Raw genomic sequence first — 144,179 nt, 5'->3', positions numbered from 1 at the left:
CATGGAAACTGAACAACCTGCTCCTGAATGACTACTGGGTACATAACGAAATGAAAGCAGAAATAAAGATGTTCTTTGAATCCAATGAGAACAATGATACAACATACCAGAATCTCTGGGACACATTTAAAGCAGTGTATAGAGGAAAATTTATAGCACTAAGTGCCCACAAGAGAAAGCAGGAAAGATCTAAAATTGACACTCTAACATCACAATTAAAAGAACTAGAGAGGCAAGAGCAAACACATTCAAAAGCTAGCAGAAGGCAAGAAATAACTAAGATCAGAGCAGAACTGAAGGAGATAGAGACACAAAAAACCCTCCAAAAAATCAATGAATCCAGGAGTTGGTTTTTTGAAAAGATCAACAAAATTGACAGACCGCTAGCAAGGCTAATAAAGAAGAAAAGAGAGAGGAATCAAATAGACGCAATAAAAAATGATAAAGGGGATATCACCACCGACCCCACAGAAATACAAACTACCATCAGAGAATACTATAAACACCTCTACGCAAATCAACTAGAAAATCTAGAAGAAATGGATAATTTCCTGGACACGTACACTCTTCCAAGACTAAACCAGGAAGAAGTTGAATCCCTGAATAGACCAATAGCAGCCTCTGAAATTGAGGCAACAATTAATAGCCTACCCACCAAAAAAAGCCCAGGACCAGATGGATTCACAGCTGAATTCTACCAGAGGTACAAGGAGGAGCTGGTACCATTCCTTCTGAAACTATTCCAATCAATAGAAAAAGAGGGAATCCTCCCTAACTCATTTTATGAGGCCAACATCATCCTGATACCAAAGCCTGGCAGAGACACAACAAAAAAAGAGAATTTTAGACCAATCTCCCTGATGAACATCGATGCAAAAATCCTCAATAAAATACTGGCAAACCGGATTCAGCAGCACATCAAAAAGCTTATCCACCATGATCAAGTGGGCTTCATCCCTGGGATGCAAGGCTGGTTCAACATTCGCAATCAATCAACGTAATCCAGCATATCAACAGAACCAAAGACAAGAACCACATGATTATCTCAATAGATGCAGAAAAGGCTTTTGACAAAATTCAACAGCCCTTCATGCTAAAAACGCTCAACAAATTCGGTATTGATGGAACGTACCTCAAAATAATAAGAGCTATTTATGACAAACCCACAGCTAATATCATACTGAATGGGCAAAAACTGGAAAAGTTCCCTTTGAAAACTGGCACAAGGCAGGGATGCCCTCTCTCACCACTCCTATTCAACATAGTGTTGGAAGTTCTGGCTAGGGCAATCAGGCAAGAGAAAGAAATCAAGGGTATTCAGTTAGGAAAAGAAGAAGTCAAATTGTCCCTGTTTGCAGATGACATGATTGTGTATTTAGAAAACCCCATCGTCTCAGCCCAAAATCTTCTTAAGCTGATAAGCAACTTCAGCAAAGTCTCAGGATACAAAATTAATGTGCAAAAATCACAAGCATTCTTATACACCAGTACCAGACAAGCAGAGAGCCAAATCAGGAATGAACTTCCATTCACAATTGCTTCAAAGAGAATAAAATACCTAGGAATCCAACTTACAAGGGATGTAAAGGACCTCTTCAAGGAGAACTACAAACCGCTGCTCAGTGAAATCAAAGAGGACACAAACAAATGGAAGAACATACCATGCTCATGGATAGGCAGAATCAATATTGTGAAAATGGCCATACTGCCCAAGGTTATTTATAGATTCAATGCCATCCCCATCAAGCTACCAATGAGTTTCTTCACTGAATTGGAAAAAACTGCTTTAAAGTTCATATGGAACCAAAAAAGAGCCCGTATTGCCAAGACAATCCTAAGTCAAAAGGACAAAGCCGGAGGCGTCACGCTACCTGACTTCAAACTATACTACAAGGCTACAGTAACCAAAACAGCATGGTACTGGTACCAAAACAGAGATATAGACCAATGGAACAGAACGGAGCCTTCAGAAATAATGCCACACATCTACAACCATCTGATATTTGACAAACCTGAGAAAAACAAGAAATGGGGAAAGGATTCCCTATTTAATAAATGGTGCTGGGAAAATTGGCTAGCCATAAGTAGAAAGCTGAAACTGGATCCTTTCCTTACTCCTTATACGAAGATTAATTCAAGATGGATTAGAGACTTAAATGTTAGACCTAATACCATAAAAACCCTAGAAGAAAATCTAGGTAGTACCATTCAGGACATAGGCATGGGCAAGGACTTCATGTCTAAAACACCAAAAGCAACGGCAGCAAAAGCCAAAATTGACAAATGGGATCTCATTAAACTAAAGAGCTTCTGCACAGCAAAAGAAACTACCATCAGAGTGAACAGGCAACCTACAGAATGGGAGAAAATTTTTGCAATCTACTCATCTGACAAAGGGCTAATATCCAGAATCTACAAAGAACTCAAACAAATATACAAGAAAAAAACAAACAACCCCATCCAAAAGTGGGGAAAGGATATGAACAGACATTTCTCAAAAGAAGACATTCATACAGCCAACAGACACATGAAAAAATGCTCATCATCACTGGCCATCAGAGAAATGCAAATCAAAACCACAATGAGATACCATCTCACAGCAGTTAGAATGGCAATCATTAAAAAATCAGGAAACAATAGGTGTTGGAGAGGATGTGGAGAAATAGGAACACTTTTACACTGTTGGTGGGATTGTAAACTAGTTCAACCATTATGGAAAACAGTATGGCGATTCCTCAAGGATCTAGAACTAGATGTACCATATGACCCAGCCATCCCACTACTGGGTATATACCCAAAGGATTATAAATTATGCTACTACAAAGACACATGCACACGTATGTTTATTGCGGCACTATTCACAATAGCAAAGACTTGGAATCAACCCAAATGTCCATCAGTGACAGACTGGATTAAGAAAATGTGGCACATATACACCATGGAATACTATGCAGCCATAAAAAAGGATGAGTTTGCATCCTTTGTAGGGACATGGATGCAGCTGGAAACCATCATTCTTAGCAAACTATCACAAGAAGAGAAAACCAAACACCGCATGTTCTCACTCATAGGTGGGAACTGAACAATGAGCTCACTTGGACTCGGGAAGGGGAACATCACACACTGGGGCCTATCATGGGGAGGGGGGATGGGGGAGGGATTGCATTGGGGAGTTATACCTGATATAAATGATGAATTGATGGGTGCTGACGAGTTGATGGGTGCAGCACACCAACATGGCACATGTATACATATGTAACCTGCACGTTATGCACATGTACCCTAGAACTTAAAGTATAATAAAAAAAAATGTGGATATAGCTAATATAGATTATTTTCCTTTCAAGAAATATTATACAGGCCGTATGCAGTGGCTCACCAGCACTTTGGGAGGCCAAGGCAGGTGGATCACTTAAGGTCAGGAGTTAGAGATCAGCCTGGCCAACATGCTGAAATCCCGTCTCTACTAAAAATACAAAAATTTAGCTGGGCCTGGTGGTGTACACCTATAGTCCCAGCCACTCCAGAGGCTAGACAGGAGAATAGCTTGAAGCTGGAGGTGGAGGTTGCAGTGAGCCGAGATCGTGCCTCTTGCACTCCAATCTGGGAGATTCTGTCGGGAAAAAAAAAAAAAAAAAAAAGAAAGAACTATTATAACAAAAGGAAAAAGAGAACAATGGATGTTTGAGAGCACAGTTTTGGGGAAGGATTGTTGTAACTATATAAGGTGAATTAGCTGCATACGGCTGTATAACAGTATAGGTAACATCCCGTTGTGTCCGGAATTGGTGGGTTCTTGGTCTCACTGACTTCAAGAATAAAGCCGGGGACCCTCGCGGTGAGTGTTATAGTTCTTAAAGATGGTGTGTCCGGAGTTTATTCCTTCAGACGTTCAGATGTGTCTGGAGCATCTTCCCTCTGGTGGGTTTGTGGTCTCGCTGTCAGGAGTGAAGCTGCAGACCTTCGTGGTGAACATTACAGCTCTTAAAGGCAGCGCGTCTGGAGTTGTTCCTTCTTCCTGGTGGGTTTGTGGTCTCGCTGGCTTCAGAAGTGAAGCTGCAGACCTTCGCGGTGAGAGTTACAGCTCATAAAGGCAGCCTGGACCCAAAGAGTGAACAGCAACAAGTCCTCCGCAGTCTGGAAGGGAACCCCAGCCGTTACCCCTGGCTGGCTCAGGCAGCCTGCTTTTATTCCCTTATCAGGCCCCACCCACATCCTGCTGATTGGTCCATTTTACACAGAGCTGATTGGTCTATTTTACAGAGAGCTAGACACAGAGTGCTGATTGGTGCATTTACAATCCTTGAGCTAGACACAGTCACAGAGTGCTAGTCCTCCAAGTCCCCACTAGGTTAGCTAGATACAGAGTACCAATTGAGTGTATTTACAAACCCTGAGCTAGACACAGAGTGCTCATTGGTGCACATAGGATCATCCGGCTAGATGTAAAAGTTCTCCAGTCGCCATCCAGTTCAGGAGCCCAGCTGGCTTCAGCCGGTGGATCATGTACCAGGGCTGCAGGCAGAGCCGCCCACCAGTCCCCAGCTGCGGCTGCACTCCTCAGCCCTTGGGCTGTGGATGGGACCCGGCGCCACGGAGCAGAGGCGGGGCCCACTGGGGAGGCTCAAGCCGCGCGGGAGCCCACCGCAGCTGGGGAGCTCAGACATGGCGGGCTGCAGGTCCCAAGCCCTGCCCCGTGGGGAAACAGCTAAGGCCCGGCGAGAATTGGAGTGCGGCACCGGCTGGCTGGCACTGCTGGGGGACCCGGTGCAACCTCCGCAGCTGCTGGCCCTGGTGCTAAGCCCCCCACTGCCCTGGGCCGGCAGTGCCGGCTGGCCGCTCCGTGTGCGGGGCCCGCAGAGCCCGAGCCCGCGCCCGCGCCCGCTGGAACTCACACCGGCCCAGAAGTGGAGCGCCGGGTCCCACACGCGCCTCTCCCTCCACACCTCCCCTCAAGCTGAGGGGGGAGGCTCCGGCCTCAGCCAGCTCAGAGAGGGGATCCCACGGTGCTGTGGCGGGCTGAAGGGCTCCTTAAGCGCCGCCACAGTGGAGGCCGAGGCGCAGGCCGGAGGCTGAGCAGGCGCTGAGAGTGAGGGCTGCTACCACATTGTCACCTCTCACCGTTACCTTTGCCATATTCTAATTGTTAGAAGCAAATCACAGGTCCTACCTGTGAGGGGAAATACACTGTCAGAAACACCAGCAGGCAGGAATTATGGGGCCGTCTTAGAGTCTGCCTGCCACAGAAGGCTGAAATTTGATAATAGTCTGGAAGGCAATGGTGAGAGTAGAAGGAAAACCAATCTTAAGAGTCAGGTCGGGGACAATTGGTAGACAGGGGTTAAGATTACATGTAAGTTAGATTTGGAAAGGGAAACTTTTTTGTTTTCAATATATAGGAAAAGGGAGAGAATAGGAGAAGATGAGAGAAGTTTTGAAGTAGGAAGAAGGGACATTTCTAGGAAAGCTCACACCAATGAACCTCCATCTTCCCCCTAAAGTAGGAGATGGGATTATTTGCTGAGTCTGAGAGTTGAGGGGGGATTCATGTTTTGAGGAAAATGGAAAATATTTGAAACAGATACTATGGGAAATGCCATAGATAGTGATTAAAGTGAAAATAGGGAGAGAAAAGGCTAATTAACCGCAGACAGAGTCAGCTTAAGTTGTTTCACATGAATCGTTTTAGAACTGTTGGCCAACAATTTTAGATATGGGCTGGTGATGGGATTTAAGCTATGTAAGCAGGCAAATGAGGTCAAGAATAAGCAAATATGGTAAGAACAGAGCTTAAAGAGAAGATTTACATGAGGGCAGATCTAACTTCAATAAGGCTGAGGAAATAGTAAAGGGAATTTTAAAAATCCTTAATCTTACTTGAATTTCCCCCAAAATGTGTAACCCTGTCTTTTTGAAATGCTCTCCTCCTTGCTTCATAGCCTGTGAGCTTTGTGTTTTTCCTGCTTGTTTGGAATCTTGGTCTTGTTCAGCCTCTCTCCTTCCTCTGTTCATCCTCCAGCTAAAGGTGACCATCAGGGTTCTCCCCTAGGTCTGCTTCAGGGTGATTTCCTCCACTCCCATGGATTTAATTAGTCTCTAAAGGCTGCCAAATTGCAAAAGTTATGTTTCCAGTCCAGATTTCCTCATTAATTTCAGCCTATGCCCAGCTGTCTGCATGACCCACAGGCATTAAAACTGGACATTTCAAAAAAATAGAAAGCACTATTTCTCCCCTCCACCCTCTCCTCTCTTCTTTCAGCAATTCCCTATCTCAGGGAAGGACACCACCATCTACTTATTTTCTCAGCTGGGAAACTCCATGTCATCCTTGACACCACCTTTCCCTCACCCCATCCCTATCTGTATACCACTCTACCACTTTCTTTCCCCTTCTCTACGGCCATTCTTCTACTCTCTCTTCCATCATACTTTGCCAGATCACTCTATCAGGCTTCTATGCTGCCTTGCTACTTCTAATGCTGATTCCTACAACCTATTTTCCTCCCTGTAGCCAAAGGGATCTTGCAAGCTGCAAATCTTATTATGTCAACACACCTCCCCACTTACCCTCTCACCCTGACACACAGACACACACCACTTAAAATCTGTCCTATTGCCCATAGGATAAGTAATGAAGAACAAGGATTTGCTGAGAGCTTTACTTTGTGCCAGGCACTATAATTTACATTTTTTTTTTTTTTTTTTTTTTGAAGCAGAGTCTCACTCTGTTGCCCAGGCTGGAGTGCAGTGGCATGATCTTGGCTCATTGCAACCTCTGCCTCCCGGGTTCAAGTGATTCTCCTGCCTCAGCCTCCTGAGTAGCTGCTATTACAGGTGTGTGCCACCACTCCCTGCTAATTTTTGTATGTAATTTACATTTTACAAGTACGAATCCATCAGCATGCTATTTCAGGATGCTCATTATCTGGTCCTGGTCTAACTCTCCACCCTATCCTTATCTATTCCTTCCTCTTTACCTGGTTCCTTCCAAATAATCCTTGAAGAATCAGCTTAAGGTTATTATTGCCTCCAGGGAGCCTCCCCTACCCTAGGTTCAACCTCTCTTAGGGAACATCAACCCCTCACAGTCTACAGTATTAACTTTTTCATTTGTCTGTCTCCAACACCACTCTGTCTTATTAGTTTCTACACTTGCACTGTCTTTCACAGTGCCCGGTTCATAGTAGATGCTCAATAAATATTTGCCAAATGAATGAGTGAATCTTGAAAGTAAAACAATTCCACATATTGATAGAGTTCGAAGGAGTGGCTCTACCTGTGTGTGGCTCCACAGCTCCCCCTCGCTTTTTCTATGTTGACAATCTTTTCTTATACGTTTAAAAAATAGATGTCTAAGGCGGGGCATGCTGGCTCACACCTGTAATTCTAGCATTTTGGGAGGTTGAAGCAGGCAGATCACTTGAGCTCAGGAGTTCAAGACCAGCCTGGGCAACATGGCAAAACCCCGTCTCCACTAAAAATACAAAACTTAGCCAGGCATGGTGGTATGTGCCTGTAGTCCCAGCTACTCATGGGGCTGAAGCAGGAGGATCACTTGAACCCAGGAGGTTGAGGCTGCAGTGAGCTGAGATGGTACCACTGCACTCTAGCCTGGGTGACAAAAGTGAGACCCTGTCTCAAAATAAATAAATAGAAATAATAAAATAAAAAATAAAAAAGAAGTCTAATATTTAATTTTAAGTTACATTGTGAGGTTATATAATCCCCTACTGTTACCCACAAATCTTTAGTAGGGCCCACAATAGAACAAAGCTTTAAAGGAATAGTATTTGGGAAGAAATATATGTTCAACAGCCATATGCTCCACTTGGTGATTGGACCTTGCAGGTCAAGTGTTAAATTCAACAAGCAAGGAATAAAAGACATACATATATATATATATTTCTGAGATGGGTTCTCACCCTGTCACCCAGGCTGGAGTGCAATGGCTCAATGTCAGCTCAGTGCAACCTCCACCTCCCAGGTTCAAGCGATTCTCCTGCCTCAGCCTCCCAAGTAGCTGGGATTAGAGGCGCGTGCCACCATGCCTGGCTAATTTTTGTGTTTTTAGTAGAGACAAAGTTTCACCATGTTGGTCAGGCTGGTCTCAAACTCCTGACCTCATGATCCACCTGCCTCAGCCTCCCAAAGTGCTGGGATTACAGGCATGAGCCACCGCACCTGTCCTGAGAGATTTAGAATTGAGTAGAAGAGAACGTAGTAGATCATTTTGCATGATCATTTTGCATAGAGGTGACTAGGCAAAAACATAAGCCCGTAAAGTCCCTGGACACACTGGGAAGGTCGGAGGATTTCCCATAATAAATGAGCTGGGGATTTGAACCAATTTTATCTGAATCTCAAAGCACAAAGTGACCCTAGTAGACGTGGAGTTGAGAAAGTCAAATGCATGTCTGTAATTACTTTTATCAGTATATTCTTCTTTTTTAAAACTCAGATATCGAGAATCAGTCCAGATCATTGTATTCTTATCCAAGCCTTTCTGCATTGTTTTTAGCCACATAGAAAGGATGGGACGGGAGAATTAGCAAAACATCTGGGTAAGGACAATGTATTTTTAAAACTAAACAGAACTGTGTATGAGATAATTTCAAGTCTTTGCAGAAGAGCTCAAAGGAAAGAATACCTTATCCTTGACAGACTGTAAAATTAGGTTTTGTAGAATGCATGGGATTATTATTTTTTTTTGAGATGGAGTCTCACTCTGTTGCCCAGGCTGAAGTACAGTGGCACAGCACAGCTCACTGCAGCCTCGACCTCCCTGGGCTCAGGTGATCCACCTGAGCCTCCCGAGTAGCTGGGACTACAGGTGCGTGCCACCATACCCACTAATTTTTGTATTTTTTGGTAGAGACGTGGTTTTGTCATGTTTCCCAGGCTGATCTCGAGCTCCTGGGCTCAAGTGATCCTCCTGCCTCAGCCTCCCCGTGTGCTGGGATTACAGGCATGAGCCACCACACCTGGCTGTTTTTTTTTTTTTTTTTCTTATCAATTATTAATAAACATGTGCCTTTCCTCACTTCTCTACTTCTAACTCCATCTCTGTTATTTTAGATGCAGTGTTCCTGGGCACTTTTGACACTCACTGTGTGGGCTCACACCCCATTAGACTGAGGTGGAAGGGAGGGTTTATGAGGAGTTGTCCAGATCAGGGAAAGAAGACCTGTGTGACCCTGCCTGGAGGTCACAGCATGAGACATGAATGAATGAGAGCACTGGTTCTCAAAGTGAGGTCCTCAGGTAAGCAAATCCTCATCACTTGGGATGATGCTTGTGAGAAATGTGAAGTGGTGGTCCCAACTCAGATCTACTAAGTTAGCATCTCAGGGTAAGTCACTGCAATCAGTGTTTCCACCAGCCCTTCAGGTAAGCCTGACCCATATGAAAGTTTAAAACCTCAGTAGGCTGGGTTTTTGCGTGAGTACTTTAGTAACTACAGGCAATACGTACTTAGATTATTTTTCTACTCTCTTCTGCCAAAATGATTTCTACAGAGATAGTCTTAGAAGTTACATTTTTAAAGTAATCATGAAGAAAAAACATATCTTGAGAACACTGAGAAAACATAACAGCCACTAACTAGGCTCTATGGTCAATGCAATCTGGTCAACACCATTCCAGAGAGCCTCCTACCTCTGTGACTTCCCCCTTCATCATCCCAGGTCTCAGGTTTCTGTCATTTTTCTAGTAAAAGCTATGAAAATCATCTAACTTCCTTTTTGCATTCACCACAATCACTTGCATGAACTTCAGTTCACTTTTTAATTTTATTTTTTGGTAGGCTTCCTTAAATCATGGGATCAGTTCACTTTTAAGTGTCTGGGTTTCTGCTAAGCTTCAGAGCAGCCTTTCTCCTAGCATTTCCACCCTGTCATGTTTATCTTCCCTATTGAGACTGGGTATGAGGAGGTGGACAAAACGTGCTGACGGTGACTTTCACTCTAAGGGAAACTGGGAGGCATGAGTTCAACAAATAGTAATCATGATCATTTTGCATGCGATGCAATGTGAGAGGAAGGAATACAGATAAATACCTAAAATGTGATATAAATGGTATGATAAGGGTGTGTATAAAATACAGAAAACATAGATAAGAAACAATTGATGGAATGGTGGAGAAATGGATTAGGAGAGATACAAAAAGGAAATAACATTGGCACTGGTCCTTAAGATCAAGTTCAACAGGTAGATGGACATGGCAAGGGGATGTCGGGTGAAGGGGACACCAAAAGCACAGGCTTGCAGATAGGAAAGGTGTTTGGGGCTTATTTCACAGTAGTTCAGTGTGGCTGGAATATAGGGGACAGAGCAAGAGTAGATGCAGAAGGAAGAGGCCCACACTCTGGGATCAGACTGTGAGGGCCCCATCCTGCTCTCTTAAATATTTTGGCATAATCACTGTTTGGATGACCACATAGAGAATAGTTTCCGTTGAGCAGTGGGATCAGAATCAAAGTTTTATCTATCATATCTATTATCTATCTATCTATCTATCTATCTATCTATCATCTATCTCTACCTATCTAATCTATCTCTATCATCTACCTATATTTATCTATCTATCTAGTCATCTATCTATCTATCTATCTATCTATCTATCTATCTATCTATCTATCCATCCATCCATCTATCTAATTTTTAAAGACAGGGTCTGACTCTGTCATGCAGGCTGGAGTACAGTGGCATGATCCTGGCTCATTGTAGCCTCAAACTCCTGGACTCAAGAGCTCCTCCTGTCTCAGCCTCCTGAGTATCTAGGATTATAAGTGCATGCCAGCACACCTAGCTAATTTTTAAAACGTGTTTTATAAAGATGGGGCTCACCATGTTGCCCAGGCTGGTCTCAAACTCCTGGCCTCAAGTGGTCCTCTAGCCTTGGCCTTCTAAAGCCCTGGGATTACAGGTGTGAGCTGCCATGGCTGGCCAACATTTTATGTATAGTTTAGGAGGCGGACTGTAAAGAAGGGTGGTCATTTGAATAAATGATTCATAAAAGAAAATGGATTTTACTGTAACAACCAAAGCCTACCAATATTGAGCTTCCTTATTCATTATGCAAGTTATTAGGGTATTTTTAGCTCCAGTGTTATAATTATGCAAGTAAAATAAACTTCGGGTAAATGCTGATGTGGCCCTAAGTATCTTACTTCACTGAATTGGAATTCTACTCAGATTAGTCTTAGTAGTTCTTTCTTTCTTCCCTGCTAATATCCAGGAAGCAAAGAAAAAGAGAGTTCTTGACGTATAACCTGTTAGAACTTGCATGAAGGCATGGGAGCAAAGGTTTTTAAGAAATATCTGCAGATGTTTGGAGCTGTAAGAACACAGTGCTTGAGGATGCTGACCCTGTGGTGGGATATAAGGTTGAGTGCCTTTTCCCAGACCCAGTATCATTAAACCCTGCATAAATGGGAAACCCAGAAAGCATCGTCTCTCCATCCTCCAGAGCCCTGCAGAGGCAACTAAGGTTTCTGGATGAGTTTATTTCTAAATATAATAGGGAAGAGGTTATTCTCACAGAGATTGTCACCAATATGATTACAGGTCCCCAATTTTTATTATACATGGCAATAGACCAGACACTCTGCAGATCTTATTATTTCCAACTTGACATTTAGGATAGCAGGGCAGATTGTATTTTCCAAAGATGCCCACAGTAATGTCTCCTAAGCCACGTGGTCTTCTGCAATGGGACCTTGTCACGTCTGCCTTGGATGTGAGCAGGATCTGTGACTCCTTTAACAAGCACAATGTGGCGGAAATGAGGCTGCTCCATCTGGCCTGGAAGCTTCCTGCCTCTTGGTTTCCTCTGACAAGCCAGTTCCCACTGTGGTGAGAGGTCCTAGTCACATGTGTGGTTGTCCTGCTCAACACCCAGCTGCAGCATCAACTGCCAGCTATGTAGCAAGCTCTCTTGTACATTTAGTCCAGTCAAAGCCTTCGGTGACTGTCACCGCAGCCAGCATCTGACGGCAACTTCAGAGAGAACCCAGACGAGAACTGCTCAGCTGAACCCAGTCGTCTAAAAAACTGAGAAATAGCAGTGAGTTGTTGTTTGAAGCCATGAAGTATTTCGAGCTGTAATCCATACACTATAAAATTTATCTTTTTTCAGGTGTACAATATGCAGAGCTATAACCATCACCATTCTCAGTTAAAGAACATTCTTATCACCTCCCAAAATGAAACCCCCTGCCCAGCAGCAGTCACCTACCACCTATCCACCCCTTAGTCTCTGGAAAGGACTAATCTACGATGTCTCTGCAGGTTTGCCTATTCTGGGCACTTTTAGTAGAGACAGGGTCTCACCATGTTGGCTGGTCTTGAACTCCTGACCTCAAGTGATCTGCCTGCCTCGGCCTTCCAAAGTGCTGGGACCACAGGTGTGAGCCACTGCGCCTGACCGAATTCTTCTTCTGTCAGAGCCTATAGACAGGTTAATGGCGGGTTTCTCCTTGGCCCACCACCATCCATCGTGTGGTCTCCCAGGCACCTTTTCATCCCAGAAAAATCCCACCTCCCACTTATATGGTTCACAGGTTATCATCCCTCCACCAATCCTAATCTCAGAGTATTGGATTTCAGTTCTGGGTAAATTTCAAGTGAACTTTAATTTCGGCCCCTTTACATGGCTTGTTGATTTATGTGGCTTCTTGAAATGCTGTTTACAAAAAAGTAGACACTTGAAAAGTGGCATAATTGGTTTGCATGTGAAAACTAAATCAAGATTCACCTCAAATCCAACAAAATAAATGAAGATGGAATGAAGCTTTTGCCTGGCATTTAGCAGGGCTGGCACAGATTTTTCCTCTATCGCACATGGAGGAGCAAGTGAACAGCATTCCCTGAAGTCTCACCAGGAGCTCTAAGCTCCAGAGTGGAGCCAAATCAGGCTGCTAACCCAATGGAGAAAACTGGGTGTGAATATACATATATATGTCACATATCTGTGTGAGCATATAATATATATCTATATATAGTCAGCTAAAGCTGGCAATGAAAACAAAAACTCTACTTTCTTGGCTTACTCAAACTGCATAAAAATAGAGTGTTTGACAATCAAGGAAGAATGTGCAAGCCACTGCTGGGTAAAGGGTGTGTGGATATCCCATGAAGGAACCTATTAAGAATCCTGCAAGCTGACTGCTGGCTTGGTCTGGAAGCCTGAGGCCAGCTCTTTGTCATGTTCTTGCTAATTCAACAGGAATGACTTCAAGGAGGGTTTTATGTACAGGCACGATTTATGTGGCAGGGAAGAATAAAGGGATTTCTGTAAGCTAGCCTAAGTTAGGGGATCTCTGTGAGTGATTAGTCCAATAAATATGTAGATGCTGGTGAGGCTGGGGTGAGGAGTCTGAGGAGAACAAGTGCACATGAAATGTGTGTGCACACTCACGTGACGTGTGTTAAATATATATGCAGATATCCAAGTACTGCCAACCATTGTATGGGTTTTTGAGAATCCATGGAGTTTGGGGCACTGGATACAAAATTTCTGGTGATTATACGTTTAAGTTATAATTTTAAATTTTTTAAAAATTTGTTTTTTTTATTTTTTGAGACAAAGTCTGGCTCTGTCGCCCAGGTTGGAGTGCAGTGGCACGATCTCAGCTCACTGCAACCTCTGCCTCCTGGGCTCAAGCGATCTTCCCCACTTAGCCTCTGAGGAAGCTGGGACCATAGGCGTGCACCACCACATCCACCTAGTTTTTGTATTTTTTTTGGTAGAGACAGGGTTTCACCATGTTGCCACCCTAGTGTTGAACTCCTGAGCTCTAGCCATCCACCTGCCTTGGCCTCCCAACATGCTGAGATTATAGGAGGGAGCCACTGTGCCCGGCAATGTAAGTTATATTATAATTTTAAAATAACTTCATCTAATATTATTTGACATCTATATATTCAAATATAGACAAACATATATGACAAACATACTTATTCGACAAACATATATGAAGCATCTGTCATGTGCCAGGCACCATGGTTGGCAGTAGGTACACAAAGATGAATAAAGCAGACTTCCTGCCTTTGGGGAGCTTGCAATCCATTGAGTAGGACAAATAAAATTATTCCGCAATGTAATCGAGGGCTATAAACCAAGTCTACTTTTTTTTGATACAGGGTCTTTCTCTGTTGCTGAGGCTGGAGTGCAGTGGCATGATCTCGGCTCACTGTAACCTCTGCTTCTGGGTTCAAGTGATTCTTGTGCCTCAGCCTCCCGAGTAGCTGAAACTACAGGCATGAGCCACTGTGCTTGGCCTAAACAAAGTCTTTTGGAATCATAGAAAATTGTTCCAATTACTTTCACTGTGTAACATATTAACCCAAGACTTACTGGAATGAAACCATTATTTTATTATTCTCCTAGACTTGGTGGGTTAGGAATTTGGAGAGGGCACAGAAGAAACGGAGAAGAGATGACGTTTTTCTGTTTCATGATGTCTGGGACCCCAAGTGGGAAGACCCAGTGAGCAGAACTGCTGAGCGGAAGGTGTACACATGACTCCCCACAGAGTCAGGCTTCCTCACAGCATGGCAGCCTTGGGCTCCAAGTGCGTGTATCCCAGCAAATGTGGTGAAAACCACATCACTGCTTGTGTCCCAGCCTCATAAAACACTAGTATCACTTCTGCAATACTCTATTGCATGAAGCAGCCTCAAGCCCACCCAGGTGCAAGGGGAAGGGGCATAAATCTAACTCTCAATGGGAGGACTGTAAAAGAAGTTTGTGGCCATTTAAAAAACTGCTATGAAAAGAGAGTGCCTTAGTAACCTGGGGAATCAGGAATGCTTCACTGAACAGGTGATGTTTGGGATACATCTTGAAAGACGAACAAAAGTTTGACAGGAGAAGTGGGGTGATAGAGAAATGATTCTTCATAGGGAACTTCACCTTTTAGGCCTGCACGTACACAGGGAATACTGAAATACAAGAAGGAGTACAAGGGGGTGACTAGGAAGTGGATCAAGCATCAAAGGAAAACCAGTCTCATTGCTCTCAGACATCTTGAATACATCAGCATGTTTGAACTGCTAACTTAACTTAATAATTGTCCATTGATTCTTAAGCCATATATAGGGTTTGGGAAAGAACCAAACCATAGTTATTTATTTGGAAAAGAACTGTGGAGCAGATAGGTTAAAGCTGGAATTTAAAGTGAAAGGACTACTTCTTCTTTAACAAACACAATACCTACTCTGTCAGGTGTCATACTAAGGACATGACAATTTCAACTCACTTAATCCTCATCACAGCCCTACAAGCTAGCTATTGTTATTCTTTCTCAGTTACAGATTAAAAACTTGAATTCCAAAGAGGTTAAGTAACTTGCCCAAGGGCACACAGTGGATCGGGGCACACCCAGGATTCAAACGCAGGTTGTCAGGCTTCAGCCTGAGCACCTCACCATTGCGCCAGATAACCCTCAGACAACTAGAGAGAACAGTGACTGAAATTAAAGGCAACATGGGGAGCTTGACTTTGATCTGTATGACAATTGAGAGCCACTTAGGGCATCTGAAATGGCAATAAGTGTAATGTAAATTGTGTTAACCTGACTAGTTATTGGCTGAGCCAGACAGCAAAACAAGTCTCTAGCTTTTTAGTTCAATATTCTTCACTATCCCATAATGCTGTGCTTGGAGATAGTATTTTGTGGTTCAGTCCCACCTGTGAGACTCTTCTTAAATGATGAATGAAGAGCCTGGACTCTTGAAGAAGCAAGCAAGGGAGGTAACTCATGCTCTGCCATTTTATCTGGGTACTTCCCAGGTGAGGCCACATTTGTTGACTCATTGACACAGTTGTTTTAAGGTTAATCTAGGACAATGCCAAACATACTGCTGTAGCTTGACTCTCAGTGATGAAGCACAGTATGTAATTAGAAGCAGTTTAATTTGTCCATCCATTCAGTACTGTTTTTTTACTGCCATGGGCTGTGACTGACCTAATGTTTTGCCGCATGGTATGGTGCCTTTTATATATACATGCTGATGTCAGGCAGGACAGCATTAATGGAGGCAATATGTCTAAATGAAAACACCATTACATTATCAAAATGAAAAATGGTTAGATCAGCAAATGGAGGTTAGGGATGGAAGCTGAGAAAAAAGAATATTAACCTTGCATTCCATTTTAGTCTCACATCTGTGACTTTCTTATGTAGCTATTATAGAACCTTAAGATACATAATGGTTGAAGGACAGTTGGGGGCACACTATAATAGCTACCTCAGAAAAATGGTAGGAGCAATTGACAGCTTAATTTCGGGTTTTGTGGAAGCAATTTTAAATGGAATTTGTGCTAATCATTTTCCATAAATTTAGACATTTCACTTTGTGATGACTTTACACTTTCACTAAGATACAGTAGAAAGTGATGGGAACAATAGAAACAATGAAAACCATGATGTCAAACCCTGGTCTCAGAAATGACCACCAAGCAGATGTGGAAACAGATGAATACATTAAATTTTCATCATCTCGAACACTGAAGGTGGTTTAAAAGAGCAAAACAATAGTTCTAGAATTTGTATATGGGGTATAGAAGACAGAACACCGGAGAAAAATCAGGCTTATTTTGGCAGAGGCGTGCAATCACTTGGGCCAGAACAAAGTCATGTGCACTTAATCTTATAAATGATCTCTGGTGAGCTTTAGTGGACATACAAGATAGAGATAGACAGAGATAGAGATAGAAATATAGAGAGATAGAGATAGAGGTAGAGATAGAGATAGATAGAGATAGCAATAGAGATAGACATAGATATTGGTGAGTTTTCTAAAAAGTGGGTAATCATTAAACAACTCTTAAAATTATACTTCCAGCTGAGCATGGTGGCTCATGCCTGTAATCCCAGCACTTTGGGAGGCTGAGGCCAGCAGATTGTTTGAGGTCAGGAGTTTGAGATCAGCACGGCCAACACGGTGAAACCCCGTCTCTACTAAAAATACAAAAATTAGCCGGGCATGGTGGCAGGCGCCTGTAATCCCAGCTACTCAGGAGGCTGAGGCAGGAGAATCGCTTGAACCCAGGAGGCAGAGATTGCAATGAAGAGATAGGGCACCACTGCACTCTGGCCTGGGTGACAGAGGGAGACTCTGTCTCAAAAAAAAAAAAAAAAGTGTCCTGCATGTATGTATGTATGTCACACAAGCTTCTTTTTCTCCAGTAAAATGATGCACATGCCCCCTATGTTGACTCCCTGCATTTGCCTCCAGCTGGCAGCAGGAGTGGAGAAATCAAAGTATCCAATGCTGGTTTGTCAATCAGACCAATGACCAGCACAGGGGCCTCCTTTTATTCTTTCTTAAGCCAGTGTGTGTATGTGTGTGTGTATCTTTGAGGACATGCAGAGTGAAAGAGAGCAGATGATATGCATCTGTATGCCACTTGCCTTTTCTACAGACTGTTCACACACACTGTCCTTATCTCTTGGATAAGCTGATGAGACTGTTCACTGATTTCTAAGTTACAATTTCAAAGAGGCAGTGGTGGGAAAATTGATCTACAAGTTTTAAAGGGCTTTGGGTTTGGGGGCATTAAGGTGACACAAATGCATGACATATTCTCCTCTAGACTAGAATCTTTTAAGTATTTATTTGGGTCTATTACAGACGCTCATTTCTCTTTAGAAATCTATCCTGCTGACAAAGCTAGTGGAATAGCAAAAGTTCTGCTTGGATGGGCCCAAAGCATACATAAAGCATTCCTTTTTATTTGTAAGTTATGCTCATAACTAAGGGTTGAAGAAAGGCATATCATATGGCCAGTGCATTTAAATTGTCACTATTTCTCAGTGCTTACTCTCCAAGTTTTTGATACACATTAAACCTTGGCTACTACATGGCCATTCCATGCTAGACTGTATGTCGGATGTTTGGAAAAACATTATTATTCAATAGGCTGAGTTTCAGGAAGGAGTTTGTTTTACCTTCCGGAGCGAATTGCTTATAAGAAAAAGAGGCTATTTTTGGATTCTTTTTTATTCTATTAATGTCAGCTCTATTGAAACTCTTTGATTTTTTTACCCTGTTGCTTAGAAACATTTTATTAAATGTTGTCAGTGCTTTATCTGATCTGATTTAAAATGTTACTTTTATCTGTCACTGTAGAATGAGCTCTAAGTTGTTAATAGGTATTACGAATATTTTATTGATAGGAGAATGATAGATCAGATTAAGCCAGTATCTCTGGCTTATCTATTTTAAGGGCATTGGGTGGGGTTTGATTTGGTGAGGTTTGTGATGGGCAAACACAGGAATGATAGAATATTTCTAACATTCTTGACCTCTCACTCTTAGAACCTAAGGGTAGATAGATTGGGAGGGATAAGGGCTCAAAACTCCCTTCTCATATTAGCTCCAATCACCTGTCCTGAGTCCAATTGCCCATCACCATCTGCCTGAAATTCCACCATCAGAGACGTTACTTTGATCTTGCTTAATAAGTTATCAGATTCAAAGTCAACTGGAGATTTGCTGAACACCTGAATAAGCATGAGACTCAGAAGAAATAGGGTACAGGATAGGGAGTTGGTGAAAACAGACAGATTAGGAATCGGGGGGTGGGTGGGAATACAAGGAAAATGAAAAACTGACAAAGCCAAACCCATTTCCCCTCCTCCTCTCCCTGCTGTCCACAGGTCTGGTCCTCAGGCTGCCAGTGATGTGCCTTGCGGGCAGGAGGAAAGTCAAGTCCTCCTGGGCCTTGGATCACTCCCTTGCAAGAACACATTCTGTGAGTTGAGACTGGAAGCAGCAACCAGAATAACTAGATGATTACTATTCTCTTCATATGGTCCAAGTATTTATAGTAGTTGCTTAATAAAACTCATGAAATCTCTGAGATTGACTCAATTGTATGATTTTTGCTGGCACTCCTGTGTGTGCACACACACACACATTTTAAATTTGGCCTGATTTTCACAAAGACCTACTTCATAACAAAGGACTAATTGGGCCACTAATTCATGTTAAACCTGAACTAGGGAAGCACCAAATGCTGTTTTAAAAGTACCACCCAACTCATACCTTCTAAATAACGAAGTACCTTTTGTTATTATAACTATACTTCAAATTAATAGTTGTATTACATCCACTAATAGAAATAATTTCAGGTGGCTTAGGATTGACACAATGACGATTGTATCAAACCAAGTGAAATAAAACTTCCCAAGTGGTCCCTCTGATTCCACACACACACTTCATATTTATGTAGTGATCCCCATATTTTGTGCTCCCTGTTAGATAAAGGGCATTGTCATGTTATCACTATCAACCTGACCATTCTGATTCTAACGTTTTATATAATATGAAATTCTCACCATTGCAGAATCTCTTATTCGGCTGGGTGACTGGCTTTAACGTTAAAGCTCTAAAATAAAAGACAGTAGCAGCTGTCACAATACCAGTGTTTTTATAATAGAAAGCATGTTCGGTAACCTACACTGTAGGTCTGGCTTCCTTAAAGGCTCAAGTTTCACACAGAAACTGACAAGGCTTAGGAAAGGAAACTTCATTTATGAGAGGATTTCCAACTAGACGCTGCTAATAGAGGCACCAGCTAGGAAGGAAATATCAAATTGGTTATAATTTAATTATGTCAATATCCCTTCTAAAAACAAATAGGTCTCAGCCATGATTCAGGCAGGAAAAACTAATAATAACTTGGTGAGGAATTACTATTTTTGCCCACATGTATCTGGGTAGTTGAAACAATCTGATTGTATGATTAGGCACAAGTCCAGTCTATGGTCTAAAATAGCTACATGGGAAAATATTGGAAGTGTATTTTAGCCTCTGAAAGATTTAAACCTGGTGAATCAGTACATTTCTCCCCTGATATTTGATGTTTATACTTCACTGGAAAGCAAACACACAAAGAAACAAACAAATGTAGCACGTTTCCCAGCATTTTATGTTAATGGCCACCATCAAGTTTGGCGTTTTATACCTCTAATATTTTGGGGAGCTCATGATGTTTGATGGTTGTATTTGCTCACTGATCCTTAAGACAGATATTCTTGAAACGTATGAAGTAATGGCAAGGTGCTATTTCCAGACAAAACATGGGCCACCTAAGTGGGAAACTATTCACAAATAATAAATCTGTAGATAGGTGAGATTTAAACACCTGAGTCTCCCTGTAAAATGTTCCTTTTGTTGTTGTTGTTGAGACAGAGTCTGGCTCTGTCACCCAGGCTAGAATGCAGTGGTGCACTCTCGGCTCACTGCAACCTCTGCTTCCTGGGCTCAAGTGATCCTCCCAGCTCAGCCTCCTAAGTAGCTGGGACCACAGGTGCACGCCACCATACCCAATTAATTTTTGTATTTTTTTGTAAAGACAGGGTTTCCCCATGTTGCCTAGGCTGGTCTTGAACTCCTGAACTCAAGCAATCTGCCTGCCTCAGCCTCCCAAAATGCTGGGATTACAGGTGTGAGCCACCACGCCTGGCCAAATGTATTTTGTATAGAAAATTCTTGAATTTTAGATTTCATGAATAGTCAAAATAGGCAGCAGCATCTACTCTTAGTTTTCTTTTTTTTCCCTGTTGTTTGATTTGACTTGCCCGTGTGTGTGCCCTTAGACTTAGCAGTCTGAAAAATTGTCCTTTGACAGCTCTGGTGAGGCTTATGTAGTCTGACATACCGAAGATGGATGGAGGTTTCAAATTTGAAGGGACTTCTAGATTTTTTTTCTCTCCAACAGTAACTGAAGCAGTGAAAATGCTGGATCAGAGAAAAGGGACACACACATACACATACACATACACATCACACACTTTTCATACAGCCAAGGTTCTATGGTTACAAAAACCATGAACTGATTTCAGGGATGGCAATGGAAGCTGAAATGCTTTGGATTTGAGAATTCAAGTCTTTTCAAGAGCACAATGAAAGTCAGTGAAATGTTATAAATACTCCATGTAGCAGAAGTGTTACCATATAAGGAGATGCCCCTATTTACTAAACTCTCTCTCTGCTATTATTTATTAAATAATGTCTTTCCATATTGAAACAAGTAAGATTCAATGGACTTTTGGGTTTTGGTGGTTTTGTTGTGATCTGTGTTCGTTTAAACATCAGAGTTTTGGAGAAATGAGTGCAAATCCAATCAGACACAAAACCCACTGCCTATTTCTTTCACTTATCTAGCCAAAATTTATTTACAGTGAGCTAATATTAATCCTGATATTGAGGATGCATAGATGCTCAAGGTCCATCTCTTATCTTCATAGATGCACAAGCAAGAAGGGCAGCAGATTTATGAACAGATACAATATGCTAACTGCAGCCCCAGAGATACTCAAAGAAGGAGAGGCATCAACTCATATAGGACAGAAGGGAAGGATTCCAGAGAGGTGATCCAGAATGAGTAGGAATTAGCCAGAAATTTGTAAGGGGAGGTTGGAAAAGAAAGTGGGGAAGAAAGGTATTGCAAATGGAGGGATTTCCCTTAGTGAAGACACAGAGGGAAGAAGCACAAGAGTATTTGAGCTGTTTGTTGTTCCTGAAGCAAAAACAAACAAACAAAACAAACAAACAAAAAACCTAGAGATAAAGAGTGGAAAGTTCATGGCTGGGGCAGGAGAGATGTGACTAGAGAGACTGAGATAAAGATAGCGAAGGAGGTGAGCAGGTGGCAGGTTCTCCAGAGCATTGTATGGCTGGCCAAGCAAGGAGAGTTTCAAGTAGACGGCAAATATGGTGGATTAGCTGACTTGGATGAGACTATAGACAGGGAAGTAAGAGAAGATGAGGGATGAAGATGGGAAACAGTACTAGCAATAGAATAAGGGGGCTGGGTTGAGCAATATGTAGAAGGTGTGCAGTTGGCCCTGATGCCAGGGCTTACCTTCTAGGAATGAGGAGATTGGCTATGGTCCATAGCTTCTAGTTCATTTGCATATATCGTATTTTATTGAATTTTCTGGCAGGATAATTCTTCAGGTGAGGCTGGTATTTTTGCTAATCAGAGTTATTAGAGGCAAGTAAAAGAAATGAACTCTGGATAATTTAATCAGAGAAAGAGTTCTTAAAGGATATTGAGTAGCTCACAGAATTTCTAAGGATGGCACATGGTTTAATAAAGACACTTGTAGTGATTTTAAAACATGGTTGCAAATTCTTTGACACTCCTCCCATCAATAGGTGGAGTCTCTGTCCTCCTCCCTTGAATTGAGTGAGCTTGTGGCTGTTTTAAAAAAACTTGTCTAATTTTTAAAATTTTATTTTATTAAAATGACATAATAATTGTCCATATTCATGGGGTTCCATAGTGAAGTTTTGATACACATAATGTGTAGTGATCAGATCATGGTAATTAGCATATCCATCATCTCAAACACTTATCATTTCTTTGTGTTGGGAACATTCAATATCCTCCCTCTGGCTACTCGAAACCGTATAACTATTGTCATCGTACAGTGGTATAGAACTCCTATCTACCTGCAATTTTGTACCTTTAACAAATCTATTTCCATCCCCCGCTTCCTCCTACCCTTTCCAACCTCGAGTATCCTTTGTCGTACTTTTTACTTCTATGGGATAAACTTTTATTTTTAGCTTCCGCATATGAGTGAGAAGATGCAGTGTTTAACTTTCTGTTCCTGGCTTATTTCACGTAACATAATGTCCCCCAGTTCCATCCATATTGCCACAAATGACAGGATTTAATTCTTTTTATGGCTGAAAAGTACTCCATTGAGTATATTCACCACTATTTTCTCTATCTATACATCTGTTGTTGAATACCTAGGTTGATTCCATTTCTTGACTATTGTGAACAGTGTTACAATAAACATTGGGAGGCAGATGTCTCTTCCATATACTGATTTCCTTTTTTGGATAAATGTCCAGTAGTGGGATTGCTGGATCATATGGTAGTTCTATTTGTAGTTTTTTGAGGAACCTCCACACTGTTCTCCATAGTGGTTTTATTATGTATGAGTTTACATTTCCACCTACAGTATATAAAATTCCATTTTCTCTACATCTTCTTCAGCATCTGTTATTTTTTATCTTTTTGATAATAGCCATACTAACTGGAATGAGAAGATGCCTCTTTGTGGTTTTGATTTGCATTTCCTTGATGATTAGTGATGCTGAGCACTTTCATATATTCCTTTGCCTTATGTATATCTTCTTTAGAGAAATGTCTGTTCAGATCATTTGCTCGTTTTTAAATTGGATTGTTTTTTGCTGTTGAGATGCTTGAGTTCCTCGTACATTCTGGATGTGAATCTCCTGTTGGAAATTTGCGAATATTTTCTCCCATTCTGTAGGTTGTCTGTTCACTCTGTTGATTGTTTCTTTAGCTATGTGGAAATATTTTAGTTTCATATACTCCCATTTGTTTATTGTTGCTTTTGTTGTTAGTGCCTTTGAGGTCTTATTCATAAAATGCTTTCCCAGACCAATGTTCTGAAGCATTTCCCTTATGTCTTCTTTTAGTAGTTTTATAGTCTTCGGTCTTACAGTTAGGTTTAGAATCATTTTGAGTTAATTTTTGTATAGGGCAAAAGTGGGGGTCTAATTTTATTCTTCTGAATATGAATATCCAGTTTTCCCAGCATCATTTACTGAAGAGGGTGTCCTTTCCTCAATGATTGTTCTTGCCACCTTTGTCAAAAATCGGTTGGCTGCAGATATGTAGGTTAATTTCTGGGTTCTCTATTCTGTTCCACTGGTCTATGTGTTTGTATTTATTCCAGTAACATGCTGTTTTGGTTACTACAGTTTTATGGTATATTTTAAGGTGTGCTAATGTGATACCTCCAACTTTGTTCCTTTCCCTCAGGATTTCTTGGCTATTCTGGATGTTCTGTAATTCCATAGAGATTTTAGGATTTTTTTTTTCTATTTCTGTAAAGAATGTCATTGGTATTTTGATAGGCATTGTGATTGTTTTGAAAAATAGATTATAGCAGATATGATGCTATGTGACTTCCCAGGCTAGGTCACTTGCTCTCAGAGCTCTGAGTCACCAAGTACAAGGTCCAGCTTCTCCCTAGTTTTGCACAGAGACAATAAGGAGAAGGCCTATGATTACAGATAGAAAGAAATGTCCAGTGAGTTTCTAGTTGTCTGAGTCATCCAAGCGCAGCCCCAGGCATGTGACGTCTCCAGATGACTCTAATCCCCAGACATTGGAGTCACCTCTAGACATTTTAGAGTTTCATCCAAGAGGCCAGCTATCATGAAACAACAAGTCATCCCTATTGTGTTCTGTCCAAATTCCTGTCCCACAGAATCTGTGAGTATAAGGAAGGTTTGTTGTTCAGCAATAGATAACCAGAACAACACAGAGCCTAAGTGGCTGCATATACACCCTGCAACTTGTACTACCATCATCACATATGCCAGCATGGATGGCAGATTCTCTGTCAGTGCTGGTCCTGGAGCAGTGGAGTGCTACCACTGATCCCCCTCAAAAGGATGGATGCTGTGTGGCCGCTGGTCCTGGAGCAGTGGAGTGCTACCACTGATCCCCCACAAAGGATGGATGCTGTGTGGCCGCTGGTCCTGGAGCAGTGGAGTGCTACCACTGATCCCCCTCAAAAGGATGGATGCTGTGTGGCCCCTGCTCTCCTACTCAACCTCTAAGGAGGTTATCATCTTATTTGTGGAGCCATGTCTCAGTTGCAAGGGAAGCTGGTAGAGTATTAAGCTTTTTCAGCTTCTAGAGTGAGAGGCAGACTCTGTCTCATGGAGTGGGAGATTCCTCAAAGACAGGAGAGGAGTTTAGATCCCGAGCTGCCGAAAGAATATCCACCCCAGGGTGCATTGCCAAAGTGTGGAAATGAGTGGAGTAAAGTACTCCTGGTCAGACTCTGCAGAGAACACGGGCTGAAGATGCTGTGGTACAAAGCAACTGGGCTCCGAGAAGGAGGTGCTGTCCCCTACTGGGGCCAGTCGAATGAAGGCAAGTCTTTAGGGTTGTTACCCATTGCAATTTCATTTTAATCCTTGGACTTTAAGGTAGTACTTAAGTTTCCCATCTTGCAGATTTCCTAGATCATGTATTCACATGCTCGAAAGCCTCCAGAGGCTTCCCATCTCAAATTAGAGCCACAATTCTTAATATTGCTGATGAGATCCTGCAAGTGCTGCCTCGACTCCCCTGCCTTTGCTCCTTTGGCTCCCGACTCACTAACAATACTGGATCCTTGCTGTTTCTAGAGAAACCCAAGCACTGTCCCTCTAGGGATTTTACACTTGTTCTTATTGAGGCCATCATACAAAGACCCCTACATACGAAACACAGACTTGGCCCCACCTGCCGCACTTCCTTTTCTCTTTACCCTGCACTATTTTTCACCTTAGCGCTTACTAACATGCAATATACTACAGATTTGTGTATTTCCTTATTGCCTGTTTTCTCCCCCCAGAATTTTAGCTACATGGGGAAGGAACTTTCTTTTGTTAGAGGCCATATCTCCAGTGCCCAGAACAAAGCCTGCCTGGTATGTTGCAGGCCCTTAGTCAGTATTTGTTGAATGAATTAAAGAATTGTTAGATTTGATGCCCTTGTTCTGATGCAACTTGTTATTGTTGTAAAATAATCTTGAATTGCGGCCAATGCAGAGGAGGTTTCTGAATGGATGCAAGTGTATCTGTAATAAAAACTTTAGTAATAATTTCTATACAAGTTTATGTGTGTTGTGTGTGTATGTATGGAGGGGGAAGAGACACACACACAACATATTATGTATATAATAACTTTATACACCACTGTACTGATTGATTTTGTTCACATTACTTATTTCTTTCTAGAATTATCTTACTCAATTGGTTATGTGTTTACTGGCAGTGCTGACTGGATCATAAGCTCCATAAGGGTAGGGACTTTGCCTTGTTCATTCCTGCATCTCCAGAAACCGGAATACTACCTCACATATACATTAGAAGGTGATCAATAACATTTGTTGAATGATCACTTTAATCATCCTTATCATCACCACCATTATTATTTGCCATAGTAGGATATTTTGATTTTGGTATACCAATAAATATATTGATTTGCAAGAACATGAATAGAGGAGAATGGAGAATGGTACAGCCAACGAATAGACCGAGGTGTCCTTGACCACCTGGCTGCGGTAGTGCTCATATATGGCCCAGTGAGTTGGGAATCCGGGAAAGGGTGGTCTATTAACTTGCTGGTCAAGGACAGGTGGTGATTCAGTTGGATTTGGATACTTTAGCTTGAATTTTTCAAAGCTTTCATATTACCTAGTGACAGCAAATGCATGAATCAATCAAACAGGCATGCCAAAAATCCTGGGCGCTTTGACATGAAGATACCAACAGCTCAGCTGCATACATAGTATTTATCTTACCCAAACCTTATACATGTATCAGCCATCCTTAATTGAGTAAAAAAAGTCTTAGAGGCATGGCAAATGAAAATGGTAATTGGATTCATGGGTAAATACTTCATGAATCAGAAATGTAGAAGTTTAAACAAACGTGAGATGGTCTAATTTATTGGGATGCTTTTATTAAGCAAGTAGAAATGGAACATCACAGGAGACAAGGCCGGTAGTTCTTCAGGCTGTAGAAGCTGCACTTCTGTTCTAAACCACACCATCACGATCATTAGTCATTCATGACAGAAATCAATGATTCCACTTTCTGCCGGCATTAGTTCCCAGTTCCCAGGAACTGCCTTCTCTCTTCCCTCAAGAGGGCTTTCAGAACTTCAAGCTTTCTCCCTCGGCCTGTTTTTTGTGCACCGTTCATTTGCAGAGTGGCTGCACTATCCTGTGCCAGTTTGGCAGTGTAAGGAGGGTTTGCTCTCACATTCTCCCAAGAATAAGTGTTAGCTCTCTGGTGACTCAGAATTCCCTTCCAAATGACAACTGTGGCTGGAGAGCCCAGGAACTTTGTGCCAATCAGTCCTCGTTTCTATGGCTACGAAAATCCCTTGAAACAGTGACAAAAAATAAGAGCAGATTCTTCTCAATTTCTGAATTCATTGATATGAAATGTTAACAAAAATCCACCCCTAAATTCACTCTCAAGGTGATTATTTTCTCTTTTGGTGTACTCCTGTGGTCATGCTCTCTCTCTCTCTCTCGCCTACTGTTGGGATTGTAGAAATATCACTTGTTGCTCCCCAAATGCATTCATCCCTCCTGTACCCCTTCCTCATGTAAGCCCTCATATAACCTCTTTTTTTTTTTTTTTGACAGAGTCTTGCTCTGTCTCTTGGCTCCCTGCAGCCTCGACCTCCCAGGCTCAAGCAATCCTCCCATCTCAGCTGCCAAGTAGCTGGGACTACAGGCACATACCACCATGCCCAGCTAAGTTTTGTGTTTTCTGTAGAGATGGGGTTCTTGCTATGTTGCCCCGGCTGGTCTCAAACTCCTGGCCTCAAGAGATCTACCTGCCTCCCAAAGTGCTGGGATTACAGGAGTGAGCCAGAGCACTCAGCCTGCCCCTTTTAGTAGCTATTGATTTCACGGAAGACTGGCCCTAACCACAGGGTGTTTACTATGGTTGGTGTAAGCCAGTGACCAATTTAGGGAAGAGCATTTCACTCAGTGCTCATCAATGAGATGGGAGGGGAAGTCTGCCTGGCACACTTAAGAGAAAAATTTTCCTTCCTTAAAACAAAATGAGACAAACAAACAAACAAACAAACAAGAAGAAGCAAAAATAGTCCTTTTGTGTTTTCATTTCTAAAGGCAGGTGTGATCAGACGACACCTGTAGGTGCTTTGGCCATCTGGACACCATAAGGGAACCTAGTTGAAAGACCAAGGAGAAAATGAGACTGTGAAGGCTGGAGGAAAACCTTGGTACTTAATTGTGCTGATGAGTTTGCCAATCGGGAAAACTCTTTACTTCCAGAGTTCTTGTTATGTGAGATAAAAAAAAAGAAAAAAAATCCTAATATCGTTTAAGTCATTTGAGTTGGGTTTTCTCCTACTGACTACCAAGCTCAAAGCATCCTAAACCATTTCATTTCTCCTTGTTTGCTCAACCTGTATTTCTAATTCCCCTCTCTTCACTGGTTTGGGGACTTCTGAACAACAATGAGACTTTCTAGTAATTATCATGTCAAGTTATCAAGATGTTAAGCCTCCATTTCCAACAGAAGTCTATTTTTAAGTGCTAGAAAACTCAGTGTTTTTGTATTGTATTTTCACTATACAAAATGCCATTGCATATTTCTCTATTTCAGCAGGCCTTGAAAGTCCTGCCACGTGAAGAAATCCAAGGACAAGAAGATATTTGATAATCCCAAATGTACTGGGAGAAAGAAAACATTTCTGTCAAATCCCATGTTTATAAATATATCTATGTCACTCTTAAGTAGCTAAAATGGATCTTTAAAAATCACAATAATAACTTATAACTGTTCCAAACATTCTCTTTCCTTTATGTTCTCCTCCCTATTTCTGCTAATGGTTCTATCATTCTCTTAGTCATCCACACTTAAAATCTCTGATACATTTTTGGCTCTTCCCTTTGTCTTTTTTTTTTTTTTTTGAGACGGAGTTTCACTCTGTTGCCCAGGCTGGAGTGCAATGGAGTGATCTTGGCTCACTGCAACCTCCACCTCCCAGGTTCAAGTGATTCTCCTGCCTCAGCCTCCTGAGTAGCTGGGATTGCAGATGCATGCCACCATGCCCAGGTAATTTTTGTATTTTTAGTAGAAACGGGGTTTCACCCTGTTGATCAGGCTGGTCTCAAACTCCTGACCTTGCGATCCACCCAACTTGTCCTCCCAAAGTGCTGGGATTACAGGCGTGAGCCACCGCACCTGGCCGGCTCCTCCCTCTCTGTTGCGCCAGAAACCATCTGTTGCGGGGTCCCTGATGATGCCATCTTAGAAATCTCTCTTACAACCCTTCCTTGTGAACCACCCTTGCTGCCACTAATCTAGGTCAGACCTCATCAGCAGCCTCCTGAACTGCCCTCTTGCCTCCACTTTTCCTCCATTCGTCATTCTAAAGCTGGGGTCTGTCAGTTCCACCCACTTCTTAGTGAGTCCACACTGTCCAAGTGGTAGGGCCAGAGCTTGCACACAGGCATTCCAGGTCTCTGAGCCAGCTCCAGGTGATGATGCCCAGCGTTCTTCCTCACGCCGCCTGCATCACATTCCAGAGTCCGGTCAAGTGCAGCCTTGCCCTTATGACCATGCCCTCTTAGTTGACATCGAGTCTCTTTCTCGGAAAGTCTTTCTTCCTTACATTTATCTGTTCAAATCTTATCTACCATTCACAGACCATCTGAAATTATCTTTTTCTTCACAGGGTTGTCCTGATTCCTCCCAGTCAGAAGTATGTTATGCCTTCCCTTGAATTTCACTAAGATTTTATCTCTTTATCAACGAAGGCATTTATTACTGGTAGTTACTACTTTCTGTTTATAATAGTTATTCGCTGCAATATCAGATGCAGTCTCCAAAAAGGTGAAGTCCTTCAGGACAGGAACCATTTTTGTTCACTTTTGTGTTCTCTTTGGAGCATGTTATTTCCTTGACTATTGCAACCCCAATAAAGAAAGTTGAATCACTGCAAAGTGACTGGCTTTCTGCTGCTTCTGTGTGTCCAAACCTTATCATCTGATTAATTAAAATACAATAAAGAAAAAAAGGAAAATTATTTTGCTCAGCTGATCAGTTATGAGGGAGATTTCTTTAAGGAGTGATGAATTGAGAGTTACGCCAGCTACAAAATAGGATACCTTAGTTCTCTGTTTCAGAGATAGTCTTAATCGGAAAGACACTTTTAATAACATAAGTGCTTCAGGATTATTCACCAAATTTATAAGTACTTTTATGGCTTTCATCTGAAGATTATTACTTGAACTTTACAAAAGGATGATTGCTTTGCTTCACTGAGAAACATTACTTTCTGGCAAGTCAAGATGTATCAAGATGAGGGATATTTTTATAAAAACAAATGTCTATTTTTTTTCCTGACCAACTTTTCTACTCATCAGAATTAGTGCACTACTGTTCACTTGTAGGAATCCTGATGAGACATGCAATTACCTAGTTACCAATTAACATAAAGAACATCCTGTGGAACTTCGGGAAGCCCTAATCAGCTGGTCTGCAGAAAAACAATGCAACACACAGACAGGCATGGGGGAATTATGAGAAATACCTGGAATCACTGTCCATATTTTCTTATCCGTACACATTTTTCCAGCTATTTATCTTAAATTTAATACACAGTACCATATGAAGTAGAAATAGACCCAGGGTTATTAGATCAGAGAAACTGATCAGGATAAATACACCCTATTCATTTCTATGAACTGATTGCTTACTGGGTAAGAAGAGAATGTAACTCCATACCACAATAGGATTTGTTCCCACTCAGTTTAAGAACAGATTACAAAGTAAGCCCTTTTATAATTGGTGAAATTGAATTCCCGAGTATTTAGTAAGAACAAGGAAGATTTTATTTGCACAATATTCTCATAAAAGTAAAAACCAATTGAGTCCACCTTCCATCCATATCTGGATCTAACATTTCCTTCAACAGGTGGTGATAAAGAGGCCACGAGGCACTCAGAGAAGCACAGCAAATAAGTAGAAAGAAGTGATTTACATGGAGAGTTCAAAAGAATTTCTACCATTTAGTTAAATAATACCTAGAGTCCAGACTCTTGTGACCCTGCAAATGCTGGGAAAGAGGATTTACAGCGAGGTTGGGCGGGGCTGATGTTACATAAGAAAGCAGCCACTGAGCCACACACACTGCCAGATGCCAGGTCAGCCAGGAGCTCAGGGATCCAAGGCCCTTCTCAGACTCCTGGAGCAGCGATTATAGAGTTCAGCCATTTAGGAGAGTGTGACAGAGTGGTGGCAGATGGCCTCTAGCAGAAATAAGTTTTGAATCTGGCTCTGAATCCCACCCTCACTACTGCCTCTAGAATGTCATTAAACTTGAGGAGAGGAGTGTCAGAACCAAGACAAAGAGCTGTCTTTGGATGAGGGGGCGTTTCTGTCCACATGCTGTGCCATGCAGGACGTGAGAGGGGATAGGGAGGTTTCACATGTGTTGTAGGATGATGGGTTCTGCTATTATAAGATCAGTTCTCTTGATATAGTTACTGTTTCTGAGAACAATCAGAATGAATCACCAGCCTGTCAGCACTTCTTTCTCCTCCTTACCTGCCTCTGGCTGCAGTGAAGTGCTGGGTTGAAAATGTGTGAAGTGTGTGCACGTGCACACATGAACACGTGCAGGTATGATGGGAAGGGGCACACGGGTGTGTACGCAGTCTGTCACATAGGGAAGCAGTTCAGGGCCCAATAGCTTGAGGCCTCTGAGATGAGTTTACTTGTCCTGAAGAACAAGGGTGAACAAAGGCAGGGTTCTCATGGTGGTGACAGCAGCGGGGTGCATGTCAGTGGAGGCTCAGAAAGGGAAAAGTTAAAATGAACTATGAGGTCCAGGGATCAGGACAATAAGAAGGAGTCAGGTCAGTGGAGATAAATTAGGCCTGATCACCTTGAAGTTTGGGAAGAGAGGTGGAATCAAGGAGATACACAGGCTTATCCTTCAAAGCTCCCTAGAAAATGTGGAAAAATTAACTCAGCATTGAAAACGAATGTTTGGACATTTTATGTGTGTTAGGGCGTGCATATGGTGACCAAGAATGTCTGGAGGTGACCAGAGATAACTGTGGCAGAAATATGAGAACCAGTAAAAGCCAATATTTCCTGGAGGATATCAGCAATTGCCTGTGTAAATTTAAGCACTGGCCTGTCTGTGAACGTCTGGCTAACTTTAAGACATAAGGAAAAAAAAAGGAATTCATTACTCCCTGGGGGCTGAGGACAAAGCCAGGGATCTGGTCCAGCCTTCCCCATAACAAGACCAAGACACAGAGGCATATGAAGACCAGGAACATAGCTCTCCAGTTCCATCCATGTTATGTTCAGATAAATAAGCCAGGAAGAGTATGGTAAACAGGCATGTTCTCACTCATATGTGGAAGCTAAAAGAACTGAGCTCATAGAAGTAAAAAGTATACAGAGGAGACTAGAGGCTAGGAAGAGGAAGGGTAAGGGAGAGATAGGCAGATATTTGATACAAGGATACTAAATTACAGTTAAATAGGAGGAATAAGTTCCAGTGTTCTACACCACTGTAGGATGACTAAAGTTAGCAATTATATATTACATATTTTCAAATAGCTGGGAGGAGGATATTGAATGTTCCCAACACAAAGAAATGATAAATGGCCAGGTGCAGTGGCTCACGCCTGTAATCCCAGTACTTTGGGAGGCTGAGGTGGGTGGATCACCTGAGGTCAGGAGTTTGAGATCAGCCTGGTCAACATGGTGAAATCCTGTCTCTACAAAAAATACAAAAATTAATGGGATGTGGTGGTGGGTGCCTGTAATCTCAGCTACTCGGAAGGCTGAGACAGGAGAATCGCTTGAACCCGTAGGGCGGAGGTTGCAGTGAGCCGAGATCGCACCCCTGCACTCCAGCCTGGGCAACAGAGTTGAGACAACGTCTCAAAAAAAAAAAAAAAAAAAAAAAAAAAAAAAAAAAAAAAAAAAAAAAAGAAAAAGAAAAAAAGAAAAAGAAAAAAAGAAATGATACATGTTTGAGACAATAGATATGCTAGTTATCTTGATCTGATCACTATACATTTTATGTACTAAAACATCATTATGGTGCGCCATGAATATGTGTAATTATTATCTGTCAATAAAAGAAGACAAAGAGAAACTGGACTTCTCTGAGGAAGTAAGAGGTAATGGTAATTTCTTGGATAAATGAAGTGGCAGCAAGCTGCAGAAGTCCTTCTTTCCATGAGCGGTGTGAACCGTGCTCATGAACACCCACAGGCGCTGGCTGGGTAAAACGAAATGTGATCAATATCAAAATGCACAGGCTCGAGATTTTGGAGTCAATACATGCTTAAAATGGCATATCATGCTAGTTATGTCTATATCTGCTCCCGTCTCAATCTTGAAATCATTCCCTCACTTAATGAGTTGTATTTTCCTCTTCTTGCAGCAATGAGATTCACGTCCAAAGCTGCCCTGTTTGTGGCCTGAAAGCAAATCATGGAAGATATACACCTTCTCATTTAGGAAAGGAAAACTTAAACTCATCAGCTGCTTGTGGGCTTTCTTTCCTCTCTCTCTCTCTCTCTCTTTTTCTTTCTTTCTTCAGAAAAGTCTCGCTCTGTTGTCCAGGCTGGAGTGCGATGGCATGATCTCGGCTCACTGCAACAACCTCCGCCTCACGGGTTCAAGCGATTCTCCCGCCTCAGCCTCTTGAGTAGCTGGAATTATAGGCACCCACCAACACGCCTGACTAATTTTTGTTTTTTTAGTAGAAGCGCGGTTTCACCATGTTGAGCAGGCTGGTCTCACGCTCCTGACCTCAAGTGGTCTGCCCGTCTCCGTTTCCCAAAGTGTTAGGATTACAAGCGTGAGCCATCGCACCTGGCCGGTTACTTTTCTACTGAAGGCAGTCTAGCTTGACGAGGATTGCAGAAAAGGCAGAACAGGGTCTGGAAACTGGATTCTGCAATTCTGTTTTCCACTAGAATTTTGCTTTGTTTCTTTTGAGGGAAAAGAAACCTAGAACACAGGAGGGCACCATGGGCAGTGAATGTGTTAACCTAGAGTCACGGTGCATTTACCGTCCCTGACAGTATCTGCACTGCAGAAAGGATGTGGTTTTATTCTGCTCGACCCTCCAGTGACTGTCAAGTGCTTGGAGAGACTATGACATGTAATGACATGAAAGCAATTTCAGTGTCACCATTTATTTCTCTTGAATTCACTGCGGATTTCTAATTGTAGAAAACAATCTCGCCATGACAAAACTAGAGTGGACAAAAGTCTTTTAAACATCCCTTTCAAATGTTAGGTCCAAGTAACAAAGAAAAGAAAATGGTGGGGCGGGTGCGGGGGCAGGGGGAAGTTACATTCTATTCTGGAAAAAGGAAATCTACCCAGAGAAACCATTGTCTTAGTCTCTCTGGGCTGCTGTAATAGCATAGCCCGAGTGGATTATAAACAACAGAAATTTATTGCTCACAGTTCCAAGGCTTGGACTGGATTGCTGGACTTGGACTGCCCAGCCCAAGGCATGCCAGTAATGTCTGTATCTACTCCCTTCTCAATCTCCCTTGAGATCAAGGTGAGCAGTAAGTTGCTTGGAACTGTGAGCAGTACATTTCTGATCAAGGTGCTGGCTGACATAGTGAGGGCCTGTTTTGTCATAGATGATGACTTCTTGTTTTGTTCTCACACGATAGGAGGGGCAAAGGAAAGGGGTCTCTTTCATAAAGGAATTAATCCTATTAATGAGGGCTTCACCTCCATGCCCTCATCTGCTCCTAAAGGCCCCACCTTTTTATTGCACTGGGGGGACACAGACATCCAGACCAGAGCAACCATCCCAGGAAAAGGGGTCTGGACAAGCATGGTTTTAGATCCGAAGAGTTTCTTCAAAACGTACTTTTAACCTTTCACTGGGCCTTATGAATAAACACATTAAATCCAGTCCCCCCAAATCCTAATTAGTGGAGGACATATCGTTTTCATTTTATTAAATTTACTAAAGCCAGCAATCCTTAAAATTCCCTGGGAAGCATTGTGGAGATAGGGGTTTGATCTCTGCTCGTACAGAGCTCATAGCCAGTAGCTGCAGAATCTGTTACGGACTTGGGAAGATTACTTCACCTTTTCATTTTTTAGAATATGGAACTATCTGTTACTTGAGCTGAACTACCTGTAAGACAACGAGGAAGGAGAGTGAATATTGTTATAGAGGGTAAAGCAAAGACTTAAGGGTTTACCTGGCTTTATCTAAATACTCTTTGATACCAAAAAAATGATAGGAAATGTTACATCCTGCTGTTGATAAATGAGTATAAACACTTTTGCAAAACTGAAATACATCATGTGCAGAGAAAATAGAACAAAAGTTAGGTATTACTGAATAAAATTAAACATCATAGTTGGAGTGTGGACTCTAGATTTTTGTGCTTAATCCTGAGTTTTGAGTGGAAAATACAGTATGGCAATGTTATTGATGCTACAAGTATAAAGAACATTTTTGAGCTTAATGCAAATAAAGTATCTTAGTTTATCACTTTCAAAATAAATGAGCATTTGAAGAATGCTTTAATGTTGCTACTTAACTAACAAGCGGCCCTCCACTATCCCAGGGAATAATTTCTTGGAAATGATTTGCCAAGTTAACTTTTTTTGTTTGTTTTTTTTTTCTTGAGACAGAATCTTGCTCTGTCACCCAGGCTGGAGTACAGTGGCATGATTTTGGCTCTCAGCTCACTGCAACCTCCACCTCCCAGGTTCAAGCGATTCTCCTGCCTCAGCCTTCCAAGTAGCTAATTTTTGTATTTTTATTTATTTTGAGACAGAGTCTTGCTCTGTTGTCCAGGCTGGAGTGCAGTGGCACCATCTCAGCTCAACTGCAACCTCTGCCTCCTGGGTTCAAGTGATTTCCGGCTAATTTTATATTTTTAGTAGAGATGGGGTTTTACCATGTTGGCCAGGCTGGTTTTGAACTCCTGGCCTAAAGTAATCTCCTGCCTCCGTCTCTCAAAGTGCTGGGATTACAGGCATGAGCCACCGCACCCAGTAACAAGTTGATTTTTATAACAGGACACCAGATAGCTTAGACCAAAATGCTTTAAGGATTGAGGTTTGTATCACTGAGGAGATAACCAAGATTCAGACTGAAGGGATATCTTGACTAGAAATTAGGTTAATGAGTATAACTTTCTGTGATTGTTAAGGATTAATTTACATTAAGTAGACAGATTATTTGCTGTATTTTAAAAATTCATTGCTATCCGGGCATGGCTGATCCTGGGGAGCAGGATGAAGTAGAAGTTATTTTTCAGTTTTCTCATGCTTCTCCTAGGCAACTTGTGTCCTGCGCTTCCAAGAGGTCCCCATTTCTGATGCTTTCTGTTTGTTCAGGTCCTCCAGCCAGGCCAGCCCTCCCAGAAGTCCTGCGGCAGTGAACATCCCTCTTCTTCTCTACCCTCTTCAAAATCCCGGTCCCCCTAGGGTCTCGGATTTCAGTGGGTTGTTAGGTAGAGTCATAGGATTAAATCAGCTCATACGACAAATAAATAATTCCTGACAGGGGCTAATGGTGATTACAAGTTTAGGGCATTTGCATAAAAAGAACAATGTTCTACCGAAGAAATAAATCTTTCATGGAGACATTTCAGTGGCTTTGAATGAGAACCCTTCCAGTGTCATTATGACCCTGTTCCAGCGATCTATCTCCTAAAGAAACATTTATAGATCACCCACCAGCTCTGCTTTTATAATCATACTGTAAATCTCTCATTGATTCAAAATGATTGGGAGTAAAATGTTTGACTAATAAGTTACTGAGAGTTTGTGAGCTTGTATGAAACAGTAATTACCAATTTCAAAGGATTCAAAGAAAGTTGAATATATTTTAATCCAATCACCTCAAATTCATTATGGAACGAGATAAGGTAACAAAATAGTCAACATGATACTAAAATATGTATTTTTAAATTTGGATTTTTTTTTTTCAGGATCTGACAGGGTTCAGAAATATCATTAGTGCATCTCAACTATTATTGTGAAAACAAATAATTTAGGCTGAACTGATACAGAAAGTTATTCTGCACATTAAACAATCTAACAATCACAGATTCCTCTTATTGACTGCCATATTTTCCCTACAAATAGAATGTAGACTATGCAATTAAATTTTCTGAGGTCTTACCACTTTCAGATTATTTAAAACATTTTCTTTTTTCTTTTCGCAACAATCATCACAGATCAAATTTCTTATTAGATGAAAACGCTTCCATAAATTTGATGCCAGGTCCTAGTTTTTGTAAGGTTTTAAATAATTTCAGACACACACAGCATTAAACTGATAAAGGGCCTGCTACACGGTAGATGAATTTTCTCTTGGAATCTATTCTATAACCAAGCATTTTACATTACCTATAAGAAGTTGGTCTGCTGGTCAGACAGCTGAGGTAATGCTAGCAGGAAAGAGAATAGAAAACACCAGCTAACTATGAGGGAATCTAGGCAGCTGTTGCAGGATTACTTCACCTTCTTCAGACACACATTTTTCTTTCCATTTTGTGTAAAAACTTTGGTGGTTTGTAGAATTATGACTCCTCGTAAAGCTTTGGGACTTTGTTCATGCATCTCACCAAGTGTCTAAACAGAAGTCTACAGCACCAGCAGACACAGTAGTAACTCTGACTTAAATCAGAGGCACTCATCACTTAAGGGGTCGCCAATGTACATCAGCTTCATATAAATCATGAAAACTTTCGAGAAATAGATGCTGTGCACCATTTATGCTGAACAGCAAAAAGTCCCCTAATTTTGTTGGATTTCTATGCTCAGGTGATTTTTTGCATGGTTCACTGGGATTTCTATTACATAATGAACTTTAAAACACAAATCAATTGCAAGAAAATCCACTTCGTTTAGTTAGGTGCAAGGGCTCACCAAAACAATTCACCTCTTTCAATGAACTGGGCCAGAGGTAGAAAATACATCAGTAGCTAGAAATTTGTTTTTGAAAAACTCATATTACTGTATCAACCTTCATTTTAAAGATTATGTAATATTTGTTACTTCATATTTTAGGAAAATTATTTTCCCCTTGTGTCTTTATTTTATCTAACAGTGTAAATGCAATTAGTGCCGGCTATACTTCAATTGCTATTTTAAAATACGCCAATATGCCACTTCATACACATATTTATCTATAGCTGTATCTATCTATCTATCTATCTATCTATCTATCTATCTATCTATCTATCTAATCTGTCCTTTCAGGAAGTCAATTCTAATGGTCCTTCAAAAACATACTAATCGACTGAGGCAATTAATCTGCTGGTTCACTCATTTTCTTCCCTGGTTACTGAACAACTCTTTAAGGAGCTATAGCTTTACTGCATCTCAAGTGGTGAAGGGTATAACTGAATCTGTCTTTAACATCCCTGTTGGCAGAAACCATTCACTCAAAAGGGTGTTTACCACATGGCACATAACTAATGTAGTAGTATCAGGCGCACCTGATACTTTTTTTTGTAATCTTTTATATATATTTATAATTTCAGTTTTGTCTTGACAGTAAAGACGATTTTATTGTGGCAGGACTAACCCATGCTTCCAGCTCCAGATGTCTCAACAAGGACTGGTGGGGTACTACTATTAGGATTTTTGACTCAGCACTTAACACCTAACAACAGAACACACATGAGATCGTATGCTCCCCCTTTCTCAGAGATTTTCAGACAGAGCTGAACTACTACTTGCCAGGGATATTGTAGAATAAATTTGTATAATACAAATCTTGAAATAAATCAGGTACCCTCACATGTATTTTCCAATTCTGTGACTACACGCTTCTTGAAAATCATTTGTTAATGTTAAGCCTAGCTGATACATCCCTTTTAGACCGACGCAGAACACGGCATTCCAAAACCTGAAAAAAAAAAAAAAAAAAAAAATTAGCAGTTTGTTCTGGTCTTGAAAATAGGGATCACAAGAATCTCCCGTTAGGACAAAAGTTTCCTGTTTCCTTGTTTGTGATGACACGCTGTTAATTTTGCCATTTATGCCAGTGAAATTTGCTTAAATCCCTTTTTACCTGAGCAAACCTGTGGATGGCTACAAGCACAGTTTATTGGATAACTCACTCAGCTATTTGGTTTGCCTATTTGGTCTGCCCTGCACAATACTCATTTGCCACCCATTTCTTTTGTTGCACTCTCCATTTGGTAGTCTCCTTTCTTGGTTCACTTATATACACTCCACAAAATCATCTCATCCAAGAGGAATTTCATTTTTGCTGTTTACTGATTGTCAAATGAACCTACTTAGCATGTTCTTGGATTTGGTATTGTTCAGGTGCTTTGTGGCATTTCTGCTACTGATGCCTTCTCCCTGTGGAATGTTTTAGGGATGTGAGTTTCTTTCTTGGATTCTCTAAACCTAGCTCGATGTGATGTGCTAAAAATTATTTCTTGATATACATCAAAATCGATTGCTATAAGATTTGTCAGGACAGAGTTAGGCTTCTGTAGTGGGACAACATTATGCAGGTTTTAAATACAAATTACTTCATTTTTCTCTTTTCCCAAGAAATGCTGCAGATGCACAGGGTAGGGGTAAGAACACACTGCAGGGTTTATACCACTGGAAAGAATGAGTCAAGCCACAGTTACACACCCTTCAGGTGGGACACAACACACATTCCACACACCTGTGCAAACCCTTTATTAAAGCCTCAATCAAAATACAGGATGGATCACATGGTTTTCTGTTTTTGCTACTGTAATGCCAACTTATGTATGAGTCATTTGTTTACATCTTTATTTTTAAAAGTGAACATTTTACAGTTCACAAAATCACCAGATTGACATTTTCGTCTAGAGGCATTTTTCCATTTTCCAATTTTAACAAAGGACATCCAGAACTACTGAAATACAACAAACGAAATCTAAGTACAAGCATCTTCCTTGACTCTGTTAGCAGCTCTATGGTGTCTGAGATACACATTTGGAGGCTATTTTATTGGCTAAATAAAAATAATTTATGCCAGAATATTCTCAGAACTATTTACTATTTTTACATTCTCTAGCTTCAATTTTGATTGCAGTATTTTTAGTATTAGCCTCTTTATAAATTCCATCTCCAAAAAATCTGTAAAAGATTATCATCCTCATACGATATCTTCTTGAATAAATGATAAATGCTCAGTCCTTTAGAAAATACAATAAGCAATTGTTTTATTTGATTTTTCCCCTACAATTGATTTGTTTAACCCAAACCTGGTTGATCAATGAAGAAACCCTAAAAATGTCGTTAGGAAAATAAACTGTGTTATGTACTGAAGGATTTTTTTAAATGACCAGTATCTTGATGCCCAAGATATGGGTGTGAAAATATAATGAGATTTGGTAGGTATTTAAAGACTATGAATAACTTGGTTTAAAAACCAAGAATAGAAACATTTATAGAATTACTCAAGTGACTGCCAAAAGGATATGTGAAGAGCGGTAAAGGAAAGTATCTGAACAATGCTGAGAAAACAGAGTATCTGAAATATAAGGTAAATGCTCCATTTTGGTACCAAATGAAACACTGAAAGGAAAAGAACCACAGTGTCTACTACTGAAGAGTTTTAGGACTGATCAACACTGTATTTCCTAGGGCAGAATAAAAGGTATCTGGTTTGCCTTTCTAAACCATTTCTTCCAGCAGCTGGTATTGGTGTTTCTACAGTCAAGTCAATCTGTGTTGGCTGCACTGGGCTTAGAGCATGCTGTTCAAAACATGCAAATGTCCTTTGTACCTGACATTTTCTTCATGTGCTAAAGAGCTGAGCAGATCCTAGATCACCAGTAAATAAAGATCCAAGCATTAGACTTGAAACATCTTACCAGTCCATTAAAATAATTTACATAGCCATGGTTAAATTCATCCAGTCTTTCTATCACATTGCTTTCTTGTTATCTCACACTTGCCCTTCCAAACAAAGTTTAGACAACATAGACTTGTGCAATTAAAAATGAAACAAACAATAAAAACAGATAAATGAGGAAAGGGGAATTCCAGAACCCCATTGTGTGAGATGTCGGGTCTTTCAGCCTTAGTTGTGAAAAAGGAATGCTCATAAGCGTCCAAGACAAATCATTCTGGACATAATGACACAGCACAGTAATGCTTGGGATGGATGAGACATTCAGAGATTTTTAGAGCAATTTCTATAAGTTATATATCACATGTATCACATTTGGTTCCTAGAGATTTTAGTCAAGTATTAGTATTTCTTTTTGCTAAGTATGGTATACAAAAAGATGAGGATAGTATAGATGTGCCCTAAAGATATGAAAATATAATATATAAAACAAAACCATTATAAATTACATAGATTTTCCATATAAAATTGTTTTCCCCATTTAGAATAAATACCATCCAAGTTTACAGATCATCTAAGTGAATTAAATATACACACATATTTGAATCATTTTCAGAATTTCAAGAAAAACATTGCTAGAGATATGACCAGGATGACTCAGAAGCCAGAAGTTGATTTTACGAATGACTACATACGACCCAAAGGACGAGGCTTTGGATTTAGTGTCAAGCTTTTAAAACTGCCCAAATGAGTCCAATGTGCATGAGTGTGTATGCATACACGTTCAGTCACGCTCACATGAATTACTGTGAAGCTGAACAGTTCCCTTTATGTTTGAAAAATCAGCTGAAAGTCGTGAGGTCTTCTGCATTTCATATTCTAGCAGGAGGGCCTCTCTTATTTCATAAAGAAGCTGTAGGATGGATAGGAAGAGTGTAGCATTTTTGGAAGGAGAAATCCCCATTTTAAGTCAACCTCCCTTTATGTCAGCTATTATCAAAACTGAGAGCATTACGATGCCTTAAAGAGGGAGAAAGTTTTGAAAATCTACATAAACTCTTCCCACTGCAGTCTAAAGCAGCAAAACCAATCGGGAAACATTCTTTGGCCACGTATTTCTGCTCTTGCTCCACTGAAAATCTGCCCACTTTTAGCTTATTATCACTATTCAATGTCTAGGTGGAATGGATGCCTTCTCCTGTTGCTTCCATGTGGAAACCTGCACACGGGTTTGGGTGGAATGACAACGGAATAGAATGGGCTAACATTCATACATTATCACAAAATGAACGTAAGTACTCTGTTGTCGCTTTGGGCACATAAACCCATGGTAAATAATTTGTAGACCTCCATGACAACTGGAAAATTTTTATATCCTAAGAGGTGGCGTTAAAACTTTTCCGCAGCCCAAAAACATACGATGCTAGTCCCGAGAGCCTGAACAGGAGTCATAATTTCTCCTGATTTCTCACTGCTCATTTCTTTATGTGACTGCCCAAAGCACTTCTAACCAGAAGTCAGCAGTTCAGTACTTTTCAAGAGATGTCTAATCAAACTCCATAACTAGTCCTATCACCTTCTACAACAGTTATCTATACATAAACAAATCAAGGCTAGGTTTAAAGCCAAGCCCACTGCCCTCAATTATAGAGCCAGATAATGTTTGTTGTAAAGTTTGGATGGCAAAAGCATCCAACTTCATGGACCCATTTTTGCTTGTCTCATGCAATGGGGGTAGGTGATCCTGGAAGACTGCAAACTTTCCATACAACTGTAAATGTTTCAAATAGAAGGGATCCTGTAGACCCTCGAGTACTACCTGCATATTTTACAGATGAAAAAGATTAAACCCCAGAGAGAGGAAAGGAGTTGTCCAAGGTCACTTCCTCAGATGGTGACAGAGTGAGGACTAAACATCTAGGTCTACTCTCATCACCAATGTGGTCCATGCAATCTTGGACATCACAACCCCACTACCTGATGTGGCCAAGGCCCCTGTGAGTGTATTAAGGTTACTGTCTCCTTTGCTTATAAGGGAAAATTAAATAACACCACTCATTCTCACCGATATTAAATCTTAATAGCAGATGTGGTCCTAATGGTTTTTTTTGGAAGGAGAAGATCCACAATTTGTTTAAAATGCTACAATTTCTCAAAACCAACATATTTAAGTAATGCAGCATGAAAATGTTAGGGGGACCGAGAGATGAATGCAAAAAACTTTAAAGTGATTGTGAAAAGGAGCAAAGATGTTAATATCAGTTTGGTTCTGTGAGACAGCGAGACCATTTCAATGGTGCTCAGAGCTCACCTCATCTGCCCCTTCTACGGATAAGGGACCTGAGGCCCAGACGTGTCCAGAGTCAGGTAGCTGGTTATTGGCACACTGGGTATTAAGCCTTTGGATGACTAATTTTGTCTTCTTTCCATAAGGTCATGCACCTCACATATAACCACTTTCTTGCAGGACTGAATAATTATTCAACAATTTTGGCATAAAATTTGATGGCACAGTTCCCTTTGCTATTACCCTAAGCTTTCGCTCTCCCCTTTAAGGACAACCAAGTCAGCTATGCAGTTCACAAAAAGTGGACCTGGTTATATGTCATCCAACAGCATTTGGTCCCTGCAAGCCTGTTTGGAAGCCAACCAATATTCTATAACCTACAGGAATACACTGAATCCTATGTCTTTGGAAGCAATACATTTTCCAGGTAAAGAATCAGTCTTTATTTGGAGGATGATGTAACTTCAACATAAAAAGTGACTTTCGTGGGTGGTGTGGGTATATTTAACCTTTTACAATCTCCCTCTACATCTCAGCTGAACTCACCAAAAGGCTCTCTGAATCAGACAGGTAAACACATTTTTAACTGCTAAAGTGCTATTCCGGGGCAAAGTTTTTCTCAGTTTCACAACAGCAGCTTCGTTGGAAACGAACAAAAAAAAGCAATCTATGAAAATAGGCCTGGGGAATGAAAAAAAAAAAAAATAACAAGCCTCGTAACTACTTTGGAACATGACAAATGTAATGTGACTTGTAGATATCAGCCCTGGTCCTGGTGACTGATACCAAAGTCTCTGAGGTACGTGTTCTAGGGAAAAATGAGGACAAAAATGGCAATGAGGACTACACCAGAAAGAACAATTAGTATTAAAAACAATGACCCCATTATAAAGGAACAGCGAAAGTAATTAAAACTGAGAAGAAAGTGCAAAAAACCCACGTACGTGCATTTGCTATTGTAGCAGACCTACACTTCTTAAAAGGAAAAGCAATGCGGGGTGCATTGGACAGGGTTCTTGAGCTCAGAATATCTTACAGTGGTGTACTCTTTGCCAAGAAGGCATCATCAATTAAGGTATTTGGCAGAGATCAGCCTCTAAAACTCATTATCACATAGACACCTTCCGTCTGATATCAATTCTGCACCCTGATGTTTCTCGCATCCTTTTCTACTGGGGAAATTCCAGTCCCATTCACTGCAGGCAGGTGTTTCTCCTTTTAAAGTGGCATCACTCCTACCTAAGGGATGAGAGTCTCCTGGTAAGGCTTAGCGGCAAGTGCGTACTACATCTGTACTACAAGGAGCAGCCCCTGATTTTCTTGATATGCATAGCTTTTCGGGGTTGGTATTAGACATGGCTTTCATAAATAATGCAGGTGTTTTTGTCATGTGTCACTGCTGGCTCTGTGGCTTCCAGGTAAGCTGGCGGCAGTACCTTATCTGGTACCTCAACAGGTGTTGGCTCTTCTGATGTTAGCTCGGTGGATGTGACATCAGTAGAAGGCTCTGCAGTTTCAGGGGAATGTTCAGCCGACGGTTCTGTCTCCTCTACATCTTTGACTTCAAACTGTCCAACCTCTTGGTCATCTGCATGCTCTTTTTTGGACTGTGGGTGAACTGACACCTTGATGGCAATTTGCTGAGGCTGCTCATGCAGCGATGAGGCGTCTGAGTCGGCGGCGGGGGAGTCGCTCCGCTTCAGAGAGTTGGGGATTGTGTAGACCTCATCCCTGTCTGCAGCCTCCTGGCCCTCTGGAGTATGCCTCACAAAATTCTGCCCCTGCTCCTCCAGCCCAACCACCTCCATAATCTCCTCCATGATAGTCCTGCAGTTCATAATGAGAGGCGGCAGAGGCACGCTCCTGGCGAGCTCTTCGATGTAGCGGGCGAATTCCATGGTTTTGAACTGGGTGACTTTGGCAAGCTCTAGAGTTTTGGCAGAGGTGATGATGGGGATGCGCTTGGCGATCTCGAACGCCTTCTGCAGCTTCTCTGCACCTTCGGTCCTAAAGAACTCATTGATGGCCTTCTCGGTCTTCTTTAGGTGGCTGCTCATCATGCACAGGCGGGTGATATTGAGGACCATGACGATGGTGAAGGCCACCAGGCACACGACCATGTAGTAGACACCCATGTCTCCAGAGGTGAAGATGACGCGCAAGGTCACCGTGTTGTTCACAGTGCCATAGATGTTAGAAGCCACGCACGTGTATTTGCCTCGGTCTGAGAAGGATACCTTGGTGATGTTCAGAAGGCCGCTGTCGTGCATTTGCCATTTTCCTGTCGGAAGCGAGAGAAGAAAATTCAACTAAGGACACAGAGCTCCCATGATTACAAACTGATATGTTTCTAAGAATATCTACTACTATGAACATCTACTTCACGTGCTTACTATGTGGCAGGCAGTGACATGCATCAGCTCACTGAACCCTCACAATAACTCTGCAAGGTGGCCCCTCACACTGCCTCTGTTTTACAGGATGAGGAAACTGAGGCACAGTCAGGTTAGACAACATTCCCAAGGGCACCAGCTTGGAAGCCGTAGAACTGGAAGAGGAACTCCAGTTCCAGAGGCTGCACTCTTAACTACCAAACCATATCGTCTAACTCCACATCCTAGTGAAAAAAGAGAGGAACAAACAATGTGGAAAACACTGTGCTCTGATTGAAGAGCTCCTTAACTTTAAAAGCAACTGATTCTCTAACCTGCCAGTAAGCATGCCTCTATTGAATATATGTTCACTGGGGAGGTTAATGCAATTAAATTGTTTACCTGAGTTTCTCTAATTTAAGACTGAAGTAATCCTTGTATGATCTCAGTTAATGAAAACATAATTTGTGTCATTCATTTTGAGACTCCGCAATTATCTATACTATTTAAAGTTACAAGCTAACAATGTGAGTATTCAGAGGCTGGATAGGAATTAATATCAATTTGGTTTAGCCTTGCAAATAAATTACAGATCCATCAAGTTGAAAATAAGCTTGACACGAAGGAGGACACGTACTGATAATACATGCGAGTTTTCTTACCCCCACTGCCCTCTCTGGAAAGCATCTAGCATCGCCTCAGGAAGGATATTTTGAATCCAGTGCAACACTTTGGTTTGAATTGAGCCTGCCCATCTACCTGCAGGTCAAAGACCCCTGTGAAACATGATACTAGCTGTGGCTTCAGGGTGTTAGGTCTGAGCCCTTCTGAAACCCTGCTACCTCCCTGGACTGTCCCATAGAGCAAATGAAGATCCCAGTTAGGTTTTTGGGGAGTTCTAAGGAACAGGCAGATATTTCTCCATAAAAACATTCTAGTTCCCGGAGCCGACTAGAGAAACCTCTCCTGAGAGCTGGGACAACTGAACACATAGTTTCCTTTTAAGCATCTATTATTGCACTGTGTATTACTTGTTTGCTCTCCTTATGGTACTGTTTTAATTCTAATAGAAGGCCTGGTAATTCCCAAAAGCATTTCTTTTGTTGTTTTGTTAATCCAGTGTTCCAGTGGACTATGGAATAAGGCAACAGAAGGCCTGTTTTCCCGCAGCATCCTCTGCTCCAAGGAACTTTCTTAAGGAAGCTGGAGGCGCCAGTGAGGTACCTCCTGGGGTTCTACAGTTCCTCCTGCCCACTGGCCAGGGCGAATCCGGCGGGAGCCTCTTGGTGGATGTTGTCACATGACTGTGCCTTCTGAAAGAACATCTGTGAAGAGCAGTTTCTGGTGTCCCCGAGTAACCCTCTTCTAACAATTCAGTCAGTGTATTTCCTCCAAGAGTAGAAAACACTGGTTTGGAAAATCGAGTGAATTTTCAGCTTCTTGTGAATGTGTATGAACAAACCAACCTACTAGGTCTGTGAAATTCTCGCTAATTCAGATGGGGCATGGGCAAGGCTTCTACCACTTTCATTCCAGGAACACAAATTTTGATATTTCAGCTGCAGATTTATTCAAATATATAATGACCTGAGGCCAGGAAAGTTACCTTGTCAATTTATTTTCTTATAATTTGCATGTCTCATAAAAGTAGACTGCAGCAGGCATGGACAAAAACAGAACAAAACTCTGATTGAAAGCTTATTCTATACAGAAGACATTGGGTTCTAGAGACTTACAGGCTATGCTTGCAGTTTCTCATATTTACCTTCCTTTTGTTGGAAAATATAGCAGAAAATAGAGTGGAGGAGGGTGAGAAGGTGAGGTTATTTGTGTGAAGAATGGTTAGGATCAGTTTGTTTACCTCCTCCCCATCTGTACCACTTTTTGGAACAATTATCTATAAATATAAGGAAAAAGTAGTCTGAACCTGGATACAGAAGAACAGAACACTAACAAGACAGGCATCTGATGGTAATATCAACAGCCTTTCCCCCAAACCTAAGTAACAACTTTAGTAATAATTATGTTCTAAGTGTTACAGAAAAATAAAATGTGAAAATACTAGTTACAACATTCCAATGCTTTTCTCTATTGAATATTTAAAAATGTTTCTGAACATGAACTTTTAGAGTTTTCAGATATGCTTTTGTCTACTGATATGTATTTAATCTACAACCAAACAGTTCAATTCAGACAACTACTTATAGACCCTTCAAACGTTTTTTGTGACATTGTTAAAAGGGGCATAGCTTGGAATCAAATGCAGTCTAATGTGGTGACATGTGTAGTTCGTTTTGGGGAAATCTGTGAGATGTCTAACTGATAAATTATTACTTAGGAGTATATTCAGATTCTTAATCCAGCACAGTGGGTCCCCAGCCTTAATGGTTTTCATATACTTTATCCAATACTTAATTTTATTTATTCTGAAAGTTTAAAGCCCAGCCATGTATCTGTGAACTATATTAACTATATACCACGACAAATATGAATGCACATATTATAATCCTAAAGCAGTTGGGTTATTACCTATAGCGCTGTACGCTAACAAACTAGCTAAATGAGAACACCACAGCTCTCTCTGCCAGCAATTTCCTGTTTCCAATGGAGGACAAGGATACCAAAACGTCTCTTTTGTTTTCAGTCCATTACTAGATTCCTCTTGAACAATCATCTTTATTTTATGGGTTAAGGTAATTTTTTTCTTTTTTTGAGATGGAGTCTCACTCTGTCGCCCAGGCTGGAGTGCAGTGGTGCAATCTCGGCTCGCTGCAAGCTCCGACCCGGGTTCACGCCATTCTCCTGCCTCAGCCTCCCGAGTAGCTGAGACTACAGGCGCCCGCCACTACGCCCGGCTAATTTTTTTGTATTTTTAGTAGAGATGGGGTTTCACTGTTAGCCAGTATGGTCTCCATCTCCTGACCTTGTGATCCACCCGCCTCAGCCTCCCAAAGTGCTGGGATTACAGGCGAGAGCCACCACACCCAGTCTTTTTTTTTTTGAGACTGAGTCTTGCTCTGTCGCCCAGGCTGGAGTTCAGTGGCGCGATCTCGGCTCACTGCAAGCTCCGCCTCCCGGGTTCACGTCATTCTCCTGCCTCAGCCTCCCGAGTAGCTGGGACTATAGGCGTCCGCCACCTCGCCTGGCTAATTTTTTTGTATTTTTAGTAGAGACAGAGTTTCACCGTGTTAGCCAGGATGGTCTCCATCTCCTGACCTCGTGATCCGCCCATCTCGGCCTCCCAAAGTGCTGGGATTACAGGCGCGAGCCACGGCGCCCGGCCACGTTAATGTAATGTTAATGTCACTTAGAATTCTGTTGGGTGAGATATGGTAAAATGAGTATGTGACCTGGATGAGAATATACTATTACCAGACCACAAAGCAAGTCCAACTCTTTCCAAGTCAACACAGTTCTAAGACTAGCATAGAAGAAAACTAAGGTCCTGCAGCCTTGAAGGTTATGTATGTCTGTATTCCCCACCCGCTCTTTTTGTAAAGGCCAACACATTAATTTGTTCTGGGAACCAAGACTCCAAATATTTCCTCTCAGCCTCAGCCTGCCCTTCTATTAGTGAAAAATAAAGATTTCTGCACATTCTACTGCCATCTACAGCTCTGAAAACTAAAGATGGTGCAAATTCTGTTTGGAGACTCCTCCCACATCAGCTTCGGACTCATGCTCAAGAAGAATCTCCATCCACACGGCACCTGTCCAGACAGGAACATCTCGAAAACGTTCTTGTTGCTGCATGTTACCATTTGCATCCGTCTATAAACACCTGGCCCTGCGACTCATTCTAGAAGGGTCCCGACTTCAGCTGCCAGAAAGTTATACAAACACCTACAGTGACTATCACAGATCTTCGGTGCTTTACACGTGAAGTGGGGATACACAATGCAGTCCCCATGTATTTTAAACTGTAACTGAGTGGGAATGTCAAGCATATGCACCGAATGTTCATGAAGCTGCATCACTTCAGCACAAATAAAATCCAAAATGTCAGCAGCGGACGCCAACTCAGTTCTACATGCGATGATTCTGGAGGAAACAACAGAGGCAGCCATTTCGCTATGACCTTCTGAATAGAAGGCTCTCACGCTCCTCCTGCACTTGGGCTCAGTCACACACGTCCTGTTCCTTGCGCAGACTGTAGCCACGCCCCCCCCAAATGCCCTTCTTCCCTCCCCTCTCTGTCTGCTCCTGTTCTGGAAGGTGATGCACACCTGAGGCTTTAGACTAAAATGCTTACACAAGCTGCAGGACAAAAGCTGCTGCATCTCATGTCTCCTGGAGACTAGAAATTGCCAGGGACCTGTCACAGTCTTCACCAAGAAACTCCAGGCACAAGAGTTAAATGTGAAAATCTCCTAGAGGTGGATAACAGTGTTGTGGTGATAGTCTCTCCTTTGCAAAGACAAAAGCTAGCAGATGTTGTTTCTGAGCCGTACTGCAGTGCATGGGTTATGCCACACAACAAAGCTGACATTTGTAGAAGGGCAGTGATCTTTTTTTATCTTGTTCACCAATTCAGTCAACAAATATCATTGAGCAAACTGTCTGTGTTCCAAGCTCCATGCTGGATGATGAGAACACAAAGATGAGTGAGACATGACCCCTGACTGCAATACAAAAAATCAAGTTCCAAAAGAAAAACAGATGCCGAGACACAACCACAGCATCATGTGGTAAGTATAACGGCATCTGGGAGGGACTCAAGCGGACAGAGCAAGGGCTTCCTAGAGGCCACTGCTCATCCCGATCCGCTGGCACAGGTAGGGAGAGGAATGGGGGTAAAAGAGAAAGAACCTTTGAGGTCACAGGGAGCACATGAGCACAAGAGAGAACACTGTGAGCCGCTGGAGCTGACCACTAGAAAACCGAGAAGGGCTCAGATGGAGGAAGGCAGGGCCGGATTACAAGAGGGCCCCCAAATGTGCAAGAGCTTTATATCTATCCTGCAGGAGAACGGGAGCCCCGCCTGCTTCCCAACCTCATTTACATGACTTTTCCCCTGACAGGTTTGCCTTACTGTATTTCTTAAGAGGGGCCACAGGACCTTCCCACATGCTCCCTTTTGCCTGCAAGGCCTCCTTTCTCCCCACCCCAAGTCCCAGGCTCACACACTTAGCCCAGTTAAGACCCCATCCTCAAGTCTTGCTCCATTTCCCAATAAGGCCTTGTGTGAACTCTGAATAAATCAGTGGAGGAAACCTGAAAGTCCAGAAGCAGACGCAGCCAAGCATAGGAAGTTTAAAGATGAAGACGACTGCGTTTCAAATTGCGGGGTTGGGGGGGTGGGGTGGAAGACTATTGGGATAGATGACTGTTCATCTGCAAGAAAATAAAGGCAAATTCCTCCTTTATGTGATACATAAAAATAAATTCCAACTGCTCTGAAGATCTAAATGTAAAATTAAAAGTATAAAATTAATAGAGGATATAAAATATTTTTATAACCTTGAAATAGGAAGTCCTTTTTAAAGCATTTCAAGCACCTCAGAAGCTGTAAAGGAAAACACCAGTGGATCAGATTTCCACTAAATTAATTTTTTTCCCTATAAAATATGCCATATTAAAATTAAAAGCAAATGACGAACCAGGAGAAAATTCTAGAATGTCTGACAGACAAATGCTTAATGACTCTAAAACATAACGAACAGCTATAAATCAAGCAAGTCAAGACAAACCCAAAAGAAGAAACAGGAAAAGGCTGTGAACAGATCATTGGCAAAAACAAGAAATGTGAATGGTGTCTCTGTGTAGAAAATCACTAATATGTAAATTATGATTACATTTATAGAGATTACAGTCATTTTTAAAACAACTTTTTCATCTTTCAGGTTGCCAGAATAAAGGGGAGTCGCTAATGCCAATGCCGGCAGTGGAAAGTGACGGCTGCCTGGCTGGGTAGCTGTGAGGGGCAGGCCCGGTAGCTCATGGCCCTTCTATCACACACAACTCACCGCAGCCTGGATGGCCGACTCCTGCCTAGCTGCTCAGCCTTCTTTCATTAATGCTTTTCCTTTTTTTTTTTTTTAATGTTGCTGAGAATGTAGGGTAAGGGGCACTCCCATGTGCTGCAGGTAGTCGTCAGGCTGGTAACACTGTGGAAGGCTGATTTGATCACAACTTAAAATGAAAGTAGCCTATGACTCACTCTTAGACTTCTTGAAATTCTTCAAATCAGGCAAGCCTAGGTTGACTGTAAAAACAGTAATGATGTAAACAAACCAAGGTAATATAAGAACAGTGTTTCTTCCCAGGGACATAGTTCAGAGCTTTCCTCCCCAGCTCACTTTCTCTGGGAGAAGCCATAATCGTGGTCAGTTCCACACCAGGAAGGCAGCTGACCTGAGATGCCCACGTGGTATGGCCCAATGTCTCCTCAACAGGACAGTGCCAGGTAGCCCATCTAGCAATGAGAGAACAGATCAACAGCATCCTATGGTTACAATTAAACCTGTAAACAGCAAGAGATTCTACAGTCCAGGGGTGACTGTGACTTAGTGTGAAACCAACATACAACAACATCAGAACTAACGCTCACACAAACAACTTCTGAGTAAATTATTGCTGTACAGCAAGGAGCAGCAATGAGCAATGCATTCTGAACTGAAGAATCACAGGGGAAGTGAGAGCACAACCTCCACAGATCCTGTAATCATAGATTTTCTCCAAACATCACTTCTACCGAAACCTTAAATCTTTCCAGGTTTACCTTAGGATCACTGAGCATTAAAAATTACATATTCAACTTGAGAAAGCTGACTGAAAAAAAAATTAACATTATACCCAAATGCTAAGCTCTTAAAATTTCCAATCACTTATTTGAAAAAAGGACCTACTTTTCCTCAGAGACATCTTTTTATGAATGCATGTGTGTAAACAGTGATGGACATATGGTTTGTCTATATTCCCAGTGAGTGGTATAAATGGATTAAAACTGTATTAACGATCCTGTTTAGACACTTTGGCTCTTAAGCCTCACACACCCATGCTTTCCCAGGAGAAGAATTTAAATCTGCCAAAACAAGTATGTTAGTTTCTTGAAACCAACTTAAAAATATTCAGATAGTGAGAGTTCCAATAAATGTTTATGCAAATAATAAATGAAATACAATATTCACTCAAACAACGATTTCGTAGAATCAGCACCCTTCAAAGAAGCACAAGATGTGTGCATATGTGTTTGTGTCTATAAATGTGGCACATATTTTGTGAAATATGGGCTACGGAAGAGAAAGGATTCATGCCTCTTTACCAAACATAATTGAAAGCAAATTTAGCACCGCACGGCTGCACCTGTTACAAGGCTTGTGCAGAAGATGACAGCTCCTTGAAGCCACTGCAGCATCAGGTTATGAATCCCAGAAGCTGCAAGTGCTCTTGTGCCTTCCCAACCCCACCCACAACCCTCCCAAGAGACCTCCTCAGAGAGGACTAGGGCAGCTCTAACAAGCTATTTCTTACATCACGCGGAGCAAAGGTGGCCTGGGATAATACAGGCTTAGCTAAGCTTTCAACTCAGGAAGGTGGGGATGGAAGGATTTTCTGTTCAGAATCTAGTTCTGTTCTACTTCAAGGTACTAATATCTGAAAAGAACCTACTGTCTTTTTATTTCCTGGAAAAGAAAACATCTGTTCCTCTAGCTAATTTGATCTGGTAATCTTAATATTTAAAGTGCCAAGTATGTAATTCCATGTGGGTTCATAATAGTCTTTTCTAGAGAGTAGCTACAGGTGGTCCTCCAAAATAAGAGCACCCTACTCTTAGTTCACATACATCACTTCCATTTTGGGAATCTTACCTGTCATCGTATCTGAGATGGATCTGGAAGCGTCTTTTCACTGCTAAGACTAAAGCTATCTGGGGTCACATCCCAAGTGGAGCACAATTCACTGAAGAAACACACACATGGTGGTCACCAGGTTGGCACCTGATATGGCTCAATTCAGAAAATTAACCTTAGTAATGTAAATTAAACTGCTTCTATGGATCTACTTTGGAATGATTCTTTAGTTAGCCAAGGGGTTGCTCCTTTGGGTTAGGAGCAGAGTTTCTCATCTCGGGTACTATTGACATTTGGGGCTGGATAATTGTTTATTGTTGGGGTCTGTCTTGTGCAATGCAGGCTGTTTAGCAGCACCCCTGGCCTGTACCCACTTGAAGCCAGGAGCACAACCCGCTTGACCCCACTGGTTATGACAACCAAAAACATCTCCAGACTTGGCCACATGTCCTCTGTGGAGAAAATAGGTCCCAGCTGAGGACCACGGGGTTAGGCAAATGCAAAGTTCATCTGGTGCATAATACTTCGTAATTTCCACATACACTGCTTTCTTCTGAGGTAGAAGCACATTAGATATCAAAGGCCCTTTGTACACAGAAGTGATGCACCAGGAAAGGAGACCTCTGATGAGAATCCCAAACTCACTGTCATAGCAGTCAGGACATTATTTTGAAATTTCAAATAACATTTAAGGGATACGAATTTGTTTTGCATTTACTGAGTTTTGAAAAGGTTGAGAAATTGAGAGAATATTAAATTACCCAGAAAACTCTTTCCTTTCTTTACAAAACACACTATATTAAGAAACAGGGATTTTAGCAATTGAAACATATTATTGTGAGGATATAGTACAATATTAACAATAATAATAGCAGTGCCACTTACTGAGAGCTTGCTATGTTCCAGGTACCTCTGCTAAGCATTTAAGACTTACAATCCCACTTTCAGTAAAAAAGGATTATCTCTATTTCATAGACAAGAAAACTATGGTTCAGAAAAGTCAAAGAACTTCCTTAAAGACTCTATAGTGTGATTCTTCTGAATTTCCAATCATATATTCATAATTACATATTTTCCAATAATATATAAATAATATGTTCACAAATCATAAATTGTGTTTGGTACCATTTGATGTTGTGTTTTTGAGATAGGATCTTGCTATTGCCCAGGCTGGAAAGTAGTGGTGTGATCAAGGCTCACTGTAGCCTCAAACTCCCAGGCTCATGCAATCCTCCCATCTCAGCCTTCCCAGTAGCAGGAACTACAGATGTGTGCCACCAAGCCCTGCTAACTTTTTTTTTTTTTTTTTCCCATAGAGACAGGGTCTCACTATGTTGCCCAGGCTGATCTTGAATTCCTGGGCTCGAGTGACCCTCCCATCTTGGCCTCCCAAAGTGCTGGGCTTATAGCCATGAGCCACTACACCTGGCCTTGATGAGTGTTTTAAATGTCAAATATTTAATATACTAAACAAGAATTCAGTATAACACGTTAATATAGGATATATTAGAGGTAAAGGATAATTTACATTTAATGCCATGGACACTGACCTCTTGATATGTAAATATTAAGTAGGGGGGTGATAACTACAGTCTTAACACTGGCTGACACAGTTTGTCATGGTCCCTTGCAGAATTAGTTAAAAGACATATTACAATCTATTCAAAGAACCCTGAAAAAGTAGAGGGATAAAAACAATAGAGCAATGTAAACTAGAGGCAAAATTTATAATAATGAATTCCCTAGCACTATAGTAGCAGTTGTGACAATTGTGGATTCAGTGCTTCATTGTTTTTGGCAACCAGACACTACAGGAGTACAGAAAACAAATCCACAAGAAAAGTAAAAAACCTAACTTAACGGAAGAATTTCAAACTTATACGAGGGCTGAAACCAGTTGATTTTCTTGAAACCCTTGTTACTTATCTTAGGTGCTAATGTTAATGTAAATGGTTTAAAGTCACAGTAAGAAGCAACAGTGAAAATACACTGGATAATTAGTGCCTGAAATAGTTAGGACTTAATTCCTGGCTACTATACATTTCGACTCACTTCTAGCAAAAGGAAAACTGAAAACAGTGTATTTCGTGGCCATTTGTGGTTATTGCTTGTTGCATGTTGTCTGCTTTATGGTGGGTGGACTACCCCAGACAGGATCTTGCTGAACTACAAAAACAAAAGTCTTCCAGACAGAGATCACACATGAGCCTCTCCTGATCCTGTGGAATTGAAGTGACAGCACCAGGCAAGCAAAGCAAACCAGCTGCTGCTCCTGCCAATGACAGGAAATAGCCCCATTGTCGCTGGGCCTGGAGGGGCCGGCATGAATAACAGCTCTCTCAGCTTTTCAGCAGAAACAAGACATGAAATTGCTCCTTTCCAGTCTAATCACAAAGTGAATGGCAGTGTGCTCCCTGAGTGACTCACCGATGATTTTGAGCACCTTTTTGTGCATGTGCAGGCCATGTACACACACACGTTCCGGCACAAATCCTAATACTGTCTGACCTTGCTATTGGTAGTGAGGATGCCTTTTCCATCTAGGAATTCTTCTCACATTCACTCAGTCTGGGTGAGAGGCTCTTCAACATTTTTCACCTATGGGAATCTAAAGGATGATGTGGTGGGTCACGGAGGGAAAATGAACACCCGCTGGCCACACTCTGGTTGTGTCATATCCTCTGGTTTCACCTGGTTTCTCATCTGTATACATGAGGATTAATAACACTTCACTGTCAGGCTTATTATAAGGATTAGAAATAATATACGTCACTTGGTGCAGGGACTTAGTAAATGGCAGTTGTTAATGAAAATTATAATTTTGTTAGTTTGGTTCTAACAGTAGTCTTAGTGTATACGGTTCTAGGATATTAGTATCATTTTTCTTTTCTTTTTCCTTTTTTTTTTTTTTTTGAGATGGAGTCTCACTCTGTCACCAGGCTCGGGTGCAGTGGCGTGATCTCGGCTCACCGCAACCTTGGCCTCCCAGGTGCCAGTGATTCTCCTGCCTCAGCCTCCTGAGTAGCTGGGATTACAGACATGTGCCACCTCACCCAGCTAACTTTTGTATTTTTAGCAGAGATGGGGTTTCACCATGTTGGCCAGGATGGTCTCAATCTCCTGACCTCATGATCCACCCACCTTGGCCTCCCAAAGTGCTGGGATTACAGGCATGAGCCACCGTGCCTGGCCCAGTATTTGTCATACTATATTCAATCACCTCTTTGTTATTTAAAAAACATGCTCCATTTAAACTTCTAGCCTATTGGCCTGAAAAGTGGAAATCTATGTCCATGTTATAATATGGGCATTTCCCCCATCAAAAATGAAAAGTTAAAGACTATAGGTTTACCAATAGGCCATTCCAGCTCTCAGATTCTGATATTTTATGAGCAAGAATCTCTCATTTCTGTTGTTTTCTGTGTATTGCCTGGTTGTTAGGTACACTGTTTTGTATATTATCCCATGTTGCTTATGCTCTGAAATTACCATCATGCATTGTAATTACAAAAGCTGAGCTGGAACATCAACTACTAGTATCACGAGTTCTTTTTAAAACTTGAAAGTTTTAAAGAGATTTAAAATAGCTAACTGATTTATCAGCAAGGCTGCTGGCTACAAACCAGAGTGCTGAATTCTGATGGAGCGGTTCTCTGCGCCAAAGGCTTCTGACTAGCAGCCACTAGCCTGGAGTCTACTGACAGGCTACTACTATAGTCCATCTTAGCACCCACAAACAAAAGAAAATGGAGCCAAATACGACTACCAACTAGTTCAACGCCCTCAATATACAGATGAAGGAGGCACGGTGCAGAGTCAGCTTGCCAATACTGAGTCAGCAGTTCCAAGGACCTTTTTGCTAAGACACCACATATGTAACTCAGAAGCAGTAAGATACTATACTTTGGGATAATCCTCAAAATGTTGAAACTGAAATTCAGCCCCCAGCACTATGCTGTTCCCACAGTTCTCTTCCTCTCTAGGACTGAGGAGTTCAGTGTCCCAACCCAGCTCTTTAATACCCAGGGATAACCTTTGCTTCAGGGTCCATGTAAAAGGGAGATCCAGGTCTGAGGTCTTTGTTCCCTTTGATTCAGTTGCCCTGGGTTCCCTAGCGATGGCTCAGCCCTGCAGAAAGACCTGCTAAGGTACCTGGGCTGCAGTGTCTTTGTTACCATGGCTACTGCCCTCTGTTCACAAGTGTGACATCACTGCCTTCTGACTTGTCCTGGAGGAAGGGGCTGTAGGAACCAAAACCACTGTGGGCTCGGGGCTGTGTTCCCTCATCTTTCCACTGTCAGTAGTAAAGGTTCTGGTCATAGCCACTTTTTAAAATTGAGACAGAGTCTCACTCTGTCGCCCAGGCTGTAGTGCAGTGGCGTGATCTCTACTCACTGCAACCCCCACCTCCTGGGTTCAAGAGATTATTCTGCCTCAGCTTCCTGAGTAGCTGGAATTACAGGTGCGTGCCACCGTGCCTGGCTAAGTTTTGTAATTTTAGTAGAGATGGGGTTTCACCATGTTGGCCAGGCTGGTAACAAACTCTGGATCGCCTCCCAAAGTGCTGGGATTACAGGCCTAGTCATAGCCACTTAATAATAGCAGGACTTTGGGCAAATTTCAGTAAAGGGGCATTTGAATTATAACATCTCCAAGGTGCCTTCTAATTTACCTTTGCTATGGTCCCACAATTCCTCTTGGTGGGTAAAAGTTCGACTCTCCTAGGTTAAACACAATTCATAATATATAATGTTTTTGACTTAAAGGAAGAAGCTTTATAATGCTCTACAACCTTGACTGGCTAACCAAAAGCAATGTGAGTGACAGCACTACAGCAAACCCCACAATCCGGCCAATTAGACAGCTAGCAGCCTTAACCATTCGGAACACAGCTGTGAACCAGGAGTAGGCAACTGCAAGAAAACTCCATTCACTTAGCTCCTAAGGAGATATACAGCATTAGCCTCTATTCTTTTTTCAGGGCAATTAAGATAATATGAGGAAAAGAGATCTAAAATGTAGGTTTTCCTAGAGCAGAAACTCTTCTGGGGATTGCTCACTGGTTAAAGAATTGTGGAACAGGAGGCCAATGTGAATGGAAGAAACTAATAAGCTGCTACTTCAGAACAATGGTCTTTTCACTCCCCCACCCCAACCCCTCTACTTCACACAGTAAATGCCTAGGAAAGCAGGTTAACTCCTTCTGGTCAATCTGACCAGGCTTGGGTTTTCAGACAAATTACTTCACGCATCTAAAACAAGAAATGCACTGATTCCCAAAGACCCACTCCTCTCTCCGGCTAGTCTTTCCCAGAGTGAGGTGATTCACACTTTTTGGTCACAAATGCATTTATTAAAAACCATGCAGTCTCCTGTTGCCCCACATCCTTCCTTGTTATTGCATCGTCCCTCCCTCCCTGCCTCAGTCTAGAAACTGCAGCCAGGACTCAAGGAATACAGAAGGATCCCAGCCAGTGGCTGAGACTTGCACTGAAGTTTCTTTTCAGAAGTGTGGTCTTTAAATCCACAGCCAATGAATTAAATGAACATTTAATGATAAACAATGGCTATATTGTTTATTCCAGCCATCTCCATGAAAGAAAACAAAACTCCCTTAAAAATTGAGTATATTACTTAGGAAAATCCACTTTACATTTGTCTCTATAATGTATTGGATGTATTATATTACAAAATTCCAAGACGCCTTTTAAAAGACTTCTGTGTTTGTCCTTTGTCTTTGTGTCAACGAATGAAAACAATGAATTAATTGCTTCTTTGAATCCTTAAGGATATATATTCGCTTTCCTGCCTTAGAAAAACAAGACAAAATGAGATCTTTAAATCATTTGCATGAGAAGAACTAACACCATGGGTGCTGGCTCCAAAGCTCCTGTTTGTATTTTATTATGACATTTGATACAACTTTAAAGCCTACCTCCTCCTCTCTCCTTCTCATCCTCTTCTTCTTTCAGCAGCTTGCCAATGGAATTATACCACTTGAACTGTGGGTCAGGGATGCCATAAACACTACAATTAATCAAGGCACTGTTCCCTTCCTTGACTATGATATGGTCAGTTCTGGCAATGATTACGGGCACAGAGCCCAAGACCACGTTAGTGCCATTTAAAGTGCTGTTAGTCACACTCTTAGCGGTGGCTAGAGTGGATACTAGGATTAAAAAGGGCACAGAAGGTAGAAAGCACACAGTCAGATGGCTCTTCAGTCGATCCATCTTCTTTGCTTGCTCTGTAAGGCAATAGAGAGATGGTTTGCCAACCGAATCTTCTATCAGACAACACACTGTTCACAGCAGGTCATGGGACAAACCTGTCCTGGGTCCATAGAGTTGGTACTTGAACAAGAACCTGTTTTTAAGGAAACAAAAATATATATACATAAACATTAGCATTCATCCATTAAAAATACTATAAAATGTTAGCAATGCAGCTAAAATACAAACATCTACATACTTTTTTTTTTTTTTTGAGATGGAGTCTCGCTCTGTCACCCATGCTGGAGTGCGGTGGGGCGATCCTGACTCACTGCAACCTCCGCCTCCCAAGTTTAAGCAATCCTCCTGCCTCAGCCTCCCAAGTAGCTGAGATTACAGGTGCCCACCAACATGTCTGGCTAATTTTTGTATTTTTAGTAGAGATGGGGTTTCACCATATTGGCCAGGCTGGTCTCAAACTCCTGACCTCAGGTGATCCACCTGCCTCGGCCTCTCAAAGTGCTGGGATTATAGGCGTGAGCCACCGCACCCAGCCAAACCTATGTACTTTTTAAACGAAACACAACATAAGATTGTTCTGGATGTAATCATATTTCTCACAGAAATCATAATTTTGTTTTTTGATATCAAAACATATAGCTTTTATAGGAACAAATATATTTTGTATATTAAATTTATATTTTATTTCATAGAGCTCAAAAATGGATTCAGGCTGCTTTCATTTACCACGACAAGCTATCTTTCCTCCACATTACTTCTCTTCATTGTGGAGGACCTAATTGTTCACCTGGGTGCTCCTTAACCTCTTCTCTCCCAATAAACGTGACTTCTAGTCTACGTCACTGGTCATGGCGTGGGCTCTGCCAGCATTTGGAAGGACTGCATCAGATCACTCTGGCATTCTCCTAACTCCCCATTACAGCTTCCAGAATGTTCCTTACTGTCTCATTCAACTTCCCATGCTCCTATGAGCTCCATCTCATCTAGCGCTCTCTGCTCTGTTACACTTACAGGCTCCAGATCACTCATGTACGCCCTGGTTTCAATCTCATCTGCCTTCCACAGGCCGGGGAACATCACCGGACATTACGGTTGGCTGCACTTCTATATCCAAAGATCTAACTTTCACCTAGTCCTCTATCCTCCATTTCATTCTAATCCTATAGCCATGCCTTCTTCAAAGGCAGAAGTTGTTATTTCAATTCTGCTTACAGTAACACTGAAGGGGCACCTGGTGATGATAAATTAGCTTCAGATCATATTTTTTTTTCAGTAGGAAAGAAAAGAGTTTTGTTTTGCCATAGATTTCCATACACCCCACCAAACTGGAGTGCTTTCCTACCCTAGGAAGCCAACACATTACGCCACCAGCTGAAACCCTGTGGCCAAGGGAGATAGCACAGACTGCAGTGGCATGATAGACACCCTGCCATGACTTTGCAAATGTCTTTCTTTACTTGGCTAAACTTGTGGTTTCCTTTGTGGTTGGAAAGCTGACCTATTGAATACAGAACAGCTGTGAAGAGCGTAGCCTCGGGTGAGAGAGAGACAAGGCCAGGATTCTGGACAGAACCACTTTCACTGGCTGTGTGTCTTGGGCAAGTACAAGACAATTATAAGGATTCACAATCAAATGTATATCAAACATGTATGTACTGTTGCCTTGATAAACAAGAATTATTAGCACATTGTATAAACCATCCTTTATTGAAATTATGCTTCTCAAATCTATTTTTAAGTTATGTCTTCTAAAAGCCAGACCTTGAGTTTTCTTTAAAACGTTATTATAAATTACAAATAATTATAAATGACTTTCAGCACTGGGTCCTTTGCAGGGGCTCAAGTCTGAGAATGCATGAGCTGCCCCCTTAGGTGTATTCTGTGGTGAGCATATTGAGGGCAAGAGCTGGGTCACTCATTATTGACTCCCTGGTGCCCAAGCCATAGCAGATGCCTGGCTAAATACCATGGGGGAGAATCAGAGACAAGACAGGTTGGGAGATGAGTTCTAATAAATATGGGTGGTAAATACAACTTTTCCCCCCAATTAAAGAGAATGCAACAAATGGAAAATCAAACTGAATTTTAAAGTGCATATCTCAAGATACTCTGTTTTCAAACAGAGGCTCTCCATATTTGGCTTTCTACTTGCAAACACATTGTGCTAGCAGAGTAAAGAGAAGGGGACACTGCTGTGCTATTATATTTTAATAATGTCAGCAGGTGCTTTGGGCTACAAACACAGCAACTGTTCTGAAATGGAATCCAGTTCCCTTAGAGACCTTATGAAACACAGAAGCAGAGACTTTCATTTTATGCAGGAATTTCAGTTAGCAAAATAGTTTCCCTCTTCCTCATTTTTACTCTCATCCTCTCCCATCTGGAAGAGTTACTAAGGTACAGAAGACATAATGCATCATTTACAGGTTGTTTGTATAAAAGCATTTTACTCTAAAATTCTGTGAAAATTGATTCAAAGTAAAGTACCAAATTAACACTAATGAATTAACAGTTTCAGTAAGAATTCACTCTCAATTTACTCTTTCACTTCAGATTTTTCAAAAGGTATTTATTATGTGCTGGGCACACTGCCAGGATTTAGGGGATGGGAAGTGCCACAAAGCTCAATAAACCACAGACCATGTCCACTCACAGTCTAGTAGGGGAAAGATGTACAGATAACTTCAATATGTTCTCTAGATGCTATGGGCTTGGAGTTGGGTAGGAAGGAGGGGCACCAAATAGCTTGGGTGCCACCTAGAGATGATGTTTGTTGACTACCCATCCAGCCTCCAGGCCCTCTTCTGCCTTCCTTTCTGCAAGTCCCAGAGCTCACAGGGTAGAAACTTCTAGTCTTTCTCATCACCCCACGGCATGTGCACCTACCAAACTTGACACTGCTCCCTGGCGTATGATCTTGCACTTTTCTGTTTTGTGTTGAGGAAATTCCTTCTCGATTACAAGAAGAGCTCCTGGATAGCAAAAACTTATACATATAGTTCAGGAGGATTTCCATATTGCTAGGCACCCATAATCATGTTTACACACTTGCTGTATGAAGCCATGCTTATATGGAATCCAGTGGCAATTATTTAAGAACAAATTACAATGTGTTGCCGGAAGAACATAAGATATCACGTGACTTTGGATGCTGGCAAAATATTCTGCAAATGTACTTTTTCAGCTTGTTTGATTAGGATCTTACAGACAGCACCACGAAAAGTTTGGCTGAGCCAGGCATAGTGGCTCACTCCTGTAATTCTAGCACTTTGGGAGGCTGAGGTGGGTGGATCACTAATATGGTGAAACCCCATCTCTACTAAAAATACAAAAATTAGCCGGGCATGGTGGTGCACTCTTGTAGTCCCAGCTACTTGAGAGGTTGGAGCAGGAGAATCACTTGAACCTGGGAGGCGGAGGTTGCAGTGAGCCAACATGGCATCACTGCACTCCAGCCTGGGCGACAGAGCGAGACGCTGTTTCAAAAAAAAAAAAAAAAAAGTTTAGCTGATAACAATCTAACATTGTGAAAGACATTTGAGCCAGCAAAGAGTAAAATAACAATCTAACATTGTGAAAGGGATTTGAGCCAGCAAAGAGTAAACCCTAAGTACTATAATCCAGCAGCTTAAAATGCAGTCCTTCAAAATACAAGAACAAAGACCACAGATTTCAAAACCAGGCTTAACAAAAGCTACAATGGACAAGTTGTTAAACCTCATAATCTTTGGGAAAACTCTGAAAGACTACTTTATTTTCTATAAATAGAACAAAAGAGAAATATTTAGCAAATATCAAATGTTCTTTATTTTGACCCCTTCCCTACCTCCCAGCCATCGTATTTTATCTAAAAATGTTTAATAAAATGCTTTGTTCAGTCCTATTTCTTCTTTCTCCACCTATAATCAATGAGACTGTTGCCCACGTATTTCTGGAGCTAGAAGGAAAAGGAACTCTTGTGTAAGGGGTGTTTTGTACTAAATGAATATTATTGTTTTTCCTTGGCAGAGTCAATTTGGGTATTGCCCCATCTACTCTGATGAATAATTCGTAGAGTGATGCAACTGGATTTTGTTGCAACACCTACTGAGAGTTACCCCTATTTTAATTTGCGTGGGAATGATGCCACAGGCACATAAGCTACCTTCTACATGAAAACACATTCTTCATAGGGTTACACTCATGAAGCATGGAGGGGAAGGCCTAATTTCATATGAATTGGAAAGTGGCAATAAAATACTCATTAAGACATGAATGCTATCTTTTCAAAACTGGTAGTCAACTCAAGCCATTTCAGTTATGAATATGTTTCTGCCACTTCCTTTCCCATATATCATAATGAATTCAAAATATCCATGTCTTTTTTAAACAAAAATTAAAAATTTGTTTCTGCAATTAAAAAAAACAAAAGGGAACAAAATTCTCATAGGTCCATTCTATCCCACCTAACATCTTTCAGGATCAGCATAGAGTCTCTTGAACAACATGGGTCTGAACTGCTCAGTCCCCTTATATGCAGGTTTTTTTTTTTTTTTTTTTAACAGAAGTTACACTGAGTGTGCCTGCCTCTCCTTCCACCTCTTCCACATCCACCACATATGAGACAGCAAAACCAGCCCCTCCTCCTCCTCCTCCTCAGACTACTCAACTTGAAGATGGTGAGGCTGAAGACATTTATGATGATCCACTTCCCCTTAGTGAATGGCAAATATATTTTCTCCTTCTTAAGGTTTTCTTAATAACACTGTCTTTTCTCTAGCTTACTTTATTATAGGAATACGGTATATAATACACATAGCATACAAAATATGTGATAATGAGCTGTTCATGTCATCAGAAAGGCTTCTGGTCAACAACTGGCTATTAGTAGTTAAGTTCTGGGTCAAAAATTACACAAAGATTTCCAACTGCATGGGGAGGGGTTGGGTGCCCCAACCCATGTTGTTCAAGCATCAACTATACTGAATTTTAGGTAATCAGGGTGATCTCTGAATATAAACTATGGTGATAGGGTTTGGCTGTGTCCCCACCCAAATCTCACTTTGAATTGTAATAATCCCCATGTGTCAAGGGCAGGGCCACGTGGAGATAATTAAATCATGGGGGTGGTTTCCCCCATATTTTCCTTGTGGTAGTAAGTCTCATGAGATCTAATGGTTTTATAAATGGGAGTTCCCCTGCACAAGCTCTTTCCTTGCCTGCCGCCATGTAAGACATGCCTTTGCTCCTCCTTTGCCTTCCGCCATGATTGTGAGGCCTCCCCAGCCATGTGGAACTGTGAATCAATTAGATCTCTTTGCTTTACAAATTACCTAGTCTCAGGTATGTCTTTATTAGCAGCATGAAAACAGATACATACGGGAATCTAAAGTCAAGGGCCAAGAAATCTATGGAACAAGAATGTTCCTTTAGCCATTACTGCAGTCCAGAGTCAAATCATTTAAGTGATAAATCAGCTAAGTTTTATCTCAATGTCCAAATTCCTACTACAGAGATTCATATTGCCCTTTCTTGTCCATGTTCTAGAGTCTATTTCTGTACAGAGATTCTCGAAGCCTCTAATCACACAAAGGTAATACCTAATTCAGATGGCAAATGTGATAATCACAGGAAAGTATGAAAGGGCATTGCTTTTAGGTTACTTTTAGAAGCATCTAAAGGGGATCAGTTCAATCCAAATCGATATGCATTACCTGAGAAATGACCCTGTGCTGGGCGCACTGCCAGGGGTTGAGGCACACAGAGGTGAGACTCAGGCCTTTCCCCTCTTGTCAGAATCTGGTAGGGGACAGAGGAACATACATGGACAGTTATAAGACAGTGTGACAGCTGCCCATCACAGGGTGTCAAAGATCCACTGGGGCACCAGACAAGAGATCAAAGTATTAATATATAGTTTGGATGAGCCAGGAAGAATTTTCTGGAAGTGATTCTTTAAAGAAGTCCCCAAGTGGACCAGGGGAGAGAAGCTGACCCAAAAGAGGAATAGAATATTGAAAGAAACGGTGATTACAGAGAACCTGGGGAAATGTCTGTAATTAGGCATTGATGGCCAGGTAGTGTGTGCAAGAACAGAGGAGGGGGAAGTGGGCTGGAAAGGCAGGCTGGCCCAGATAATGACCAGACAGTATGCAATGCCAAGGATGGGGGCACTCATAGGTTTTGAAAAGGAGAAGTGGCAGGGCTAGTTCTGTGTTTACAAAGATCAGCTTGATCCTCGTATGGCTGCAATGTACAGCTGGCTAGAAGACTAGTATTATACAATATCCAGGAAGGAAATGAACAGGGGCCTGAACCAAAAGCAGGGGGGAAGGAAAGAAGTGGGCAGATGCAAAGAAGTACAGGAATTAGAATGTACAGAATGACTATTTGATAACAGGCTGAAGTAGTACAAGACCTCCTGACCAGCAGTACCTATCATTATACAGACAACTCTTAGGAAGGGAGTGTCTCATTTGCTAAAAACCAATGCCTGGCACTGTCAGTGGAATACACAAATTAAGAAATTCAAACAAACCACTCCCTTGGGCAGCACTCTGCTGCCACTCTTGGATGAGGGCCTGTCTGCTAGCAGCGACCTGGCAGAGTACATGGTCGCTCCCGCCTGGTTCCTCACTGCTCCTCCTGGCTTCACCATCTCCCCTCTCTGTATCCCTGGCTGATGGATGGTGTTGTGATGACAAGCCACAGTCATGACATTTATAAATGTAAAAACTCACAAATTAAGAGCTATACAGCAGCACACCATGAGAAGAATTAGAGCCTTTTTAAAGTAGTTGTCCCTCAGGAGGAAAATGAGACTCAGGAGAGACCTCATGCATTCTTGGTACCACATGCACTTATTAATTGTGTAGTGTTAGGAAAATTTCCAGCTACTTAATGGGTAGAACTAAATATACACCCAGACTTGCTGGATTGCTGTGAACAGCCACCAGATGAACTGTTAAAGCCCATCGAACAACTGAGAGGGGCCACAACATTATTACTCCAACTACACTAACGTTCAGCCTCTACAGAATTTTATTTTATGCTGTTATTTTTTTTTAATACACAGAAGGCACGTACTTTTTCAAAAACTGATCTGTGTTAAATCACTGTTTTTCAAACCTAAAAACAAACTACAGGCCCAGAGATGCCATCTTCATAAAACTTTATTTTTAATGGGGCATAATATTAAGAAATCATTCTTGAATCTCCACACTTTGTTCACATGGTATGTTTTTCTGATTAAAAATAATACAAAATAAGGCTCTCAGAAATATACTGTTTAAATTGCCCAGGGTCATCAAATCACTATTTTAAAAAATCATTCTAATATGGAGATGAGATACTGCTGATATCCTACTAAACATAAATGTTGGTTAAGCCTGATCATCAGAAGGGAGACATTCAAGGGACCTTTACTACAGTCTTTCAAAGAGAAAAAGAGAATCACAAACCCTTATAAAGGAGCAGGGAAAAATTACATTAAAGGTTGCTCTGTATAGATAGATAAATACGAAGCAAGATAAAAACACGTCCACACATCTCTTCTCAGATCTAGAACATTAGACTTGGAAAAACTTGGGTATCTTTTCATAAAACTTTTTCTTTATTCTAAAAAATGGAGGCCTAGAGAAGGTATGGTATTGCACATGGTCATGCAATTAATTTAGTGGCCTAGAGCCAAAATAAAAAGACCATGATGACTAATAATAATCCCAGATCAAGACTGGGATTGTTTTCTTAGTTCCATAAAGGCAATTATTAAATTGTTCTAGCACTTGAAACATGCAATGAAGGCTATTCTAATCACAGGTATATCATTTGGAAGAGTTTATTGATGTTTCAGCACATACTTAATGTCAAATTCTTATTCTTATTCATTCATTCACGTATTAAGATAGCATCTCACTGTTACCCAGGCTGGAGTGCAGTGGCACCATCATAGCTCACTGTATTAATTGGGTCATCCTTAATTGATCAGAGAGACATTCCTTCAGAAGTCTGATGATCCAAGGAATTAGTCAAGTCTGGAAACTGAATAGAAATGGGACAGACACACTGGTGCATGGGGCCTTTATGCTGCCTGACCAAGCCCTAAAACGGATCACAATGCACATCAAAGGGTTACAATGCTGTATTCACATTTTTCTTTGATCTTTGACACCATCCTTATTAGAGTCTATATTCAATCTAAGCTGGAACAGAAGCATCTCTAGCTGCTGTCTTTCTTTTCATTAGAATATTTTTCCAACACTTCCCTCCTTTAAAAAATTATGTCCTTTCAAAACATTCTTCCTACTGATTTGGAGTATGCATGTAGAGATTTGAATTTTCATTCCAGTCCAGTGAATTTATGTCACCTGCTAATCTGTAGATGGCACTACTTCTGCCAGCTTTCAATTATTTTTATTTGATCTCAAGCCCATTTTCCAAGAAGTTCCTGATGTCTTTAGTGTGAAGCTCCTATATTCAGAGTGAAATCAGGCAGGAGCTGATGGATGTCTGGAAGCCTGGACACATCAGTGAGTCAGAACTCTTCTTTGGCTAGAAAAATGGCTAGAGGATGCCATGTACCAGGGAGGTGCTTTATGGAGGTGCTGATCCCTGGCTGCCTGCCCACAAGTCCAGGCTGCCCACGCTCTGCCTGGATGGAGGAAGCAAACTCTGTCCTCTCTGCAGCCCACACAGCACACTGTCTATAAATCAGAGGGCAATCTTCTTAATATGCTTTCCTAACATGACTCAGGACCTGAAATAATTGTGAGTTTACATTTTCTTGCTAATTCTGGATCCTTTGATAATGCAAGTGCCTTTCTCAATTCCTACCTCTCCCACCTATTTGATTGTGCACACATGGCTTCCCAATTGGCCAAACAAAACCCCCTTTTCTGGAACTGGGAGGGTAATTTCACATACAATCTTACAAAGGGTGATTATTTTGTGGTGGGACAGCTCAGAATAAAGCTACTTAACTCATCATGAGCCTGAAAGATAGTATTAATAGTACCCAACCAAGACACAGAACAACTTCTAATAGAAACAGTGTTCTTAGCGACAGCCAGTGTGAAGAATTCACTGCAGGTCTCCCTGCAGTCGTGGAGCTGAGATTATAATACAGCAAACGGATAGGATCAGGTGCCTGGGATGAGAGATGGGTTGGGCTCTGAGGTTAAGGTCAAGAACAGAAATTCTGGGGTGACGTGTGAGGAGCAGACCAGCTTAGAATTTTAGGATTAAGACCCACAAGCTGGGAGTGAGGATACTCACTCCTTTCCTCAATTTTTTATTTACAAGATGACCCCTGGGAGTCAGCTGATCTCTCCAAGCTGTAGACTCATTTTTAGGTCCTTTCCAAATCTATCATAATATGATCATGACAGCCAGGAGTAAGACTGCACTGGCAAAGGGAAGAAATGGTGAGGGGTAAAGAGAAAAGGGAAAGAGCAAGGGAGTTCTTGGTGCACTGCTAAAAATTCCATTGCAGTAAATACAAATAGGGCAAAGCACTGTGATGGCCAAGCCATTTGTGACTTGGCAGATGGCCACAGACACAGCTTGTGCACCACGCAGCCAGTGAGAACTTGCCTTCCACAGGCAAGACAACTTCTTGTGTGTCCCTTACATTCTGGACAATAAAATGAGAGAATAAATGGATTCAAGCTCTCAAAGTATTAGGACGCTCCATTCATACCCTCTCCAGATGTCCTCATCTCACTGCAGATGTGAATCAGCCCAGATTCCTCTAGGACTTCCTATATGGAGGATGGACCGGTCCTTTTGGGCACAGCTGCAGGTTTCTCCCTCCAACTTCACTTCCAGAGCAACCTGGAGGGAAGCCTGAGCGTCACTACTTTTACCTTGTTACCTGGACTAAGGGCAGGTGATGAACCGAGTGCCTGTGGCCGTGCCACAGACCCAACTTTTCCTCTTTAGACCAAGAACTGCTGGTTGTGTAAATCTGAGCTGTTCCACAGGGAGTCTGACCAAGGCCCGTGTCTTTAGGCCTTGAAACCTTCATTTCACTTGATAATTCAGCGAGGCCTTGTGTCTACTCCGGCAATTTGGGAATGTAATTTTTATCATCAACAAAATTCTCCCATTAAAAAAAGGGTTGGCGGCCGGGCACGGTGGCTCAAGCCTGTAATCCCAGCACTTTGGGAGGCCGAGACGGGTGGATCATGAGGTCAGGAGATCGAGACCATCCTGGCTAATATGGTGAAACCCCGTCTCTACTAAAAATACAAAAACTAGCCGGGCGAGGTGGCGGGCGCCTGTAGTCCCAGCTACTCGGGAGGCTGAGGCAGGAGAATGGCGTAAACCCGGGAGGCGGAGCTTGCAGTGAGCTGAAATCCGGCCACTGCACTCCAGTCCGGGCGACAGAGCGAGACTCCGCCTCAAAAAAAAAAAAAAAAAAAAAAAAGGGTTGGCATTCAAATATTTGTTGATGGTGCTTAGCACCATGCATTCATTGCTTTTATTATTTAATGATTAGTAACAACCTGTGCATGGGGAATGCCTCAAAATATAATGAAAATAAAAAGCTAAAATTCTTAAATTATTACAATGTACATTTTCCCAGCAGTTCATCATTCAGTGTAAAAGCCAGAGGCAGCCTTGCTATGGCCTGACAGTAGGCCTCTGGCAGACACATAGCCTTCATATCCAACCTCTCTATGCTCGCTCACTCCCTACCAGCCTCCCTGGGCTCTTCTAATCCTGGAATGGGTAAACCCTGGAATCCTTGAACTTACTATTTCCACCATCTGAAATGAGTTCTGGGATACCTGGAACATTTCTTTTGGAACCCTCAGGCCTTTAATCAGCAAGGCCCTTCCTGGTCACCTATGTGAAACAGTGCCCACCCCATCATGCTCTATCTACCTTGACCCTGCCTTTGTCTTTAGAGCATTAACTACTACGTATTTACATACTGTGCCCCCATTAGGATGAGAGCTCTCAGAGGGCTGTGCTCCTGTCATTGCTGCTGTTTACTGATGTATCCCTACTGTTCAGAAACACACTTTGCTCAAAACAAACACTTGAATAACTGCTGAGTGAATTTATTCTACTTATATGCCCTTTAAGTTAGACCTATTACTAACTTACTGCTCGCCTTTGGTACAAATTCTATTCATTTCTTAGACAGTTTTAGAAAACGTCTATTCTTTAACCACATAACTAAGTATAAACCAAGATTTCTTTAAGTGAGTCCTCAGAAATGCATCATTTGCTTACAGTGGAATTTGAGAGCCTGGTGATAAAGACAGGCCTGAGAACAGAGGCTCAGGGTAACACAGAAGAGGAGGCGGAGATGCCGGAAATGTATGTTCTTGTTATTGTTGAAGGGAAAAGCAATCGCCTACTTAATTTATATTTCAAAATGTCGAACTGTTCCTCACTCCTGTGTCTGTGGTTGTTTGATTAAGACCATTCAAATTCACAGCACAGGAACTGGATCACCTAGGGTTTCCTCTTTCATCAGGATAACATTTCATCTATTTGAAAAGATGCACTCAATAACTAGAGAGGGTAGTAAAATAGCATTTCCTCCTTCCTCTTTACCACTCATTATCACAGAGTGGAATTGCATCGTGAACACTTCCCTGAATCTCCCATGTAAAGTGTCATTATAGGCTCTTTCACTAAGAACTGGATCTCGGTGAAAAACAGAAGAGATCCTGTAATTCAAGCCCTACTGGGTTTAATTCTTACTAAGAGTGCTATGATAACTTCCCTTACAATTCACTTAGCATTTATGGCTTACAAAACACCCCGACAGATGATATCTCATCGGAGCCTCAGCACCACTCTAAGGTCGGGACAGGCCTGTGATTCTGCTCACACAACAGTGTAAGAATCCAGGGCCAAGCCACCAACGCTACAGAAAAAGCCCCTTGCAGGGCCCACATCTTCTCTCAGTCCAGGGCTCCTGTTACCTGCACACGGTGGTCACTGAGTGCATGCCAAAACCTCGGCAATCCTCATAACAGTGTAACTAATTATTTTACAATTTTGTTCATAAAAGCAATCTTTTTCAGAATTTGATTCCATCTTAATAATCTTCCTGACTTTAGTGGTTAAGGTCAGTCTTCCACCTAAGTGTTTTTCAGTGTGACAACATGGCAAATTGTTGCAATTAAACAAAACCACCAGAAGAAAGTTGAAAATAGGGCTTTAGTGGTTTCCACTTTGCTTTTCTCTCAGCTTCGATGGAAAGAGGCCCTGTTAGGCTGAGCACACTTTCCAGGTGATCTCAACGATCTCTCCACTGGGCAGTCAACTTTATCTAAGTGATAAACACAATTAGGAGCAAGTCATATCAATTAAATGAACTCAAAGTACTTATGAGGCCACTATTATCCATTTAGTACCAATTACTATGGGGATTAAAAACAGTTTAAGACCAGGCCTTTATCCCAAAGGTGCTTAGAATCTTGGTGGCACCTGCATACAAAGCAATATGCAATCATGCGCTGAACTAGGTAAATGCCATAGAAATTCAGAGGAGGCCAAGCTGGGAAGATAACAGAATGTATAAAAGGAGACCAGACAGTTCTCCTAGCAAGAGTAATGGTTTAGTCTAGATAAATAAGGGTAGAAAGAAACACAGCATGCCAGTAATAAAAACCTAGGTGGCACTGGTTTTTGCAAGCACCATGCAGTGGATGTGCTGTGGAAGGCTGTGTGGAGAGCTCTGGGACAGCAGAGAACTCCTTCAGAAATTCTATTCCAGAAGAAGGCCTCTGGGGCATCTTAGGAGAAACGATAAGGAGGACTTTGGGACATTTGATCCACTACTTAGGCACAAGAACTAACACCCCAGTGAGAGGAGGAGAGGCGGCCATAACTTGGAGGTAGAGATGAGATGCCTTACAAAGGCAAGAAGAAATCAAAAGTCCACTGCAGGTCCTGGGTACAGAGGCACAGGGAGAAATGATCGGCCCCCATTAAGGCAAAGGATCGGTAATACTCAGATGTTTTCTGGAAATGAATTTCAAGTTCCGCAAAAGTGTTTTGAAATGGAGAAAAACAGGTTACCTTTGAGAAGTTCTAACCAGAGCAGGACTCAAAGACCAAGTAATCTAGGATTGTCCAAACCTTGAAGAAAAACAAAACAACAACAACAACAACAAAAAACCACCTTCCCATCAACGTAGGGCTGCCAGCAGAAATGGCAGGGAGCCGGCAGACAGAAGTGCAGGCCTTGCCGGGGGTGGGGCAGTGAAGCCCAGCACCTAGCTTTAGCAGGTAAGCAGCAATTTTCAAGATGAACTTAATAACAGCAGCTGAGAAGCAAGAACGCTCACTGGTTACTAAAGAGTTGATGCTACCCACAGCCATCCTGGGCAGTAAAGACCTAACAGGAAGTGCTGGGAGTCAAACACTAACTTAGTCTTCACTCAAATACCTTTCCCTGCCTAGGACCAGAGAAAATGGGTGTTGAATCTTTAGGCACAGTCGCTGTATATCTACCTACTTCCTTGCAGGGCAGTCTGGCCTTTGGAGAAGAAAGGAGTTGGCTGATCTCCTCAGGGTGGTCATTACTGTCACAAATATAGAGCCCTTGCTAATTTCAAGAAGGAACAGAAAGATACAGATGCAGCCTGGTGCAATGGCTCATGTCTGTAATCCCAGCACTGTGGGAGGCTGAGTCTGGAGACAGCTTGAGGCCAGGAGTTTGAGACCAGCTTGGGCAATATAGCAAGACTTCATCTCTACAAAAAAATTAATTAGCTGGGCATGGTGGCATGTGCCTGTAATCCCAGCTACTCTGGAGGTTAAGAGGATCACTTGAGCCCAGGAGTTTGAGGCTACGGTGAGCCATGATCATGCCACTGTACTCCAGCCTGGGCAACAGAGCAAGACCTCATCTATATACACACACATATGAAAGGTAAAGACTTGAGAACAGATGCATTCTATCTTGTTAAGGAGATGTACTGCTTTCGTAAACCGATGAGAATGATTTGAATTCGTCTCAGCCTGCATCTGAACTGAGTGGGTCCCAGAAGTGGACAATTCTGGAGCACTTTATTCTAACCCATGTATTTCCTCAAGGAGCAAACCCTTCCCTTACGCTCTTCCTCACACCATCAGCAAATTCAAATCCTCAGTGGAAGGAAGGGGTTGGGATTATATTCAGCATCTGCTCAGCAACTTTCCTCTTTCCTGTTGACTCCAGAGTCAATTTCAGCACAGCCTCTAAGTAAGTTACCCTCTCAATCCAGAATTAGGGAAGCCCAACCCACAACAATTTTCTTTCAGTCTCATTAGCAAGTCCCCAATGCTTCAGTCCAAAAGGGACCATCAGGGAATTAATTTCTTTTTTCTTTTATGTCTCTCTTACAAAGTCTGTGCCCTGTGATAAGGTTCTGACTTCTTCCCTCACACAGGGTGCTGTGTGTGGGCTTTGCAGCTCCTCCCCTTCCTGAAGTCTTCTGGTTAAGTGAAGGCAGTGGAAGTTAGTCTCTCTGGTGCTGCAAAGTCTTGCCTTTGGTTGGAAAACCCCTGAGAGATGCTGTGACCCCACTATCCCTTGAGACAGGTGGACCTTCCACATTTCTGCTGTACCTGAGACAGAATCCAATTCACTACAAAGGCATTGTTTAAAATGTCCCCTTTCCTTCCCTGCCCTGAAAAACAAATCAATCACTGAGTTCTAATGATTCTCACTCCTCAATATCGGGCTGCCACATTCTGGGCTTCCCCTGGGTTATGTGCTCATCATCTCTACTGGACTCCTTCCTTGCTGACCTGACTCCAATCCACGTACCATGTCATTACTAAAGTCAGCTGACTCTGAAAGATCTAAAACATATTCCATGTCTTCACTGTGTAAACAGTGTGAAACTCAAGTCCTACGAAGGACCTAAGTGATTCTTCACATTTTGACTCCCATCCACCTCCCTGACTGCATCTCTAGAGCCTCCCTTTCTGGCTCTCCCTCTTCCCATCCCCCCAACCCCAGCAAGTTCTCTTTCCTGAATTCCCAGTAGTTCCCCACAGCACCACCTCCAGCCAAGTTCCATTTCTTACCTTGCACATCTAGCAAACCCCTAGCTTTGAGGTCTTGGTTCAATAGCCCTCCAGGACTCCCCAGGTAGCCCCCGACACTCCTTTTCTCATCACCTTTTACTCATAACTTCCTATTTTCACTATAATTGTCTTTTTGCACATTTGACCCTTCATTAGATTAAAATTTCAACCTGTCACTACTTGTTGAATGAATCAATGAATGGATGGAATATGGACTTGAGAAAGGCTGGACACTGGTGCATGGGTGACTGATGCAGTCATGAGGAAAAATAAGTCAGCCAGAAAGAACACAGGCGGCCACAAGCAAGACAAGAGGACCCAGGTTAGAACCCAGGGAAAGCAGTGGACAAGCCCTCAGAGAAAGAGCAATAAAAAACAAAAATTGGGAATAGTTAAGGGTACAGTATTCCAAAGGCCACAGCAGGTGGGCCCTCTGCACTTCCGCAGAGCCTGACACAGATAACCCAATTAACTACATGGGAGTTGTTTAAAATGCCTCCTTTCCTTCCCTGCCCACAGATAGAGCACAACTCTACCACAGAGTGCTGGTGGTTCTCACTCCTAAATACCCGGCTACCACATCCTAGTTTTTCCCTATTAAAATTTAAGAGAGAGGGAATGGTTTACACTGACCTAGCACTTTACAATAGAAAACAATTATTTTTGCAGCATTATACGAGAACATTTGGGTAAAAGTCTTATGAAGTTATACAAATGGATGTTAGCTATATAATATAAAGTTTTGTTTTTATTAGGATAAATTTTAGTCAAGTCTTACTGTTGTTTCCAGTATCAGATACTGCTAACCCAGCGCTTCTTTTACCGCATTGTCTGAAAAATCTGATTTTCTTACACAGAGTTCACTTTCAATTCAAAGCCACTCATATAACACTAAGGTAGAGGAATCCTTCAGTTTAGGTTTTCCGGACACAATGATGTCAATTTAACCAGGAGACAACACATTCTTTGCAAGGTAGATATTGAGGCCTTGTACATAAAAGAGACTAAATGAATATGTTTGAAAATAATTACTACATTTCTAATATTCAAACACAGAAGTTAGTTCATCTAGTATTATAGCTGTCAACTCCCACATCCCCCAACGCCAATGTCAAATATGGAGCCCATCCCAACATTGGTGATTGACTGTGGCAATTTCCCAGCTGAACAAATACAAGCCCTTGACATTGCAAGCAGCTATTACCAACTGGTCAGAGTTGGCCCATGTGAAATCTCATCATTCTCAAGTTAATTATGTTGAATTTTAGCTTTCACAGCCCCTTGCTCACATATGCATGGTACACAGACAACAGAACAGCTGACTACTGTTAGAGAACAATGAGCAGAAACAAAGTGAAATGTGACTTGCCTCTGCTGCTTTATGACGTCCTTCTTATTGTGAATCAAAGTTTTAAGCTATTAATTTCATACATGCATACAAGTGCTGCCATTTCAGATGAATTCAGAGACCTGAATTACAGCATGCTGGTTCCAGACCTCTACTGGCCACTGACCACCTCTGGCTGGACTTCCTTTATCAAGCTGCCCTGTGAAACCTGGGGTTTAGTTATTCACCGTGTTTTTAGGAAGTAAATTTGGCATCGGTCTGTTAATTTCATGTTCCGGTTTCCCATATTTTATCTATGATAGGACAGAATCCAAACTCCTTCACGTGACACTGAGCTTATCACAGTAAAAGGACCACTTCGTTCCCCTCCTCCTGCCCTGGCCTATTAGTTCATCGCACCAAACCTTTTGGTGGATGTAGCTGTATTTGCTTTCCATGGCTCCTGTAACAGATATTTCACAGACTAAGGGATTTACCACACATTTATCTTGCAGTTCTGGGGAATGGAAGTTCAAACAGGTCTTGAAGAGCCATCATTCAGGTGGGCCCAATGTAATCACAAAGGTTCTTTCATGTGAAAGAGGGAAGCAGAAGTCAGCATCAGAGTGATGCCCCACGAGAGAGACTGGACTGGCCATTCCGAGCTTTGAAGACGGATGGGGCTACAAAACAAGGAATGTGGGTGGCCTCTAGAAGGTGGCAAAGGCAAAGAAACAGATTCTCCCTTAGGGCCTCCCGAAGGAACAAGGCCCTGCAGAGTCCCTGACTTTTGCCCACTAAGACCCATGTTGAACTCCCACACCACAGAAATGCATTGGGCCCAGCTATATAATCCTGAATAACCTCCCCATGGCAAGACTATTAACTGATTCCAAAGTGGACACCTTTGGTAGGGGGCATTATTCTGCCTATCCCAATGGTGTTCCTTCTTCCTGGAGTGTCTACTTCTCTGCTTAGAAGACTTCTAACTCTTCGGGCATTCCTTAACGAAATACCATTTCCCATGGAAATGTCACTCCAAGCATGAGGTCCTCTCCTCCTCCAATCTATGGGGTTCATTCCCCCGCCTCCTCAGTCCCATGTGCGTACCTCTCTGGAGCACTCATCCTGTACTGTGTTTTATTTGTCCTCGAGCATATCTCTCTGACTCAACTGTGAGTTACTCTTACTCATTTTTGTGGCCTTAGGAGCCTAACTATAAAAGTCTGTGGAAAAAAATTAATGTGATATTTTAATGAGTAAAAACCTCAGGTGGAAGCAGAGGCAAGACCAATACATTCACAGGATTTCTGTTTGGAGCATAACTTACAAACTACTTCTGATAGCTCTTAAGTGGTTAGTTACACCAAGACACAATCAACCAAACCCTTTGTAACCATCTTTTAACCATGCCAGGGAAGTATTATGCCAAACTTAAAATTAACCACTGGCATTTTAAGGCCATTTCTAACCATAATGTGATATGCCATAGATTGAAAACATTGTCAAAGTTTTAAGTGTCCTCCTGGCCTCGGCTAGAAAAGACAAGTCACACCCCAAGTGCTGGGTTAGATGCCAACTCAGGGGAGTGACAGTATCAGCATTTCTAAATTCCAAAAACTAAATTAACACTTCTTTAACAAATCTGACTAGGCTGTGTTGAGATTAAAAGCAACTTGACTACAATATTTATTTGTATTCCAGTATCTAAAAGTTCTTGCATTAAAAAGTAGAATAAAAAGTCCAAATTAAGCACAATTTAAAATGCCTTGCGTATTCAAATTGCAAGCCAAATAGGAGCTGGATAAATTAAGGTCACAGGGATTGGGGGTAGATCTATTTTTAAAGGGAGTAATTTGCTGTAAATGTCTAATGTCACCAACATCATCATACAGTATAGAAATCTAAACACATGGAAATAAACCTAAAAATCATGTGCCTAGCAAGTGAGCTGCAAGAACCCAACAGTTAACTACAAAAGAGAAGAAATGATCACCTTTATTTTGTAACATGCCTACAAAGCCTATTTTTTTCTTCACGAGCAGTAATAAAACCCCTTTTCAACCTAACTCCGGTTGTGGTTCGAGTTTTAGGTTAGGGAAATGTGGACTTTTTGAAGCCAAGGGCAGTATGTAAATAAGCCTTTGATTAAATTTCATCGTGTCTCTTAACACTGAGAAAATACTTAGGATTTGTACTTAGGATTTCTGGATCGAGAAGGGGGCCTATTGATCTGTATTAAGCCTCACATTCACAAAAAGTAAACTGAGGACTTGCTGCTTCCTCCAGGTCAGGAAGAACCCAAGGCTAAGGAGAGACTCTAGCTGCTTCTACTGGGGAATGTCACCTGAGGACATGAGACCTACTGGTGTAGGACAAGGTGTACATCCAGGCAGTACTTCATGAAAGATTTTAAACTTGATGCATTTTTATAGAAAAGAGAAGCACAGTTATTCAATATTTGTGTTGGGGTTTTCAAACTTCTTTTTCTATAAATGTATTTAGAAATAAATTTAGGAGCAGTGAACATCGCCAACCAGACTATTTGGCTAAAATGGCTAAAATTGGCTAAAATGCAGGTTCTAATTCATAAAAATGGTCATCATGTTGTCGCCACTGCTGTTGTCTGGACGCTTCGAGCCTTTCCCATTATTAAACCTCGGTTATGCAGCATCACAGGACACAGCGAACTCTATACTGAGGGAAATCACCCCAGAGAGTATCCAGAATTAGAGCTGGAGTCATCTCAGGCTCGCAAGCAAGCGCTAACCTTAAAGCCTACCCACAACTCAATGAAAAGTCAATGCATTTCTAAAGTCTATTAAGATTGTAAACTAGAAGTTTTGTAATAAGCTTAATGAATAAAACAACTGAACCCACTAAGTGCTACTTATAGAAAGAGGCTTGCGAATTTAGCTTTAGTTAGCAGAACTCGTTCCCACTAGAACAGGATTGTTTATCTTGCCCCTATTAGACACAATAATCCTAATAGTGTTAATGGTACTAAATGCTTCAGGAAGAAACGACTGTAGAAACCACAGTGGGACCCGCAAATTGCACTTTCTGTGTAAGTAAAATGTCAGAAGAACTACACTCTTATATGGTCTCATGAAAAGACATTTTTTTCCGTCTTGTATTTCATCCTGAAAGATTTTACTATGTTCAGCATAGTAGCAACTGAAAAAAATGTGTTTCATCTAGAAACAAAAGTGAGAAAACTACAAAAAACGCTGAGCTTCTGCAATGCTCGGTTTCCAAGTTTTTAACATTAAATCGAAGATAACGCAAAACAAAGATTGCCACAGTAACCAAACTTTTCTGCTAAGTATCCTTAAAAATAATGACAGTTCGATCGTATCTTGTCTTCTACAACGTGAGCAGATAATACACCTACAAACCTTTTTTTGCGAGCTTGCTTTATAAATCTTGCAAGATAAGATTTTTTTTTTCAGGGATGGAGAAGACAAACTAATAATCAAGCTTAAAATAAATCGGTTCTGCAATCACTCTGTATTTTAATCCGATGAAGCACGTTTCCCCATTCCACGCCATGAAGCCATTCGATGTCAACTTGTTATGGAGTCAAATGCGACAAACTCCGAGAGCTTCAGTCGCGAGGCGGCGGCTCACAGCACCCACAGCCGCCCGCACTCCTGCGGCATCAGGACACGGCGCCCTCCCGACGCGGAACCCGCATTCACGTTCTCCGGAGCCCTGGCCAGCTTACCCTCCTCCCTGTCCAGGGAAACTGAGGCACAGTGATGCGAGGGATCCGGAGCCCAGCGAAAGCCCTCACAGCTGCTCGGCGTCCCCTTCCCCCAGGACATCCCGGAGGCTCGCCGGCAGCTGGCAGTGGATTCCGCGCTCCTTGCCCTCGGAAGGTTACGGTTCGATCCCGGGATGCGGCTGTCCCCAAACGGCCAGCCCCCGCCCCGCACGGATCTCGAAGCATCCTGCGACCCCCTGGAGCCCGCTGCCGGGACCATGCGGCGCCTCGCAGCGCAGCCTCCGCCGCAGTCTCAGTCAGCCCAAACACCCCAAAGTTCCGCGGCCCCGGCGCCGACCCGGTGCGGAGCTGGCCCCCACCTGTGCCCCTCCGCCCCATTCCGCCGGGTGCCCCCAGCTAACCTGACACCGCCGCGCCACTCAGGTGGCCGCCGTGCACCCCTCGCCATGGCCAGCTCGACAGCGGCCGCCGCGCCGCACTCTGCGCCGGACGCCCGGTAGCGCCTACTGCGGTCGAGCCGCCTCCGCCGGCGCCTCACAGCGTTGCGGGTTGCGGCGCCGGCTGCCGGGAGCGCGGAGCTTCCCACCTACAGGAGCCTGGGCCGGCCGGGGCCGAGCATGCCCAGTGCGGCTCTCCGGGCGGCGAGGAGGCGCGGGTGTAGCCTCCGGGTTTTCGCGACAGCCGCGGGCGGGGGCAGGGGGGCGGGCGGTGCGGGAGGTGCAGGGCGAGCCAGTCGGAACAGCGGACCGGCCCAGTGGAGGAGCCAGCGTAGGCTGTTGTTACCGGGGAGTCCAGCGTTCAGTCCTCTGAGCCTCTGGGCCGGGCCTCGGCGGCCCCCTCAGCCCGGTACCCGCAAGCCCAGGGCCTCCGCGGCAGTGCGGAACTCTCACTCCGCTCTCTCTCCCGCGGGGGCGACGTGACTGACCCTGGTCGTGGGGCGGGGCGCTCCCGGGGCTTCCACGGCAACTTTTGTGGGCGTCTTATGGCACTCGTGTTCAAGGAACCCAGGAAAAGGCTTCTTAAGGTCCTATTCTGGGGCACTAAATGGGAACCAATCAATCCATCCCCAAGCCTACCCTGTCTCCTTGCAATCAAATGCGATCACGAGCAAACCACGTTGCATCCAAAAGCTTCTCAGGCCTTCCCGGGCGACTGCGCTGTCAGTCTTAAACGTCTCTTAAAGCAAAGTCCACAGATGGAAGACTCTGGAAGAAAACCCAACGGGACGTTCCCTGATGACTTATGAGTGGTGGGGTTCCAGGATTTTTTTTTTCATTTTCTTTAAAAATATTACTTGTAATTTCCACGTTTTTTCTGATGAACCATAAGTTGATTTTTTAATTAAAAAGTAGAGTACTCTAAAATTATTAAGTACCTACAGAAGTTTTGCTGCATGATCCTGCAATGTAAGTGGCTTCCTCCCCTCTTTACCTCCTGTCTTTTTTTTTTTTTAAAAAAAAGAGGAGAGAGACTCAATTTCTGGGGCGGGACCAGGCTCCACCCCCAGGCTTTTTAGTGCTCGCCCCCCTTGGCCACGCCCCACTCCGGTCCTTCTACTCCCGTTCCGCCCTCTTCCCGGTGGGTTGCTGCGAAGACCCGGAAAGGTGGACTTTGCACATTGACGCTCCTGGCGACTCCGGCAGCCAGACTGGGCATGTTCCGCCGCCGGGTCAGGAATTGCTGTGCCAAGAGAGGAGCTTTAGCAACTCTCAGTCTCTCTGCTCCTCTCTGTTCCTGGCAAACTGACAAAGTAATGCCTCTGACCCCACGCCCCGAGGTCGGACCTGCAGAAGTGGGTCAGGACCCGACTGAGCATGCTCCAGGCAGTGCCAGGCTGCCGCACGCGGCTGCATCTGGTTGCCCAAGGTTGATGTAGCCGCGGTCTCTCGTCACGACATTGAAGCTCGGGAAACGGATGGAAGCAGGGCTCTAGAGAGGCACGATTGCATCGACACGTGGGCAGGTCGCCCATGCCAAGGGCCATGTTGGTGGGTGGGTGCGTGGGATCTGTCTTACGAGTGAGTCAAAGCCTGATTTTTTCCCCCAAAAAGATTGAAATGAGATCTCATAGTTGAACAGTTTTATGGCATCTCGAATAGCAACACATTTTAGCTTAAGGGATTTTTCAGCTGTTCTTTCGAGAAACATAAATCTTCTTTGTTTTTAAGTATTTAATAAACATTCTTTACAATTGCACCAGAGCACAAACTTTCCACCTGCTTTATTGATTGTTACATTTGTGTCCCCACTATGAAAATATTCCGCAGTATTATATCACGTTTTCTTCTCCAGCATTTCTGCATTCACTCTATTTCCTCCCCTCCCCCGTCTCTTAAATTCTCAGAACCTGCAAAATGCACTCTTGCTATCTTAGAAACCACTTGAGGTCGGTGTGGGGAACTTGCTTTTAATTCTCATTTAGAGAAGACAGCACTGAAATGGAGAAAAGTCACAGGGAAAATACTTTTACAGTTTCGAGATTAGTAAAGAACCCAAAGAGAGTCTTTCATTGAGAGCAGGAAGGCGAATGGAATTCGCCTTCTGTCTTAAGGAGGGAGAGGATGAGCAGGACAGCTGCCCAGTGAGGCTTGGTATGATAGTGGGAGTCACCCTTCATTTGAACCTCTCTGCCTTGCCCAGCTCCAATTCAGCTTCAGCGTGGTCAGAGACACTATCTCTATGGAAGGTCACTGGAAGAATACATTTACTTAGCTGCTTCCACCATGGAATCCTAGCTTGTGCTGGAGTGTCCCCTTCGTCCTCCTCCTGTGCTTTGAGAATCCATTGTTGCTGTTATGCCCTGAGCACTGCCCTTGAACTTGCCCAGGTGCCCCTTGACATTCACACCACGAATAGCCTAGCCTTACAAAGGTGGACAAGATGTCTTTTCAACAGTCTTTACTGCCACTTCTATCCATCTGAAGCTTTCTGTTGCTGAGTCTGTCATGACATTAATCTTTCTTGGTTCTCCTACCTCTCTCTCTGACTGTTTCTTCTCATCCTCCTCCTCCAGGTTTTCATCCTTTGCACCACCCCATTGTAGATGTTCTGTGGTCTCTTCTCCCTGAGGGCTGTCATTCTCTGTGATGATTGCTGCTGTCAAAGGGGTGTTAGCTGGTATGTTCTGACATGGCCATGCTAGGTGTTCGTTTCTGGAATCCTTTCTGGTTGATCAGGTAGATGTTCAGATTGGTCAGCGTCTTCCCTTTATCCATACTCTGTGTGTGTGTGTGTGTGTGTGTGTGTGTGTGTGTGTGTGTGTGTGTAATTATTATTTTTGAGATGGAGTCTGACTCTGTTGCTCAGGCTGGAGTGCAGTGACATGATCTTGACTCACTGCAACCGCCGCCTCCCAGGTTCGTTCAATCACTTCTCCTGCCTCAGCCTCCCAAGTAGCTGGGACTACAGGCACCCACCACCATGCCTGGCTAATTGTTTTGTATTTTTAGTAGAGACAGAGTTTCACCATGTTGGGCAGGCTGGTCTAGAACTCCTGACCTCAAATGATCTGCACATTTCAGCCTCCCAAAGTGCTGGGATCACAGGCCTGTTTGTTAATATTTTGGATGTCATCTTTATCCTAAATCACATCTTCCTCTCCACATCTCCCCGAGTTCAGATTTTCATATGTGATCTACCAAATATCTTGACTGGTATGATCCTCAAGAAACTTGAACGCAGTATGACCCAAACAGAACCCATGATCTGCAATTACTCTTCTGCTTGTATTTCCTAGCTTGGTTAGCAGGTAGCCCTTTCTTCTCAGTCACTTACATTACGAATCTTGGCGTTACCCTCGATTCATTCATCTGCCTTTCCCCCATCATCCAGCTGGTCGCCTGGCATTATCTATCCTGTCCTTATTAATCTCTGAACACCTCCCTTCCTTGCCTCATCACCTGTCTTGCTCACTTCAGTCCCCATCATCTTCCTGATCAACCACAGACCAACAGACTCCTAGATAGATCCTCTCTCTGTCTCCTCCAGTCCATCCTCCATAGCTCCTCAGACTTTTCTTTTTAAGCAAATTATATTACAATATGTCTGCTAAAGATCCTGAAGTGAATTCATAATGCCTTCAGTATAAGGTCCAAACTTGAAGCATGAACTGGCTGCTGCCTTCCTTTCCAGATTAGTCTCCAGCCTGTGTCTCCTAATATCCCATATCCTCACCAGTCCAAATTACCTGCCATGTGAATTCACGCCTCCGTATGCCTGTTAGATCTTTTGTCTCTCTTTCCGCTTTGTTCACCTGACAAGCTGTTAAGCCTTGGAGATCCAGTTCAGGCAGGGTGTCCTCTGATCTTCCCAAGGTGAACGCCTCTTGAGTATTTCACCTGTTTTCATTTGACACCTAACCTTGATTGATTTTCTTTCATCTCCTCCACTACACCGTAGGAACCTGATTGCGAGGGCTGTGTCTCAGCCATCTTTGCATCTTCGTTTTTAGTCTTCAATAGAATTTTACTTAATAAATGAATATTAAACATATGGACTGATATAATGTTTACAGTTTATTAATTTAAAAAAAATGTTGCTGAGAATTATAAACAGATTGCAAAGCAAAAATGCCAGAACGAAGTCACATCATATACAACTTGCTGAATGGTTATGCTCCTAACCCTAAGTTAGGAGACTAAGAAAAGTGAGCTCTCAAATTTGACCTCCTTAAGCCCCATGAATTTTCTTCAGCTTCAGAAATCAGGAAGTATTTTGTGAGCCAGTCTGATGTCCTTGTTTTATTGGTCTGTAACTGCATGAAGCTCAGCACTGTACTACTAATTAACCTGCAAATTCCATTGTTCTTTATCACTGTATTTATTTCTTTCCACAATGTAGTAATAACCTTCTAATTATGTGGTTACTCCTTAGAACAGATTTAGTTTATTTTTTTTCTGTTGAAAACATGGCACCCCAGGAGGGCAGACTAGCCTTTTGGGAATTAGCATAATTTTTACAGTTCTATCACCTCATAGTGTCTGCTGGGGGCACCTGGTACTAACTATGGGTGGGCAAGCTGATCACCAGCTTCAGGATCACCTGGGGGATGAAGTTCCCATTCCAGACCTCTGGATAGCGTAGTCCAGGAGGCAGTGATTTTTAACAAGTCCTCCTGGTGACTCTATACACTCTTTGTGAGAAATAGTTCTAAGTCGTATGGATAAAAGGAAGAAGAATAACTCGTGGTCAAAAACTTCAAGTAGCCCCTGTATTGGGTTTTCTTTGGCAGAGAGATCTATGTGGGTGGGAGAGGTATCTGCCCATTAATAAAAGTGTTATTTATATCTGTGCTTATTACATAGCTGTGCATTACATATTAGAGGGTCAGGAGAACATAGAAGAGTAACCTGGTACAGTAGTTGCTTGTTTTTCCACTTGTTGAACCACAGAGAGATTTTACTTGGTAATCGATGCAAGGCCCAGTTGTACTCTCCAGTTTCTCCTAAATTCTAAACCCTCCAACAGAGAGTGAGTGGAGCATTGGAAGTTTTGACCTCATACTCTTCCTGGAAGAGGACAATAAAAGGTGTATGATCCTACCTACATTAGGCTTTCCCTTATTCCTGGGAGTTTGAAACAGCACAATTAGAAGGAGGGTTAGGGGAAGAATGAAAGAAAGCCAGTACTTCTCTCTAGTCTTGTGATTTGCTGGTTAAGGAGAGCAAGGCCTCTTGAAAAGGCTGAGTCAATACTGTATTAGGAAGATATTCCCCTTCCTCATTCTGGGTTTGAACTCAGCATTGACATTGGTCCCTTGGAGGGGTGTACATGTGTGTGAGTTAAGTGGTTATCCAGCTGGAAGAATCAGGAGATCAAATTGCATGCTTGCAACTCACAGCAGGCAGAAGACCCAGTGTGAAGGGTCACATCCTTCCTGGACTTCACTCTGAGACCACACCAAAGCCCTTGCCTCCTGAACAGTTTGCCAGCTTGGGACACTAATGACCATCACAGCTGAGCCTCCCACCCCACCAGGGTTTCACTTTAGTCAGTAACTCAGATGTGGGGCCGTGGATATTGGCAGGAGAAAGGATGCATCTGGAACTTTGCCTCCTGCGTGTAGGGGTGGCATTTCTTGAAAGATGGGTGGATATTTGCAGAGGAAGGTTAGAAAAGGAATGTCTTGGTGAGAGAAGTACGAAACAGAGCCCTGGAGACTCCGAGTAGGGGGATGGCTGAGCTCTAGAGGGGACCCCTTTGTAAAGAATCTGACTTCATAGTTACTTTGCTTTTGGATTCTGGAAAAGTCATGACTTGTATTTAGCTTGGAGTTTGTTCTTCTAGTTCATAATTTCCTCAGGAAGGAAGGAAAGCCAGACATCCACTTTCCCACTATACAATGGAGGATGTTGGAGTTGGGTGACCCAAGTAAACAAACAAGCAAGGAAACAAACATCAGCAGTCAACATATGGGAAAAGAAACATACAAAGATGCCAACATATTCTCCAGGAGTGTGGCCCACCAGGTGAATCCTTCGTCCCCAGACTTGACAGGGACGCCACGCCACTCACCTCCAAATGCTGCTCAGAAGAGGGGGGCTCTTAAGCTCAGGGGAGGCTCTGACAGCGCCATTGTGATCTTAGTAGGAATAACTGTGACTTTGCTATTGCATGATGAAAAATCCAAATGAAGCTCATGAAATTGATTGTAATTTTCTAGGCTGGTAACTTTCATGGCTCTCTTTTTTGAGTAGTCGTTTACTAGAATTAAGAGAGAAGAAACAGAATTCTGTTTGTTTGTTTATTTATTTATTTATTTTGAGACAGGGTCTCGCTCTGTTGCCCATGCTGGAGTACAGTGGTGCAATCATGGCTCACTGCAGCCTCCAACTTCTGGACTCAGGCAATCCTCCCACCTGGGCCACATAAGTAGCTGGAACTACAGGTGCACACTGTCACGCCCGGCTAATGTTTCAATTTTTTGTAGAGATGGGTGTCTTGCTATGTTCCCCAGGCTGGTCTCCAACTCCTGCCTCAAGTGATCCTCCCACCTTGGCTTCCCAAAGTACTGCTGGGATTACAGGCATGGGCTACTACACCCAGCCTTGTCTTTTTATCTTTTGGATAGTCGTGACACCAAATATCCTGGTGTGGGCACAGTGGCTCTTTTGAAGGCAGAGGCTGAGGAGAAGCCCCAAGGTATGGCCAAGGCCAGGAGGGATGAGGCTGAGGTGGATGGTAGAGGTGTACAAAGGCCTTTATAGTGGTGTCTGGGGGACTTACAGAGACGAGAATGGGGAGAATAAGATGCTGGCTTGGCAGTAGGTGGAGCAAGCTGGCTTTCATTTGGTAAGAGCTGAAGGACCCTGGAAAGCTAAGCAGGCTTGCTTTATATGGGTATCTGGTTTCTCTTCTGGGGACCTCCCCACTGCTAAGTGAGGCTTTGCTAGAGCATGGAGCCAGCTACCCAAAGCCTGGGTCCACTGTGAGAGGCTCCGCAGTGGGGAGCCCAAAGACCCAGGCCATGTGCAAGTGGATTGTCACAATGGGAAAGTGTGTTTGACACTAAAGTCTACTTTAGATGATGTCACAATTTTGACTTGATCCAACCCCAGAAATGAAGTTTCCTAACAAATTGAACCTTTTTTTTCCTCATGATAAGAGGCCAAATGCTGTCACCTTCAGTATGGTGCTGGCTCTGTCTTCCCAAAGTAATAAATACCATTTCTATCCTTCATTCCAGGAATGATTGGCTGGTTTGTTTTGTTCTCCATCATGGAGAAATATGCTTATCAGTAGTTTTGCTTTATTTATGGATTATGTGGAGCATATGTCATAACTGTAATTATCCAGCTGAGGAAGTAGGTTTCTTTATTTGGACCTAATTTCTTAAGAAATTATGTTTCTTTTATGATATTCAGGCATTTATAAGCTTTGCAGCTTTTCTTTAGGAGTCTTTTTGGTCTAATCTAGTAAAGTTTCTGGCGCACAAGAGATGCCGATACATTTTGTTGAATTATCTGCTGGAAGTTGGTGGTAGAACCTCATGCTGGAGAATCGTGGAGGAAGGCATTTTAAAATACAGATAACCATCAGTCCACTTGGTTTGTCTGAAATATCATTCAGACTTTGGCCTCAAGTCTATTTGGTATTGATTCTGCTTTTCTCTCTAGTGACATGTTTCAGATCTGTTACCAGCATGTTTCTCCCTGACTTCAGTCATCCAGCAAAAAGACACAATTGATTAATCCACGATGAATGTATGACCGAATGTACAGATGACCTTGAAGCAATGGCTGTTTTTTCAGCATCATGGTTTATGGGCTCTCTCGTCATAGGTGGGCATTTCTTCTGCTAATTCCAATGAGTCTTCCTTGCTGCTAATCCAGTGAGCCCTCCTTGCTACTTGTTCCAGTGAGCCTTCCTCACTGCTAATTCCAATGAGCCTGCCTTGCTGCTCTAATAGGAATTTTAAAAGCATGTGGAAATTAACAATCCCTAAAATTTGAAGAATGTTGTCATTGTGTTTATGAATGAAATGGGACAGTTTCCTAAAATGAATAGAAATTACAACTTGCTGCTCAGAAGCATGGAGCGTAGGGTAAGAAGGGCAGTTAAGAATTGCAAATAAGCATAATGATGTGAGTTAGCAATGATAGGGAGAGAGAGAAAGTGGAGTATAAAGGGACCCTGCAGATCTCTGTCAATGTGATTGATTTCAGTGATGTATACTGCTGTGTGTGTATGTGCTTTTGGCCTGTAGTACTAATTACTGAAAATGGACTAAGATTAAAAAGGGAATTGCCAGATGCCTTCAGGAATCTTGGACTGTTACATTAATATTACATTTAATTATATTGAAAGTCAACTGTAGCTTATTGCCCATAAGAGACAAGGTTGGTAATGAGTTTACTCCGAGCAAAACTGCTGGTTATTGCTTAGCCATTAACCAGCCTGTGATTTACCTAGCACCAGGCCCCCGTTCTGAGGGCACCAGAAAAGCAGGAGAATCAAAGACAGCTCTAAAAAGGTCAATATTACAAAAGAGTACCAAAATAGTCATCACAGGACAATCATGCTCCTCCGCCCTGCCTTACACTCATTTTATGGCTTGGACTTGTTTGCGCGTTGACTGCCTACTTGTTTTGGTACTTGGAAGCTTCAAGTTCTAAAGGGCTTAATCTGGTTTTCTGTCTCTACCTCTTGTTTTTGCTTACATTGACTCTCATGCTACTTGTTTTTCTTGAGAGCATTATTTGCCCTCTTTCATAATATTATGGGAAGACTTATGGGAAAAGGAGGAACCAAAACCATTACTAGAAGCGTCCGAGAGACTTCTCAGATGTAAGCCAGGTTGTAGCCTACAACAGCATTCCTGTCGGCCTGACTTCCAGGACAGTTTTCAAAGGCTAAAGGCAGAAATGGTTGATTATTTCCTATAAGACACTGGCTCAGGCATAGATTTGCTTTAAATAGCAGTTGTTGTCTAACCTAAGGCATTAGACATAAGATATGATACAAAGTCAGGAACACATAAGTTACATAATTCAAGGATCTCTGACTCTTTGACTCACCATGAATATACCATTTGTTTATCTGTGAGATCAACCTACAGAATGCATTTAACTGTTAAGAAATCAATATTGCCTGCTTCAAAAAGGCTGCTGTATTACCAACTCCCTTTTAAGGTGTCCTTGCTTAACCTCCCCAGCTTCCCCTAAAGTGCCTCTGCCCCTGGTTCCATCAGGGTCTCACTTCCTCAAGGAGAAGGCCATGGTGTGAGTATACCATTCTGCAAGCAGTGCCTGGGGGCCTGGAAGCTGAGAAGCAGCCCAGGAGGATGGAGGCCTATTGAGTGCTCAGGGTCACCTTTGGTCAGGAGTGTCCTACCCTGCTTCATGCTCCAGCCACTTCCTGGCCCCTGTCCTTGGTCACCAGGGTTGAGGATGATGGAAGAATGTGGTAGTCATTCACCACTGCCCTTACCTACCCAATGGCCTCCCAGCTCCTCCTGATGGCAGAAGAGGTTGAAGCCTGGGGTTGGGGCTGAAAGGACTCCTCCACTGTCCTCTTCTTGTCCCTGCTTCCCCGAGCATGGGCTGCGGGCTTGCGAATTTCTTGCCAGTTTCTTCAGGCGCTGTTACACCTGCCCCAGTTTTATTCAAGATACCTTGGGTGCTATGGAAGACCCCTGGGAATTTCCTCAGAATCCCCTAAAATCTAGTCCACCTCTCAGAATTGCAGCTCTGTCTAGGGTGACAGTTAGAGCAAGAAGTTGCTTGAGAGAGGCCTGGGGGTGGGACCCTGGAATGACAGGAAACAGAATTTAAGAAGCAGGTAGGTATGTCTTCATCTTATGCTCTTGTCAACCAAGTGCAACTTTTTAATGGAATCAATATATTTAATATAAACAAATGCATATTGATTGTTTTGGGGAGAGAATATTTTTCATTTGTTGCATATTAACTCTCAGACTGTATCATTCTAGACATTAAGATGACTACACATCACCACCGTGTCTCTGAAGTGGTAAATTGGGAAATATTGTATGAGCTTCAGTACGATTTGCTCTTAATGTCACCACGAGAAATTAGCCATATGATTCATGCATTTTAGAATGGATCAGATTCAATATTTCGGACCAGTGAAACGAGTATTGTGAATAAGTGGGGAAAAGTAGTCCATTGCATACATTTTAATTCATTGAAAATAAATATGCCAGATTTGTCTAACAGTTTAGGAACATTGCATAATTTATTGTGACAGTTCATTTATGAAAGAACTAGAGTGCCTTTTTTTTAAGCCATAAAATAAATTGGACAGTGACTCTTATCCCATGATTTATTTATGGTGGAAGATTAATAAAAACATTAAGAGTGATGAATGTATTTTCAGTGATAGAATTACAGAGAAAAAATACCAGCAACAATAAAAATAAAATGAATTTTACATTTTTAATCAGTCTGAAGAATTTTGCTGCACAACAAAATAAGTGATATTATTTTTATCACTCACAGTAAAATTGTTTCATTATGCAAACTATATTAATGTACATTGCCCATCTTCCCAAACTAGGACTAAAGCCCCTTGAGAACAAAGGACACATCTCAAGTTCTTGCAGCTGTTGCATCCAGGTATTGTCTTACACATAAAGGTATTGCTGAGTGCCTGTTAATGAAAATATAAACTTACTATTGATGTATACAGTTTTCAAATAAACTGTTCTATATTAGGAACTAGATATGTGAAAGAAAGACAATAACTTCATTTTATGTAGCTGTTCTTTCTTTCTTTCTAAAAAGAAAAAAGAAAAGATTATTTGGTTAGAAGCCAGTTGGTATTCATGGAGGTGGCTTCTCAGGGAGGTTTAGGTTCCAAAGTTAGTACATAGTAAAAATGAATCTAGAAAATCCCTTGCATTGACCATAAAATTTAACATATGTTTGAGTGTATAATATGTGCAGTAATTCTTATGCACACAAAAACTTCCAAAATGAGGGATAAAAGGAAAGTCCCTATGCCAATGGCTGGATGACAATCAGAGCCATCTGTCTTGAAGGGATTTGTCAAATTGCCAGGTGAGTGAAGGCTAGGGCGAGATGTCTCAGGGGCTCCTGCTTGCCCACAGGATTTACTCCATTCAGCCTCAATATTAAACCGTGATGGCTTTAATATGTATCACTATGAGGTTTAAAACTGATAAGGAGTCGCCTTTTCTGTGTGTTATGGAGGGAAGGGCCAGATACTGAAGTCAGGGAGCCTGCTGCCCTTTATCTTATGAGTATGGTTTTATCTGATGGGAAAGGAGACTGGAGATCCATGGCAGTTTTTGGACTCAGTTCCATCCTTTCACAGTTGCTAGAGCTTCATGCTTTAGCCATCCTGGAGTGGGGTTTGCTCAGAGAAGTTTTGATCCTGTAAAGAATTGCTTGATGAAGTCCTGTTTGGTTGGTTACTGTGCTCAGATCATGATGAACTACAGTGTGATCTCAGATCATGATGAACTACAAAATATCATTTATGTTTGAAATTTAATTTCACGTTATTCTGGGTCTTAGGAAGACTTTGTCCAACCATCTTAAGATGGTCATGGGAGACCGTATAAGGCATAGTGTACTAGTGCAACGTGTCACCATGATTGGGGAAAACGTGCAAAATCTGGTGAGCAGTCTAAAGTGGATTATGCATTCAAAGTTCATCACTACTGTTTTTGGGCAAAGATGTAGTATTTCTGTCCATTGGTGTGAGCCTGCTGTACATTTCTCAGCCTTTCTTTTAATGAGATCCTTACTAATTTAAGGCCTATCCAGGGCCTTGTTTGTAACTTGTTTGTATTTCGGGGCAGGAAGAACCTGTATGGTCAAAGCTGGTGCAAGTTTTATCCTGAAACAGTGGTTTAGTTGCCAGGAATGCTGACTTAAGTTCGAGCTCCAGATATCAGCAACCATGGTGACCTGACTGAGCAATGAGATTTATTCCTGAAAATTCCACGAAGAGCTTCAGCTTTAGAATGGTTTCCTGGGGGTCACAAGAGCACTTTCATTTGCCACACTGTTGAGCACAACTGAAGTGATGGAGAGCATGATTCTATGGGCTCCATAAATTTTTGTGCTCTTCTCATTTTAATTTTACTTCATACCTCCAACCTAGAGTGCAATGTAACAAACCCCTTTCCAATGGGCTGGCATTACATGGAGGCAGAGTAGCTGCCCCTCAACACACTGAATTACTCAGGAGAAGGAGTCTTCTGCAGATGGCCCTCCAGCCAGCATCCTTGGCCAGCCTGCAATGCACCCTTCTCTCCTCGTGCCTGTGTGTTCCCACCTTTTGCGTCACCACCTCATTTCCACAATGGGGATAATGGTCTTTCTCTCAGATGCTTGTGACCTCATGTATGTAAGTGTGGAGTGCACCGTTTGAAAGTGAAGCTCCATATAAAAGTGTCCCATGACTTTAGTGGTGGTATGGTTAGCACGATCGCAGCCTGGGTTGCAGACTCAAAAGTCATGGGTTCAGTTCTGCTGGGTTTGTGTGACAACTGTGCACATATGAGCAGAAGAAAACTTTCAGCCAGCCTGGGCAATATAGTGAGACCTTGTCTCTACAAAAAATATAAACAATTAGCCAAGTCTGGTGGTGCATGCCTGTAGTCCCAGCTACTGGACAAGATGAAGTGGGAGAATCCACTTGAGCCTAGGAGGAGGAGGCTGCAGTGAGCCGAGATTGTACCACTGCACTCCAACCTCTGCAACAGGGAAAGACCCTGTCTCAAAAAGTAAGAAAGAAAGAAATAGAAAACATTCACCCAAAACAGACATAGTATCATCCTTCATCAGTCTTACTGTGACTTAAGTCTGCCAGTACAGAGGAATTGGCTTACAACAAGACAATTGATTAACAATTCAAGAAGGGGCCAATATTAGTGTCATGTTAGTGCAATGGGCTGCTGAGATGACTGGCTGAGTTTTTCTTTTTGCAAGGATGTGATTTAATGAAGCTTTCAGGGTAGAGCATGCCGTGTTGCCATGGAGTAATGTGTAGGTGGTACATGTGGAATTGTGTTTCAAATGCAACCCTACTGTATATATATATTTTTGAAGAATGGTTCTTTTTTGTTAGTTTGTTTTGGGACACTTTAGTATAATTCAAGATATCTGAGAGAAAAGGCCCATGATCATTTTGCTCTTTCTAAAATAAATTGTTGGGCTCTGATTTCTTCTTTTAAAATCAAAATTAATTTGTTAAAACATTTAAATTACGTAAATCATTCCCCACCCCTACCTCTTTTCTTGAATTGTGTTTGTAGTGCTTGTATTGTTATTTCCTTAGAAACAATTATTTATTCACTGACTTAATTCATTTTTATTTCTACTGTTTTTTTTTGTACTCCTTGTTTTCCTGTTATACAACTGGTTCAGATTATAGTTTTTTCTGTGTCTTGTTTTTTAGTGCTGTCACTTAGGAGTACATACAAATGCCAGGCATGGTGGCTCATGCCTGTAATCCCAGCACTTTGGGAGGCCAAGGCAATAGGATTGCTTGAGCCTAGGAGTTTGAGACCAACCAGGGTAATATAGGGAGACCCTGTCTCTACAAAAAATAAGAAAATTAGCTGGGTAGGGTGGTGCATGCCTCTGGGCCCAGCTACTCTGGAGGCTGAGGTGGGAGGTTTAGGCTGCAGGGAGCTGTCATCATGCCACTACACTCCAGCCTGAGCAAGACAGTGAGAACTTATCTCAAAAAAAAAAAAGTATATACAAGAGCAAGTTAGAAACACACATACATGAAACATTTTTCACAAAGTGAGCTTTCCTACATAAGGAGTTATATTTTGTTATTGAGCCTGGTATATGGAAATATGGTTAACAGATAATAAGAATGAGAAATGAGAACTTCCCCCCACTTTTCTCTGCCATTATATTGACCAATTTATCTTTGATTAGCTGCTCTATGTAAAAAGTAACGTCATGGCAGATAAAACTTGTTTCAGGCTTTGAAAGTGATGGCAGCAGCAGCAGCTGTCTGGTGCGGCTACCATCACGCCAGCTGCTGCAGGGCATGGGGAGGAGGCGGACGCCCACTCACTTTCCCCCCAGCTTGCAGTGGGGAGCAGCACAACAGGGGAGCAGGGAGATCAGGTAGAGAGGGATCCCAATGTGCAGCTGGGGGCTTTTAGGGGCTGGGAGAAGGTAAAGCCCGCCCTTGTTCCTATCTGCTTCGCAGCTGCAGCTGCCCAAACCAGTGGCTGTAGACTTAGATATTCCTGCACTCTTGGGAGCCCAGGAAGGCTCCCCTGCCCTTGCAGGCTTGGAAGTCCCTGCTCCTGCTGCGTGGCTTCTCCCTACTCTTGGCACCAGCTCTGATCTTGGAGCAAAGTCTGGCCAAGCCTGGGTGCCATGAATGGCAGGAGGCAGACAGATTCCTGGGTGGAAGGGGCCAGGGAGGGCCGGAAGGCTGCGGAAGGGGCTTCCAGATCCACTGACTGGAGTGAGGACTTGTGGTGCCTTTTCTGGACCTGCCCATGAACCAATTGGCACATGCTTCCTACCCTATGAGGTCCATAAACGCAACTCCCACCCCGCCCCCAGCGCAGCCAGAGCAGAGCAGAGGACGGAGAGCCCCTAGAGGACCAGCTGCAGAGAAGAGCTGCCCTCTCTGTGGAGAGCTGGGAACATGATGGGACGACCAGCTGCAGAGAGGAGCTACTCTATCTGCTGAGAGCTGAGCACCCGTTGGGAGGAGCCTCCTCTCTGCTGAGAGCTGCAGAGTTGATGGGACAAGCTTCCTGTAGAAAGGAGCCACCCACTGTGGCTCTCCTCTGAGCTGTTCCAGCACTTAATAAAGCTCCTCTTTGTCCTGTTCACCCTTCATTTGTCTACATACCTCATTCTTCCTGGATTCTTCCTGGACGTAGGACAAGAAGTTGGGCAAAGGTGCCACCGGACACTCCAAAGCAGCAGCAGCACCCCAGAGATCCCAAAACATAAGCCTATGTTGTTCTAATAGCACAGACCAGGCATGCATTTCCATTTGGTATCTGAGTAGAACTTACCATTCCAAACTACCCTGTCCGTTTCAAAAGCCACGTGGTTGATAATGTTCATCTTGGCCAGGTGTTTTTATTGTAAGTCATTTCAAGTCCTTTTTGGAAACAGGGATGCCAATGAAATAAGTACACTAAATAAACATGGATATATGGACAGATGTTTTTTTCTTCTCAGAATCAGCACAGTACTAACCCTGAAGATGGAGAGTCATAGGTTTGAGGATCAGTATCAGGGGCATTCTGGATCATCTTTCAGAGTGGTAGTCCGAGCTAAAAGCCCAGTTCCACTGCACAGGGTACATGAGTCAGCTGAGGCAATGTTTGGCTGAGAAGAAGAAAAATGACTCAAAAGCTAGTGTGGACACCTAAAGCCAGGATGATGTTCCAACAAGCTGATGATTTATAGAGCAATGGTGCAACCAGCCTTCTACCTCATGCAAAACCCAGAGAGTAGCCTCATATGGATCCTTTTGCTACTTTTTCGCTGGCCTCCACCACCAGCTACACTTAATTTTAAATTGGTGCAGTGGCTCATGACTGTAATCCCAGCACTTTGGGAGGCTGAGGCAGGTGGATCACCTGAGGTCAGGAGTTCGAGACCAGCCTGGCCAACATGGTGAAACCCTGTCTCTACTGAAAAACAAAAAACAAACAAAAAAAAATTAGCTGGGCCTGGTGGTGCGTGCCTGTAATCCCAGCTACTCAGGAGACTGAAGCAGGAGAATTGCTTGAACCTGGGAGGCGGAGATTGCGTGAGCCGAGATCCCTCCATTACACTCCAGCCTGGGCAACAAGAGCAAGTCAGAAATACACATACACAAAACATTTTTCACAAAGTGAGTTTTCCTACATAAGGACTTATATTTTGTTATTGAGCCTGCTATAGGGAAATACGGTTAACAGATAATAAGATAATAATAAACTCCATCTCAAAATAAATAAATATAAATAAATAAATTGGTGAATGAGAATTTACTTAGAGTCCTCTGCATGAGTTTCTCCCCAATCTGCAAGTCTAATGGGGTGACTACCTCTGACTGCTTATGTTGGACTTCACTGTATATGTTTATACGTATAAAATATTGAGATAAAGGCAGTGTGTTTTGATTGATAGGTGTTATTAGTCTGCTAGGATTGCTGGAACAAAGTACCATAAACAGGTTGCACCCAAGAATCTTCCAGATTCCTACTGGTGCTAACTCTCCATGGGTTGGTTATTGTCATTGTGTCCCCCCAAAATTCATGTTAATATCCTAACCCCAAGAAGCTTAGAATGTCAGCTTATTTGGATATAAAGTTGTTGCAGATGTAATTAGTTATGATGTGGTCATGCTGGAGTAGGGTGGGCCCTTAATTTCAATATGACTAGTGTTCCGATAAAACGGGAATATATGGACACAGACGTGGCTCAAACAACAGAAATGTATCATCTGACAGGTCTGGAGGCTAGAAGTCCAAAATGAAGGTGTCTGCAGGGCCATGCTCCCGCTGAAGGCATTAAGGAATCATCTGTTCCAGGTTTCCCTCCCAATTTCTGGTAGTTCCTTGTCTTGAGGCAGCAAACTCCAGTCTTCACACAACATTCTCCCTTTGTGTGTGTCTGTATCCACATATTCCCATTTTATGAGAACACTAGTTGTATTGAATTTAAGGCCCACCCTACTCCAGCATGACCTCATCATAACTAATTACATCTGCAACAACCTTACAGCCAAATAAGCTGACATTCTGAGGTTCTTGGGGTTAGGATGTCGACATGAATTTTGGGGGGACACAATGACAATAACCAGCCTATGGAGGGTTAGCACCAGTAGGATTCTGCAAGATTCTTGGGTGCAACCTTATTTTGCACAAAAGATCACTAGACAGTAGAGAACAAATTATTTTTTAAATTAAATTAAGTAAAGGATCTTCCCTTTAGATAACAATGAAGGCTCCTGTATGTTTACTCATGCCTTTATTTTTCTTTCCTTTTTTTCTTTTCTTTTTTTTTTTTTTTTTGAGATAGTCTTCTTCCGCTGCCCAGGCTAGGGTGCACTGGTGCCATCTCAGCTCACTGCAACCTCTTCTGCCTCCCAGGTTCAAGCAATGCTCCTGCTTCAGCCTTCCAAGTAGCTGGGATTACAGGTGCTCGCCACCATGCCAGGCTAATTTTTGTATTTTTAGTAGAGATGGGGTTTCACCATGTTGGCCAGGCTGGTCTTGAATTTCTGACCTCAGGTGATCTGCCTGCCTCAGCCTCCCAAAGTACTGGGATTATAGGCGTGAGCCACTGCGCCCAGCCTTCTCATGCCTTTCTCCCAATCCAGTGACCCCTCTCCTCCTCTCTGTCTCTCTGAATCTTCCCCATCATCTCAGCTCCAGCTCACCTTATTGTCATCAGGAAATCTTTGTTCTCATTGGCAGGGACCTTGCCCAACTCTGCACTTGCAATCTTCACCACCAACCTCTAGTAATTTGGTCCATTCTGTCTCCTGATTTTTTTCTAGCTGATATTTAAAGCTTGTATACCACCATATGTTATCTATCATGCCATGCATTTACTAGGTTCCTGGCATTTATAAATTGAGCACTTCCTGATTTCATTATGAAAAGGAACTCTGATACTTAGGCACATGAAACTTTCCCGCCTTAAGATTAATCACCTTAATTAATCTTAAGAGTGGATATGTAGGCCAGGCACAGGGGCTTACGCCTGTAATCCCAGCACTTTAGGAGAGCGAGACGGGTGGATCGTGAGGTCAGAAGTTCAAGACCAGCCTGGTCAATATGGTGAAACCCGGTACAAAAATTAGCAGGGTGTTGTGATGTGTTCCTGTAGTCCCAGATACTTGGGAGACTGAGGCAGAAGAATCAATTGAACCTGGGAGGTGGAGGTTGCAGTAAGTCAAGATCGCGCCACTGTACTCTAGTCTGGTGACAGAGCAAGACTCCGTCTCAAAAAAAAAAAAGAAAAGAAAAGAAAAAAGAGTGGATGTGTGAACGTGTTGGGGTGGAGTTGAGGAGTGAGGTGGCAACGAGTCTGTTAATCATTGAGTACTCAGCTGACTATTCATTGTCCAAAAAGCAAACCAGTTGCCATTTTCCACTTTGATAACATAAGCAAATTGCTGAGAATGTATATGCAATCATGTATCTGGGAATTTGAGAGTTTCCAGGGACATCAGACTCTATTGGGCCTGTCTCTGTAACAAGGTTATGTGCTCCTTGAAGGCGAGAAACTTTTCTTTTACTTCTTAAAGCCCAGCATAATTCTGGGGCAGAGGCATGCTTATTAATGTATTACATTAGCATTAGTGAAGCCAGAGATTTCCTGAATGTAAATAAAGAAATGTGGCCAGGCGCAGTGACTCACACCTGAAATCTCAGCACTTTGGGAGTCTGAGGCAGGCACACACTGTAGGTCAGGAGTTCGAGATCAGCCTGGCCAACATGGTGAAACCCTGTCTCTACTAAAAATAGAAAAATTAGCCAGACGTGGTGGGGGCGCCAGTAATCCCAGCCACTCAGGAGTCTGAGGCAGGAGAAGTGCTTGAACCCAGGAGGCGGAGGTTACAGTGAGCCAAGATCACGCCACTGCACTCCAGTCGGCAACAGAGTGAGACTGTCTCAAAATACAAAAAAAGAAAAATGTGTTCTTACTGTAATAGACTCAGTAAATATTTTGCAAGTAAACATAAATTTACTATAATTACCAAGTGGAGTTTGCCATTTTAATTTCGAATAGTATGTACTATGGTTTGAATATGCCCTCCAAAATTCATGCTGAAATTTAAGTGCCATTGTGACAGCTTTTTTGTTTGGTTTTGTTTTGTTTTTGTTTTTTGAGATGGAGTTTCACTCTTATCACCCAGGCTGGAGTGCAATGGCCCGGTCTTGGCTAAGCGCATCCTCTGCCTCCCGGGTCAAGTGATTCTCCTGTCTCAGCCTCTCAAGTAGCTGGGATTACAGGTGCCTGCCGCCATGCCTGACTAGTTTTTGTATTTTTAATAGAGACAGGATTTCACCATGTTGCTCATGCTGGTCTCAAACTCCTGACCTCAGGCAATCCACCTGCTTCGGCCTCCTAAAGTGCTGGGATTACAGGCGTGAGCCACCGTGCCCAGCCTGTGACAGGTTTAAGAGGTGGGACTGTTAAGAGGTGTTTAGGCCATGAGGGCTCTGCCCTCATGAATAGATTAATGTTGTTGTTGTAGGAGTGGGTTTGTTATAAAAGCAAGTTTGGCCCTCTCTTGCCCTCGCCCTCTCTTGCTCTTCTGCCTTCCGCCATGGGATCATGCAGCACTAAAGTCTTCACCAGATGTCAGCATCATGCACTTGGACTTCCAGGACTCCAGAACCATGAGCCAAATAAACTTCTTTTCCTTATAAATTACCTAGCCTGTGGCATTCTGTTGTAGCAACACAAAATGGACTATAGATGTGACATATGCTTTTAAATGTTATAAAACTTGCAACCATATATTAACTTTTCTAAAACATTGAAAGTAATATTTCTTTAGAGTAAATGAAAACTTACACATTTAAAAAAATGGATGAGACTTCTGAGGTATATAATATAAAATATATAGGCCTGAAATAGGAAGGCAAAATAAATTAAATATTTTAATTGGAAAATTAATATTTAACTATATTTGCCCCCCTGTGACTTAGAGTAGTCTAGACATTATGCTTTTCTATCTAGTGTGCTGAAATATGTCTTGATGATAAATTCAACTAATAACTACACGTACTATCTTGTATTTTTGCAGTTAGTTGAATGAACAGGTTTAGTTAACATTAGTCATAGAACTCCGGGCCATGGTATGATTAAATAATATTGAATTTATAATTCATTCTAAATATGAGTTTTATATTTAGATTCCTGTTGAGATATCACATAGAATAAAATAATTTACTGTAATTCTTTCTGCAAGCTTTTAAAGAAATTATATGAAGTAAGACTGCCGCCTGCTGGTCACGATGTGTTACTTCATTCACATTTCAAACTTGTTTTTCACTATAGCAGAGGATGTGATAAATACAATTCAAAGCGATGCAACATACAGACTTTTGAGATGTCCTAGATTGTCACAAATTATTGATGCTTGAACGTTCTAACAATTATCATTCCCACAAGCTTTTCGTGTTTGTCCTTCCCTCTTGGTGACCGTTGATAACAAATCTCTGGCTGCATATTTCTGAGTCTTTGAAATGTACAATTTAGGGGCTAAGTTGCATTTATGCTACTTTCTCTTGAGCAGTGTGAGCTAAGCATCCATCTGTAGGTGAGAGATCTCTTAAGTGTTGCTGAACCTGCTGCATAACTGCATTCCTTCACCTTATCTTTTTCTGACAACATCTCACAAACATATTGGCAATGCTGCTTTGTCCTCTTCTGGAACCCCAGCGTAAAGATATCCCCCGCTCCTCTCACTGGCTCTGAGCCCAGCCCCAAGGTCACCCATCACTCAGGCGATCCTCAGCTCATCCCTAAGATGACACAGTCTTGTATCATGACTCTAGGGCAGCAGTTCCCAACCTTTTTGGCACCAGGGACTGGTTTTGTGGAAGACAATTTTTCCACAAACCGGGGTTGGGGGGATGGTTTTGGGATGATTCGAGTGCATTACATTTATTGTGAACTTTATTTCTATTTTTATTACATTGCAATATATAATGAAAGATTAGACAAGTCACCATAATGTAGAATCTGGAAGCCCTGAGCTTGTTTTCCTGCAACTTGATGGTTCCACCGGGGGGAGAGGATAGACGGTGACAGATCATCTGGCATTAGATTCTCATAAGGAGTGTGCAACCTACATCCCTGGCATGTGCAGTTACAATAGGGTTCATGCTCCTATAAGAATCTAATGCCCCTGCTGACGTGACAGGAGGCGGAGCTCAGGAGGTAATGCAGTGATGGGGAGTGACTGTAAATACAGATGAAGCTCACCTCCTGCTGTGCGGCCCAGTTCCTAATGGGCCATGGACTGGGGGTTGGGCAGCCCTACTCTAGGGGACAGATAACATGAGTTTGAAGGCCTGCTCTACCCCTGGCTACCTCAATTACTCATTTTGGTTGTGATGAGCATGCAATCCTTTTATAATAAGTAAAAAAATAAGTTGTTATAAACATCCTTCCCTAAATGCTTCAACCACCAACCTGCGCTGACCTGAGGCTGATGCTGAGTTCCAAGGGGCTCAGGTCTAAGAAACAAAGTGCAGATGCAAGTTCTTGGGTGTCAGTTTCAGTTCCCACACATTGCTCCACCTTCTCCTTATTCCCAAGAAGACCAAATTATGCACATCCTGTCTGCTCTCCCCAGACTTACTGAGCATGTTGAAATTAAATTGTACCCGACAACTTGAAAATCCTTTTCATGATTAAGATAAATATTTATGGAACACTTTCCAGGTAGCAAGAACTGGCTAAATACTGCATTTAAAAAGATGAATGTGCTTTCCAAATGCTTAATTTGCATCATGAACACCGCTTATTCAGGATGGCCAAGAGAGACCCAGCCAGCAGAGGTATCTATCAACTCTATTGAGGAAAAAAAGGCAAACATGAGAAATTTCAGGCATGTGAAATTTGTAAGACCAAGAAAGGTAAAAAGGAAATCTTGATAAATTCAAATGTGACATTATGTAACAGCCAGGAAAGTTACTTTGTTGTTGGGATTAAAATAGTTAAGAGATTTTTGTGAACTTCTTCTGGACAGGGGCTCTTTTCCTGGTCTTGTATTTCCAGCACCTCTCAGAGTAGCTGCATATAGTTAGCACTTAATTAACATTTATTGAACTAATTGCCTCACTTGCTCTTGCTTACTGAAACAGTCATAATCATTATCCCCTTCATCTAGCAAATACAATGTTAGGCAGAATGAGCACAGACTAAGTAAGAAACAGACAAGTGAAGCTGGAGAAGCTTCAAATGTTTGGAGGACGCCCGGGGCATTTCTCCCCAGGCTCCAGATGAATTCTGTGGTGCTGAGGGTGATGCAGGAAACACGGAGTCCCTGGGATTGCAAAGTCTGTCTGCCAAGGAAGGAGGTCTTCAAAGTACACAGGAAAGGAAAACGAGAATAAAAAATGGATTTGGCAATAAAGATGAGGGAGAAAGTCACGTGTCACATCTCGGTGAACCTTTTAACTGCTGATAATAGACATGTATAGCAGAGTCTTCTAAGGCTCACAAATAACAACAATGACGCTATGTGCTTTGCATGCATTACCTAAGTTAATGTTCAAAACAACTGGAAGCAGATTTGCCCCATTTTACAAATGAGGAGGAAACCAAGGTTCTGGGAGGTTGCTAGTTGGTTGGTGCAAGAGGCCTAGATTTCTGCGTATCTCGGCTTTCAACCTGCCTTTCTCACTAAGCTTAATTATTTCTAGCTTTTGATTTAGAGTGAGAGACTTGAGATTCTTCCTTTCACTTAAACACTTAGAGGCTATTGTAAGATTCCCTTTTTTTTTTTTGAGGCAGGGTCTGGCTCTGTCACCCAGGCTAGAGTGTGGTGGCACGATCTTGGCTTACTGCAGCCGCCACTTCCTGGGCTCAGCTGATTCTTTCATCTCAGCCTCCCAAGTAGCTGGGACTACAGGTGTGCACCAGGGTGCTAGTTAATTTTTGTAGTTTTTGTAGAGACAGGGTTTCTCCATGTTGCCCAGGCTGGTCTTGAACTTCTGGACTCAAATGATCTGTCTGCCTTAGCATCTTAAAGTGCTGGGATTACAGGCTATTGTAGGTTTGTTTATTTATTTATTTATTTATTTACTGAGATGGAGTCTCACTGTGTCGCCCAGGTTGGAGTGCAGTGGCGCAATCTCAGCTCACTGCAACCTCCACCTCCCAGGTTCAAGCAATTCTCCTGCCTCAGCCTCCCAAGTAGCTGGAATGACAGCCATGTGCCACCACGCCTGGCTAGGTGTATTGTTTTGTTTTTGTTTTGTATTTTTAGGAGTGATTTGTATTTTTAGGAGAGATGAGGTTTCACCATGTTGGCCAGGCTGGTCTCGAACTCCTGGCCTCCAATGATCCACCCGCCTTAGCCTCCCAAAGTGCTAGGATTACAGGCGTGAGCCACTCTGCCCGGCTGGTATTGTAGGATTCTTTTATTTTTATTTATTCATTTATTTGTGAGACAGAGTCTCACTCTGTCGCTCAAGCTGGAGTGCAGTGGCACGATCTTGGCTCACTGCAAGCTCCACCTCCCGGGTTCACGCCATTCTCCTGCCTCAGCCTCCCAAGTAGCTGGGACTACAGGTGCCCACCACCATGCCCAGCTAATTTCTTGTATTGTTTTTAGTAGAGACGGGGTTTCACTCTGTTGGCCAGGATGGTATTGATCTCCTGACCTCGTGATCCACCCGCCTCAGCCTCCCAAAGTGCTGGGATTACAGGCATGAGCCATCACGCTCAGCCTATTGTAGGATTCTTAATTGGCCTAATTTCAATATTGTTGCATCTCAGAAAATAGGGAGTCCTGAGGAGATGGGAAATGGCTGGTATATGAAACAGAACACACACAACATTTATTGAAATTTGCTATCTTACAGGGGTACAGTTCGTGGCACCCCCAAAAATTACAATAATAATGTCAAAGATAATTATCAAGCAAAATAACATATATAATAATAATAAGTGAAATATTGTGAGAACTACCCAAATGAGACACAGAGACAGAAAGTGAAGGCATGCAGTTGGAAAAATGGCGCTGATGCTGAAGGTTGCCACCAACTTTCCCTTTGTAAGAAATGCAGTCTCTGCAAAGTGTTATAAACCAAAACTCAATAAAGTGAGGCAGGCCTGCACACTCCTTGTTTCCTCTGCTGCTGCCATGCTGGTCTCCTGCCTGTTCCTGGGCTGCTGAATTGAGGAGGCTCAAACTTGCTTTAGGGCCTTGCTCTTCCCTCAGCCACTGCTTGTCTCACATGAGTCTTTGCTCACCTTCTCACTTTCTCAATGAGGACTGAGCTACCTCCCAACTGAACACTGCAACATGCCCCTCCCCTGCACTCCCAGACCCTCTTCTTTACCTACCCTCTCCAACTCATCACGGTCCTTTTACACTTCTAACATTCTATGCAATGCACTGATTTATTATGCTTATTCCTTTTATTTTTTATTTTTTTGAGACAGAGTCTTGCTCTGTTGCCGAGGCTGAAGTGTAGCACCCTGATCTTGGCTCACTGTGAGAGGTGACAATGGCTAGCAGCCCTCACTCTCAGCACCTCCTCGGCCTCCACGTCCACTCTGGTGGTGCTTGAGGAGCCCTTCAGCCCACCACCGCACTGTGGGAGCCCCTCTCTGGGCTGGCCAGCCGGCTACCTCTGCTTGCGGGGAGGTGTGGAGGGAGAGGCGCGGACAGGAACCAAGACTGCTCAGGGAGCTTACAATTCAGCACAAGTTCCGGCGGGCCCAGGCGCGGGCTCCCAGGGCCCTGCACTCAGAGCGGCCTATGGCCCTGGGCAGTGAGGGGCTTAGCACCTGGGCCAGCAGCTGCAGAGGGTGCACGGGGTCCCCCAGCACTACTGGCCCTCATGCACTGCACTCAACTTCTCACCAGGCCTCAGCCGCCTCCCAGCGGGGCAGGGCTCGGGACCTGCAGCCCACCATGTCTAACCGCCCCCTTTGCCAGGGGACACAACTGCAACCTCTGCTTCCTGGGTTCGAGTGATTCTCCTGCCTCAGCCTCTCGCATACCTGGGACTACATGTGCATGCCACCACTCCCAGCTAATTTTTCTATTTTTAGTAGAGGTGGGGTTTCACCATATTGGCCAGGCTGGTTTTGAACTCCTGACCTCAAGTGATCCCCCCGCCTTGGCCTCTCAAAGTGCTAGGATTACAAGCGTGAGCCACTGAGCCTGGCCTATGATGCTTATTACTTATGGACTTTCCCCATACTTGAATGTAAGCTCCATGGTAATAAGTACCTATTCACTGATAGGTAAACACTCCCAATGACTCCTGGCAATGTGGGCATCCATACACACAGTTTGAATAAACATGCCCTTTTGTTAGCAAATAAAAATGGGATTGTATTGTACAAACTGCTTTACAAAGACTCTTTGGCCTCATATTTTTTGGATGTGTTCTTATGTCAATAGACACACTGTGTCCGGAACTGGTGGGTTCTTGGTCTTGCTGACTTCAAGAATGAAGCCACTGACCCTCGTGGTGAGTGTAACAGTTCTCAAAGATGGTAGTCCGGAGTTTGTTCCTTTAGATGCTCAGCTGTGTCCATAGTTTTCCTTCTGGCGAGTTCGTGGTTTCACCGACTTCAGGAGTGAAGTTGCAGACCCTCCCATAAGTGTTACAGCTCTTAAAGGCAGTACGTCTGGAGTTGTTCGTTCTTCCCAGTGGGTTCATGGTCTTGCCGGCTTCATGAGTGAAACTGCAGACCTTTGCGGTGCGTGTTACAGCTCATAAAGGTGGCATGGACCCAAACAGTGAGCAGCAGCAGGATTTATTGTAAAGAGTGAAAGAACAGAGCTTCCATCCCGCAGAAGGGACCTGAGCGGGTTGCCCCTGACTGGCTAGGGCAGACTGCTTTTATTCCCTTATCTGACCTCACCCACATCCTGCTGATTGGTCCATTTTACAGAAAACTGATTGGTCCGTTTTGACAAAGAGTGCTGATTGGTGCGTTTACAATCCCTGAGCCAGACACAAAGGTTCTCCAAGTCCCCACCAGATTAGCTAGACACAGAGCATGATTGGTGTGTTTACAAACCTTGAGCTAGACACAGAGTGCTAGACAGAAAAGTTCTCCAAGTCCCCACTAGGTTAGCTAGATACAGAGTACTGACTGGTGTATTTACAAACCCTGAGCTAGACACAGAGTGCTGATTGGTGCATTCAGGATCCCTTAGCTAGACATAAAATTTCTCCAAGTCCCCACTAGACTCAGGAGCCCCGCTGCCTTCACCTAATGGATCCTGCACCTGGGCTACTGGGGGAGCTGCCTGCTAGTCCCGAGCCCCACCTGAACTCCTCAGCCTTTGGGCAGTCGATGGGACTGGGTGCCACGGAGCAGGAGGTGGCACCTGTCAGGGAGGCTCAGGTCTGAGGGAGCCCACCGCGGAGGGGGCTGCTTGGACATGGTGGGCTGCAGGTTCCGAGCCCTGCCCCTCGAGGAGGCGGCTCAGGGCCCCCGAGAATTTGAGCATCGTCCATGCGAGCTGGCATTGCTGGGGGACCTGGCGCACCCTCTGCAGCTGCTGGCCCAGGTGCTAAGCCCCTCACTGCCCAGGGCTGCCAGCCGCTCTGAGTGCGGGGCCTGCCAAGCCCATGCCAGGGCTTGCTGGAACTTGTGCTGGACTGTGAGCTCTGCATGCAGCCCCGGTTCCCGCCCGCGCCTCTCCTTCCACACCTCCCCACAAGCGGAGGGAGCCAGCTCCAGCCTCAGCCAGCCCAGAGAGGGGCTCCCACAGTGCAGTGGCTGGCTGAAGGGCCTCTCAAGAGCCACCAGAGTGGACACCAAGGCTGAGGAGGAGCCGAGAGTGAGGGCTGCTAGCATGTTGTCACCTCTCAATACAATTCAAATACTTTTTCTATCCGCATCATGGGTTACTGTATACCAGTTTTCATCAGTTAATGTTTAATTAAGCAAGCAATTAATTTGTTTTCATGGTAACCGTTTTTCAAAACAGCTTTATTGAGATGTAATTCACATACCATAAAATCCACCCATTTAAAATGTACAATTCGCCTGTAATCCCAGCACTTTGGAAGGCCGAGGCTGGTGGATCACCTGGGGTGAGGAGTTCAAGACCAGCCTGGTCAACATGACAAAATCCTGTCTCTACTAAAAATGCAAAAAAAAAAAAAAAAAAGAATTATCTGGGTGTGGTAGTGAGTGCCTCTAATCCAACCATTCAGGAGGCTGAGGAAGGAGAATTGATTGAACCTGGGAGGCAGAGGTTGCAGTTAGCCAAGATCGTGCCACTGCACTCCAGCCTGGGTAGCAAGAGTGAAACTCCATCTCAAAGAAATTAAAAATAATAATAATAAAGTACAATTCCATGGCAACACATATCTATTGAGAGCAAGACATCTGCACTGCAATTGGCTCTGAGGTTACAGCTGTGAAGATACACAGTTCTTGCCTTCACAGAGATTATGGTCTGTGGGGAGATGGGAACAGACAGAAATGAACAAATACTCGCACAAATAATTACTTCTTATTGTGGTAAGTGCTACACAGGAAAAGAGACTGCGTGTCATATGTGTAATTAACAGACCCCTAACTAGTCTTCCGGCCCAGGGCAGGGTCCTGCCAGGAAGTGGAATTTAGGCTGAGCCCTGTAGGATGAGTAGGAGTCAGGCACGCGAAGGGAGAATGGCTGGCAGGGGGACTGGAAGGTTGTTGTGGATGGATATGTAGGTTGTTTAATTATTTCACTAATAAATGCTGTAATGAAGGGCCTTAAATTATTTCCTTAAGGCAAATCCCTAGAACTGATATTGCTAGGTCAAGATGTATGCAGATCCATCCTCCCTTACTCTTTTTTTTTTTTCTTTTTGCTTAAACCTTTCCTATGTATTACATTCCTGGAAGGGTGGTGGTTTAGGTGTCTAGGGAATTCCAAGTCCCCGCTATTTTGCTGCTTCCTTCTCAAGATGATTCAGACAGGATTCCAAGAGCCTTGGAAAATAAGACCCTATGGGAAATCTTTGCAAACTGAGGCTGGCAGGTAGCCTCAATGCCTCAAGTATAAAGAGCATCACAAACACTGAACATTGAGATCAGGTTCCAGTAGATCTGAAGTGTAGTGAGAAATCTTCTCCTTCTCCTCCTCCTCCTCCATCTGAAGTGGAGTGAGAAATCTCCTCTTCCTCCTCCTCCTCTTCCTCCTCCTCCTCCCCCTGCCCCTCCTCCTCCTCCTTCTTCCAGTCTCACTTTGGAGTGCAGTGCTGCGATCTCAATCTTGGCTCACTGCAACCTCTGCTTCCTGGATTCAAGCAATCCTCTCGCCTCAGCCTCCTGTGTTGCTGGGACCACAGGTGTGCACCGTCACACCCAGCTAATTTTTGTTTTTGTTTTTGTTTTTTGGTAGAAAGGGGTTTTCCCATGCTGGCCAGAGAGCTCAAGTGATCGCCTGCTTTGGCCTCCCAAAGTGCTGGGATTACAGGCATGAGACACCACGCCCTGCCTATTTTTTTAAAGGGAAAGTCATTGAAGAACTCTATTAGGTTCTAATTTTGACTGGCTTTTCAGTGACTCTGATGAACACATTATTGTAGTATCTGGGCAGTCTAGCTATTTAAATACTAAGTGGTACTGAAATTATGACCATTTTGCAGGTTAGTACTGAAAATTTCAATTTCAGTTCTAAATTCCAAATAAAAAAAGGCACGAAGTCGTTTACAAGAAGCACATGAAATAAAATGGAAATTAAAAAAATCTGAAAGCAGGAAAAAGGAAAGAAAAAGCAAATTGGTCAAATCATACTAAAAAGAGAAATAAGATGAGTTACATATTCAAATTATATGAGAGGAGGAGGCATGTAATACTTATTTTACCTTAAGTTCATTGAGTGGCCTTTTTATATTCAGTTTTTCTTGAAAAAAACAGTTTTGCTTCTTTCCTCAGACACCTTTGTGAATTGCCCTTCACTTTAGTAAGGTCTTGCCTTAAATGCCATGACATCAGAGTTCTTTCCTGATCACACTAGTTAAAATAGAGCATCTGTCCCCAGAATCCTACATGGTCTTCCAGCTTCTACCTTTGTTCTTTCTGATCCATTCTCTGTGCTGGAGTCAGAGTGCTCTTTTGAAACCCAAGTCAGCCCATGTTGTTCTGCTGTTTGTTTATTTATTTATTTAGACATGTCATTCAGGCTGGAGAGCAGTGGCTTGATCTCTGCTCACTGCAACCTCAGTCTCTTGGGTTCAAGTGATTTCCTGCTTCAGCCTCCCAAGTAGCTGGGACTACAGGCATGCACCACCATGCCTGGCTAATTTTTTGTTTTTTTGTACTTTTAGTAGAGACAGCATTTCAGTATGTTGGGCAGGCTGGTCTTGAACTCCTGACCTTGTGATCTGCCCGCCTCGGCCTCTCAAAGTGCTGGGATTACAGGTGTAAACCACCGTGCCTGGCCTGTTCTGCTGTTTAAAGCCCTCCAATGGCTTCCAATTTCCATTAGAATAATTTGGACACTCACATGGCCTGTAAGGCCTTACCTACTCTGGCCACCATCTCACTCCTATCTCTGACTTTTCTTTTACCACTTCCCTGTTGTTGTGAGCTGAATTGTGTCTCCCTACCTCCCAAATTCATGTTTTGAGGTCCTAACCCCCAATACCTCAGAATGTGACCTTATTTGGAAATAAGGTTGTTGCAGATGTAATTAGTTAAGATGAGGTCATACTGCAGTAGGATGGGTCCTCTAATCCATTATGATTGGCATCCTTGTAAAAAGGGGAAATTTGGACGCAGACACACACTCAGGGAAAATGCCTCATGAAGACTGGAGTGATGCTGCCACAAGCCAAGGAAATACCAAGCCTAGGAGATGGCCTCGAATGGATCCTTCCCTACACCTGCAGAGGGAGCATGGCCCTGCAGGCACCTTGATCCTGGACTTCAAGATTCCAGAATGGTGAGACAAGAAATTTCTGTTAAGCCACTCAGTTTGTGGTACTTTGTTACAGCAACCCAAGCGAACTAATACACCACTGTTTGCTCTTTAGCATTCTGGACTCCTGTGGTTCCTCAAACAGGCCAGATGCAGTTCCTCCTCAGGGGTTCTGCATTGCAAGCTCAGGTCGCCTGGTGTCTTTGCACAAGCATTTGCACGGCCCACTCCCTTGCTGCTCTCTGCTCAAATGGGGGTCTTCTCTGGGCCCTCTATTAAAAACAGCACCCGGGCTGGGCACGGTGGCTCACACCTGTAATCCCAGCACTTTGGGAGGCCAAGGCGGGTGGATCATGAGGTCAAGAGATCGAGACCATCCTGGCCAACATGGTGAAACCCTGTCTCTACTAAGAATATAAAAATTAGCTGGGCATGGTGGCAGATGCCTGTAGTCCTAGCTACTCGGGAGGCTGAGGCATGAGGATCGCTTGAACCTGGGAGGCGGAGGTTGCAGTGAGCCAAGATCGCACCACTGCACTCTAGCCTGGCAACAGAGCGAGACTCCGTCTCAAAACAAACAAACAAACAAACAAAAAACAAAGACAGCACCCCTGCTCTTTCATGGTCTATCCCTTTACCCTGTATTATTTTTTTCTGTAGCACTTAACATATTTAAAGTACTTTAATAAATTTTACTGTCATTCCTCACCAATCCCTTACCCCAAATATAAGCTCCATGAAGGTCAAGAATTTCTTTAATTTGTTCACTGGTATATGCTGAGTCTAGAGTAATAGGCACTCAATAAATATTTGCTGAATGAATGAATAAAATATATAAGCAAAGGTCAGGTGTGGTGGCTCATGCCTGTATCCCAGCACTTTGGGAAGCAGAGGCGGGTGAATCACCTGAGGTCAGGAGTTCAAGACCAGCCTGAACAATATGGTGAAACCCCATCTCTCCTAAAAATATAAAACTTAGCTGGGCATGGTGGTGTGCACCTGTAATCCCAGCTACTTGGGAGGCTGAGGCAGAAGAATCACTTGAACCTGAGAGGTGGATGTTGCAGTAAGTTGAGATCATGCCATTGCACTCCAGCCTGCATAACAGAGTGAGAGTCCATCTCAGAAAAAAAAAAAAAAAAAAAACACACACACACACACAGACACACACACACACACACATATATATACACATATATATATACACACACACACATATATATACATACACACACACACATACACATATATGTGAAAAATTTAAATCTTGAAGCTTGGAACTAGGGTACCTGTGAAGGCATGCTAACCAATACATTCCTTTTTAAAAGGAGATATTCCTAGTTACCACTGGGTCCTAGAGAAACAGAGTATGGTTCTGGACTTCAGAGAACTTAAAATGTTAATAAACACACATCACTAGTGAAAATTACATGACTGGCTGATATTTCACTTTCATTAAGACTTTAGATTCTCTAAAATAATTAAACCTACTTTTGATAAAGTTAATACTTCCTACCCACTGAGTATTTAATTAGCTGTGTTAGAAAAGAAATTTGAAGATATACTATGCTCTACAAGAATTATAGGGAAAGCATCTTACATGCAGGGGAAGGAATTCCTAAAGTGGACAAATAGTCAAATTTAAATTAAAAGAAAATATGCCAAGTGACAACTGCTCCGTTATCGGCCACCTCGAAATTGCCATGTTGAACACCACCAGGACCAGCTACTCCAGCTGCTTGAAGTCATTATAGACCATGACCAGGGAGACCATGGCTTCCACACAGAAGCTAAGCAGACTAACGGTAGGACACCCATGCAATTTTTGTCCAGGCCCACACTGACTGTGATTGCACGGATGTGACTTTCCATGTGATTCCTATTGTTTGGTAGTAGCCCCTTTGCCACCTGATATTTATATATTTTTACCATTGCCTTTAGGAATCTGTTTGTCCAACTGAAAAAGAGATCATGTCACCAACTCACTTAAGGTGTTAAATGTATTTGTAAACGATGAAAGAGCCATGTTATAGAGTATGTTGAAAATAGGAAAAAAGTACCCAACTGTTACCATTTTGGTAATGGTTTCTGTGTAACATTACACAGGGTTAATGTTGTAATTAAACTATGGCTATGCTTCTTATACCCTGGGTTTTCATTCCTATTATACTCATTTTCACCTTTCCATCTCATCCTAAAATGAATAATACTGCTTCATAATGGTGTTTTAGTGGTTGCCTCATATTCAGTTAAGTGGATGAACCGTAATTGACAACCATTTTCCTATTTGTGAAACCTTTAGTCACGACACCTCTGCCCCATCCCCAGCTTTCTGCTATTTGAAACTGCAATTACTATCTTCACATTTTTAAAGTATTTTCCGTAGTTTGCATAATTGTTTACTATAAATGTCTAAAACTGGGATCTATGGCGGGGAGGAAAGGGTTAATTGAGCGGCTCTAGGCCACTTAAACCATGCACATTACCAAGGAAGGGGGGCCCTTGGCTGGCTCCTTGGAACTGAGCCCTTGCAATATTCTGACTGATAAGAGCATTTTGCATGCTGGGAGGTCTTCAGCCATACTGTACTCCATTTAGTTTTTCCATTTAGTTTATTCTAACAACGTGATTTACAGTGAACACCTGCGTTCCCTCTGTGGGGTGGAGCTTCAGTAACTGAGGTCAGCCATGCATGCACTGTATGCATATGTGACTGGCCATCAGCAAAAATCTCTGGGCCACCAGTCTCAGGTGAGGTGTGGTTGCGTGTGTTATCACACATCCTTGCTGGAGGAATTAAGTACATCCTCTGGGACCTCACGGAGACTCTACTGAGACAGGAAATGTGCCTGGAAGTTTCTTCCAGACTTTGCTCCGTGCACAATCACACGTGAGTCCGTTTAGTAAATCGTCAAGCTTGGAGACCCTTGACACCCCTGGCTATACTGATTGGCATTCAGTTGTAGATAATGAAAACTATTCTAGCTGATTAAAGCAAAAAGTGTTTATTATCATGTATTCTATGATTTCCAAAATTGTTGAAAATTGTTTACTATCATGTATTCTGTGGTTTCCAAAGATGTTGGAATTGTTAAAAAAGTAGATGCAGCTTCCAGGAACCATTTCTAGCACCAGCATTTCACTGCTTCTGCCAGAATTAGAAAGCCACCAAACTAATAAGCTACTTGCTATAAAAATCATACTGCCTCAGCTAGGATCCATGTCAGCAAAACGCGTGCCTTACATCTTACCTTGCTGCCCTCTTAACTCAGTTCTGAATCCGGGCATCTGAATGACAGCCATATCTGACATTGTAGCTGCAGGGGCATCTGGAAATGGAGCATTTTGCATTTACAGTGCTCAAAGATACAAGCAGGAAATTAGAATTTATGCTGAGTGAGCTAATCCACAGTATCTAACACATTGCATTCAAGGGTATGAACATTTTAACGTTTCTTGGTAGACACTGCCAAACTGCTTTTCCAGAAGGTTGGAAAAATTCACAATGGCAATAGCAATGAATAACGTTCCATTTTTCTAACACTTTATAGTTTCCTAGTGAGGGAAAGATAATCTCAGCAGACAAAAACAAACACTAAGTCATAAGGCACTGTGTGTGCCTACTCTTTTTCTCGCTCTGTTTTCTTTGAAGAAACAGATTTCTTAAGATTGTGGTTAGGAGTAATCCCTTGCTTGAAAGCTGGGAATTATAAGTCGATCTACAAATCAACTATTCTATGATGGTGACTTAAAAACAAACAAAACCAAAGCAAGGCACTCATCTATGCAATGCTGGGCTAAGCAATTTTGGCTATTGTTGAAAAGTACTGAATAAAGTAAGGGGAAGGCTAATTTTACTTTTATAAGTCTAATTTATAATTTTCTGTTCCCACAGTGAATTGTCAGTTTCCTCATCTTGCTTGGTCTTCCTCCAGGCCCTGCATCTCTTCAATCGGTCCTACATAATTACCACTGGTTGCCTTAGAAATAGGGATTTGGGCTTGGGGTCATAGCTGCTTTGATCTTTGAGGTTGAGATTTCTGCTTGAGAATTTTAGCTGCTGAAAGATGTAACATCTCATCCAGACGTCCAGGAAAATAATAACTGTGATGCAGATATTTATATACACAAAGGATGGCATCAATAATAATGACATAAACTTCCTAATTCCTCAAAGATACTTACAACTTTACAATTACTGGGTCACAGAACACTTCGTCAATTGGTTAAACAGTGACAGAAAATGAATACAGGGTATTTATGATACACTGTCACAATGAGATCCTATTCTGCATATTACATGTGTATGCAGAGAAGAACATTGTAAAGGAAGAATGCTAAATGCTTATAGCAGTTATCATTGAGGGTGAGACAGTGAGTGGCTTTTACTTTATTCCTTATATATTCTGGATTGTTTGAAAATTCTAAAATGAGCATATCTTACTTTAATAAAGATTTTAAAAAGTGAGAAAAAAATCATTAAAAAAGTATTTCCCAATACCTTAAAGGGTTGTAGTAGATTCAAATTACATAATTGGTAAGAATGTGTTTTTGTAGATTATGTACTATTATGAAAATACAATGTAGTAAATTTTCCTAAGTCCATGATCTCCCCTCCTGACTTAGAATTAATGGGTCTGAAGCCTTTAGGTATGTTTAGTTTAAGAATTTTATTTTAAAGGAATTTCTGTGGCATAACATAATGTTTATGGTACTTTTACTAAAAGTCACTTATAATGATCAAATTATAACAATTTTTGCAATAAGCTCTCATTAAATTTTCCTAGAAGTAGAAAAAGGACACATTATATACCATTTTGAACTCAATTATTTCTTTAAAATCTCAAAATAATTCAGTGTAAAATGTTAGTTTCAAAGACAATTTATGGGAAATTGTAAAGCAACTATAAAGTTCTTTATAATAAATCCAAGATAAAAGTAATTTTGTACAGGTTGAAAATTTTTCAAAATGCCTAAGTGGATTATAAATACATTTTGGCCATCTGATGAATTTAGAGGCACTTTAAAAGGTGTCTAGTTGAACTACTACAGATAGGACATGTTTGAGGAAATTTAATTTAATCTGTAAGTCTAATAATACCAGTGTTCATTTCTTCCTGCCAAAACAAGAAATATATTGGAAAAATCCATGAGCAGCATGATTAGTTTGATTTCTTTCTTTCTCTTTTTTAAGAGACAGGGTCTTGTTCTGCCACGCAGGCCACAGTGCAGTGGTGTGATCGTAGCTTACTGCAGCCTTGAATTCCTGGGCTCAAGTGATCCTCCCTCCTCAGCCTCCCAAAGTGCTGGGATTATAGGTGTGAGCCACCATGCCCAACCTAGTTTAATTTCTTCATAAAGATTCTTTTATAAGTTGTGCTAATACCTGGAAGGCCTAAAACAGAAAAAAATATTAGAATTAATTAAATTAGGATACTACATTTGAAAACTCTGTAATCACTTTAAAAATCCAAACAAAGAGTATCTAAGGTTGAGAGAAGGCATTGGAAAGTCAAGTGGAACATCAACTTTATCCGTGCAGGATGCCATCAATGTCTATTAAAATATGAAGACTGAAGTACATCAGATTTCCAGGATTTTTTGTTGTTGTTGTTGTACTTGTGGCCTTCAAGATCATTTTCCATTTTATCCATAACATGAACTATTTTAGATTTTATATAACCTCTTACCTGCATTTTATATAGATTCAATTGCCCAACTCCACTAATAAATTACAACAGAGAGAACTTATGAAAAACACATTTAATGACATGAGAACGCAAGTAAATAAAGAACATGCCAAAAATGTCCCTTTCCAAGGATAAATATAAACTCTTCTCAAGGTTAATGGCACCGTTCAATTTATAGCTCTTCTGTTTTATTTCCACATACACAGCTTATGTTGGTTATAGCTAGATTGCGATTAAGAAAATTATTCTATTTGACCCTTGCTGATACTTTTCCTTCAGAGAAAGAGACTGACAGCCATCATGAATTTGTACTTCTGGCTCATATTAATTCATTAAAGGAAGGAAAGAAGTTTTCCTCATAACATGACAATTTACCCAGCTCAGTAGGTTGTGATATATTATTCATGCAGACAATAAATTTTAACTCCAATTTAGTCTCATTTCTATAGAAGTCTAGCAACAAAGTAAAATGGGTCTTTTAATGATAGTTCATGACTGGTCAACAAATATCTGAATTTTAGAAACCCAAACAGATATTAAGTAATATTCTAATTCACAAAGTATATGCATGCATTAAAAAAACAGAACTGCTAGCTAGTATTACTCTGAAGAGAATACTACACTCACCACATCCATCTGTTCTGGAGAAGCTGAAGAGAAGGATGCTCTCAAGTAAGGGCTAGGAGCTGAGCTATCGATGTAGAAAGCATTTCCAGGGAGCATTAATACCTAAGAGAGTTTGTGGAAGATAGGTAATGTACCACTAAAGAAAAACTCAAAGATAATATAGTTCAGCCTAATCTCAGAGTAGGGAAGGATGTTTTAAATTTAAAAGCAGTTAAAGAAATCACAAGAAAAAAATACTAATTTATATAAAAATTGTGTATGTCATACAGTGAACAAAACTAAACACATAGAAACTGAAAAAATGTTCAGAATAAATATGGCAAATGCTATCTCTTCTCAAACTGTCAGGAATACAGGAAAACTGAGAACACTCAAATTCCAGCTTTAATGTAGAAAGGACAGTTTACTAAAGAAAGATAAATGGTAACAAATATAAACAAATGTTTAACTAGAAAAGTAATTTTTAAGTAATTAAGTTTGAAAGTTACTTTTAAGCTAGGGCCTGAAAGACAAATTAGGTCAGACAAAAAGCAGGGAGCAGTATTTGAGGGCAAAGATATATAGAGTAAAGGCCCTGAGATGGGAAGAAAATTGGTGCAAAGAACTAAAAGGAGGTAATTAATGTATAAAATGAAGGAATAAAAGTATTAAGTAAGCGTGTCAAGATGGGGTGGTCGGAACAGCTGCTGTTCTTGATGGCAGACAGCTCACTGATGGTAAGCTCCATTTCCTCTTCTTCCTGGGCATCACATGTACCCTATTCCCCAGCCTCTTTCTAGCTGTGTGTGACCACGAGAGCGAATCCTAACCAATGGATGTGAGCAGAAGCCAGGTAAGCAACGTCTAAGGCTGGCCCATACAAATAATCTCGTGTGTGATCTGCCACGCTCTTTCCATTTTGTGGCCATCTTGGAATCGTGTATTGAAGAATGAAAGGCAATGAGATGTAAGAAACACGGGTCTCTGAATCACTGTTGGAACACAGCAGGCTGCAGGTCACATCTTAGAATTATATGCGAGTCAGAGATAAACTTCTATTGCTTATTAAGTCTTTGAGATTTTCAAGTTTATCTTCTACGATGGTTAGGGTTGACTAGTATAATCATGATCTTCAAAAGCATTGAGTAACTGCTTGTTACACTGTCTGCTAAAACAAGAGGAACTGGGAGTGACACGATGTGGAGTACTCTGGGGAAAAGATTTCAAGGCAGAAGATGGGTTTCTCTGTCCTGGTTAAAAATAAAATGAAAGCCATCGTTTCTCCCAGTAGCATGGATAAGTTTTGGGATGTACTAGAAGCAAGGTGCTGAAAGAGAAGGGAGTGGTAATAATCTCTTTGCAAGATAACCAACATCTGGGCTAACGAAGTGGGGATATAGCTGGAGATTATTTAGTAAAGGTAAAACAAGAACATGTAGCAGGATATATGGAATAAATGAAGAGGACTGAAGAAGAGTATAGTAAAAACAAAGTCTATATCCTTAGCACCTCACTCAGACATACCTACAGATAAGCACTTATCACATATTTTGAGGATGATGGCATTGACAGAAAAGAAAATGTAGCAAATTGATTTATTATACTACAATGTATTATTTGAAATAAGTCAATTAAGTGTTTATCAAGTACCTACTGTGTGCTGTGATTAGGGTTAGAACAATTAATAAAGTTTGAGTCCTGCCCTCAAGTGAGATGGTTAAGAGAGGACAATAGCTTTCCCAAGGCGGTGGATGTAGGACTGAAGTCCAGGCAGTCTGTCTGTAGACCTAACTTCTAGAGCACCTTGTCTCTTAGGCACTAGCATGGCACTTTGCCATCATCAGTCCAATCTGTCCTTCAGTTCTTATGATTCAAGACAAAACTGACTCTAGCAGTAGGTTTCAGTGTGTGTAAAAGACTGACAAACATGCTAATGGCTTTGATTAATGGAGAAGGAACAATTTATCTGGTAAACTGGAAAGCTACACAGAAAAATTTTAGAATTTTCAGCTTACTTGATGCCCCCAATGAAACCTAAGTAGACTTATAATTTAAATATAAAAAGAGGGAAAAAAAAGAAACCTAGAATACATTCTATGAGCTAATTTTAAGTGAAAAAAAAAATCAGGATACAAACTTTTCCGTATAATTTTAACCATGTAACATAAGTGCACAGCCAAAATACTAAAAGAACAAGCGTTTCAAGAAACTATACTATAAATGGTCACAAAATCTGGGTGGTAAAATCATGGGCTATTTAAAAAATTTTCATTATGCTTTTATACATTTTCCAAATATCCTACCATGAGTATACTTTATCTTCATCATCAGAAAAAAAACCCTCCATTTTAAATACCAGTGGCTCTTACTGAGCACTGAGTATGTGCCACATACTAGTCTAAGGGCTTTACACATATTAACTCACTTAATCATCAGAGCAATACTATGAGAGAGGGATTCTTACTACCTCTGTTTTACAGACAAAGCACAGAAAGGATAACCTATTCAAGGCCACACATCCCCTAAAGGGTGGTGCTGGGATTCAAACCCAGCAAGCGTGACTCCAGAGACCACGCTCAGCCACTGTGCTAATCAGTAGCTGAGATGAACAACCGTATTTCCACTAATTTAGACCAGCTGGATAATTATGTAACCCAAAAACCTCTTATGATTTTGATAATGCAATAAAATATCTAATATTAGAACATTATGAGTTGGCTGGTGGGCAACAAGAAGCATCTCTTTCCATTTCTATTCAAGTAAAATATTAAAGAAAAAGTGTAACTTTTCTTTAGGTTTCCCAGCCCTTCGCCTCCCAGTTTTACCCCCATCTTAACGGCTTTTTCTTCAATCAGTTCTTTTACATCATTAATGCCTTTAACTTTAATCCATAAAAACATTCCAGCAGCAGGAACATGCCATTCTGCCAAACCTACAAACAAAAGAAGAGAATAAATGTCTTCCAAAGTAAAGCATTTTGGATGATATCAAAGTGTGTTGTTAAATGGCATAAGTGTAGTAAGTAGAAACTAGTATTCCTAAAAAAGTTCCTTCAATTATAGCATTTTAAAAAATATCATTTTGTGAGCCTTGAAAATTGATGTTCTGGATTTTATTTCAACGAGTTACTGCAGGTGAGGGAGGAAGGGAGAGGTAAGGTGGGCAAGTGATAGCTCACGTATGCATATTTACAATGCAGTCAGTCTTAGGGTAGTGCAAGAAATCCCACTCACCTCTCCTTCACTTAGAACCATACTTAGACAAACATGGCTATTTCAATTTAGAAGAGGATTCTTCCATTATTTGTGGATTCTTCTAGCATTACAACAAATCCTATTATTCTTGTAACAGTTTAGATGTCCAGTGGATTAGCATTTTTATCAGAATGTAATTAATTATGAAAAGAAATACTTAAAATTCAAGAATTCCAGAAGCAGTTGTGGGCTTTATGTTTCACTGAGTGTTAGGATACAGAAATCAAAAACAAAGCCTAATGATTTTTGATTTACATTACTATCTTTTTAAAAAAGAACTTGCTGTTGATCAAAAGTTTTTCTTCAGTACTATTATGCAAAGTGGTAAAATAGTGCTCTTGTCAAAAAGATACTAATTCTGTTTTTTTTTTTTTGGATGGAGTTTTGCTTCACCCAGGCTGGAGTGCAATGGCATGATCTTGGCTCAATGCCACCTCTGCCTCCCAGGTTCAAGCGATTCTCCTGCCTCAGCCTCCTGAGTGGCTGAGATTACAAGTGCCCGCCATCATGCCCAGCTAATTTGTATATTTTTAGTAGAGACAGGGTTTCGCCATGTTGGCCAGGCTGGTCTTGAACTCCTGACCTCAGGTGATTCACCTGCCTTGGCCTCCCAAAGTGCTGGGATTACAGGCATAAGCCACCACACGCGGCCACTAATTCTGTTTTTACCAAGACTTTATAGAAAATAAGATATGACAGAAATAAGGAATTGCTATTTTTGGTTTACTATTATTTATATCAAAGGCATTTTAGTAATATAATTAAAGCCATGTGATTAATTTGACCTTCATAATAGAAAAATGAATCTAAAACATCTTGTAATCAAGTTAGCAATAGATAATACTACAGAGATAAATGAGGTTAATGATTAGAAGGCAAATAATGTGTCAATGAGACATCTGCCTTTGTACAGTTTAGTTAGAGAAGAAGCATGGTTTGACAATTTGACCCTTTGGGGTAAAATTCTGAAATAACTAAAATTTTTGAAAATAGGTATTATTAAGCTTTAAGTAAGTTAGAGGTTGATTTTTAGATCTTTTTTTTTTTTTTTTTTTAAATCACAAATTCTTTGCAGCAGACAGGTAAAGTGGATAGGAAGGCCTGTGCCCAGGTTTATCAAATGTTGCTTCTAAGATGATTTATGGTGTAATGTTTCTTTAGCAAGAATACTCCTGGACTGTTTCTTTCCCACCAGGATTGTTCGTAATATGCAGTGTTTATCCCCTACTCCTACACTGTTTATCATGAGGACGGATATACGTTCCACTCACCAGTTAACCACTTGTCTGCAGCTGCCAATATTGCATCCTTCTGGTTACTATAGAAATCAGTAACCCTAGAAGAAGAAAACAATGAAATAGATGTGCTCAGTACATTGATTGCAGAAGCGAAAAAGGCTCCAGAGTCCAGGCTATAAGAATTTGTTTTCTATCTTGATTAAAATGTTGAATGCTTGATAGAAGAATGGAGCATACTTGTTTCACTTGTGATAAACTTAACCGCTGTGTTTTTTCCTTCATTGTAGAATAATTACAAAATAAAAATTCAAAAAGACAAGTCCATTTCTATGTAAAATATGGAACCTAGAAGTAGCAGGATCAATCTTTGTGTTTAGTTGTCTAAATACTGGTTCTCATCACTCAGGATAAAAGACAATACTATTGAAATAATGAATCACTGGTCTGGGAATGCGAATACCCCATTCCTCCTTATTTCTAAATGTCCTAGGAGGTACCACGTTTACACAGCTAAAGTAATCCATAACTTGTACCAATATACAGACTATTTAGGGAAATTATGTTCACACTCATCTTTACTTGAGCCAAGTCCCATGTCATGTATCCTTCATAATTAATCATTATTAAATAAAATATTTATGTGTATGAATAGTTTACCCATTAAATCATTTAAGTAAGTAAATCCTAACCTGGTGGGAATTTTGGACTACCTTAGGAGTGGGTGGACACTGCTTTCAAACCACACCTTGGATGCTGAGAAGACTTGCTAGGTAAAGAGCTAATAAAATGAATAGACTTTTGACTTATAGTAGACCATTCCTATTGTCTCTCCTTTCCCAGGATACTTAGGAAGGAAGAATAAATCAATACTGTAGGTGATCTGTATTATGTTCACTGGGCTATTTTGTTCATAAATATTTAAAGAAATGATACAATACCTATCTACATGAGCCATGAAACCCTCTTCTCCCCAATCATGTAGAAGCTGTGATATCATGAGCTAAAAGAGATAAAATCAAAAATACCATGTTTCATCCCCTGAAAATATAATTTTTGCCATATATAAAAGCAAATCACTTTTGATTACATGTAAACCACAATAAGATATAACAAGCTGAGCCTAGCTTATATAGTCAGTGATTTAAAACAAATGTCAATTAATAACAATGACAATACTAGTAAAAATAACAAATATTGATACAGTACTTGTTATGTAGCAGGCACTATTGTAAGATACTAAGATATTTTACCAAATGTAATCACCATAAATTTCTATTTTACTAATGAGGCACAAGGGTTAAGTTAACTTTTCTGAGTCCCACAGCCTGAATTCAGTCAGGCTATCCAGCTCCTGACCTGTGCTATTAATTGCCATACTATACCGCTTCTTTAAATATAAAAATGTACAGTAGATATGTAAAGTTACATGACATATTTGAAGATTTTCTATTTAAAATAGAAATTCTAGGCTGGGCGCAGTGGCTCACACCTGTAATTCCAGCACTTTGGGAGGCCCAGCCGGGGGGATCACCAGAGGCCAGGAGTTAGAGACCAGCCTGGCCAACATGGTAAACGTCTGTCTCTACCAAAAATACAAAAATTAGCCGGGCATAGTGATGTGTGCCTGTAATCCCAGCTACTTGGGAGGCGGAGGCAGGAGAATCGCTTGAACCTGGGAGGCAGAGGTTGCAGTGAGCCAAGGTCATGCTACTGTACTCCAGCCTGGGTGACAGAGCAAGACTCTGTCTCCAAAAAAAAAAAAAAAGAAAAAAAAAGTTTAAAATGTTATAAATTGATAGTGAACTTCTGTTGATAACAGATACAAAAATATGTGAACTTCTGTTGATAACCCATACAAAAAATATGAAAAAAGTCCCCAACTTGGCAAAACATGGGGCCATCTGCACTTTATGGAACATACATCAAACAAGTGTCCTATTCTATGCAAACTTTTCTGTTCTATTCATTCTTACAAGGTTGTGTTACAGAGGGATCCAATAATTTCTCAAAGTTTGTAAGGAAATTTACATATTCTCTTAAATTAATTTTACTTTATTTTAATTAAAATGCATTCCAACCAATTTCTTTAGGAAAGATTAGCATGTCTGCAAAGAAGGCAAACTATGAGTCACTAAACAGGTTTGGAGTTTCTGTTCTCTACCATCTATTTTTTTAAAAACTTCTGATCTGATTACAAAAAAAAAAAATCTATTTCCTAAATTATCCTTACCTGGTTGAAAGTGCTGGGGTGCAATGTTGAAACTTGTATGTGTAAAATAACTCTCTCTATTAAGGGTTTTGGACCAGTTAAAAATCCTATTCTCAACCTATGTCAAAAGAGAAAAGGCACGATATTCCATATTAACAATTATTACGTATCACTTTCCTGATTTCATCAGACAGACAATTGTGACCTGGGGACAAAAGGATCTAGATAATTAAAACATTCTAATAAAACTACTTCTTATTTCAAAAATAAATTTAAGTGTACATTTAAAACAAGATTGACTATGTATTTCCAAATGTGCCCTTTCATACCTGATATCAAAAACCTGACTGGTCCCACTGCAATGTTAGATAAACAGCCAAGAATCTTTGATTATTGGAGGTGAATAAAGTGAAAAAAAGGCCTATGTTAATATTAATAATGAAACTAATATTTTAAGACAAGCAGACTACAAGCATTTTAAATGAAAAAATTTGTCTAGACTAAAAGATACTGAGGTACTGTCTCTGGCTCTATTAGATCTAGCGTCAAGTTAGAGACACAGGGCCTTACCCAGAGGAAATGATTTTTGAAAATGAGTCAGCTCTGATGACACGTCCATCAACATCCATGGAAAGAAATGTTGGTACCCTGAACTTAAAATGAAAAATAAAAAATACTGTTGATCTGAAAGCTCTGTTAGTCATTGTATGATTATCCTAAATAGAGAGTAGACAGGAGATGGATTTGTGTAACAACAGTACAAATATTCTCTTACCTTTATTTCAACCCTTTAACATGGAATAACAAACAAAGATGCATGTTCTTTTATTAGCATCTGCTTGTCTTCATGGCTTTTCTGCCAAAAACACACACAAGGGCTTATTATTTGCTTCAGATGCCATTATTATGAACTTAGGGAAACTTCAAACAGGCCCTCTTTGCCCCAGAGGTTGAAATCCAGGATTAACAGACTTACAGGAGGGACTCAATAAACACTAGTTTGAACAAGACTATAATGAAGATGGCCAGCAGCACTCAAGGGTATTCAGAGAGAAAGCTGATCCTTACGATCGACAGAAGGAAAAATGATGCGAATGAAGATGAGAAATTAGTCAATATGAAAGACTGACTTCAACATTTACTTTAAAAGTAGCTACAAATGAGAAAGGAAATTTGCTGGCATGCTGATGGTGGGAGGCAGAAGGCAAAAGTGATGTTTTAGGAAACCCTGTAGAGAAATAAAGAGTTATCTTCCCAGTATATTTAAGGGGCAAGCTGAATCCAAGTGTATGTTCTCTGCGGCCCTGAGAGCAAAGAAAGTGTTGGCTTTTGAAGAATCAGGCTTTGGTCTTACCATTATTATCATCTATCAGAAAAAATCATCATGAAAGGTAGCACACATACATAATAGTGTGAGAATCAATCTAAATGCCCATTACTCTGCAGTAAGATCCACAACATAAATGACAGGGTGGCAAATGTGTGGTGTGCTGCCTGTGATGACTCCTCTTGTGTCCGTGGGAGACATTGCTAACAGAGCACAGCCCTCTTTCTCTTTCAGCTTGAGCATGGCTTCCTAACCCTTCTCATACATCGTTCTAATTGGCCACCACCAAGACACAGAAGTCGACAGCCAAAGATGAAACTCAGTTCACATCCCTGGGTGATGTTTGAGGAGCTGTGAACTTGGATGTGGAGTTCAAGATGTCCATCAGCCCTGATCTACTGTTTGCCCCAGTGCCTGGTACAGAAAGCCAGCTACTGTTTTGAAGGTAAGTAATTTCTGGAAAGAGCAGTAATAACAAAAAACAAAGGTACTAATTCCATAATAAAACTGGGAGACTGAAAAGTAAAGTAGTAGCAAATTAATCATAGTTGATTTACTTTCTATGTAAAAGTGGATTAGTTCTGACTCCGCAGTCAGCCTAATATCCAACACAGTGCAGTAACTTACAACAACTTATCTTCTAATAGTGAAATAAGTTCACATCATCACTTACCTTGTTAAACTGGAGAAAATAGTAAGGATCATCTTCTATTATGAGGAAATCATATTTTCTTGCAAGCTAAAAAAGGTTGAGGTAATTGTTTATTTTTTAAAGCAATCTATTTCTTAAAAGTTATCTAAAATTAAATTCACTTGGAATTGTAATTCTTTGTACTCATTCAAAAAACTACTGTGTGTCTACTGTCTTAGACAATGAGGATAAAAAGATGAACAAGGCATTAAAGGCTCTTATTTTCATGGAAGTTAGATTCCAGGGGAAAAGAGAGCATATACATAAGCCTGTGGATCATGAGCAGAATAAATATTAGATGAGTGGTTTTATTTACTTTCTTTTTTTGAGATGGAGTCTCGCTCTGTCGCCCAGGCTGGAGTGCAGTGGCGCGATCTTGGCTCACTGCAACCTCTGCCTCCTGGGCTCAAGTGATTCTCCTACCTCAGCTTCCCGAGTAGCTAGGATTACAGGCATGCACCACCACACCCAGCTAATTTTTATATTTTTTGCTAGAGATGGGGTTTCACCATGTTGGCCAGGCTAGTCTCGAACTCCTGACCTCAAATGATCCACCTGCCTCAGCCTACCAAAGTGCTGGGATTACAGGAGTGAGCCACTGTGCCCAGCTAGATGGGTGGCTTTAAAGTGCTGGGCAGAGCATTACAACAGGTGAAGGAAGAGAGTGACAGGGTGGCTTTTTCAGATTCAATCACTGAGAAGGCCTTCCGGACCAGGTAACATCAGAGCTTAAAATGACAGGAAGGAGTCAGCTGTGCAAATATCAGAAGAAGAAGAATCTAGACTGAGGGATGAATGAGGGCAAAGGTGGCAGGATATGCAAAATGCTTGACATGTTTAAGGGTTAAAAAGGACAGTGCGGCTGCCCCAAGTGCAGCAAGAAGAATGATAAGAGAGAAGGCTTGAGAATAGACTGACCATGTTACCTAGCTCTGCAGGGCAGATAAAAGGATTTGGGTTTTACTTTAACTGCAAGGAGAAACCACTGGAGCCCGGAGCCCAGCTTTATACTGACATTTCTGCAGGGATGGATGTGGCTGGCTGCTGTGTGAAGAGTGTGACTGGTTAGAGGCCAGGGTGGAATGCAGCTGGTGCAGTGAAGAAGGCATTGGAGGAGTCCAGTGAGGGCAGGCAGGGGCTCAGAAGATGGGGACAGTGATGACAACAGAGAAAAATGGATGGACTTGGATAAGCTCAGTGCTACAGTCCACAGGAGGAACTAGATGTGGGGAATCGGGGGCAGAGGAGGGAAAGACAGGAATAAAGGGTAACCATTCATAGCTGCACTCTTTATGGAGATGGAGAATGTGAGAGGCTGGAGGTCAGAGGCTTGGGGTGGGGCAGTGGAAAATCAGGAGTTCTATTTTGGGCATGTTAAGTGTGAAATGATTATTAGATATCTCTGTGGAGATACCAGTAGAAAGTTGGATCAGAAGCCTGGGGCTCAGGGAAGAGGTAGGGGCCAGGCAATGTGGCAGTCATTGTGTATGTAATGGAATAGACAGCCACAAAACCAGACAAGGATGCCTGGGGGGTATGTAAACAAAGAAGAGAACTCAGGACAGAGCCCGGGAAGTACAAACATAAGAACATGACGGTGTATGTGGTGTGTGTACATATATACGTGTGTGTATATATATGTGTATATATACATGTGTATATGTATGTATATGTGTGTATATATGTGTAAATATATGTGTGTGTATATATATGTGTATATAGATATACTTACGTGTATTATATATATGTATTAGATGTGTATATGTGTGGGTGGGTATATATGTGTGTATGGGTATATATCTGTGTGTGTGTATATATATATATTTAGAATTGGAGTCTTGCTATGTTGTCCAGGTTGGTCTCGAACTCCTGGGCTGAAGCGATCCTCCCACCTCAGCCTTCCAAAGTGCTGGGATTACAGGTGTAAGTCACTGCACCCAACCTGAGACAATATTTTGAACCTAAATTTTCTTTTTTTTTTTGAGATGGAGTCTCGCTCTGTCACCCAGGCTGGAGTGCAGTGGCATAATCTCGGTTCACTGCAAGCTCCACCTCCCGGGTTCATGCCATTCTCCTGCCTCAGCCTCCCAAGTAGCTGGGACCACAGAGCCCGCCACCACGCCAGGCCAATTTTTTCTATTTTTAGTAGAGATGGGGTTTCACTGTGTTAGCCAGTATGGTTCTCCTGACCTTGTGATCCACCTGCCTCGGCCTCCCAAAGTACTGGGATTACAGACGTGAGCCACTGCGCCCGGCCTGAACCTAAAATTTTCTAAGTAAAAGGAACTGGCTGAAATCTTTCCTATGATTCCACTGGATGTGACTAAATTCTATAGAGTTTAACAAGGGTTTGGTATTTATTTTAAAAAGCTATTTGTAGTAAAAGGTTGGGGGCACAGTCAGGTACATAAAAGAGACTTTCTAAAAGGCACATTTCTCTTATTTTTCAAAGATTTCTGTGGAGCTTAACATATGTTTGATACTTAAAAAAATGTTTATAGTGAAAAGCTAGACATCATAGGTATCTCAAAGAGATTTCATAAAAGGGGAGCATGCCTCTTATTTTTAAAGAATTCTTGGTAACCTAAGATGACAAGGAGTAGGAAGCAGAACAGGCAAGTTAACAACACAGAAAAAACGGCAATCAAACTTGGGGTAAAATATTAAATAATCTCATAAAATTTAACATCAGGCCAAGGATGCTATGTCTTTTGTATTAAAACATCAATTATGGGGAAAGAAAAATCTCATAACTAAGGAAAGATGCAGAAATTTATTGTGTCTAAATTTATTAGGACCCCGAGCATATATGATTTCCTTTTATTAAAAATTATATTCCTTGAAAGCAAAAGGCTAATAAGAAAGGGAGCTTGCATAGTGCTCTTCTAAAAAGTCACAAAGAAACAGGAACATAACTGCTTTAACCCATTCTACAATACCTCATAGATTTCCTTTTTGCGTTCACTTGTTAATGAGTTTCCAGTAGGGTTGTTGCCACTTGGAACAGTATAAAGAAATTTAGGGGTGTTTTTCTGGGGATTCTTTGAATCTTCTGGTTTCCATCTGGAAAGTATGTCTCTTAGGGAATCTGGAACAATCCCATGTTCATCACTGGCAACATTAATAATGTTGCAGCCCAGTGGGTGCAGCTGTTGAGCACAAAAGAAAGCCTGAGTCAGTCATGATTACAAAATGTAAGTGCTATTTTTTTTTCCTTCTAACCAAGAACTTGCTCATTCATACCCATAAATAAACCTGCATGCAGCTCTCAGCTCCTGAGGGTTGAGGTTATACACTTTTTTTTTTTTTTGAGATGGAGTCTTGCTCTATCGCCCAGGCTAGAATGCAATGGTGCGATCTTGGCTCACTGCAACCTCCAACTCCCTGGTTCAAGAGATTCTCCTGCTTCAGCCTCCTGAGTAGCTGGGACTACAGGCGCATGCCACCACACCCAGGTAATTTTTTGTATTTTTAGTAAAGATGGAGTTTCACCATGTTAGCCAGGATGGTCTGGATCTCCTGAACTGGTGATCCACCAGTTACCGGTGACTTGTAAATTATAAGTCTAGTTAGGTTTCATTGGGGGCATCAAGTAAGCTGAAAATTCTAAACATTTTTCTGTGTAGCTTTCCAATTTACCAGATAAATTATTCCTTCTCCATTAATCAAAGCCATTAGCATGTTTGTCAGTCTTTTACACACACTGAAACCTACTGCTAGAGTCAGTTTTGTCTTGAATCATAAGAACTAAAGGACAGATTGGACTGATGATGGCAAAGTGCCATGCTAGTGCCTAAGAGACAAAGTCACTTTGGCCTCCCAAAGTTCTGAGATTACAGGTGGTGGTGGGACAATGAATGGGATGAGCAGATCACCAAGCAGCACAGTAGAATTTCCATATTTTACGAATTGCTAAGGCTGTACTGGCATGTACTGGCATTGCTTATAGACTTAGCTTTATACAAATTTGTGGAATCTCATTCATGCTTGAGCATTAAAATAAAAGGAACTTAAGAAATAATAATTGAATGAGGTTCTAAAAAATTGCAAATGAAAAGCAAACACTCTTTTAGCAGTCAAATGTAGAATTATGCATAAAAAACAACAATTCAGATCCTCCTTATGACAAATTTAAAAGGCCTTAATCTTATCACGCACATCTACCATGAATAAAGCAAATCAATACTGCGCCATACAATAAACGCGTACTGCTTATTAGCATACTTCCTCAAAGCTTGGCATACAGCTTCTGTTTTTCTGTTTGGGTATGTGAAAACATCTGTGTGTGTGTATAGACACGCTTTGTAGGTAGACGCTGGTTTTATATTCATAGGCATTAAGTAATCTTAAATCTTAGGAGTTTACGAAAGTAAATTGTGGGTATCCAATCACTAAGAAAAAGTAATTATTTTATTTTAGTTTTTTTATTGTGGTAAAATTGTTGCCATTTTAAGCCTTTTTTTTTTTTTTTTTAAGCGATAAGTTTTTTTTTAAGCGACAAGGTCTCACTTTGTTGCCTGGGCTGAAGTGCAGTGGTGCAATTATGGCTCCCTGTAATACCATGCTCCTGGGCTCAAGTGATCCTTCCACCTCTACCTTCTGCCTGGCTAATTATACAAACAAAAAAACTTTGTAGACACGTGCTTTGCTATGTGGCCCAGTATGGTCTCAAACTCCTGACCTCAAGTAATCCTTCAGCCTCGGCTTCCCAAAGTGCTGGGATTACAGGCATGAGCCACCTTGTCTAGTTCATTTTAACTATTTTTAGGAGTACAATTCAGTGCCATTAATTACATTCACAATGTGTGCATCCATCACCTCTGTCTATTTCCAAAACTTTTTCCTCACCCCAAATAGAGACTCTGTATGTATTAATCAATGACTCTCCATTCTCTACTCTTCCCAGCCACTGGTAACCACCCATCTACTTTCTATCTCTATTAATTTGTCTATTCTAGATGTTTCATATAATTGGAATAATACAATATTTGTCCTTTTGTGTCTAGCTTCTTAAAGTTAAAATGCTTTCAAGGTTCATCCATATTGTAACATGTAACAGATCTGTGTTCCTTCTTATGGCTGAATAATACTCCATTGTATGTATATAACACATTTTATTTATCCATTCATCCACTGATGGACACTTGAGTTGCTTCTACCTTCTGGCTATTGTAAATAATATTGCAATGAACATTTGTATACAAGTATCTGTTTGAGTCCCAGTTTTCAATTCTATCTGGGTATATACCCATGAGTGGAACTGTGGGTCACACGGTAATTCTATTTTAATTTTCTGAGGAACTGACAAACTTTCCCACAGTGGCCATACCATTTTACATTTCCACCAGCAATGAATGAACCCAGTTTCTTCACATATTCACTATTTTTTTAAAAAATAATAGCCATCCTGGTATGTGTGAGGTAGTATCTCACAGTAGTTTTGATTTGCATTTCTCTACTTAAAAAATTTTTTTCCCCAAGCCTGAGTCTTGCCAAATAATCAGACTGCAGGTACAGCTGACACACATTGTAGAGTACTAACCACTACACAATCATGGAACTTGCAGCTTTCATATGTTGATTTATGTTGCTTTGCATTTCTCTAATCACTAATGATGCTGAGCATCCTTTTATGTGCTTATTGGTCTATCACACATGTTCTTCAGACTAATGTCTATTTAAGTCATTTGTCCATTTTTAAATTGGGTTGTTTATCTTTCTGTTGTTGAGTTGTAGGAGTTCTTTATATGTTCTGGATATTAAAGCTTTATCAGATATATTATTATAAATATTTTCTCCCATTGTATAGACTCTTTTTTCACTTTTTTCATAATGTCCTTTGATACACAACCACGTTTAAATCTTCAAGTCCAATTTATCTATTTTTGTGGTTGTTGTTGTTCATATTTTTGTTCATATATAAAAAATCCACCAAATCTTAGGTCATCAAAATTTGCCCTTATGTTTTCTCCTAAGTGTCTGTAGTTTTAGCACTTATATTTATGTCTTTGATCCATTTTGAGTTAAATTTTCATATGGTGTGAGGTAAGGGTCCAAGTTCTTTCATATGCATGTGGAAATCCAGTTGTCCCAGCACCACAGTTGAAGAGACTACCTTTTCCCCACTGAATGATCTTGGCACCCTTACTGAAATTAATTGGATTTGTGGGTTTATTTCTGGACACTCAGTTCTATTCTATTGGTCTATATGATTGTCTTTATGCCAGTACCACATTGTTTGATTACTGTAGCTTTGCAGTTTTGAAATTGGGAAGTGAGGGTCTTCCAAATTTGTTCTTTTTCAAGATTATTTTGGCTATTTAGGTCCTTTAAACTCACATCAATTTAAGGATTGGCTTTCCTATTTCTGCAAAAAAAGGCTGTTGGCATATTGATAGGGATTGTATTGAATCTGTAAATTGCTTAGGGTAGTATTATTATCTTAACAATAGTAAGTCTTACATTCTATGAACAGTGGAAGTCTTTCCATTTATTTGAGTTTTGCTTAATTTCTTTCAGCAAAATATTTCAGTTTTTAATGTACAATCTTCCACCTCCTTTGTTAGATTTATTCCTAGGTATTTTATTCTTTTTCTATCTATAGAAAATAGAGATAATATTAATAGAGATAGAAAGTTCTATCTACTTGCTATCTCTATTAATTTGTTAGATTTATTCCTAGGTATTTTATTCTTTTGGATGCTATTACAAATGGAATTGTTTTATATATTGCTTTATATGTTGATTTTCATAAAAATAATATAAAATTAAAAAAAATAAGAGAATCTATGAAGTTGGAATCAACACAGCATAAAGGTCATCTCATTCAATTCCCCTACTCTAAGCTGGAATTACGTTTGCCGTATTTGTGTTAGGTGGCAGTCAAAAGTAACTGAGCACCTACAGTGATGGGCAATGTTGTAACCTCTTATGACGTCCGGTAAGGCCGACGGTGAGCAAGTTCTTATATAGAGCTGAAATTGTTTCCCTGTGGTTCCAGTTCTATTAACCTAAGGTCATGTACAAATAAATCTAATTCTTTTGTTACATGACTAACTTCTATGTATTTGAGGACAGTTTTCATACCTCTCTTGAGTCTTTTCTTTCTGGGGAAAATAGCTCCAGTTCCTACAACATTCATCATATGGTATGGTTTCCAATTCCCTATTTACTCTGACTATCTTTCCCTGAATATGCTCCAATTGTGGACATTTCTTTCTTAAAGTAGACTGCCCCAAACAAACCTAATTCTCAGCAATGTGCTCTGACCAGTGCAGAGCAGAGTCAGATCATCAGCTTCCTCATTCTGTATATCACAGTTCCACGGATCTAACTTTGGAGTGGAAAGTCCTAATTATACCATATTAGTATACTAAACTGACATATAACATGGTTGTACTTATGCATATGGTAATAAGATAGTAATAAAAAATAAATTTTTGTAATTTAAGTTACATTTAAAGTGAAATATTAAGAGAATTGGACATGATTTTGAATAACCTAATTTTAATGCCTATACACTTGGATTTTTAAAAAGAAATGTATAAAAGAAGAGGGTGCATTTAACATATTTTGTATATATCATTTAAGATTATCCTGCTTATGGATAAAAGATGCTACTTCATTTTTCTGCGTATAGATTATTCTAAAGTTAATAAGATATTGACTTTATTATTATGAAGTTATTATAAAACTTTTATTATAAGTTTTCTTCTTATTTACTACAACAGAGTTGCCTTTTGTAAAAATGTATACTCACACTTTGAAGAGTTCCTGAATAAGCAGGTTCATCTAGGAGGACATTATCTCCAGGGTTAATGATCATTTCAAACACCTAACAAAAGAAGCATAGGTTAGCTTGTTAGTCAGCATAGGTTAGTACTGTTTCCATGCTCAGAAGCCCATTTTTTAGTTTGAGCTCACATGATTCTAGAGTAAGAATTAGCAAATTGTTTATAAAGGGCCAAACAGTAAACATTTTGTGGATCATAGTATTTCTGTTGCAACTACTCTGCCTCTATAGTGAAAAAGCAGCCATAGACAATATATAAATGAATGGGTGTGACTGCATTCCAATAAAACTTTATTTACAAAATATGATGAAGGGCTGGATTTGGCTCTCAAACCATAGTTTGCCAACTCCTGTTTCAGAGTAAGGTGAACAGAGGTTTGGCTCCTAACATTCATTTATTCCTTTCATTGCTTCTTTGAAAATCTATTAAATGTTTACTATAAGCCAGGCCTATGTAAAGTGTCAGAGATAAAATAGCAAGCAAAATGACATGGTTCTTACTCTCATGGAGCTACTGGTCCACTGGGAAAGCTAGACACCAATTAAATAACTACCCAATAAATGTACAGTTAAAAACAGTGGTAAGTGATATTAAGTACAGATGCACAATGACGTAAGAGCTCATTGTAGGAAGACCTAGGCATTGAAGGAACTCAGGGAAGGCATCCTGGAGGAAGTGATGAGTTGGTGTAGGGGGTGACAATAGCTACATTTGAAAAGCCAAAATAATTATGTGTCTTGAAGCAGAAGGTAGAGAAAAGAGTGGTGTGAGATCAGACAGAAGTGGGCAGAGACCAACCATGTAGGCATTTGAGCCAAGGGAAGGAAGTAAGGATTTTAAGAAGAGAGTGGGGAGGGAGAGTCGTATGATCAGATACTCATGTTGAAAAGATCAATCTGGCTGCAGTATGAAAGAATAAAAGAAGGGTGAGAATACATGTGGAAAGTTTGGAAAGTTTTTAGGATTGTTTGGGAAGTTACTGCCACAGTCCTGGAAACAGATAAGGGTCATCTTAAAGTAGAGTGGTGACAGTGGAATTGTAGAGAAGAACTGAGAGGTATTAGGAAATGAAAAGTAATGGAACATGATTATGGACAATAGGGAAATGAGGAAGAGGAGGTGTCAAGAATGATGCCTAGGTATTTAGTTATGGAACTAGATAGATGGTGGGGGTGGTGCTATTCACTGAAACGCAAAACCAAAAAGCCATCCATATCTGAGAGGATGATTTGTTTTAGTGTGAGATGCCTTTGAAACATCCTGTGATGATGTCAGATGGATAGATGGACAAATGGATTTGGAAGGAGCTTGGAAGTCACTGGCATATGGTTGATCATGTGAATGTAAATGGAGATACCCAGGAAAAGTACATAGACTAAGGAGAGATGTTCAAGGACGGAGCTACAGGGAACTCCAATAAATAATGGCTGGGTAGAGGAGGACACTGCAAGGAAGGCAGGGCAAGTGGGCTGGAGGAGAACCACACAACATGCTACTGAGAGAGCTGGAGGAGGACGGTGTTTCCAAAAGGGCGGGGGAGACTTCCAGTTCCAAAATGGTGGTGTAGAAGCAAGTTGGCTTCATTCCCTCCCACAAAACCACTAACAAATATACAGTGCTAAAATTTTCACCAGAAACAACCCAGAACTCAAATATGAGGATGAGTCAGTTCCTAGGACTATAGAGAAGTGAAAAAACTCTGAGCAGATGGTAAGAAAAACATACTTCTGCATCTAGGATACTCCTCCTCCCAATTCTGCCTGGCACCAAGCACATGGAAAATCTCCCCCAACTCATGGCTTCCACACTAGAAAAAGTGAGGTTGAGGTGGCCAAGAGTTTCCCCACCATCTTTGGTTCCCTGGCAGGAGTCCTGTCCTTGCCTTAACCCTTGGGAAGCATCATGATTGACTGGAGGGAAAAACATCCCTGAGGAAACGCAGAGACAAAATGGGGAGGCAGGACTACAATCCCAAGCCCTGGAAACTCTGCACTGTAACTCAGCAAAAAGGGCATGCCAAGTCAGAGTGATTGTTCAGCAGCACCACACTGCAGGAGGAATGCTCCAGAGGTTCCTGGGTATAATTATTTTGCTAGCCATCTCATGACAATGGAATAAATCCTTTGGGACCTCCCTGATTTGGGACAGGCTATTCTCGAATTATTTACTAAACCTGGGCTTAAGGTGCTACCTACGAAGATGCCAACAAGGAAGCAGTGACCCAGCAACAGAGATTTACTAAGCAAATATATTCAATAAAAAGCAAAGCAAGCCAGACAAAACAAACAAAAAACTAGAATAAATAACTAATCCTTCAATGCAAAAAGCAGATGTATACTTATAAGAAACAATAGCAAACAGGAAACCATGACCTCCCCAAAATGACAGGGCAACAATCCAGTGACTGATCCTAACAAGATGGCAATTTGTAAGCTCTTTGACCAAAAATTCAAAATAGCAGTTTTAAGAAAACTCAGGGCTGGGCACAGTGGCGCACACCTGTAATCCCAGGACTTTGGGAGGCCAAGGTGGGTGGATCACGAGGTCAAGAGATCAAGACCATCCTGGCTAACACGGTGAAACCCCGTCTCTCCTAAAAATACAAAAAATTAGCTGGGCGTAGCGGCGGGTGCCTGTAGTCCCAGCTACTCGGGAGGCTGAAGCAGGAGAATGGTGTGAACCTGGCAAGTAGCACTTGCAGTGAGCCGACATCACACCACTGCACTCCAGCCTGGGCGACAGAGCGAGACTCCGTCTCAAAAAAAAAAAGAGAAAAGAAAACTCAGTGATCTTCAAGATAAGTCAGAACAGCAATTCAGAAATTTATCAGAGACATTTAACAAAGAGATTGAAATAATAAAAATAAAACGCCCCAGACATTTTGGAACTGAGAAATACTGAACTCAGAATTGTTGAACTGAGGAACTCATTAGAGGCTCTCAAAATCAAAACAGACCCAGCAGAAGGAAGTATCAGTAAGCTTGAAGATTGGCTATGTGAAAATACAGTCAGGGAAAAAAGAAAAAAGAACAAAGAATGCCTACAAAATATAGAAAATTACCCCAAAACTAAATCTAAGAATCATTGGTCTGCAAGAGGAAGGTGAGCAAAAGCAAGGAGTACAAAGCTTATTTAGAGAAATAATAACAGAAAAAGTTTCTATAACTTGAGATAGATAAATATCCAGGCCACAAAAGAAGGTCTGAGAACATCAAACAGATTCAATCCAAATAAAACTACCTCAAAGCATATAAAAATCAAACTCTCAAAGGCTAAGGACAAACAGAAGATATGAAAAGCAACAAGACACAAGAAGAAAATAATATATACATAAGCTCTAATTCGTCTCACAACAGACGTCTCAATGGAAACCATACAGGCCAGGAAGAAGAGATACGGCATTTTCAATGTACCCAAAGAAAAAAGTTGCTGTCTAAGAATATTGTTTTATTTTAATTGATTGATTGATTGAGATGGGGCCTCGCTATGTTAACCAGGCTGGTCTCGAACTCCTGGCCTCAAGCAACTTTCCCATCTCAGCCTCCCAAAGTACTGGGATTACAGGTGTGAGCTACCATTCCTGGCCCATTCAAGAATATTGTACACTTGATCTTAGCCAGAAGGCTGAGAAGCGATCATCCAAGAATACTGTATCCAGCAAAATTATCCTTCAAATATGATGGAGAGATAAAGTCTCTCTCAGACAAACTAAAGCTGAGAGAATTTACCACCACCAGATCGTATGAAAAATGCTAAAGGGAATTCTTCAACCTGAAATAAAAAAGTACTAATGTGCAAAAGAAAACTTTTCAAGGTAAAAATCCCACTGGTAAAATTAAGTACGTGGATAAACCCAGAATACTCTATGATTGTAATTATGGTGTGTGATCCACTCATAATTCTCATATGAAGCCCAAACGACAAATCGATCAAAAACATTAATAGCTACAGCAACCTGTTAAGATAGGTAATACATAAATTGAGATATCTCAAACTCAAAATGTGCGGGGAATGGAGTTAAAGAATAGAGGATTTTTGTGTGTGTGTTTTTTGCATTTGTTTGCTTCTCCAACATAAGATAAGTTGATCCAAGATAAGTTGTTACCTCTTTAAAATAACTTTTTATATCAATAATTTTTTTTGTAAGCCTCATGGTAACCACAGTACAAAAACTTATAATCGATTCACTAAAAATAAAGAGCAACAAATTTCATAATAGTACCAGAGAAAATCACTTAACCACAAAGGAAGACAGTAAGAAAAGAAGAAAAGAAGAGAGGAGTCTCAAAACAACCAGAACACAAGCAACAAAATGCCAGTAGTAAGTCCTAATGTATCAATAATAACACTGAATGTAAACGGTCTCCATTCTCCAATTAAAAGGCATAGAGTGGCTGAGTGGATAAAGAAACAAGACCCAATCATATGCAGCCTACAAGAAACCTACCTCACCTATAAAGACACAGTCTGAAAGTGAGGAGGTGGAAAAACATATTCCGTGGAATTGGAAAGCTAAAAAGAGTAGGTGTAGCTACACTTACATAAAATAGACTACAAATCTAAGATTGTAAAAATAAACAAAGAAGGTCACTATATAATGATAAAAGGGTCAATTAGGCAAGATAATGTAACAATTATAAATATACATGCACCCAACACCATACCTCCCAAGTATACAAAGCAAGTATTAATAAATATAAAGGGAGAGACAGAATGCAATACAATAATAGTAGGAGACTTTAACACTTCACTCTCAGTAATAAACAGATTATCCAGACAGAAAATCAGCATAAAGAAACAGTGAGGTAAAACTACACACTAGATCTAACAGACCTAATAGACATTTACAAAAATATTCAACCAACTGCTGCAGCATATACATTCTTTTCATCAGCACAATGAAGAGTCTGCAGAACAGACCATACCTCAGGCTATAAAACAAGTTTGAACAAATAAAAAAAAAAACAAATCTTATCAAATATCTTTTCTGACCACAATAATAAAACTAGAAATCAATAACAAGAGGAACTTTATAAAATATGCAAACACATGAAAATTAAACAACGTGCTCCTGAATGGGTCAATGAAAAATTAAGAAGGAAATTAAAATTACTGAGATAAATGAAAATGGAAACACAATATACTAAAATTTGTGGAATACAGCAAAAGCAGTAGTAAGAGGAAAGTTTATAGCAATAAATGCCTGTATCAAGAAAGTAGAAAGACTTCAAATTAACAACCTAATAATGCACTTCAAGGAACTAGAACAACCTACAGGATAGGAGAAAATATTTGCAAACCACCCATCTGACAAGGGATTAACAACTCAATAGCAAAAACCCCAAATAATCCCATTAAAAAATGGGCAAAAGATCTTAACAGACATTTCTAAAAGAAGACATAAAAATGCCCAAAAGGCATTTAAAAAGTTCAATATTACTAATGCAATCAGAAATGCAAATCAAAACCACAATGAGATACTACCTCACCACAGTCAAAATGGCTAGCTTCAAAAAGACAAATAGTAACAGATGCTGATGAGGGTAGAGAAAGGGGAACCTTGTACACTTTGATGGGAATGTAAATTGGTACAGCCACTATGGAGAACAGTACAGAGGTTCCTCAAAAAACTGAAAATATAACTACCATATAATCCTGCAATCCCACTGCTGAGTATATATCCAAAACAAAAATATCAATATATCAAAGCAGTATCTGCACCTCCATGTTTATTATAGCACTTATTCACAATAGCCAAAATATGGAACCAACCTAAGTGTCCATCAGCTGATGAATGGATAAGGAAAATGTGGTATACACACAATGGAATATTATTCAACCATAAAAAAGGAATAAAATCCTGTCATTTGCAGCAACGTGGATAGAACTGGAGGTCATTATGTTAAGTGAAATAAGCCAAGTACAGAAACACAAATATTGCATGTTCTCCCTCATCTGTGGGAGCTAAAACAGTGGATCTCATAAGGATAGAGAGTAGATTGGTGGTTACCAGAGGATGGAAAGGACATGGGGGAGATAGGCTGAAAGAAAAAATAAATATAAATGTACTTATTACCACTGAACTGTATACTTAAAAATGGCAAGGATAGCAATTATATATATATATTTTATGGCAATAGAAAAATTAAAAATTAATTAAAAAAAATAAAATGGATAGGGAGATCAACAGTGTTAAGGTATTTCTAGGTCAAGTAATAGAAGGTTTGACAAATCTTTGGAAATTATGTGGATAATATGATTTCTACTACAATCACTAAAGCCAGGCAATAGATTTTTCCAGCCTAAATCAAAGGGGTCTATTATGACTAAATCATACATACGTCACAGCATAATTGCTTCTTAACATGTGGTGTTTCATAATCCCCAGTTTGAGTCCTTTTTCCTATCATTTTATCAACCCACATCTCACCACAAACAGTAGGGCCATTATCAACTGAGATAGAAGACTTGACTTTTGTTTCCCAATTGGCCTGTGATGTTCAGTTTATCTTTTCCTTATGAGCTTTTGGCATCTTATGACAAACAGTATCCTCCTCTGAAAAGTTTCTAATTGACTTAAGCTTTACAAGACATCCTAGGACCAAAGGAATCACTTGGGTGGCATGCACATATTAACAGATCAAAGGAAAACCTAATTAGCGTTGATCCTTGAACAACATGGATTTGAACTGCACAGGTTCACTTATATGCACAGTTTCTTTTGCCTCTGCCTCCCCTGAGACAGCAAGACCAACCCCTCCTCTTCCTCATTCTCCTCAGCCTAATCAACATGAAGATGAGGATGGAGATCCACTTAATGGTAAATATATTTTCTCTTGCTCATGACTTTCTTAATACCATTTTATTTTCTCTAGTTTACTTTATTGTAAAAATATAGTATATAATACATATAAAATACAAAGTATGTGGTAACTGACTATATTATCAGTAAGGCTTCTGGTCAAGACTAGGCTATTAGTAGTTATGTTTTAGAGGAGTCAAAAGTTATATGCAGATTTTCAACTGCATGGAGTCATTGCCCTTAAATCCCTGTGTTGTTCAAGGGTCAACTGTAAATATATTTTCCACATCAGTTAGGGGACATACAAATTTCAAATATATTAAATTAGAAGGGAAGGCTGTTTATCATCCGGGAGCATTGTTTAAAAGATGAGAGAGAAACACAGGAGCCTAAAATAACATGAATCCTGGAGAACAACGTGGAAGAAATATTAAACCAGATACATATTAGTGCCCCTGTAATAAGCATGTCTGTAAGTAGTAAGTTACTGTCGTATTTAGCCATCTGTGCTGTCTTCCTTCTTTGTATAACTGGTGCTGTGATGGATAAAGAAGAAACTGTCTTGAGCAACTTTCTGGAAGAAAAAGTCCATAGCACCCTTTCTTGAGGAAAGAATTTCATTGAAAAATACTCTTATATCATTTTATACAATCACAAAAGTTTCTCTTCAAGCAAAGACTCAAACACTAGCTAATTCTTTTACTTTTCCTAATTATATACACAAAGGGTAAGTTTTTAATTTTTAAAAACTTTAAAAATGTTTTCACTACTGTAACTCATTATTTCATAACAATAATTTAATTAAAATTCATTAAAGCAAACCAGATTACAGTTTTCATATTTCCATGAAAAAGAAAATACTCTGGTTTCAGATAAAGATAAATGGGAGTCAGAGATTAATCTAGATCTGAGAATGAATATAGAGAATCTTATTATTCATGGAAAACAAAGGAGAAAATATACCAGCACTTTGGGAGGCCAAGGTGGGCAGATTGCTTGAGCCCACAAGATCAAGACCAGCCTGTCTAACATGGCAAAATAATATAAAAATTAGCTAGGCATATTGGTGTGCACCTGCAGTCCCAGCTACTTGGGAGGCTAAGGTGGAAGAATTGTTGGAGCCCACGGATGTCAAGACTACAGTGAGCCGTGATTGCGCCACCGCACTCCAGTCTGCATGACAGGGTGAGACCCTGTCTCAAAAAAAAAAAAAAACAAAAAGAAAAAAGAAAAGAAAATAACAGATTAAACTGAGGACCACAGATGTGGTCTCTTTATTGTGGCAACTAACCAGTGGTGTTTACATCTGTGGAGTTCCTGGAACCCAGAAGGGAAGAAGACGGACTAACTAATGCCACAAGGAGAGGGAGAGAGAACCAATCCATGTAAGAAGTCAGAGATACAGACATATAAATAGATCTAGAGAAATGCACCCAAGAGGGGGACAAGATACAAGCAGTGGCAAGCATAGAGATTCCATAGACAGATATGCAAAGGAATATAAATATTTTTATCTCAGGAATATGAAGGTACGCCCTCTAAAAAATTTTAAAATCATATTGAAATTTCCAAACTATAGGCAGAAATCAAATGTAACTTGAATTTTTGAGCCAGATGAAATTAAGCAGTGTTCACTAAGCTGTTGGTAGGAGTTGAGTACTCCCTTAGTGGGAGTAGGTCTGGATAATTGACCACATGCTCTGTATTTAATATTTAACAGATTAGGCTAGCGAATGATGTTAAGAACAGATAATTTTTCAAAGTCCTTGTGTTCACAATGAGGAAAATTAAGGGGAAATATTGACAGATCAACCTATAATATTTCCACCTGGCTTTTGCTTACAGTTAACATCCCCTACCCACCCTAGGCCATCCACGGCCACAAGTGCTCCCACCCGCATCCTATGACTTGTCTTTTAGTTCCCTGTTTATAATTCTAGGTGAAGACAAGAAAGACTACCAGTAATCCATAAAATATGATTCTCTGTGGTTGAGAGAGGACCATAGAAATGAATGCTTCCAATTCCCCATTTTGGCTGAGTTTTCCTTTCAGTCTTACCTTACAAAGACCTTGTTGGCTGCCAGATGTGACACATAGGTCCATTTGTCCTTGACTGGGTGGGTAATGGACAGTAGGAGGATTATGCAATTTTATTTGTAACTGTTTTAGCCAGGACAAAAGCTCTGGAATTCTAAAGCATAAAATGTATTTTTAAATTCATAGTAGTAAAAATCATAGTAATAGTAGTAGACAGGAAATAATAAATGACAGCTTTATCAAGCACTTTGTACACTCAATTAAAAAATCCTCAAATGCTTTTTGCCAGTATTAATATTCCTATTTAAAAGATAGGCAGTAGACTTAGAGATTAGGAAATTCCCATAAGTCAATCAGCCAGAAATTCTCATAAAGTCAATTATGTAATCAATGAGCTGAGATTTGAATCTACCTCTTTCTTATTCCAAGCCTGAAGTCTTTAGAGTAATCATTGCATAATCGATTCTTTGTTCTCTCTAGGAAGAGTTCTATGGCTATCTAGAAGTTCAGGCTCAATAAGTTGCTTGTATTACGGAACGTTCGAATAAGACTATGTATATTTAACATATTATATAACTAATACATGTATACATGAATAACATATTTCAATATACTTTTCAATCACAGAACAAAGAAGGTTTTAATAAAGTATAATTTATAGATTCTCCATAAATTATCCTTTATCACTGGAAGAAGACCAGCTAAAGAAAGTCGTCAGATATGTTTCAGCTTGCCTTTAAGAAATTAAAGACATTTGAACCCATGAGGGCAATGTATTTGCATGGTTGCTTGTTTAGAAAGGGAATATAATTATTAAAAATTTGCCTGGGGACTTAAAAAGTTGCTGCCTCCTGGATCTTCCATTTCTTCATTTCTCCTGATATGTTTTTTTCACCTGGATATCTTCTCATTTTTTTGGACTCAGCTCTAATGGTATTTCCTTCTAGAAGCCTTCTTGGTCATTTGCAATTGAGAAGCAATCACTGAGGAGTGTTCAGCATTCAATATCCTTTCTGCTTTTAATTATCTTTGAAAACCTTTCTCCAGACCATCCTAACTATTGAATACTCACTTGGTTAGTATTCAATGACCAAGTGAGTATTTGGTCACTGAATGACCAAATGAGTCAATGGCCTTAGAATGTTTATTAATGGGCCTTAGAATATTTCTTTAATATTCTTTATCAATGGGCCTTAGAATATTTGTCATGAAAATGAGCCAATAAAATTATGTTAAGTATTGATACTTACCCAGCACTCGGAGAATACTGAAGTGCTCTCTTCATCATCTCTTCTCCAAATTCGATGGTCTTTCCATTTTCCACAGTGATTACAGCAGTCTTAAAAGGAAACATGTTTGGATTCGGTAAGCCACCAGCTAAGGAGATCATCGATTTTGGTCCTCTGCTCGATATTTCAGCTACAATACACATGGAAGAGAAGAAACAATTTCACTGAAGATTGTTATAAGCAGATAGTTAAGCATGCATTATAATCAATAAAACTATAAAGTTTAACAATTTCTAGTGATAGAATGTGCTAGGGTCTAAATGTTGGTGTTCCCCCCACATTCATACTCGGAACTTAATATTAATGTGATAGTTTTAAGAGGTGGGGTCTCTAGAGGTGATTAGGTCAGGAGGGATCCACCCTCCTGAATGGGATTGGTGCACTTATAAAAGAAGGCTGAGGGAATGCCCTTGGCCCTTCTACCATGTGAGGACACAGGTTCCCCCTTCTACCACGTGAGGATGCAGCAAGAAGCCTCTGTCTATAAGGGAGGGCTCTCACCAGATACAGAATCTGCTGGCACTTTGATCTTAGACTTCCTAGCTTCCAGAACTGTGAGAAATAATTCTATTGTTTATAATTTACCCAGTTTGTGGTATTTGTTATAGCAGCCTGAATGGACTAAGACAAACGCTAGTCTAAAATAAACATACAGAACAACTTTTTCTGGGCCGCCTCATCTGTGGAGGGACTAAAGAATGAAGGTGACCAAAGAGAAGGCAGAGGGATCAGGCAGACAGCAAAGGGCCACAACAGCAGAAGCCCTCCTCCACTTAGCCCCGACCTGTCTGTGAGCTTCATGGCCCATCCCTACCTCTCCCATTTACCTGGCCCTCTCCACTGCACACCCATCTGCACGCTGTGCCTGCCCCTTCTCAGCTTCCCAGGAAAAGCCTTTCTCGATAGCACGCCCCCTCCCTTCCAAGGCCGTGCCCCTCAGCAGTCTGCGCCTCTCTCTACAGCTGCTCGGACTCTGCTCCAGCAGAAATACCCGCCTTCCGTTTCAGCCTGAGTTCTTTGAGAACAAAGGCTCTGCCTATTTCATTTCTGCATGCAGAGTCTGGCTCAACGCGAGCGTGCACAGGGGTATGCATGGATGCAACCAAGCGGTGGCTTGCTAGGGAACCCTCCTTAGAGGCTGTGCGAGGAATGTCCCACCCCAAAGGAGTGATGGTCGCCCCGTTTCTCACTCGCGCTCCGGATGGGAGAAGGGTTTCTGGCTGCGCTCGCTGCCGTGATGAACCGTGCGTAATTCATGTCTCTGACAGCCAAGCATCAAGCTTCCTCTTCAGTGGCTGAGGACTAGAAAAACCAAAGAGCCTCGTCAAGTCCTGCCTGCTAACTTCCTCACTCTGGCAACGCCAACGCGAGCTGTCCCCCCGCTGCGTCTGGCTTCCCGCGCGCAGTGCCCGGAGAACGCCGCCGAAACTCCCCGGCTGGACGCTGCGTTCGGTCTCCGGGTCCTAAACGGGTCTGGGGCTGGTGGCGAGCCTGGCAAAGTCCACGCCGCACGCGCTCCGGCGGCCGCCAGGGCCCACGCCAGTTTTGCCCCGCCGCGGGCCTCGCCGCGCCCCCTCCCGCCCCGCGCCGTGGCCTATGGCCGCCCGCCGCGCGCGCCTCCCCGTCCCGGATCATCGCCCTCAGAGCGCAGGGCGCGCGGGGGAGCCCGGGTGCGAGGCGCTGCAGCCCCAGGCCAGTGACTCTTGACCTCGCCGCTGGGAGTCACCAGAAGCTGGCGTCCGCGTTGGCGTGCCTAGGTGCCGGCCGGGAGGCCAGCCCAGGGGCTGCCCGAGGGGACCGGAAGTGCCCGTGATCCTAATCCTCGGGAACCATCTGGCGGCCGCTTGGGTCCACTGCAGGGGGCTCCCGAGCTGCGCCCAGCCTGGAGAGGCCGCACCTTCGTTCCCGCGCGCTCCGCTGGCCTCCTCTCAGTCACTGGGACTGTGCATTTTGCCCGCTCAGACCATGGCTATGCTAAATACCCATCTTT

At 41.6% G+C, this 144,179-nt stretch overlaps 2 protein-coding genes across 9 annotated transcripts; both read right to left on the bottom strand.

Annotated features, from left to right (window-relative positions):
- Nucleotides 1–38,116: 38,116 nt before the first annotated feature.
- On the bottom strand, nt 38,117–80,617 carry MFAP3L (microfibril associated protein 3 like). 6 transcript variants are annotated; one of them, XR_002735101.3, is made up of 5 exons: nt 79,597–80,077; nt 59,216–59,253; nt 58,823–59,134; nt 43,667–45,003; nt 38,117–38,497 (listed from the first exon to the last, which is right to left on the bottom strand). XR_002735101.3 is itself a non-coding variant. In XM_023229005.3 (5 exons), exons 1-5 carry the CDS (start codon nt 79,641–79,643, stop codon nt 38,429–38,431), a joined length of 1,311 nt encoding a protein of 436 aa, XP_023084773.2. In that variant the 5' UTR covers nt 79,644–80,077; the 3' UTR covers nt 38,117–38,428. The 6 variants fall into 6 exon arrangements, 5 of the variants coding, with proteins under 5 accessions (XP_023084773.2, XP_023084763.2, XP_023084755.2 ...); XM_023229005.3 differs by having other exon boundaries at nt 44,159–45,003; XM_023228995.3 differs by lacking the exons at nt 38,117–38,497; nt 79,597–80,077 and adding an exon at nt 80,272–80,617 and having other exon boundaries at nt 39,268–45,003.
- Nucleotides 80,618–113,903: 33,286 nt separating this feature from the next.
- AADAT (aminoadipate aminotransferase) lies at nt 113,904–143,975 on the bottom strand. 3 transcript variants are annotated; one of them, XM_023226688.2, is made up of 14 exons: nt 143,898–143,975; nt 143,368–143,491; nt 142,151–142,319; nt 140,922–141,054; nt 132,027–132,101; nt 127,207–127,416; nt 124,250–124,315; nt 122,820–122,902; nt 122,271–122,367; nt 120,979–121,040; nt 120,074–120,138; nt 118,374–118,480; nt 115,570–115,671; nt 113,904–114,647 (listed from the first exon to the last, which is right to left on the bottom strand). In XM_023226688.2, exons 2-14 carry the CDS (start codon nt 143,444–143,446, stop codon nt 114,606–114,608), a joined length of 1,290 nt encoding a protein of 429 aa, XP_023082456.1. In that variant the 5' UTR covers nt 143,447–143,491; nt 143,898–143,975; the 3' UTR covers nt 113,904–114,605. The 3 variants fall into 3 exon arrangements, with proteins under 3 accessions (XP_023082456.1, XP_023082476.1, XP_023082466.1); XM_023226708.2 differs by having other exon boundaries at nt 143,380–143,491; XM_023226698.2 differs by lacking the exon at nt 143,898–143,975 and having other exon boundaries at nt 143,380–143,785.
- Nucleotides 143,976–144,179: the final 204 nt, after the last annotated feature.

The sequence above is a fragment of the Piliocolobus tephrosceles genome, chromosome 3 (assembly GCF_002776525.5).
Source record: "Piliocolobus tephrosceles isolate RC106 chromosome 3, ASM277652v3, whole genome shotgun sequence".
Taxonomy (NCBI): Eukaryota; Metazoa; Chordata; class Mammalia; order Primates; family Cercopithecidae; genus Piliocolobus; species Piliocolobus tephrosceles.
The sequence above is the reverse complement of the archived record's forward strand: the minus strand, read 5'-3'. Positions and strand labels throughout refer to the sequence as shown.

Coding starts and splice junctions, on each gene's coding strand:
- MFAP3L (XM_023228995.3), bottom strand. CDS start 80,318: ATGCAACGTGGTTTGCTCGTGATCGCATTTGATTGCAAGGAGACAGG. Junction 59,254..80,271: donor TTTGATTGCAAGGAGACAGG/GTAGGCTTGGGG, acceptor CCTTAAAAACAG/GTTCTTGTTCAAGTACCAAC. Junction 59,135..59,215: donor ACTCTATGGACCCAGGACAG/GTTTGTCCCATG, acceptor ATTGCCTTACAG/AGCAAGCAAAGAAGATGGAT.
- AADAT (XM_023226688.2), bottom strand. CDS start 143,446: ATGAATTACGCACGGTTCATCACGGCAGCGAGCGCAGCCAGAAACCCT. Junction 132,102..140,921: donor GCCAACAAGGTCTTTGTAAG/GTAAGACTGAAA, acceptor TTCTTTTGTTAG/GTGTTTGAAATGATCATTAA. Junction 120,139..120,978: donor TTCATGGCTCATGTAGATAG/GTATTGTATCAT, acceptor TTCTTCTTCTAG/GGTTACTGATTTCTATAGTA.